Here is a 140287-nt window from a genome sequence, read left to right on the forward strand (position 1 = left end):
ATTTCCTTCTTTTATTCTCTATTCTAATACTATCTAAGATTCCTTAAATATATATAGTATAATTAAATTACCTTTTCTAAGCTATTAATATATATAAGTATCTTGCCTAACCTTTACCCGAAAGAAAAAAGGCTATTATAGCCCTTTATTTATATTAAACTATATATACTTCTTATATTAAAGCTATTATTCGAGGCTAATAGATTTCCCTAATAATCTAAGAAATAAATTAAGTAATTCTTATTAGCTTAATATAAATATAAAGTACTTTTAAAGATATAGTTAATATTTTTTAATATTAAGTAAGCTTATTTCCTTCTTATTTCTTACTAATAGCTAATAGTTTTCTGGGCTAATTTACTATTTATTTCTTAAAAGAATCCCGATAAAAATAATAATAAAAATAGTAAAAAGTAATTATAAGAATAGAGTATTTATAGGATATAGAAATTAGAGTTTTTAATAATTTTCATATAGTTTTTCTAAGAATAAATATATAGTTTTTTAATAGTTTCCTAATAAAAGTATTTATTTTTTATATCTCTATTTAGCTAATAGTATTATAATATTACTCTTTTCTAAATATTCTTATAATTCTTAAGCTATATTTTCTAGATTACTTAGTAGTTCTTATATATTATTTACTAGTAAATAGCCTTTCTAATAAACGAAATACTTCTTTCTTTTTCTATTTTTCCTATAAGTTATAATAAATTCTATCTCGAATTTCTTTTTGCCTTTAATCTTAACCGGCTCTAGTTCTACTATAGTACTAGCTTGCAGGTATTATAGTTCCAAAAAAGAAATATAGAAAATATTATAAATTTAATATAATAGTAGTAATTTCAAGTAATATATCTATTTATATATTCCTATAATTTCTAGAACTTTAAAGGGGCTAAGATATCTATTTACTAGCTTTATACTAGGTTATAGCTATTAAATATTCTTTATATAAAGTATAACTTTATTATATATCTTGAATTCTTTATTAATATATTTCTTATTATAATACTTTTTCTATATATCTATTACTTTTTACTATTACTTTTCTAGTATTTCCTATTCTATTTAAATTCTTTATACTCTTTCCTATATTACTAGTACTTCTCTTTCTAGAATATTATTCTTAATATATAGTTTTATACTAGAATAGAATCTATATAATATATAGAATAGAAATATTTCTATTATTAAATAATTAAAGTTATTATATATGAATTCTATAAAAGTAAGCTTTATTATCTAGTTATCTTACTAGTAGCTAATATAGTACCTTAAGTATTATTCTAGAGTTTAGTTTAGATTCTTTATTTATTTATTAGTTTATAAGTAAAATATTATATTTAGTTATTATTAAATCTTTAAATAAAAGTATAGACTTAACTAGAACTTGCTTATAAAATAGATCCTTTATTAGAGATTATACCTATAAGTATATTAAAGTCTTTAATAATATAGTATATAAATAGCTTTATTAGTTTAGGAACCGAGATTTTTTTAGTAATTAGAATATATTATATTATTTTTATATATTTATTAATAATAATAAATATAGAATTATATATTTTACTATAAAACCTAGAAGGAAGTAGCCCTATAATAAAGTTTATAGTAATTTCTTACTATAGCTTAGAGAAGAAGGGAAATAAACTAAGTATATTATATAATAAATATTTTTTTACCTTAGTTTATTAATATATAAAATAAGTTCTAATATAGTTTTTTATATTTTTTTTTATATTTTACTAGAAGTATTTTCTCTAGAGAATCTCTAATATCTTACTAGTACTAAAATACCTATCTCTAGGATTATTATAATTAGCTTATAGTAATTCTTTTTTAAGAGCTAGTTTATTTAGTATATAGATAATATTCTAATATCTTAATAACCCAGATATATTAAATTCCTAAGTCTTAATAGCTCTAGTAAAGATCTTTTTTAAGAACTATTTATATTACTGGTATTATACTAATAAATTAAGCCTTTAGTACTATAATAGTAATTTAAATAATATTTCTCTGTTTTCCTTATATATTATTTCGGACCTAGCTACTTATATAGCTAGAATCCATAGTATATACTATTTGTAACTAGCTATACTAGTAATAGATTCAAGTAATAATATCTCCGGTATTATTCTATTACTAAAATAGATTTCCTTTTTGGAATTTTTTAGTATTTTACTAATTAAGAAATATCTATCTTTTTTTTCCTAAGCCTTATATTATAGTATTATAGGAATAATATAGTATCCTATTATTATTACCTATAGGGCTCTCTATTTTATATTCTATAGCTTATTATAAAGTATAAATAATAAAATATCTTTATTTATATTTATTATAAAGTCCGGCTTCCTTAATAGCCTATTAGTAGGATTACTATATCCCGGCTAGTATTTTAAGATAAAGTTAAAGATAACTAGCTTCTCTACTTATCTTATCTATTAACTATTTAGTTTTCTTTTAGTTATAAAGTATTTCAGGTTATTATAATCTGTTTTAATAATAATAGTATACCGGGTATATATTAGGTAATATTACTAAATATAGAATACTAGAATAATAGCCAAGAGTTTAGAATTATATATTTTATATTTATTCTTAATTATAATTATCTTTTTTAAATAGAAAGTAATAGGGTATTACCTGACTTCTATTCTCTTACTAAAAAGCTAGGAAATTATATCTATAATTATAAATCCTGAAGTATTCGTTTCTATATAAATCTTTAAGGCTAGATTAAAATAATAAAAGATTAGTACTATTATAAATATAATTTATAGCTTTCTAAAAGCCTTATTTGCCTTATCTATCTAGCTAAACTAATATAGTAATTTTCTGCTAGTTTTTAGTAAATTAGTTAACCTTTTTATTATTCTGGAATATTTATAAATAAATTTCTAATAGAAGTTAGTAAAACCCAGAAATACTTGAATTTCCCGGATATTATTTTTTAGGGCCGGCTATTTCCTAATAACTATAACCCGGCTAGCTTCTATTTCTATATTATCTGGGCTAATTATAAATCCCAGGAACTTTATTCTTTCTATATTAAATTTATATTTTACTAAGTTTATAAAAAGCTAGTATTATTATAACCGTTTAAGTATATATTAAACCGCTATTATATATTATTCTAGGTTCTTAAAATAAATTAAAATATTATCTAAATAGATTATATAAATAATATTTATAAGGCCTACTAGTATATAGTTAATATATGTCTGAAATATTACTAGAGTATTAGAAAGTCTAAAAAATATAATATAATATTTAAAATATTTATAATATATTTGAAATACTATTTTCTATTTATTACTTTCCCGGATTCGTAACTAATAGTAAATATCTTTTAAGTCTAGCTTTATATATACCTTTATTTTATAAAGCCTATCTATTATCTTACTAATAAGTAATAATAGTATTTGGTTCTTAATAATAATCCTATTTAGATCCCGGTAATTAATATATAAATATAGGCTATTTTCTTTCTTTAGAATAAATATAATTAGGATACTAGCTAGGCTAATAGAATAATAGATCTATTTCTTCTCTAAGCTAGTATTAAGATATTCCTAAAGAACTTTAAGCTCTTTTTCTAATAAAGTATATATAGGACTATATAATAGTTAAGATCCTGGTTTCAGATTTATATAATACTCTATTATATAGTAATTAGGTAATATATCTATAGCTTCTATAGAAAATACTTGGAAAAGATCCTAATATTTCTTAGGAAATATAGCTGTTCTATTTATAGTAATAGTAGTAACTTTTTAGCTATTTATTATAAAATAAGTAATTAATAGAAAAACATATGTTTTATACTTTATTACTTTAGTAAACTTCCTAGTATTTAGAACTTTAATTTTCTATAATTAAATCTAGTATTTCTATATTACTTTCCTAAAAGAAATTAGGGAATTAACCTAGTAAAGCTATAGGAATCCAAATATTATATTAATATAGTTTAGATTAAAATTATATAATATAAAATATATATTAGCCTCTTTTTAGTTTTCTAGTATATTCTTAGTAATAATCCCAAGAATATAGTTTTTATATAAATAAATTCTTCTTTTTTCTAGTAAAGTTAAGGAAATTACTTTTAATATTAATAAAATACCTATATTTAAAGCTAGCCTCCTCTTTATATAATTAGCCTCTAAACCCAAATTAATTAATATTCTAATTCTATATCTATCTTTCCTTATCTTAATAGTAACCTTAATTACTATTCTCGTTTTAGGGGCTTTGCCCTCTATAATATAAATAAGTATAACTATTATAGGATATATTTATTTCCCGGCTTCTTTAGTTCTAAATACTTATATACTTTATAGCTAGACTTGTTATAGTTATAGTAAGTCGATTTCCCTCGATTTAGGTAAATAGTAATATAGTAATTCTTTTTCTAGTAAATAAAGCAAATTATACCCGATTTTATAGATCCTAATACGGGTATTATATTAGACTCTATTATTATATCTTTACTATTCTAGTTATATAAATCTTATAACGGAAATATACTTCTTTTTTATTTCCCTTTATTATTCTTTTTCTTTTTCCTTTAATTTCCTTTCTTTTATTAACCTATTAGCTTATTATTATATTCCCGTTAAGTAAATAGGTTCAAGTTATTCTTAATTCTTATAGCTATAGAAATAAGCCTTTTTCTTTCTTATAAAGTATTCTCTTAATAATTAATCTTATCCCGAATCTCTTGCCTTAAGATACTAAATAAATTATTTTATTCTTATAATAAACTTATATATTCCAAGTTATCTAATAGGCTATCTAAGTAAAATACGAAGCTTTAGATACTTTAACCTAGCTACTATTTTATATTCTTAAACTTGGTAAAGATATTATTACTATAGTTCTCTGGATCTAAAATAAAATCCTTTATAAACTTAATAAAAATCTCCTAATCTATAGTATTAATACCTACTAATTACTTCCTATATTTCTAGATATCCCTGGCTATATTCTTAAAGCAGAAAGTATAATATATAACCTTTATTATATCTATAGCCTAGATAATCCCGTCGTCTTTATATTACTTTAGCTTTACCTAATAGAAGAAGTTCTGGGCTTTTTTAATACTTTTCTCTCTATAAGTTAATAGTTCTCGGGTTTTTGGAGCCCTATAAACCAAATATATAGCCGGTAATATAATAAGTTCTATAATAGGTACCTAAATATCCTTAAGATAATAAATCTAAGCTTCTAGCTTCTCTAGATCCTTCCTCTATTATATTTCTGCTTCTAACTTAGTAATATAATAATAAGCTACTACTAGCTTCTCTATTATTATTATCTTACTAGCTAGTAATATCTGAGTTCTATTTCTTTCTTTTAATTAGGCAATACTAAAAGTACCTAACTAGGCACTTCCCTAAATATTTAACTAGATTATCCTAGTAATAATAGAGATATTTCTTCTAGTTAATACTTTAGCTATTAATAGTTTTATTTATTAATGGCTTAATTACCTTATAATAAACTACTTCCTAAAGATTAAATTAATTAGAATATAAGACATATAATAATAGGGTAATATATAAGTAGTTAAGATAAGTAAATTATAGAATAATACTTATAAATATAACTAATTCCAAGAATTAATTCTAGTAAAAGACTTATTAATACCTTTTTCTAAAGCTAGGAGTATTTCCCTATATATTCCCTAGTATTTAGCCAGGTATATAAAGCCCTTTACTTAATTAGGAAATCCTATATAATTCATATAATTCCGATTATAAGCTATTATAATAGTACTAGCTAGAGGCTAAAGGGAAGTAGTTATTATATAACTAGTTTCACTTAGCTAGCTAGTATTTTAGTAGTTTTAGCTAGTATTTCCCTTTTTTTATTTCCTTTCTTTTTCTTTTTTTTTCTTTTTCTTAGCTTAGTATTCTTAATATATAGAATTTTCCTGAATCTTTAAGCCTTTATATTATTATCTTAATTCCACTATTATATAATACTAAGCTTACTTGACTCAGCCTATAGAGATAATATAATATTACTAGTAAAGGACCTATACTTGTCCTTAGAAAGTAAAGACAGAATTCCGCTTCTAATATTTAGTAATTTTCCCGAACTTAAAGAAGAAAGATATATTTTCTAAGACCTAGTTAATCTCGGAGCCTAGCCCTTAACTAAAGCAGATAATATCCCTTATTCTCTATAACCTAGTTAATCTCGGAGTTTAGTCCTTAACTAGAGCAGATAATAATCCAATAATTAGTTCTCTGCCGACTTAAAAGAAAAAAGACTTCTATTCTTTATAACCTAATTAATCTCGGAGTTTGGCCCTTAACTAGAGCAAATAATACCCTTGCTTTCTATAATCTAGTTAACCTTAAAGTCTGGCCCTTAACTAGAGCAAATAATATATTTTCCTTAATATTAATAAGAGTAAAAGAACTAATACTTTTTTTTAAGAATTAGTAATTCTCTAATTTAAAATAAGAGATATACTAATCGGTTTCGGATTCCTAATTTAAAATAGAAGAAACCCGGTAATTAGTTCTAGTTTACTAATTTAAAATAGAAGTAATTATCTTATAATTACTTCTTCTATAATTATTTCTTTCTTAATTACTTCTTTCTCGTTTGCCTCTTCCTTATTTGCCTCTTCCTTATTTGCCTCTTCCTTATTTGCCTCTTATATAGCCGCCTCTTATATAATACTATTATTTCTCTAATTTAGATAATTTAAATAATCCTATCCTAGAAGCTTATTTATAATATTCTTTTACTAATAATTTATTATCTGAGGAGACCGAGAGCTAATAAGATCCTAGTAAAGCTAGCTCTAGAGCCGAGTTTGAATTAGATATAAAGGCTAGTTCCGGTTTTATAAATAATTTGGATAGTTCTATAAATGGTTCTGGGAATGATTTGGATTTTATAGATAATTCGGGCTCTATAGACAATTCTATAGATAGTTCCCTAGATAAGCTTAGTTCTTTGGACGGTTTTATAGATAGTTTTATAAATAATTCTAGAGATAATTTGGATTTTATAGATAATTTTGGGTCTGAGGCTAGTTCTAGAGCCTTAGGTAAAGATAGAAATAGCTATTAGTTAGATAATAACTATTAAAAGCTAGCCGTTTTAGGGGTTTTATTAAAACCCTATTTCCTTTATATACCTAAATAAGAGTATTTAGATTTGGTTTCTAGAGAAGTAATATAATAGTACTAGCTAGGGGCTAAAAGAGAGTAGCTATTATATAACTAGTTTCACCTAGCTAGCTAGCATTTTAGTAGTTTTAGCTAGTATTTCCCTCTTTTTATCTCCTTTCTTTTTCTTTCTTTTTCTTTTTCTTAGCTTAGTATTTTTAATATATAGGATTTTCCTGGATTTTTAAGCCTTTATATTATTACCTTAATCCCGCTATTATAGCTATATCCAAAATAGGAAACTAGATCTATAATATCTAATACTTATTATAAAATAATAGAAAGTTATCTTTTCTAATAAGATAATAATTATTATTTCTACTAAATATAATATATAAAATATTTTATAAATAGTTAGGGAATTAGAGAAATATTATCCTAATTATATAAAAGTAATATTTTAAGTATATTTTATATATAATTATAAAGGGCTATACTATATTTATTATAAGGAAATAAAAGAGTAAAAGGAATTAAATTAAATAGAGATAAATAGAATTAATAAAAAAGTAGTAGAAATAGAGTATTATATAGTATTTAATATTTAAGAGAATATAAAAGAAAAGAAATAGGACAAGAAAAAGTAAAAGTAGCTAAAGAAGTATATAAATTAGAATATTTATTAAAAGAAGAATATATTTAAAAAGGAAGTATTATAAAAAGGAATTAATAATTTATATTATATATATAAAGTTCTTAAGCCTTTATTAATTCCATTTTAGTAAGAACTTATAATTTAATAATATGAACTAGACGAGTTTAAGTATAATATTCTTCTTTACTTTTTTTAGTAAGATAATACTTCTTTATATATAAGTAAATAGACCTAAAAAAGGCTTAAAAAGAAGGGTATTTCGGTATTTGAGTATATTAGGAACTTTCTAGAAATAAATATAATAGAGAGAGTTTAGATATCTCTGAGAATAGTAATTACTATAATAGTAGGATTAAGGTAATAATATAAAGGCTTAAAGATCCAGGAAAATCCCATGTATTAAGAATATTAAGCTAAGGAAAAGAAGAAAAGAGAGAAGGAAAGGAGATAAAAGGAGGGAAATACTAACTAAAACTACTAAAACGCCGGCTAGCTAGGTAAAACTAGTCATATAATAGCCATCTCTCTTTAGCCCCTAGCTAGTGCCATTATATTACTCTCCCGGAAACCAAATCTGAATGCCCTTATTTAGGTATATAAAGGAAATAGGGTTTTAATGAAACCCCTAAAATGGCCAGCTTTTAATAATTACTATCTGACTAATAGCTACCTCTATCTCTACCTGAGACTCCAGAACTAGCCTCAGACCCAAAATCGTCTATAGAGTCCGAATCGTCTATAGAGTCCAAGTCATTCCCAGAACCGTCCGCAGAACCAAGCTTGTCCAGGAAACCGTCCAAAGAACCATCCGCAGAACCGTCCAAATTATTGGCAGAACCGGAACTAGCCTCCGTATCCGATTCAAACTCGGCTCCAGAGCTAGCTTCGCCAGGATCTTGTCGGCTCTCGGTTTCCTCAGACGATAAATTATCGGCAGGAGGACGTTATATATAAGCCTCTGGGGCAGAATTGTCCGAATCGTCCAAATCGGAGAAGTAGTATTATATAAGGGGTGGCCGTACGAGAGGCGAATGAGGGAGAGGCAAACGAGGAAGGGGCAAACGAGGGAGGGGCGAACGAGGGAGGGGCGAATGAGAGAGAGGCAAATGAGGGAGGGGCAAACGTGAGACAGTTACTTCTGTTTTAAATTGGCGAACTGGAACCGATTACTGGGTTTCTTCCGTTTTAAATCGGGAACCCAAAACCGATTAGCGTATCTCTTGTTTTAAATCGGAGGATCGCCGATTCTTGGAGGGGGATACCGGTTCTTTTGCTCTCGTTAATATCGAGGAAGATATACCGTCTGCTCTAGTTGAGAGCCAGACTCCGAGGTTAACTGGGTCGTGGATGGCAAGGGCGTCATCTGTTCTAGTCAAGGGCCGAACTCCGAGGTTAACTAGGTCATAGAGGACAGGAGTCTTTCTTCTTTTAAGTCGGCAGAGGACCGACTATCGGGTTATCGTCTGCTCTAGTCGAGGGCCAGACTCCGAGGTCGACTAGGTCGTGGAGGACAAGGAACGTCGTCTGCTCTAGTTAAGGGCCAGGCTCCGAGGTTAACTGGGTCTTAGAGGACGTATCTTTCTTGTTGAATTGGTACTAGCTTACTAGTCCTTCCAGTACCAGGTTCAACTACTAATATTAGCTTCGCCACTCTCATTTATAATGGTTTACTATGGAAGCCTATGGAATAGCTCACTATGGAAGCTCAGGGAACGCTCACTAATATATATGAGTCATCTGATTTATAATATACTGGAGGAAATCGCCACCCACTAGTGGGTATATAAGAACTGTACTTTAGATTCCCTCCTCTCCTTTTTTACTCTTCACTCTCCTGTATCTAGTCATTTTACAGATTGTCAACCTCCAATATATCGATTTTCCATTAATAAATCGATCACTTTCCAATATTTCTTCTTTGAGTTCGGGAAGATTACTTACCGAACGTCAGGAGCGGAATTCTGTCTTCGCTCCCCAAGGATAAGCACGGGTCCTTTGCCGGCAGTATTATGTCGCCTCTATAGGCCGAGTCGAGTGAGCTTAGTATTATGTGACGGCGGGATTAAGGCAATGGTATAAAGGCTCAAAGATCCAGGAAAATCCCATGTATTGAGAATACTAAGCTAAGGAGAAGAAGGAAAGAGAGAAGAAAAGGAGATAAAAGAAGGGAAATACTAACTAAAACCACTGAAACGCCGGCTAGCTAGGTGAAACCAGTCATGTGATAGCTATCTCCCTTTGGCCCCTAGCCAGCGCTATTATAATTACTAAGGAATAAAATACCCCTTATATAATAGAATAAACTAATTATATATAAAAAGCTAAATAAAATAAGTTCTTATAAGATCGGATACATGGTTTGGTTATATAATAGGCTATAATAAATAATCTTATTATAGAGTTTAAAGGAGGGAATGAATTTCATGGATAATACTTTTGTTTTGGTGTAATTTACTATGGTGGGGGGGGGAGGTCACTTTGGTGGGGTAAATTCGCTTGCGGAACCAGTAAAAAATGGACGGATTTTTTCGCCCGTCGCCTTCGTATGGAGTGAACAATGATCTTGTTAATATTTGTAATTGCTATCCCAGACGTTACCAGGGGACGATGGGATTGACCCATACGACCGAACAGCTCTATAAGGGCCACGATGATGCGAGACTTGCCAGTGCCCCCTTCACTGCTAATGAATTGGCACAGCTGAGGAGTAAAGACAATACTCATTAAGGGGAAGCTATCGCGAGAACTGCTGTGACAACTATATATAGGTGCAGGGCATAACCCTAACGACTAGCTAGGCTATAAACCCCCTTTTTTCTAGATCTCTTTTAATAAATACCTCTTCAATAGAGTTAAAGACCAGCCGAATGTTGAACTTATCTGTGGTTTCAATAAGGTGTGGATATATGGTAAGGTTAGCTCGATTAAGTTTGGTGAAGCGCCACAGAATGAACTCTTCCGCCTTGTTGACGTCGCTACCTCCACTGTAGTCGGGGAAGTAGTTTGCAAGGGGAGCCATTCGTAGCTTCCGCCTGAAGCTGTCCAACTTGTTTAGGAGCAAGAAAACCGACGATCTCATAAACCATCGGGAGTTGACAATTGAGTCGAATAGGACTATGGATTCCATCATCTTATTTCGATACGGTTTTTCCAAGGAAACCTCATCGTACTCATCCATGTCCACGACAAAGAGAATGACGGGTACGTTCTCGAATGCGTGGATCCACTTTTTCATTTCGCTTCTTTGGCCGTTGACATCAACCATCTTTATGGAGAGGCTACCCATTCGGAATCGAGTTTCAGATATACCACTTGTCTTTATCCCCGCCCGTAGTAAATCCGTTTCATTCGGGAGATAGTCTGCAGACGAAATTCGGCGTATTCCTTCGAAAAAACTATAACTGGTAAGTAGCATTTTTAAAGCAGGGAAAAAGACGCCACGAACTATATTGCTGAGTCCATGAGGTAGAACTCAGCCTGCCGTTCCATGAGTGACCCAATGCATGCATCAGACCAGATAGCGCTCAGTGCATCACCAAATTCTTGGCCCAGTGGCAGTTCGGGATCGGGATCGAGTGTGTACTCAGCGATGAAGTCAACGTATTTCCGATTGGCCGGAATTGCTGGAACGATGCCGAATTGTTTCATGGCGCCGACTACAACCTTTGCGCTGTGGACGACATTCCTCAAAATGGCAACTCGGTAGTCTAATAGCTCCGCAACCGAGAAATCTGTCTGGTATAATATTTTCATTTGCGTCATTAGTTCAGACTTGGACTCGGATCCAAGCAACAAAACAGTGCAGTCCCTCCTCCACAACCGTCTCGCGTCCTCTTCAAGGGTGCGATCAATGGCGCGAGATCGCATTTTGGCCTCAGGCGAGCTTGGATACACCATGTAGGGTGGTCTCAGCTCTGGTAATGTGACGTTTGGTTTTGCTGGCGTTGATATGGAGACCTTTCTTGGCTCAGATTTTGAATGGGTCGGAGCAATCATCCCGTTCTGAGTGGCATGGTTGAGGTACTGGTGTTGAACTTGCCTGTACCATACCAACCCCGGAGTGTCGGCAATCGACGGGGGTAGGCGATGGTCGAGCATTCTGTTGACAGTCTCGACAGCCTCGACAATGTGTTGCGTATTTCCGGACGTCTTTAGCGTCGACTCACACTGCATCGAGAGGTTGCAAGCCAACTCTTCGAGATACTCCGTTTGAAGTTGGGCTGGAACTCTGTTCAATAGAGGGAGGCCGACCAATAATGGGCTATTTCGCTCAAACGCCTTTGCTTCTTGACGAAGCCTCCGACGGCTTTTCACTAGACACAGTACGCTGATCATGCGAACAGTGTCAGAGGCTTGACGGTTTTCTACCACATCTTGAAGCAAGGGCAATGCCTCGCGATACTTGCCTCGCCCTATGAGTGAATCAGCCAAGGCAAGCAGAAGATAGAACTGGTCCGGTCGATCCAAGAGCTCCGGAGATGATTGCCTCGCATCTAGGGCTGTTCTAGCCCATTTCTCGGCCTGACTCTCATCCCGAAGCATGTTGTAACAATTCGCCATCTCAGCCACAACGATGCTATATTGCATCGAAGTAATGCCATAGTGTGATTGGACGGCCTTCAAGGCTTTATCCAGGATCTTCACCGCGTCATCATAACGCCGCGATCGTGCGAGCAGGAGTCCGCTCAAAGCTATCGTGTCAACGGTGTTGGATACGGGCTTCCCAATGGAACTCAGAGGGGGGATGATTCCCAGGCCGTTGGCTGCAAGGTATTCTATCGTAGAAACTGATTCTTGCGATAGTGGACGCCAACGCGAGGCCTCTTTCGCAATGGCACTAGTGAGAATCTTTGAGCTTTCTACAACCTGTTCGTTCTCAGTTGATGATAATATACTCAGCGCTGATCCAATAGTCGCGTTGTTTCTTTCGCCAAGTGGATCTGGGAGTTTTGATAAGAAGCTGGACTGTAACGTTGACTGGCTCGAGTGTGCGACAATATCCATTATTTCGACAAGCATGTTGCAATAGACCTTGCAATCATGGGAGATGTCTGTCCCAGCGATGGCCAAAAGTCGTTTTGGAAGAGACGCGGGAAGAGAAAGGCGATCGTATCCAAGAAAGCCAAAAGTTTGATAAAGCAAATCAAAGAGGGAAAACAGGACTGCAATTTTCCTGAGGACTTGGGGTTAGACTAGGAAGAACTGCTCTAAGCTGACTTGATGAACAGCTTACCTCTCATGATCTCGAGGCATGAACAAGTCCTCCAGCTGTGAGTCCGGCAAAGATGCGAGTAGCGGCAAAACTGACGCTACCGCAACGTTCAGAAGTCGAGACGTCATTTCCTCCCCTACGATCTCAGTGTTTTGAGAAGGGAATGCATGGATGAGGACCGAGACCCAATCCTGGATCATGGTTGGGTCGTCCTCAGCCTGAGGCTTCTCAAGTAGACGGAGAGTGGAATCGGAAGTGATGTCTCGTTCAAGATACCAGATGCCCCGGTCTAGCGTACGGCGAACAAGGTCTCCTAGTACGGTCGCGCTGTGGCTGTGGAAAAAAGCTTCATTGGCATCATAGGTATTAATGAGCCATTCGGGAACCGACCCTTCACGGGGGCTTCTTAGGATAACCTCCCCGGTTGGTGACCAAACGGATTTCGGACGACAAGCTCGCACAAAGAGGTCGACTGGGAACTTGTCACACGGAAAATACAGAAGAAAACGGTAAAACATCTGGATGTTTCCGTCCATCTGATCGGTGGCCATGGGTGCCGGCTACTAGTAGGACTGGAGCGCATTTGTTGTTTGATGTTATCGTGAGGTCTCTTCACTCAGCCCAAGAAGTTAAGTGATGCAGGAGAAAGACCCAAGCCTGCATGTGGTGACCAAAAATGCCTCCTTACTGCTCATTTCAGTGGCCAGTTCGAACAGGGATCAGTCCATTGCAGCGAAAAGCCTGCTGTGCGACCTGAGAGGCTGACTCACAGCCCGCTTTTGCCCCATCACTGGACAGGAGAATAATAAGCGTGGCGCTCTCCAGCACTGGATGATCGGCCCAAGTCCTGTCGACACGGCAACAAACTTCAAAAAAACCAAATAATACTGCGAACTCCTCATATTTGTTGTCTGGATCCTAGGACGACTCGGTCAGTCGAGTCGCCACAGGGCATCACGGAAAACCCACACAGTGAACGGCCCTTGCGAACTGCCACCAGAATTTCCTGGCCAGGAAAAGATTGTGATGCCATGCATCGCATATCACATCGTTTTGCCAATCAAGCCGTGGCAGCCTTTTTGCGCACTGGCTCAGCCACTCAGGCGCCCATTGATCGAGCAAGCACGAAAATACGGCAGGCCCCAGCGGCTGCTCCAGACTCCTGAACTCCAAAAGATCGACAAACGACTTAGCTACTAGTGAAACCATGCCCGTTAGCAGCAGAAAGGCTCTCAAGGTTACTGGAATTCCTGAGGAAACAACGGAGATTGATTACCATGAATTCGTGGAATGCTTGTGCCAACAGACCGCGAACAATCACGAGTCATCCACAGCGGCTGGCGACAGAGGCGACAACGCTCCCTTCATCGTCTCTAGGAAGGGCAGTTGGACGCTTGCCCGTCAACATGAGCACCTAGTCGGCACCGTATCATTCCCGTCGCACAGCGACAAGATGAAGGCCCTCAAGCGGCTCGGAAAGAGGAAAGCGTCCTTCTGGAGAGACTGGAACATCGAACACGTGTTTAGAGGAGTAACCGTTCTTTATGAGAACGAGGCGAAAACGGAGTTCGTTACATCCCCTTGACCCGAAGAACTTTCTGAGGACAGAATCACTTACTGTCCCAGTATTTGCTTTGTCCACGGACTCGGGGGAAATGCTTTTGATACCTGGACAGTCTCAAATGGGGGTAGCATGTGGCCAAGAGATTTCTTGCCGTCGCCGAAGCACTTTCTCAACAGCCGGATCATGACCTTTGGTTATGATTCTGACTTGACAGATAGCACCACACTTGTGACGATGGAGAGCTGTGCACAGTCCTTGCTGAGAGGCGTCAATGAGGTGAGAAATTCGGACGAGGTGAGCGACCGCGCGGTTCTTTGGGGATAGAAGCTTGCTGATCGATGTTTACCAGGCAAGAAATCGCCCATTGCTGTTTGTGTGCCACTCTCTCGGCGGTCTCATCACAAGAAAGGTCGGGTTTACCTGACCAAAGAGTGTGCTGCAACCGATCAGAGGCTAACAAAACAGCACAGGCCATGGAACTATTACCCATCATGGCCAGCTACACCAACATCGAACTCGCCAAATGTGGGCTGTTATTCCTCGCTACGCCACATCTTGGATCTAAAAGAGCTGATTGGCCAAAGGCAATGCTCGCCGCAGCGGAGGCTATCGGGGGGGTCCGACGAGAGTGGGTGGACGTGCTGAAGTCATTCAACAACGATGCCCTTTGGGATCGGTTGAAGTACTTCAAACTGAAGCCTTGTCCGCCATTTCGGTGCTTCGCCGAGGGCGAGATGACTTCCATAAACCTCCTACAAAAGAAGCGCGTGAGTTGATAATTGGCATTGCCAAGACGTGAGCATCCGCTGATTCTGCTCCAAAGATTGTATCACAAAATTCAGCCTCTCTGACAGAGGAACCAGCCCCAATGCTCGAGGGTACTGACCATAGGACCATCGCCAAGTTTGATAGCGGAGCGACTGGCCCGTTTGTGTCGGTCAGTAAGGGCTTAAGCGATATATTGGAGGAAATTACTAACCGAAACGCGTCAAACCCGGCTCGTGGAAGTCCTGTATGAGCCTACATTCTTCCTAGGTTTATGTAATTTAATGATCGAATCTGACTGTCATCTCAGCTGTTCGGCCACCCACGTTTCCTTGCTCACGCGTATCCGAGAGAGGAAGGCAAGTATTGGTATGTGGGCAGCGGGTTCCCTGCAGCCCAGCAGCAACAACTCCAGCGTAGACCCTTCTTCGGACGGGGTGAAGAACTGGAGAAGTTCAAGTCAATAGCTGCTTCCTTGACTGGTCTTCCAAGATTGACTGCCATTAAAGGAATTGCAGGTATTGGGTATGCCGCCCCGTTCTCCCAGATGTATACTGCTGCGTTTCCTATCTGACATTACGTGATCAACCAGGAAAACTGAACTTCTGCTACAATTTATCATGTCAGAAAAGTCTAAGAGGAACGTGTTTTACCTGAAACCAGGTGTTTTCAAAACTGTCTCCGATGCCATTGTGGATATATCGACACAAATAGGTATCGATATTGTGCGTACGGCTGAGCATAGGGAAAGTTGGAGACGCGTCTCGCCTTCTGAACGCGCTGACGCCTTCTACACATGGATAGGTGATCCCTGCAACAAGGACTCGTTACTCATCATTGACGATCTTGAGGCATTTGGAGAGTCTGCTATGCAGACCATCCGTGAATGGCCGGTATGGCACATTGTCATTTCGACCAGAGATTCAGACTTGGGAGAAGATGATGAAGACATCCTCAAGTTCCGACTAGAGAGACTGGGCGACAACGACGTCATTTCAATACTTGAGAACCGACGCAATCTGCTGGGGCAGCAGGACGCCACGCTGTTTCGTCAGAGAGATCTCGAATCTCTTGCTCCCCTGGTGCATGGTCATCCAATGGCAGCTCGTGTCATCATCCGTTTCATCCTAAACCGCCTTGCAACCTTCGACAATCCCAGCAAGGAATTTTTGGAGATGTTTACTTGCAAAGATTTCGAGCGCAGGAAGGCTTTTCTCCAATTCAAAACTGACGGGTCATCGCTATGGGAGGCGTTTGATTCCTCCTTGGAGCGACTTCAGAATCACGACAAGGGCGGCCAAGCCTTGAAGCTGTTTCAATTGCTCCCATACTTGCAGTCGGACCACGACTGCATTGATGATTTTTTCAAGTTGCCAAAGCAGTGGCTGAAGAATTCTGCACAAGGGCTGCCAGACGTCTCGATTCTCGAGTCTGGCTATGACCTCATTTCAGAATGGCTATCAAAGTTACGGAGTATATCTGTTTACCTGCGCGCCAGCCCTCGATCTAAGAGTCTCGATATCCACCCTCTGATTCTGGATTATGCCTTGCTATGTATTAGTAATAGCGACAGAACCAGAATCGCAAAGCAAGTCTTCCAACTACACCGCCGGCTGGAGTTCGAGGGGGCCGATATGGAGTCAAAAATAAGGCCCCATGTTCTCCACTGCGTTAAGCTTTGTCAAAAGCTTGGCGTGTCCCTTGACAGTGTGGGATTGCCAAATGACGTCCTCCAATGGGTCAATAGTCAACGTGACAGCGAAAATCCGTTCTTAGATACAGCTAAGATTACCGCTTTCCCCGTACAAAATATCACTCAGGAATTCACAGCCCGCCTAGCGGAGACCAAAAGGGAGCTGAAAAAGAGTCCCGGGTCAATCAATCGGGTCGCTACCATTAACAAGATTGTGAGATGTATCGTTTGCTACAAGCAATTGAGGACGGCCTTCGAAGCGGGCGGTAATTTTCTTCTATCACTGGATCCGGAGTTTGGGGGGTCAGTTCAGGAATTTTGTAGCATTGTCAGGTCGACTAGTCCAATTTCCAAGCTCCCTAAGGAACTTGAGAAGTTTTCTGAGGTGTTAAGACCACCAACGATCACTGAGATAAAGGGCATCGTAGCGCCAGATATATGAAGTCCAACCTCAAAAGAAGAAGTAGATTTCATATTATGTGCAAGGTGCGATCTGTCGTTGTGTCAAAGGCACAACAACATAATCGAGGCCATTTGCAGCTCTGCCTTCTGCCTTGTCTTTGTTTGAGACTATGGGTTTGCTACAGCATCTTCAATTGCGAATAAAGAATTACGGTTGAACATGATAACAGAGTTTCAAGTTCCTATAATGAACGTTTGTGGGAGAGGAATCGACATGAGATCTCTCCTTCAATGACTCTGAGGCTCTGGAACTTACATCAAAGCAAATGAATTGCGGTTCATCATTGCCAATCACCTTCAGATCTAGTCACGATTGCTCTACTCAACTAGGACGCCTTATGTATTGGTTTGATGGCGCGTGCAAGGTGACTTCATGCCAATTCCCGCTCCCAAATGTACAAGAGAAATGGCATTTCAGGCTCCATTTGGAGAGAGTTGATACTAGAATTTCAAAATAAGTATGTTATAAACATACACTTTCTTGCACATGTACCTAGGAGAAAGCGCCTTGCATGAAAAGAGAACAATTTCTTATGTCCAGTTAGGATTTCGGGCGCATTGCACATTTGCGTCATGTGATCCCGTTCAGGGGCTCGCGTTGTGAGGGGTTAGCGTGGCCCTACTCGAGCTCCCGCTTAAATGCACGGCCCGCTTAAATGCACGCCTAACTAGAAAACTAAAATATTTAATTATAAAATAACCACAAATCATATTTATAGAAAGTAAGCTATTATAGAATTACTAGGTACTCTATTTTTGTATTTTATATTAATTTTATAATAATTTTATAATTCTATTAATAATATTTACACTTTTTTGAGAAATAAGTAATTTATTAAAAGAATTAATAACTTTTATAATAATTATAAATCTTATAAAATCTTTATATAATTATTTTTAACATAATTTATATTAAAATTTATAGCTTAAATAAAATCTTTAAATGCCTTTTAAAAGAAGAAATATAATTTTAAAGTTTCAAAATTTTCAAAATTTAAGATTTATTATTTATTTTTTAATATAATTTAGAATAATTAATTTTAAAGGAAATCTTTTAATTTAATTTCCTTACTATAATTATAAAAGGAGTTTAAGAACTTAAAAGTATTAAAAATACTTATTATATATATAATTTAAATTTTTTATTTAGGTTTTTATTAATAATTATATTTATTTAAATTCTTATATATTAATTAAAAATAAAATAAATATTAACTTTTAAATATAGTTCTTGCCTTATAAGAAACTTATATTATTAAATTTTTTTAATAAATACTTATTTAATTTATTTAATTTAAAAATTATTAAAAAAAACTATAATATTTTAATATATAAAAGATTGAAAATTAAATAAAAATATTTTTACGTTTTTTAAACGTTATATAAGTAATATAAGCTATTTTATTCAAGTTTAATTAATAGCCTTTATTTAAAACTATTATTATTAATAATTTTTTTATAATTTTTTAAAAATTACAAAAATTAATATTTTAATTACTTAATAATATGTAAAATATAAATGTTTTATAAATAATTATATATATTAATATATAAAACTAAAAAAAATTAAAGTTATATTTTTAGATATTTTATTCTTATATAAATTAATTTTTAAAAATATTTTTTCAAGAAAAAAATTATGTCTTTTATAAATCTTTAAAATAAAGTACTTATATTTACGATATTATGATTTTTAGGATTATATTATATCGCTCTTACTATTTTTATACATTATATTTCAAGAAGTAAGTTTTTTTATTAATTAATATAAAAGTTATAAAGGTATTAAAAGTATAAGTTTTCGCGATTTTCTATGCAATTCGGCCGTGCATTTAAGCGGGGCGTGCATTTAAGCGGGAGCTCGAGTAAGCGAAACGCTAGGCTTGAACGATTATTTAAGGAACCTTGCCAAACGTAGTTTCTTAGAAATCCAGTCCTCTGGACCCTACCTCTCCTCCAGGCCAATTCAATCAACCGGGTATCAGCGTATAGCAAGCGAGCCCCCTGAGACCACTTTGCATTTCAGGGACAAAGAAGGAATAGAAGGAATATGGAAATAACAGACTTGCTAAAATCTAACAATACAGAGGGTAAAACTATGAGCTTAATGCGGCTGCTCTTTCAGTAAATTCCGTCAGACGGAAGCACCTCAATTGAGCACTGCATTAGGAAGGTACAACGGCATCGAATCCTCCCACATACTATCCGTAAGAATCTTCTTATCAGACCCATCAGCATTCATAACAAAGATCTGGCCATACGGCTGGAAGGTATCATCATAAGTAGCAGCCTCGGTGCGGAATCCGTACATCCCGCTCGACCACAGAATCCTGCCATCCGCAGTCCAAACCGCATGAGCATCATTGGCCCCACTCGTGGTAAGCACCTTCAAGTCTGTGCCATCTGGGCGAATGGTACACACGTCGAAGTTGGTGGCGTTCATTTTGCGGGTAAAGACGATTTGAGTTCCGTCAGGCGAGAAGGATGGTAAGTTGTCACGCTCAGTGGTAAGGACCTGGACGCTCTTGTCGGTGAGGTTCATGACACGTAGACCAAATTCGGCGCCCCAAACACGGTAGACGAGAGACGTTCCATCGTGGGAGTAGCTAGGAAAGCCTGAGTTCACTGAGCCGTTGGTGAGCTGTTCGTAGTACGAGCCGTTTGCGGTGGCTTGGTAAATCCAAGCTGTGTACACCGCCCTCTCCTGGAACCACGATCCCAAGCCGAATGCGACCCATTGTCCGTCAGGAGACCAGGCAGGTTGGAATGCTCCGGCCAAGCCCTGAAGGACCAGCGAGGCGTTCACTTGGTTGGTGCTGAAAACATCAAACACGACCTTCAAGTTTGATCCATCGGGATTCATCGTCACGATTGAGGAGTTTCCGAGTTGCTTTTGAGTAAGAGCCAGTTTACCTTGCAACGAAAGATCTGGGAATACGTCGGTAAAGCGATAATCCCAATCAGCATCCCAACTGTAGAGCGGCTTCTCCATCGGGCGTGTCGCGGTTCCTACCTTCTCATAGACTACGGTCTTGCCGTCTGGTGACCAAGCTGGTGAGTGCATACTGCCTAGCACCGAGGTAAGACCAGAAGTGTAATTCAGACCAAGATCCCCAATGGGACCTTTCACGAGATACCCGATGGTATCATTCGTCACATATTGCGGGAACATTTTCAATCTCGAGTCAGAGGTTTCCTCGACACGGTCATGTCCGGTGGCAAAGTCAACGGAAACAATTTGCGAAGTCGTGATATTGAGATCCTCTGGCCTGTGTGCATTCCATGTATCCTCACGAGTCATCTCATAATAGACAACACGCTTGCCATCCGGCGACCAATTGGGAGAGCCAAGACAGTAGCCGGACTTTGTCGCAAGCTGCCGAAAGCCAGTTCCATCAGGACGAATCACATAGATAGACAGCTCCTGGGTATGCTCCCATCCAGTTCCATTGCCGTGGCCGGTCCAAGCTGTGTTGCGATCCGACGAGAAGACAATCCAGTTTCCGTCGGGTGACCATCTCGGATGGAAGTAACCATTCGGGCTCCAGGGGATGCCTTTGACAGTGGCAGTATTGGTTAGGCAGCGTTGACCGCCCATATCCAGATCCATCACCCAGATGTTGGTCGTGTAGTCATTCGCCGTTGATACATACGCAACCTTGGTCCCGTCAGGGGACATCACCGCGCCATCCTCAAATGATGACGTTGCCAGCAGCTTCTCCAGTCCTGAACCGTCCACACGAGAGCGGTAAATATCTGAATTGCCGTCCCCGCTTCGCTCACTGGTGAAAGTTATCCATTTCCCATCAGGGGAGAAAGATGCGTGGTATTCGTACACTGAGTTGTTCAACAACTGGCGTTCATTGCTACCATCAGCGTTGGACAGATAGAGCGTTGAAGTCGAGGGGCCGATTCTGTTCATCAGCATAACACCCTTCTTTCCTGGCGCAGGCAGACCTCGAGCTGAATGGGTACGTAGTAGTGGCGTCGTGGGAAAATCGCTTTCTAGCTCCAAAGCCTCTTCTTTTTGGATCATAGCAAAGGACCATCCTAATGTAATGCCCAAAAGGGCGAAGATAGACATACGCATTTTTCTTCCTGCCGTCTGTTCTCAGGTATGAACAAGAATGGAGGTTGGTAGAGTGAAGGATTAGAAAGCGAACATGCTGCTCTTTTTCTTTGCTTTCTCGGCTGACTTAGAGATATATGTAAAGCCGGTGAATAAAAGTGGGAACCACCCACCTACCCTTGAGCCGGTAGTTCAAACTTCGTCTAATAAATCTGCCAAGAGACTTTTACTCATCTTGCTTTGCTTCGAGACATACCAAGCAAAGGTATTTGCCAAGACTGCCCGACAAAGCGAGTAGTCCAGTTGAGGTGGAAGTTGTTTTATTCTTTTCAACTTTGCCCCACTCAAAAAAACCCCTAGTCCCCGCGGCGGGATTGAAGTTCAGACTGATTCTTGCACAAAATAAACTTAACGCGTAACCAGTGGGGCGCAAGGATGACTTGACATGGATCCTCAAAGCAGGATCGGGAGTTGATCCGCTCAGTTCGGGACCGAGAGACTTGAAACGCACCGAGAACTTGAAAAGGATGTGCCAACAGCTACATCACAATCCCAAATCTGCAAAAAGTCATCTGCATCGTTGATGATCCCTGCTCCTGAATGAGCCAAGGTTATAATTGTCTCGAACACTCTTATTTGCGTCATGGAGTCATTCTGCCCTAGTGCTATTGGGTTAATCCATTTCAATCAACGTAGCAGTTGCGCACACTTGGACTCGAAAAGCTGCACCGCCCAAGATGCAAAGCTGAAAACTTGAGTGACACGTATTTTGACAAAGCCACGATTCAATACTAGTGCGCAAGCCTCGTCATATTGCTCAGTCACGCTTAAGAATTGGCTGAAGCTTTGAACAAGCAATAATACAACTAAATCACTTAATCTAAGGCATCGACCTTGGAGTCCTTGAGGTGGACAAAGTGAAGAGGGGGGCATTGTTGACAGAAACCAAGAAAATACAGCTTGTTGCATCTTGGTGAACAGCCACTGTCCCTGACTTTATTTGAGGTACAACTGACTCCTTGTGGACAGCTAGCACACCAATCACGTCCAACTTCAACTCAAAGCTGAGAGAAGAGGTTAAGTGACACCCTTCCCTTCTATGAGAAATTCTCTGGATTCATTTGCTGAACCTAATTCTTGATATTTTGTACCGAAAGCACAGCAGATCGTCCCGGCCGGGATGGCGGTGGTTCTCATCTCTCTTGAATGACCTCATAACCACACAGCCAGAATAGGCAGACCAATAGTGAATCCATTCTTAACGAATCTATGACGATAGCCCAGCTACAGAAGATCCGTCAGTGACTTCTGGTCAGTAGCATTGAGTTTTGCAAGACCAGTGGTTGCGGAGTTCGAACTGGTAGTCGCTGGATTGTTGACAGCGACTCTCACCGAAGAAGGATGTATTTGGGATTCACCGGGAGCTGTCGAGGAGGTTGGCATTTGTTGCAATCCTATTTCGGGGTCTTGAGGCTGACGGCTGTTCTCGCTCTTGGAAGCAGCCAGACAAGTAAGCCAAGTCTTCAATCTCGTTGTAAGACAAGCGATAAACGTCTTCACGATCGAGGTAAGAAGAGTTGGCCCCTGCAACAACATATATTGCAGAATGCGCCAGCCGCTCAGTCTGCTGGCCACCTTTTTTGTATTCGAAATCCCATCGAATTCTTTACCACGAGTGGCCCACGTTTCGTCCTTATCGACTTTCATCTGAGAGACAGTTCGAGTCGCAAGGGCATGGTAATTTTGAAGCACGATTTCAACGATGTTGTTCATGTTAAAAGCTACCAGATATGTAATAAATGCGATAATTGGTGCAGTAGACGGTGTTGTTGATGCTCCAAACAGGCTAGCGACGATTGGTCAATACTGAAGACAAGAATTGGACCTACACGTGCCATGCAGAAAGAGAAGGGTAAGAAAGCTATGCTGATAAAAGTTAACAACATTACGTTTTGGCCCAATCTGGTAGCTGCTCGACTTTCTATCACACTGCTGGCATTGAACAGCTTTGCCATTCATTAGCTGGAATGTAAATCTTACTTTGAGCTCTTGCGTGCATTACTTACTCCGTTTCGAAGTTCTGTTACTTCCCCAAGTTTTCTGCTGAGGTTTGCAGAGATCATTTTCAACCTGTCTCGAATTACTCTCATTTGCCTCCGATACTCGTTAAGTCGATTCTGCTCTCTCTCCAATCCATTCGAGGTTCACCCGCCGAAGACTCTGTCGCGCTATCCATCGGGCTTCTGACACCCAGCAAGTTCTCGATCTCCTGGATATTGTCAATGACAGTATGGTTTATTTCCTTGAGTGTCGTGATTGCCCAAAAGTATCGTTTGGATCTTGAGAAAGGCTCGTCGTCGGTGAGAAGACTATCATGAGCCTCGGGATCTAGGAAAACGTCCTTTTCGACGATGATCTCATCGAAGTAGGAGAGAATACGCTCATAACCTTTCACAACAAGTGCTAGTGCTTCGAGCGAATACCTAATTAGACTTGTTAGGCCATCAGATTTCTCGATGGTCATTGGGGATAGGGCTTCACGCCAATTGAGGAAGTCTAATGGTGCAAGCTCAAGAATAGTCCAATATATCTGTGGATCGCTTGAGTGATTTCTCAAAGAATCTCTCTCGCTTTCAGAGGACGCAATGAAGGAGATCTGTGAACGTCAGTACCATATCTGTAATGAAGTGCCACTGCCATACTGAGTAAGCTCGTTGGCACAGCATCCGGTATCGTGCATTACTTTCTTCTGTGGGTAGGACCACATCGCTGTAGATTTTTCCCGCTTTCCAGTAATCGGTTTTCAAGTTATCAAGTTCACTGTTCTTTGTTGTGATGAGATCGTAGAATGCGAGTTCGATAGATATCGGTCGCGGAAAGAGGGGAAGGAGGGCGAAAATCCAGGCGAGTCCGCCCATAATAGTTTGCGGTGTCCGGGGAGGAGCGATCTTCCGTTCTCGGTAATTTTGTATTATTCTCTCAAATTTATACATAGCTATATTGGGTGGGTGCACAAGTGGGCGGAAATATGCTCGAATCTGCTCAACGATCTGCGTACGGTTAGGTGTGACGCAATTAAGTCTTGGAGTAGGGACATTTACATGAGCTGCCGCTAATTGCCTAATGTCTGGTATCTTTCTTCTGGAATTCCTGTCGAGGATGGGGACTCGACCACGGCTATGTCATCCAGATCTTTTGGCGTCTCATCCGGATCTAATATCATCTGACTAGCCTCGTCATTACAAGGATTAACAAAGTACATCTGCCTAGTCTCGTCATCAAAATGATCCACGATAGTCATGTTTCTGGCTATTGAAGACTTGGAGTCAATCGCCGTACGCAGTTCTTTGACATAGAGCCGTGCTTGTTCTGGGCCTTTTGGCATTGGCATCATCCATAGTTCTTGAAACATGAATGAAGGGAGTAAGAGTAGCGTCCTCACTTTCACAGCTTGGTCGAATGGACGCTTCAATTGATCTTGGATCAGCTCTGCACTTTTAGAAGATTGATCAAGCTTGTCTGAGGGGACCTCAGATAGATTTTGAGCTGGCCCCTTACCCTACATAAACGTTGTTAGAAATTGCCAGATTCATCAGCAACAGAAGCTTACCTTCACGTCACATTTCACGCTCTCTCCTTCTCCAGCTTCTCCTTCATTCCCTGCCTCTTCATCGCCGCGTCTTTTCAACAAGGCCGCAACACCTTTTAGCTCCACCAGAATCTCCCGAAGGAAATCTCTCGTTTCGTCTCCATCCGCCTTCTGCGAATCTGCAATTCGTGATTTCTCATCCCCCACCATGATTTTGGTAGATCTGTGGGCAGAGGGCCGTCTGCGAGCGCTGCCTGCTTGGCGGTGTTTTTCTTTTGCTCCTTATATAACGCATTAGGTTGTGTTGAAGTTTGATGGCTCGCTGGTACTAGTGATATTGTCAATGTTTGCCCTTCCACCTTAGCTAACTCGTCATCCTGCGGTATTGATTAGTCGCTTGATTGCTTCGATCTCCTTCCTTTCCCCCATCGACTTATACAACCAACTCATTCGGTTTCGCTGTATCCAACTCTTCTGGTATCGGTGGTTTGCTCATCGCTTTTGCTCGACCACCAACGCGATGACTGAGAAATTGCGTTGAGACCTGAGCGATAGTAGCACAGGGGTCGATCAAATAGAAAACTTCTCATTATAATAATGGTCAAGACAGAGCCCAAAGGAAAGTGCTAGCAACGACGCTTTGCATTGTTTCCATGCCTAAATGGGTTTCGTTGTTCGAAATAATGAATAAATGAATAAATAATAAGAAAGGAAGGTTGTCTGGTGAAAGAAAGAAAACCTAGTTTCTATGAAATTTGATATTGGAAGGCACGAAGACGAGCGGCTTATCACTGGAGATGTATGAAGCTGGGACTGCATTCAAGATTCACAAAATTAAAGCCTCACTCGACAGAGCCGCATAGTAATTGACGAGAGTGTGTACTCCGCATGCATCTATGCACAATATAAACCTCAACCTACCCAAACACAATACTAATCCCTCTCTCCTCAGAAATCTGCCTCCAGTCCACCTCTCCCTCCCCATCCTCCAACTCATCAACCCTCCTCCAAACCTCTCTCACGACCTCCCAGGCCCTGGTGATATTCGTCATCCCCTGCCTTCTCTCGATCCCACCAAATCCTTCCATTGCCAACTGCCTCTCCTCTTCATTTATCGCTTCACATGTTGCTACAAATAATGGCCATAAAAGGGCTGACATCGGTCCATCCTGACATTTCTCAGCCAGATTTACGACGTTCGAACATGCTTGCAGCGAGAGGCGGACGTGCTTTTGCACCAGGTTGTGCGAGCGGGGGAGGGTGCGGATGGTGCGGTAGAGGTAGACAAATGCGGAGTGGCGGTATGCTTCGGCGTTGTTGAGGATGCTTTGGATCCTTGTATCTTCGTGCTGCAAATCTGAAATTGCCTTATTTTCGTCTGATTCTAGGCTAGGTGGCATCGAGGACAGAGCAGGCTGCCAATTAGTGAGCGCGAGTTCGATCGCTATTGAGCTGTTCTCCAGCTCTGTGCGTAGGACCGTGGCTTCATTTGTGCGACCTGCTGCTACCGCGGCTTCGAGTTGGGTTTTGAAGGAGAGAAGGTGTGATAGGCGGTGGATTATCGGCCAAAGGTCGGTGGAGAATCCGAGGAGAGTGTCGACTGCGTTGAGTGGAGAGTCTGGTATATTACCATTAGATGATGGAGGGACTGGGAATGGTGCCGAAGTTGGTTGTGTGTTTGTGTTGGGGGACGTGCCCATTGAGAGGGCTGCTATCACATCGTAGAATCGGAATGCCTGCAGATGTCAGATTGAGATGTGAAGAATACTTGGGCATGACTTACGCGCTCTAAGAATAGAGTAGTTGGCGTTGCAATTTGAGGCCCGGACCTCATGATTGTCATGGCACCTTTGAGATGCCCGTTGACGATGTTTGAGTTCCCTCTTTGGACAAGCTGTCACACATTAGTGAATGTGTAGGGCTTGAGTTTCCAAAACTTACCACTTCGTAGTACACGAGCAACATGATAGCTCCCAGTACCTCTTCCCGGTTCGCGTGTTGATTTTGTTCTATGAGCTGAGCAAGTCCCTGCAATGCTCGATTATGAAAATCGAGTGATTTCTCCTCGTTCTCAATTCCTCTGTACTCAAGATGAGCACTCGACAGGGCAAATATCGCGTTCATGACTGGCGAGCTGGCATGCGACAGCGGTAACACCAACTGCCTGAAGGGGTTTCCCGTGTCTTCCTTAAAGACGATCAGGTGTGACAAAACATTGCAGAAATGATCCACCAGTGCTCTTCGATTTCTCCTCTCCGTAAACTCCTGGAAAACCGGCGAGCAGAATTCCAAGAGTGGGGATGCAACTGGGGAAGGCGCGATCATTGCAAGATCTGGGTATTGGCTGCGAGAACGAATAGGAGCAGAGGAGGGGCTTGGGTCCAGTGGCTCTGTCCGTATAATTTCCTCCACATCACTGCCGTTTCCATACGGTGCCTCCCATTCTATCGACGCGTCGGACTCGGGGTATTGGAATCGCGAACCCTTCCCCCATTTATGTGTACCCTCGTTGTCATCCCGATCCCGTTCGAAGAATCTTCCTGGCCATCGGTCGTTGTAAAATGCAGAGGATTCGGTCTCGTGAGAGAGAGCAGAACCTGCGAAAGATGTCCGTCTTCGTTTTCGTGGTTTGACGGGTTCATATTCGCATTTCAGACTTCGTTCCGCACATCGATCGCATTGGGGACGTTGTTCGTTGCATTTCTTCTTCTGCGCTCTATTAGTAAGGGCGGCGCATTATATCTGCATTCGCGCATACCTTTTCTTTGCTGGGAGAGAACCGAGTTAGCTTTCGTATATCAAGGTCAGGAAATGATGCTCACCAGTGTATACATCCTTTCGTCCCATCCCTGGTCAGCTGGTTCTCAACAGAAGATTGACAAATGCTTACCAGCTCTTGATCTTCTCTTTGGTGGCTTTGGAGCGGCGGTTCTCGTGTAGATGAGCATGATGCCAGCAGAGAGATCAGCGCATGATCATTCTGAACTCGACGGCGGATCAGTGTTCACCTCAGGCTGTTCTCCAATACTTGAAGATCAACCATGCATTGATATGAAGGTGTTTGCTGCGGCGATTATGCACAGGAGGCGAGTAGGGCGAATGGACGGCTGTGGTTCGTGGAGAAAGAGCCTGTCGATTATGCGGGGTATGATGAAAAGCTGCATGCTGCCCAAACCCAAAATACGAGGTGCACGTGATCTGGGGAACCATGCAACAAGATCAACTGCCTTTGTTCCCTCAGCAATCACTGGTGTTTAAAGTTTTTGTGTTTAATTAAAGCCTTTGTCTTTTGTCTTGACCCAAACTGCTTCTCTTGTCCTTTTATCAACCTCGAAGGCGCTTGAAGACTCCCCCGAGTAGGGGGCTGCTGGGCACGCGGCTGGTGCGGAGTTTGGAGACCTGACAGAGTCGGAGTTGGTTCTTAAACGGCGAGGTTCCCCGGTTCCCCCGCGTGGTGGCAGGAAAGGTTTGTCTGTCGGCACGCCGAGGCAGAGCAAAAGACGGATGTTTGCCCAGCTTGAGATCGTGACATTCGTACGTTGTAAAGGGGGCAGACGCATCGGGTTGGACTCATGTAAGGTGATCAAAAGTCACAACTAAAAGTTTAGTAGACCGGGGTGTGCACGTGCTTTCACTGTAGCAACACCCGTCTCCAACATAGCTGCATATACAGGAGTTCAATCCGATGTGCCCACCCCCTTTACGACTAGTTTGTCGCAATCAGCTCATTTGGGTAGACTCCCGTGCTCTCTGGTGGAGAACGGCAATCTCTCGGATGATTTCACGTGATGGCCTTGCTTTCCCGGCTCCTGTCGCTCCTCCTTCCTTTCTTACCACCTTTTGCACCTTCACACCCCCTTTTCTCAAGCGAGGCCGCCCCTCGGTGTGAGGTGACGCTCTGGGAGGCACAGGTATTTGAATTCTTTCATTTATCCTTCCTTGCGGCGCCCACAGTCACGGCCAGAACCTGGAACAACCCGCCCAGCCCTACAAATGTCCCTGGTTGCATGGCTTGGAGTGTGGCCGGAAACACGACAGCATGCAGCTGTCACCCACCACCAAGGCGTCTCCCCAGCCACTCACACGGAGAGGTCTTGAATCTTTGCTGCTTCCCACCCTCCACGAACCAACATCCCACCTTCACAGCCTCCAATCGTGGCCACCAGGGACCATTCCAATTGGGTACAACAATCCGAACACTGGTCCGAGAGGCTTTCCCTCTGCACTCTCACCACGATCCCCCCAATGAGAGACGCAGCACCCAGACTTGCACTTGTGATCGCCCCCAAAATGGCGATTGGAGAGGCTGATCCCCCGTCCCGAGAGTCGGATCCAGGTGGAGTGGCCGCTGGGTTGGCTGCGGGAAGATCACAGCTCTCGGAGTCCGCCATCGATCAGGTAGGGTTTTCTGTCGATCTATTGACAACCTCACTCTTCCTGTCTTTCGTCAGATCGTGAACTTACTCCTGCGCATCCTCCAGCTCGGGTTTATTATCGCAATATATGCCCGCGAGTGGCACTGTTAACGTTCGGCGCAGTCAGAGTCCAGCCCCCACGCGCTGACCTGACAGCCTGGGCAAAAGCGCCCATATCTGAGATCTCCCGCTGAGGCGCCGCGTCTGTTCTGACCGCACCTTCACGACGCAAACTTCGAATCATTCATGGAAATATCACTTTCAGATCTCGACATCAATTGTCGGTAGTGGTTGGGGAGTTGCGCATGGTGGTTGGAAGTGGCGGCGCTATCTACCCATAATCCGAGCACTTCGAGACCGAAATCGACATGTGGGGATCTGGACGATGCTGGAGCTGCACAGTTCGACTGGTAGCAGAGTACATTCGAGGACCATGGAGATCGATACCTGCCGATGCGCATAGATGTGGAACATCGATGGAACAGGGGATGGAGAACGAGAATGCAGGAGCCCGCAGAGTCCCTTCAGCAAGGAGAGCGGAGGATGGACAAAGAATACTGGGAGTCGTCGCAACACCACACTCTGTAGTAATAGTGGCATATCCGAAGATCACAGAAGGCCCTCCATTGGTCAAACGAAAGCTGGGATCGAATCACTGGGACTTGATACATGAAGGCATTCAAGGTCGAAAACGAGACGGTACGATATGTGCAACGGACCAATCATTATGCCCACAATCACTGGGTGGCGGATGTTGTCCCACGGACCGGGTGTGCGGCTTGAGTAGTTGTTATCCGAGCTCTGCTACCACTGCATCGGCTTGTGGACAGGCTGGATATTATGGCTGTGGTGTTGAAGAAGGAGGTTAGTATAATCCACCCTCACAAGACCGGCACCCTGCTGACGAATATACAGGCGGCTGTTGCCCAACGAGTTATATCTGCGGAGTGGGTAATTGTACGCCCTCCCCTGGAGTATCGTACAGTCAAACTTGTGGAGCCAACTCATACTTATGCGCGGCTTCCTTTGGCTATGGATGTTGCAAATCGGGGCGTAGTTGCTGGTACAATAGTTGCTATGCAACTTCCAGCGTAACCTTCACTGTCACCGAAACGGTGACAACAACGGATGCCAACGCAAATCCTTACACTATAACGACCACGATTACTACGGCGACGAATCCTGAACTGCCAACAGACACTCCCCCAACTGATGGAATCATTTCCCAGGTGACACCGCTAGACTCAGCTGTCCCAAAATCGGCTGCCTCTGGTGGATCGAGCAGTGGACTCACAAAACCAGAAATCGGGGGTATCATCGGTGGTGCAATCTTCATTCTACTCGCTCTTCTCGTAGCCACTTTCCTTATCCTCCACCGTCTCAGCAAAGCCATAGAAGCCACTCAAAAGGCAAATTCTGGCACCTCATCCAGTGGCCATCGATCACGCCGTTCCGGTCAACGACCGATAGACGTCGACGCTCTGTCCGTCGACCCTCTTATGATGACACCCTCAGAAGCAGGAGGCAGCATCCGTCGGCCGTCCCAATTTGCAAACAGCACCACCCAAATCCACGAGATGGAAACCAATTCGCCCCCAGTATTTAACTCTCCATTTTCACCCCGCACACCACCCTACACCCACTACCCAAAAGGCTACAAGCCCGTGTCGACCACATCCGAATCAAGATACTCAAGCTCAACACGACATGGTTCCATCGAACTGCCCACCCCTCCCTTGCAACACAACCCCAACACAGGGTATTTCGACCTCCCCCCTCAATCCGCGCGCAATCGCGGCTCGGCAGATTCTACACCGTCTGCAATGACAAGAAGGCCAAGCCATAGCCGCCAATGGAGCAACTCGTCCGATCAAAGCCAAGTCAGCCAAGCCTCCAACTCCTCCAACCCAACAGAGCTCGATGCCGGCAAAGACGGCGTGAAGGCCACCCCGCGACGCTCATCAGGCTCGTCCTTCACAAAAGCCCTCCACGAACTCGGCGTAGGAATGACGCGAATGGTCTCTTTCCGCCGACGCAGCGATCCGCCCGTCCTAACCGGCGGTCCTGTACGAAACGAGAAGCCTGACTGGATGACGAATACGGCGTATAATGGAGCAGGGCAGGCGCTAGGCCATATTCCTGAGGCAGGGGAGAGCAGGATTAATCTTGAAGGGGAGGGAGGGATAAGTAATGCGCAGATGAGGGAGGCTACGTTGAAGGACTCGCAGAGTCCGATTGTGAAGGAGGGGACGAAGGTGTTTAGTCAGGAGATTACTGGGGGTGAGGTCCCTGAGTTTTTGATGGGGAATGAACCTGGGCGTTGAAGGATGAATACGAAGGTATGAATATATAGATGGATGGAGTTGGGAGTTTGTGTTTGCCGTGTGAGCGATTGATGAGTACATATTAATGTATTGCCTATAATGAATGAAAATATTTTCGATGAAGCCCTGGTGTCAACGAATAGTGCATCCAGTATGGCGAGTGTGATGTCTATGTCCCCTACTGGGCCCTGCCGACCCCGCTGCCGGTGTTTAATATTGAGTATCCTCCGCATAAAGGCAAGACGCGGGCGGCGGCCCATGCTGAGAAGACGTCGGATGCTTCGATGAAGCTGCGTTCTGAGAATCTGGTTACGAATCTGAGGAACTATCCCACGGTGAACTGTGGGGGTGGCGAGATGCAAGAAGAATGGCCAGATGCCGACTGTGCCGAAGGTGGGACTGTTGATTCTTGCGGATTGCGTTGACTCGAGCTAGAGATTTCACTTTCAAAGAGATATATGTTGAACTATCAACAGTTTGTACTGTACATAGCATTTACTGGCGGCTTGTGTACAACGAATTCCTTCCAATCGCTGACACAACTCTCCACAAAGGTTCCATCATACCATCTCACAACCTCCTACGGAAGCAGTTTCTCGCCCTCCCTCTCCACCCACCCCTCCGTCCTATACGCCCCAAGCGGCACCGGCAATTCTCCACTGTACCCCACCTCCCCCCTTGCCGTCTCCAACTTCCTCGTCACCTTCCCGACCATCTTCGCAATCCACCTATCATTGACCACCCCACCCACAACCGTTCTCTTAACGCCATCCTTCAGGCCCCCCTTAACCTTCTTCCCAAACCGCACAATCCCATTCACCTCCTGCTCCTCCATATCGCTCTCTTCTCTCTCTTTCACCTTCTCCATCTCTACGACTTTCGTCGCTTTCACGAGTGCGGCGATGAAATCGAGGAGCTCTTGGTCGAAGCAGGCGGGGAGCCGGGCGTGCACTGAGAGCTTGACGTTCGTTTCGTCTTTCTTTGCTTGTTTGAGTTCGTGTTCGGCTTGTATTATTTTGGGCTTGCCGTCTGCTTCGTCTACTTGCTTTTCGAGGTCGCTCTTATGGTCTTTCGATGGAACTGGAGGCAGGAGGTGTTCGTGGTGCGGAAGTAAGAAGCTGGGGACGATGAAAGTGGCGTCTGCGCCGCCGAGGCGGATGACTTGTTTTAAGTCCAGCTGAGCAGGCAACGCGCGGTAAGACATCACGTCGTCGAAGACGAGTTGGCAGCGAATATCGTATGTGGGTATGAAGGGAACCGATGCGATCCCTGTAATTCCAGAAAGCCCAACAGCGAAGTTCGCATATGAGAGCCAAGAGGAAATTCTCTTTTTGAGATTGGCGATTTCGTGGTCTTGATCTGCGTAGTCTAGGAAGACCTTCTCAACAAGCATGCTGTCAATCCATCGACCTGAGGCTGTGGCTGTGATGGAGGAGATTTTCACGGGGTGGAAATAATTGAGTGGATTGAGAAGGAGGCGGAGGAGCATTGGGAGCCGGTGCATGAAGCCGCGGATATATGGTGGTGCGAGGTTTTGTAAAGTCGTAACTTTGATGGATCGTTGGGGCGGGTGGGGAACTGAAGGTTTACTGTGCAGCTGGGAGCAGATTGCTGCTCTGACCGCGTTGTCGTCTGTCGAGTCGAAACCCCTCTCTTCACCTGGAACCTTCTTCGTGATCTTCTTGACGTATTGCCGAACTTCGTAGATACAGTTCGTTTCCTCAATGACCTTGACCATCTTCTGGTATCGGCCATTTGCCTCTTCGTTATCTGGAGACAGCTTCTTCATTCCCTTCAAGCCCTCCTTCGCCACAACATCCTCAGGTGGACTCCCGTCCGTCATCTGATCCATCATCTTGACCTTTTCTACTTCTACCGAAGACGAACTCCTCGTATCCCCCTCTCTCGACGCAGCTTTCAACAACGCCGTACCTTCAGCAAAGACCGCGTCCCCATCAGCGTCTTTTGTGCTACCCTCCAACTGCCCAAATGTCATCTCATACTGCCCACCCTTCAAATTCGCAAAGCAATCGCCAATCTCAACCCCCCTGAACAACTTAACCTTCACCATTTCACTCTGGATCGCGAGTTCCATATCATCGCTCAACTTGATGCCGACCTCTACGCCATGAACCACGAAACTGAGGCTACTGAGCGAGAAAGTGATGCCTCTCAAAACCATCAAGCCATCAACCTCGGTATCGATTTCCAACGCGGGGATGTCGAAGAAAGCAATCTTATCATCGATGAAGTGCAGTTGTTTCAGCAGTCTCCTCGAATTTTTCCTCGCAAAATCTCCGACGGCGACGAATTGAAAAAGGCAAACAAGAAAACACGCCGGATAGCAAATGGCCGCGAATACATAGTAGAGGAGCCATGATGTCGAACATATTGCGTATATCAGGTGCAAGGTGGTGAAGAGAGGCCATAGGTGAAATGAAGGTAAGACTCGATAATCACGAACATCTCCGGCGAGAATGAAGAATTGGAGCAGTGGTTGGCCAGATATGAGCCATCGTCGAGGCCATTGGTAAAAGATTGCGAGGAGGAGAGTGAGAGTTGCGAAGATTATTGGATCTTTGACAGTCCGTTCAAGCCGCGTGGACTTCATTGGCGGGGGGAGCGAGGCAAGGATGACCTCGCCTTATCCCGGTTGGTGGGTTTGGGATGATCGTTGTTTGGTGGAAGCTGGGATTGGAGCGAGAAGGATCGACCGGCAAAGAAAATGGAGTTCTTCTTGACGAGACTTAAAGGTCGTTTGAAGAACCAAATCAATAGAAGGAAGAAAGGAAAATTATATCAATTTTCAGAAGGAAGTGGTCCTTTTGAGGTATGGTTGTCATGGTTGGTTCTAGACCGACTACGTCATTGCATCCAGAGGGAACGCGTCACGTGATAGTCATTCCTCAACCACTCCCAAATTCGAGAGCTTTGAGAATAGCGACTTGTTTTATTTAGGCATATTTGGAAATAACAAGACACTGCTATCCGCTGCAGTCGTTATCAGTGCCAGCCTGATAACTGTATCCGGAAACAAGACCCTCAATCGAACGCCTGCTCCCCAGTGTACAGATCCTCATGCTGCCTGGCCTTGATCACTGGGGCAACACCTCCCACGAATATATCCTTGTGTGTCTCCAGACCATGCTCCAAGTCCCCTCGTATTCCTTCGAGTTCTTCGTCGGTTGGCACAAAATCCACTATTCCATCACCAGTCAATAGTACCGTCTTGAGACCAGGGAAGTGCGAGATCAGCGCGCCGAGCTGCTTTGTGCGGAATTTATTGGTTGGATCCCACCACACATGTCTAACTTCGAGCTGCCGAATCTTACTGAATGCCTCGGTTGGAATGCATTCCTTGATGTGGTTGAACCATTTCGAATACCGCAGACGCTCGGTAACAGCTGGCGGCTCTCTGACGAAAACCGAATCCAGTGAGGGGTTCACCCATCCCGGGCTGTACTTTCTCAATTGCGATTCATCCATATACTCCCGAGTGACATGGTCAAGGCAGCTTGATGGTATGTATATGGCGTAGTATGATCTGAGCGTTTCTTCCCGGCTCTCCCGGTTGACGGCAAGAGTGACTGGGACATAAGGCTCCGGCGGCTTATCCATTCTTTTCCGTGCCACTCCCACTCCCAAGGTGGCTCGGTAGTATGGGTAGAGGTCGAGCTCGACATGGCGTTTGACAAAGGTGCAGTTCCATACTTTGAGGCGGACTGGCGGAAGATTTCGAGTTAGCATTACTTCTTTGAAATGGATTTGAGAGGATTAAGTTTGATCCAAGAGCAGTTGACATCGTTTGGGTGGAGGAACATGTTTCACAGCTCCCGAATTGATCTGGAACGAGAAGGAATAACTCGGAGAATGCCTACTTTCAATGGGAAACTTTGGGAAGATGACGAATTTGCGGTCTTGGCCCACGGCGACCAGAGTGTTGCATTGTCCAGAGGTTTCTTTTCCGTCCAATGCCACTGTGGAAGACGGCTTCATATCTTGCGTACTAGTGGTACTATTCTTTTCGATGACATTCTGGGCAGAGTCTGAGCATTCGGTGATTTTGGAGGTCGTATTGTCTTCGGAATCGATGACATTCTTTGACGTAGCAACTTGTAAATAGAGGGCCTCGTTGGTACCTTTCTCGTCGAGGCGGGCGCTGGAAGAAGAGTTCTCTTTGGGATTGATTGTGTTGATTGATTTCGCAACCGGTAGGTCGGGAGTGTGACTCTGTTGAGGACCGTTCACTTCTGAAATACTACGGCCGGTGGCATTGTTGACTTCGGAAGAGGACGTTGCTTGCTGAAGCTGTTGTTGGTACGACGGATCATCCATGATAACAAGACGTTGTGAGACGCTTCGAGATGCAGGAGTCCATGGGCACATGGAGTTGGATGTGGTGTTGATTGTGAAATTAGCTGTCGAAGGGAAGTAAAGTATTTGTTTGTGCGAGAAAAGATCGAATTCAGCCTCGCTTAAGTTAGGGGTAATCGTGCTGGTATAGCAGCGAGCGATTGAAAACGTTCGCTTTCAACATTTCTCTTAACGGCTTCACCAAACACTTGTGGCTCCTACTTGTTATTCTTTGCAAGTAGACAATTCCTCCTTCTTTATTCCCAAAAGCTAGCTTTGTCCACCAATAGCTTACGTCCAGGCTCTCCGGCCCAATGCTACATACATGCTTCGGGCCAGGATCCCTTTCTCTTTCTCCTCTTTCACCTTCTCCACTGCTCACCGGGGAAACTTCGAATATACCACTCTCGACCTTTCGAATCTCGTTGCCCACTATTGCTTCCAATTCCATCTTCATCTCCAATCTACAAAACAAGTTGCGCCAGGCTCTGAGTCATCGCCACACCCCATATTCCCTCTATGTATGGAATTTTCGGATCTTGTAGCAGTTCCAGAGCCTGTTGGGGATTGTAGGCAAGTAAATCCCAGAAATAGCATAGAAAAGTGGCCGGACAACCCCTGTATTGAAAGAATATGTTTCAAAATGTGTTGTGCACAATAAGTGAATAAGCCTCTTGAGATTAGAAAGCACCCTACTGAATTCCGGTATTACAATATCGAGCAAGCCTTACGGTTTCGTGGTTACGATGGTCGTGATGGCGAGACACGTGAAGTGGAGTTGCAATAGTTCAATACCAGTCGCTTTGCATACAGAAAGTCGACATCCCTATCTCGCGTCAAAAGCCTGAAAAGCGCCCTGCCAAGAGGTGAGGTCTTCCGAGACCTTTTGGTATTGATGAAGCGAGCGTCTAGTTTAAATTAATTCATATGGCCGAATGTCAACGCCCACTACGAGTACTTCCTCCGCATTATCGAGGCCGGAGACTTTCATTTTTATCCCGACTCTACTTCTTGCAATCTCCCCACTAGCCAAATCCTCCTTCACAAAGACTTTCCGTATACCATCCTCCCCAGGCTCACTTCGAAACCTTTTAAACCTTGGGTCTTCAAGATGTATTTTCCCAGAGGGGTGATAACGGTACGCGTCAAAGAAGCTATTTTCCTCCTCCACGAATGTCGTGACATGCTCGTATCCATGAGGAAACTCGCCTAGAACGGCCTTGCCTTCCATGAGATTCTGCAGATAGCATTCGCCCACTACACGATACCGGGTAATTGGGTTTCCCCTATGCCACATCTGTAAAGGACGCAAAACCATAGGTGAGAAACAGCCAGGGAGCAGCGCTATCACATCTGCGCTAGTTGCCAATGGAGGACCAAGTCCAATAACACCATCCGTGGTAGAGAATATTGACCGGTACCTGCAATAGCCTAGCGCGTAATCCAGGTATTTGAAAGTCCCTTTAGATAGTGATATCTTGGTGCCCCAATCTGATCTAAGAATGTCTCGCAATCCACGTTTGGCCTCTCGCCGATTCGGTAGGATTGCCGAGTCTTGATCTTCCAGGATGTCAGAAAATGAATCGCAGCACAATGTTCGGTAGAAGATCTCAAGGCGTTGCTCGAAAGTTTCAAGAAGCGTCATACGCTGCGGGAGGATGGCCTTGAGAGCGATTACGAAGTCGTCGACCGTGGATGCTGCCGAAAGCTGGGTGGGAAAGACCCCGGAGATTTTGGCCACCTCAATCCCCATGACTCTCAGGATGCCGTTGTCAATTACGCTCACATCAGAGTTCGAGAAACCAGTGGCCCCAAGTCCGTCAGAAGTCATAAGGGGCTCGCATTTGTTCTCGCGTGACCAATCTGGCACCCATGATGGGCCGTTTGAGGCTGGATCGTGCATCTCACAATACGCTAATAGCTTGAGATTGCCGTACGTGTGCTGCTTCTTCATATAAGATGTAAACATGTCTTGATACACTTCTGCAATTGGCTTTTCGTAGTCGGGGACGATATCGTACTTCTGATCAAGAAGGCCAAGCAGAGCGTATATACGATCTCGCGGATCCGTGCATTTGCATCGCCTGGTCTGCGTCAAGAGATCTTCAAAAGATGGAAATAACCCACCGGTGCAAAGGGCACGAACATGCCGCCGGCGTTCTTTGAAGATTGGGCCGTAGGTGAGTAGGCCGATTTCCTTATCGTCGACGGTTTTGAGCCATAGTGTCTCTACGGCTTTTCTAAAGGCCGGCCATGACAGCTTATGAAAGCCACATAGGAGAACTGCGCTTTGCGCTAATCTGATCTCTTGCTGTATCCAAAGTCGCTCAAACCAAGGCCTACCAAACAGATGGCATAGAGGCATGAGTTCCACTTTTGTGTATGGGAGGGGCTGCTTTGTGTGCCACCAGTGGGATTCTGGATTCCGCCGACTAGAAGTAGCACCTTTGGGAGGCATCAACATATGGCCCTTGAAATCAACCTCAACCTTGGTGCTCAAATCCCTTAATACGTCGAGTGCCAAAGTGCTGTTGTCTGCCTCAGGCCCAACCCAAACCAGCACATTCTTCGTAAGGCTGTAGATATCGGTCATCCTTGGAACCTGCTTGCTTCGTTCTTGAATATCCTGTTGGTTCACACAAATTGCATCGATCCATAAGACCCGAGGTCTATCGATGTACCGAAGATGCTGCAAGGCACATTCTAAGTTCCGTGTAATAGGCAAGAACTGCAGTGACCTGGATGGGACACTGAAAAAAATGTTGACAGGATGGTCTGGAGAGCCCCATGTGTAGGATAAAGCCTCGAAGTCCGGTATAGAATCATGTGCCAGAATGGTAGCTCCAAGCTGAACATAGATAGATGTACCAAAGGGACCAGGAAGCAAATTTAGGAGCCGAATCTGCTGACCTGCCAAAGGACAGTACTCGTATAGTGCTGCAGAAGTTAGGGATAGGATAAATCGACATTATCACAAGAGAGCCTTACTTGTTGTGGGTGATTGTGCTGTGCGCCGAAGAGGAGGGGGAGAGATGCGCCCGAATTGCTGACTCCTATACTCCATTTTGGTTTGCCAGTAATGTAAAGTAAAGTGAGTAGCTGGACTAGCGACATGTAAGTGTCGGGGGAAATTTAAAAATCAAGCTGTTCAAGTTTGTACTAAGGTTCGGAGTACAAGCGCCGAGTATATTTTCATACTACGGTGAGCATTTGTCACCTGATTGGCAGCGCCCGAGGGCTGGTCACGTGCCTTTCTCACAGCTCCTGAGAAGAGTTTTGTGCGGGAACTATTGGGTTAAAAGGGGTCAGCGACTGCATTTCTTAACACCAAATGCAAATGAGGAAGGATGGAAGGGAAATAGAGGATGGAGAGATTAAGAACGGTGAGATGGGAGCTGAACATCTGCTGTCCCTTGTCGGAGTGAACGAGCTTGGTGTTGAGAAAGTTTGAAGAGCGTAACTTTAGGCTCCGGAGATCTTTAGAGGCACTGGTGGTTGAAGAGGCATTTGATGTGACAGGGAGGATTTTATAGGAAAACATATGAGACGCGTGGGAGATGTATTAGTTGACGTCAATGTTATTGCTTGGATTGCTGAGGAATATCTGCTGATCAAGTGCCTGAAAGTTCAGTACAATCTCTCCCCTTTCTTTCTCCATGTGGCTGCTTTGACTCTATACTGAATTCGCCGATACCTTCGCCACGTACCATGCTACCCCCCCTCCCCCGGTAGCCTCCAGCATTAATTCCTCCTCGCCACCTTCGTTTCAGGAGTGCTATACAGAGAGCGCCATTCTTCCTTATCCCAATACCGAACTTGCACCTCCGGTGCCTTGCCTCCTACGTAGCTATCCTTATGACTGTCCACAAACTCCTGCATATTCTCTCTGCAATCCCCCAAGGTCCACAACTCATCAGGAGAGTCCATTATGGGACAAGTGTTAAGTTGTGTGAGGCAAAGCATCTTCAGGCTGGTAAAGCGTAAGCAGCCAATCCAAAGTACAGCAGTGTGCGAAACTGGCTTCTGAAGTGCCCCGTAGCATACGCTGTAACCCAATTTTGCTTGGCAGAATCCAAGGCGGTGTCACAAACATTAGGGCCTGCGCCTTCGTAAAACTCCTTTTTTAGCGGGAACACGAAAACCCGGCTAGCGCAAAATCGCGATTCCACGACCCTTTGGCCACAATACTAAATATTATCTAAATTATAAGAGCTCTTAGAATTTAAAGTTTGACATATTGCGATTAACTGAAGCCTAATGTCTCTACTTTTAAATAAGTAATAGTAAAGTTATTTAAGAAAAGGCAAAAGGCGAATTTTTCGCCTCGCGCGGCCTTGTGCGGGAATGTGTAAAACGACACCCCATGGGGTGTCGATTGGGGGGTCGATTGGGGGCCACCACGTGATGAGGTACTTAACAAATTTCTCGCTTAGGATCAATACTGGATCAATACGGATCGATCCTACCAATACTAAGTGATACCAGGGGGTATTGATACCAGGGGGTACTGATACCGGTATTAATACCTCAGGTATCATTGCCGAGCCTGCTTCTGCACTTCGCTTCCCGCAATTTTTCCTTCCATCTACTTTCGAGTCGAGGACAATATATTTCTGAATATATTTTGCATTTCACTATCCTACAACCCTGGAGTACCCCCCCCCCCCCCCCCCCCCCCCCCCCCCCCCCCCCCCCCCCCTTCACAACTATCGCTGCAGTGTCAGCAGCCCAGGTCGGTAAGGCTGTAGGTCGTAGCTGGAGCTGCCACCAGGGGCTAGTCCCTGGAAGAGGAACTGCAGGTTGCACGGATCAATGGTCATTGTTTGGTCGGGGTTGCTGCGAATCAGATCGCCATGACTGATGTCGTTGGTCCAGGTAGCGCCGCTGTTGGCCTTGCCGGCGAAAGGCACGCTCTCACTTTTGGACTGCTGCGTCCACGTACCGCCCAGACTGGTGGCCGTGAAGGAGCGAAAGTACCGCCCGCCGCTGCCAATCGCCTCGACGATCATGAGGTATTGGTTCTGGCCCTCGACGGTGTAGACCTGAACGGCTTCGAAGAGGGCGTTCGTTGAATCGCTCAGGACCACCGTGGCTGCTGAGCCGAAGTTGCCAGGGAAGTTGCCAATTGGCATGCTGGCCCCGTAGATCTTGCCGTTGTCACCGGCGAAGAACAGGTACATGGTTGTGCTGTCGCCAATGACAGTCTGGTCGATGCAACCAGTGCTGGATGAGATGGTTCCGGAGTAGAGCGCCTGCGGTGACGACCAGCCATTCGCGTTGGTGGGATCGCTGGACGTCCGGTAGGAGAAGGCAGTCGAGCCCCATTGATAGGCAAGCACCCAGATGTTCTTGGGGGCAAAGAGGAAGAGTGTAGGAGCAACGGCGGCTGAACTCATCGAGCTCTGGCTCGCTGAAGCCATGTCTGACCAGTTTGTGAAGAGACCGAAGTTCATCGAGCCATAGCTCGCCGAGTTGTGGTCCGACGCATATACGAGATGCTGGCCTTTGTAGGGAACATGCGTGAAGTCCTTGAGCGCAACCAACCCATTCTTCGGGGTAGCCAGCGCGCTGTTGGGGGTTGCTGTCCAGCGGTACGTTGAGGGAAGAGTGCACGTCTCCGCCACAACAACCGCCGCTGTCGCTAGCAACATGATGCCTTTGGGAAGTCTCATCGTAATACTTTCTCCTTACAAGGACAGGTAGAAGGGAAGAGGCTAAGAATTTGAAGGAGGAAGCTGATGGAAGGGGGGGTCGCCGGGTTTATATACCCCGAGGCATTGCTTTCAAATTCTACTTAACTAACGTTTCACTGATATTCAATAGAACCTGTCTTATAGCAGGCACCCCCACCCGTCAAATTTATTTTTTGCCTTCAAAGCAGTACCGGGAAAGACCCCCGACCCAAGTCTTAAATTATACGACATTGTTAAGAGGTTTGGCCCTTCTGGTTTGAGATGTTCCACGAGTGGTGGTGCACGGTTAAAACAAAATAGAGCTCCTCCTGCCTCGCTTGCCCGGAAGTGACTCGGAAAATTCGGGGCCCCTGATGAATCGCCTCGGAAAGGATCCCGTAACCCGCGCATGCAAGAGATGACTAAACAACAGCAGTGCAGTATGGGAGTGTGGTGTGTGATCTTTCCGGGTCGCCCATCTCTTCGTAGCTTGGCAGATTCTCCTAGTGATGTCACATCCAGGGGTAAACAAGCTGTTTCGCTTATTTACCGAAATCGCCCAAAACACTTGCAGTCGCGTCAATACTAACCGCATTTATACTTGAAATGAAGGTAAGAGTTGTAATCAATACATATTATATATGATACAAGTCTCTTAGTAAATAAGTTTCATGTTTGGGGAAAGGTTGATTTTTTGAAATTTTTTTTGTGACTTCGGTAAATAAGCGAAATTGTCGGATCACACCAGGATGTGCTTTGATTTAATAGCCGCTTTCACTCCACGGGCTTGCTTGTTCCGTAATGCGGGGAACACCCCCGGCAAGGATCTGTAAACCTGCAACGATTCTAAAGTAATCATTAATTCCTACGCTGCGTTACTCCCGCCGGGACCTTTTTGCATGTGGATGTTCCGCGAATCACTACCCTGACTCAACCCTTGTTTTGGTCTGGGCAGGAGCAACGCAGTGGGAAAATTAATATCTGCATCAGGAATGCTACTGGGGTGCTTCTAAACCTTTGGCGAGCGGCCCGGATAGTAAACCCGATGATCGAATCTCGACCGCACTACAGGAAAAGAAACGTACGTTTCGGGATTTGCGGATCTTTGGTCCTGGTGGGAACACAACCGCGGCAATGAGAGGTAGTGGAAAGGGCAAGGGGAGCTGGAGGTATTAGAGCGGGGGAGCCCTTAGTTCTTTTCACATGACCAGACCCACCAGCCTTCGAGATTGATCCCTTAGCTCACTTGAAATCTGCTCTATCAGTGGACGGAATACAGATTTTGGGCATCAACGTGTTTCATTTTTCTCTAAGTAGTGTAAGGCTCATGCTCGCGTCTAGCAAGCCTGAAAATGCATCATCCAACTTTTAAAGATCAATCCCGTCATTTTGTGTGACCACCATAAGTCCTGTCCGTCGAGGGTGATCCTAAAGCTCGGAGTGCGTCTTTGGGTTGAAGGTATTGTCCACAGACTTTAATATCGAGTTGCTAATGTCGATGCTTCAGCTTGGTCGCATAAATTATAATCAACACCACAGCAGCCCCCCCTCCAAGGACAAGCTCGATAATACCATCGACTAGGAGGCCATCCTTTCTAAAGAGCGCTTGTGCAAAGTAAGGGTAATTTTCAAAGTTGAGTGGGGGGATCGAAAAGGTGTTTCTACCCTTAATAAATTGGGTACTGCACTGAGATGGTCGGCACTAGTCAAGGGGCTTCTGAACGCCCGTGAATCCAACGAATTTGGGACCCCAGCGTTATGCTGGTTTCTATGAATAACCAAAAGGCGTTTATGGCCCAAACTTAGCTCCAAGGAAACAACAAGCCATTCACTGGTTCTCTCATTTGCAGGCCTAGACGCAAGTGTCGCCACGGCAAATACATACTCCGAGCCATACGACTATCCCAACGATGCAAGCAGACGTTGCAATATAGATAATTGCAGCACTGCTTAGTCCTCTTTTGGAGAGCGTGCGCGGGCTATAGGTGCTTTCTGCGAAGGTCTACGTTGATGGTAAGGTCGCTGTTCCAGTCCAGATCCGAGGAAGTGAGGATGTTGGATGAGCAGTGACAGAAGTCGGATATATTGCATAGAAAGAGGTTAAGGTGATTAATAACAGAATCAAGTTCCTTGGAACTTGGCCGGAGAGTCTCATTCTGATTGTAATGTTGCCTCAGATACTTCTTTTGTTGTGGAGATAAACAGGAGGAAAGCAAAGAGAGTGGTAGTTTATTTCTTAAATAAACCCTGGACCTGATAGGAAGAGTTAAAATTCGCGAAGACGTAGTATGAATCTGAGTAATCGTCACACATGCAACCTCATTGCCTCTACCGTCGATGACTCTTCAACCAGCACCACGAGACCGAATCATATCAAGATTCAAGAACTGTGAATTGATCGCGGAGAGGGAAGAGGTGTCCTACACCCACCAAGTTTGTTCCTGTATGCTAACATCTTCGAAAGTGAATGAGCTGAGGAAACTTCCCGTTCACCGTTGCTATGTCAGAGGCACCATATCTCGTTCGCCTTTGAAGGGAGCGTCATCAGCGGAAGCACCTTTATGGATTTCTAATCAAAGCTTTCCGACGGGAGGAATAAAATGCGGAGATTATGGCAGTTAAAGCGCTTAGAGCGATCTCTCAACTTGACCACTTACGGGCACCTATGCTCACGAGATTCACTGGACCGTGTCTTTTGGTACACTGCAGCTCAACTGTATTAAAAAGTCCTTGCATATAATATAAATTTCTCGATAGAGCTCTCTTAAGCATACGTTTGCTGCCATAAACCCCAACATGGTCAAAAGTCCTCTCTCGCAGCTGCCAGGGGTATTTGTCCACTATTGAACAAGACCTCACCAATATTACATTTTACGCGATACCACTGACAAACCAAAAGTTACCGCCTATTGAGAGTCCGAGAACCATTGCAACATATAATTGAACCACCACGTACCCATGATACAACCGACAGCGAGATCATCAAAGCAAGGAAAGCCGCAATGCAGAGGTCAATCGCCTAATTCTCGTACCTCATACACTTATCGACAATAGTCGCTGTCATTGACTTGCCATTTGCTGAACACTTGATAGTGGTCGTCTTGCCGCAGTTTGGGTTGCTGTTCGAGAGAGGTCCCATCAAGACATGTGGAAGAGCAACCACCTTTTTGAATGTTCCATTGCTGGTCATACCGAAAGCAGCAAGCTCCCAAGACCGCCTCGTAGTAAGTGATGTCTCCGTGGCAGGGCCTTGCAACCGAGCAAGTAGCACGGACTGCGCAACAGGAAGTATGTTAGTAGATCGTGAGCTATTAGGTAAAATGTTCAAACAGAGACCGCAGTGCGGTGCCAGCGGCAGCTTGAAATTGATGGTTGTCTCCAAATGTCTTTTTTTTTTGTAAGATAGCTCAATTTAGTGACAAAGTCAATATAGATACAAAAACAGTATGCCCCTGCCAATCCCTGCAATATCCCTGTTTTGCTCGCATAGCATTCCTAAAACATGGGTGTACGCCCAAAGGGGAAATAACAGGAGGCCAACTCTGATTAGAATATATAAGCACCCTCTCTGGGTAAACCCTAGAACGGGTGCTTATGCAATTGAGAATTGGATTCCCTTCTAGCCCCCTTCTCCTGTACTTCGCAAGCTAATTTTTATAATTTTATCGTAAAGTAAGGCTTTCTTTTTCGGCTATCCTTTAGCCCCCGGTATACGTATAAAAGGTGGGCAAGACATATATTCCTCTGTCCCTTATTTATATTCGCTTAGGAAGTATATCCTCAAGAATATATATACGCTTCCTGTATTTAAGGCATACGTATATATACGCTCCTGTAAGGCGCCGAAGGTACCGAACGCCGTGCCCCTAGCCTATTAAGGTCCTAATATTAGTAGAGAAATAAGCTTTAGAACTCCCAGAACTAGCGCTCTGTCTAGTTCTTTTGATAATATGGGTTTGTCTTGATTGAATGATGCAATCCATGCATGGGAATCTCGATGTGTAGAAAGGGGGGAAGGAAGTAGAAATTTCAACGATCTTTGGTTGCTTAAGTACTCGTAGTTCTGACCAATAGCATCCATATGAGTGAATGAATGAAATGCAACTCCTGTTTGTAACTCCTTCCAAATCCAACAAGTTTTCTTTATAGATTCAAGCCTGTACAAGCAATACCACCAAGGCCCAGCCGACCGAACCACCCACGAGAACCAACAACGCCATCATTTCACGGCCAGTTCCTCAATCAGGCATGCCCTCACATAACCCTACACATTCCCCTCATCCCGAACTTAGAATCCCCATCACCCATATCTTTTCCCTGTTGAGCTTTGCGCTTCCGTATGTAAAGGAAGATGAGGAAAGCGGTCGTGAATGCGAGTATGATGACGATGATCACCATTTTACCGAAGCTGAATCCATCTCTCTTGGTCAGCGCTCTTGACACGGCTGGCAGCTGGGTGGGATTATCGGGATTTGCTGCTCTGACAACGAACGATGTTCTGTCCCCGCCGATTTGTGTAAGTGGAGAGTGTGGACAAGCAGTGGTAGTGTCTGTGTGCAGTCCCCAGAGGAGAAGGATCAAGCCGAGGAAGAGTTTTCTGTTCGAGAACTGAAATTGGAGCATCATCTTGATTTGCACTCGAGTAGCTCCAGTTCCGAAACACTTGGCGACAAAGAAAGGCTTTTGATAATTCAAGGCTTAGCCAGTGAAGTTGAGTGCAGAGGCTGCAGGATGAAGATGCAAATGCAATGATCTTGCCTGGGTTAATGACTTGATTTGTAGACAATGCAAATGCGAGATGTAGATGGAGATGGAGAAGACTTGAAAGCTCAATATTTTATTGCTTAAGTACTCGACGATCTTGACTCATTCCCGCGATGTCGAGTTCCAAGATCATGCAATGATTCCCATCTACTTCGTCCCGTAGTCCGACCAAGCTATTCAGAGGTAATCATGAGGAATCCGACACTCTAAATTATTGCCATGGTGCTGCATCTAGAGAAACTTATAATAGGCTACCCCAGTGATTGCCAAAATTAGAAGGACGACGATGACGATGAGAGCTACCATGGCAGGTTCACATCGCTTCTCAAGTGGTCGCAGAGCAGAAGACTGTTTGAGGAGGTTGTCAAAGTTGCTAGCTGGGCATCGATAAAGACGGATTATGTACCAGGAGTTGAGAGAGACGAGGCGGGTAGAACCCAGTGGTTGAAGAGTAAAGACCGAAGATTATGAGGGTGATACCGATGAAGACAAAGAGTTAGAGATTTGCAGTAGGAAGTTTCATGCTGAGTGTCTGTACAGAGCTGTCTTGCTTGTCCTTGGCTTTTGTTCGAGTTCGTGTAGTCTACCTTGTTTCTACCGTGTTTGGGGATGGCTCGTTTGTAAGGACCTTGCGATCGGGTTTAAAGTGGCTGGGAGGGACGAATCTTCGGCTGACGGAGAGAGACCTGGCGTCTTTGCGGAAATTAATCTCGTCAGCAAGATTAGCACCATTGGGGATGTACATATGCACATAGTAGTCACTAAGCTAAATAACTCAGGGCTCAGAAGGCGAAATCGCATCGACCGAACCCCGATTCTCCTTAAAAACCAAGCCCGATGCTGGGAGGTACACATACACTCAATCAGAATGGAGAAGGTTAGAAGTGCCAAGCCAACAATAAGGAACATGGCATCTCTGTTAATTATTCCTGACAAAGCTTTGTCAAAGTCGGAATCGGTGGAATTACGTGCTAGATACATCTTGGCTTTTGTGATGGATTTTCGCTGCGGGACTCTCGGGACTGAATGTAGTGCCGTGATGGGTTGCAGAAAATGGGAACATGGTCACAAATTGAGGGGATATTTATGGAGATCAACGAGTTCTGTACCTAAATTTTCCCTTGCCTAAATTCCCAACACCCGCAGAGTGAATCGATGCCAAACAACCGAATTCCACGCACTCCAACCACTTGACTACCCCCTGCCACAATGTTCCTAGAAAAGAAGACAAGAATCCGACAATCGAGGCGTCTCCCCTTATAGCCCTTTCCACCACCATTGTATGCCCTTCCATCACCTTTATAACCCTTTGCATCACCTTCATAGTTCTGTCCATCACCTTCGTAGACCTGCCTGTCAACATTGTACCCCTTTCCATTATCATCATATCCCTGTCCATCGCCAGCGGCAGCTTCCACTTCCAACCTTGCCTTGCGCTCCTTTGATGTGCAATAGCAGTAGATTAGAACTCCAAGGAAACCACATAGCGTGGCTACCATGACCCCAATGATTGCGAGGCCTTTTAGCAAACTCTTCGTAGTCTCCTCAGCCTTGGTGAGATCTCCATTGTCACTGCCGTTATTAGAGTCTTGACCCAGGAGCTTGACCGTCGGCGAAATTGAGGCAGGCGTGCTGGCGAGAAGCTGGCTGAAATGGAGAGAGATGTAGTCGGTTGTCCCAGTACCGGGCTTTGGAGGGAGAGTGTTGAAAGGATGGCCATTAGAATGAAGAACTGGAGCTTCATCTTGAAAGTTGACTCTTCTTGGTGAGCGCTCCGCGAGGTCTTGAAGTTGCTGATTGAGGTTGTTGATTGAATATTAGCGTAGAGAGAGTGAGCAAGTCTTAATGAGCCTTGGTGGTTGAGATTCTTGCTGTAGCGTCTTGACAGATTTGTTCTTCTGTGTGCGAGTGTGTACAATGGAAGAATGTTGTTGCAAGAAAGAGGCCTCTTCGTTTTTTTATAAAAAATAATGTCAACTTCATCCAAACTACACAGAAGACAATCACAATTCTCTCGAATTACGTTATAGTAGTTACATCAAATTTGGTATGAGTTCAATGCTTAGATTCATGCTCTGACTGTGCATTCTTCACTCCCACAGAATGAAACTTTTCGTTATCCAACAACACCCCCAGTTCCTCGTCTAAAATAATCCCAGAACTTTCTAAAGTCCCCATTCAACAGTTTCCCAGAGACAACATAATCTTCTTATCATTACACCACACTCGATTCAACTTGCGGCAGTTCCCACCCTTACAAAAGCATCATAAGTAGTTTCTTGTGCTTCCAACCGCAGTAGCACACAAACACAAAAACAAGGACGCCAATGAAGATAATGACCAAACCGACCACCTTAAGTTTGGTGTGATCATTTGGCGGATTCTGAGGAGCAGCTTCGTGGACAACATGTTGATCGTTCTTGTTATTGCTGCCATATGTACCGTTTCCACGCCAGAGCTCGATTTTGGACGAAGGAGTGGAGGAGCTAACAACAATGCCAGTCGGAGAGGTTGAAAGTTCGACCGGGCTGGCGAGAACTTGGCTGCACAGATTGAACGCTCTAGCCACGAGGATAATTAAGAGGAGATGAAGCTTCATCTCGATCTCTGCTGGTATGGATTCTTGGCTGTGGAGATCGTTCTAGGCGAAGTTTCGACTCGATTAATGTTCTGAATGAGGTATTCGATTTGGGCCGGCGTGCGGTCTTTGATGAGCTTGAGGCGAATATTCTTGCTGAATGTGGCCGACTCGAATTGCGATTTGTGACTTTTTCAAAGTTCTTGATCGAGATTCTTGTTGCTTTTGATTGAGGGTCTGATTCAGCTTTCGATCGAATTGGGTTCTAAACTCGTCGAGTACCTTGGCAGAGTTCTCAATGGAATTCTTGATACGCTCAGTCTACAGTAAAAAAAAATGATGCTAAAAATCAAAGACTTGTATTACCTTAAATAGAACAACCTCATCTGAACAAAGACATGTCTGTACTGCCAGTGTGTGAATGATACGTGGTATTAGTGCTATGATTAAGAGGGGAAATATTTCAGATGGCCCACTGCGTTGACAAATGTTCTGAAATGCAATCTTGAGGAGGCAAAAGATTGCCAGGAGCACCAATGCTACAGACTGTCTATTTCTCAGAATTTCCACCCTTTCTATCGAATATTGTACATCCAAACCAGTCCCCTTTCAAACCTCAAAGACGACTCCATCCTCACCGGGGCCTCGTGCTGCTCATTTATTCCGCCACGCCAAACCCTCGCGGCCTCGCCCACAACAATAGTGAGAATGGCGAAAGAGAGCAACATGGCGATTGCAATGGCAATACCTTGTAGATCTCGAGCTAGATCCTGACCAGTAGTTACCGAGGTTGGGCTTGCCATCTTGTTGTTGTCTGTGACATTCGCTGGAAGCCGCCCAAAGAGATGAAGTCTTGCCAAGAAGACATGCTCTGGGCGACTGTTGGAAAGCTGGTGGTTGAAGAGAGGGAAGGAAGAAAATTGGCGAAGAGCTTTTGTGTAGGCTTTGACTGCCATGAGTATCGTGACTTTAAAAAGGACAAGTTGAAGTTTCATTTTGTATCCTTTTAGTCGTTAAGTTCTTCGTGCTTTTATCCTCGAGTATGAGAGATTTGAAAGCTAAGAATCTTCCGGAGCAGAGTCTCAAATAGCACAATCATACTTCCCCAGAACCTAACTGTATACCAGTCCGCTACCGGCAACTTGTGAGTCATGTCTCAAGCGATGTGTGGGGCTTTGACTGAATGTTTTGAATGTTGCTTTCTATTTCTCTCTGTCTAGTGTGATTTCCAAAACACTACCACCTCCTCATTATTCACGATATTGACCCCCGTCAACTGTCCCCCAGAATCCCCAATCTCAATTATCGTCGCCCCTTCGACACCAACCCTTTGCTGCTCCGTCGTCGCCACACAATTCGTAAACGCAACTGTGCCGAAATCCGCGAATGACACCAACTGATTATTGACCTCGAAATCCTCCACAATCCACTCCGCATTCTGGCCTCCAAGCGCATACGTTGAGCTCAGATCAATGTACGCTTGGTCTCCTGTCGTGATGTTCTCGATTATTGCAGTGCCTTCGGTGCTGCTCGAGGCAATTACAGTCATGCTGACTTCATCACCGGCATTGATAGCGATGTCAAAAGTGTATGAATAATCTGGAAACCACTCATACCACGCATCGAACGAAACTGATCCATCAGCCGCAACATTCATATCAATTCCAGTCTGCAAAATCGCGTTGCTGTACGTATCGCCGTCAATCCCAACCCACACAGCTGCGGCAAACGATTCGCCCGTGCCCATCCCGTTTGGCGGAATTGATGGTGTAGGGACTTTGATAGCACCGGAGACGGCATTGAATGTTTGGCCTGTAGGAGGGGCTTTGATGACGGCGCCACCCCAGTTAGAACTGTAGTCTGTGTGAGATGTGGTGGCTCCTTTTGATTTGGATTGTTTAGTTGAGATTTTCTTGGGCAGAGATTGGAGATTTCGACTATTTTGCGTTGCGTTTGTGTTTGTGTTTGCGGATGTAGTTGTATTTGCGATTGCCCTGAGATTCTGGGGAACTTGCCGTCGTGAATTCCGTGATGTGCGGGGTGCTACGAGAGATGTGGCGCAGAGGAGAAAGGAGCTAATGAGGGCGAGGGAGAGCTTCATTATTAGATGTATAGGCCTGAATGACGGAAATTGAAGACTGAAATGGATGTAATGAACGATATAATGTAGAGACCGACGACGAGGTGCTCAAGCAGAATGAATGACCTGAGTACTCGATGGGAGAGTAGAGACTGTGGTGGGTGGAGACCGTGAAGCACTGTGACTTGAAAACGGAACAACAGGAGGAGTTACTTCCCTTCATAAACACAACCCCTCATAGAGAATCATCCAGCACTGCATGAATGTACTTCCTTTCCCACACACATGGCTTGGTATTCATCTCAGCATAAAACAATCCTTTTGTTCATAAGCCCCCGCTCAGAGCCTCCTTCACTCGTTTCCCCTGTCATTCTTGCCTGAGCATGATGAAGGCATGCATATCCGCCAACGAAAGCCGTGCCCCGCAGTGGAGATACAGGATCTAAATCCCACACGTCTCAGTCCTCTGAGATGAACTCTTCCGAAGAGGTATGCGGCTGCCCCACTGTCCTGCCCCTTTCAATCAGCAAACACTGTTTTCTTAGCACTTACTAATCAGTGCATGAATCATAATCAGATGAACTGGACAAATGCATGAAAGACTTTACGGGCACGTCCCTGGATCAGCGACTGACAGGTGAACGGAGTAGGCTGTGTGGATGAACTCAGGGCGCCAACCTGCCTATCAGGTGCAGGGGCTGAAAATAGCTTGTTACAGAGTTTAGCGAGGCGTGCACAGCCCCTGGGCAAGGGGCTACCACTATCTACCCCTCAAAGCGGTACTACATTACACATGATTTTTCATTCTGAATCTGAAAGTATCTCTGTAGTCGACACTTGGGGTCCTATGGCGAAACGAACTGTCTATGAACAAGAGTCCACAGTTCTTGTTTCACATCAGGGCTGGTCTGGCGGTCTTTCTAGACTTTCACTGTTTTGGGGAACGGGAGACAGCTATCCGCCGACCTTGAACAAGTTGGTCGACGATCCAGTTGTTCTTTCTGTGCTTGGAACGTTTCTTGAAGTTCTGTCTCTTCTTTTATTGAGATCAGGTCTCTGGCAAGGCGCCGTATATCATCCCAGCTCTCGCCATCGGCATCTGCAGCATCTGATTCCTCCCCAACACCATCTCCAAATGCCCTTCACTTGCTTCCCTCACCGCAACTGGTTCATTCCACGTCCTGCTCTCACTGATACCCGCGCAAGTATTGTGCAACTTCTCACTTGGACCCGAGTTCACCGCCAGCGCAAAGAACTCCGGAATCGTTTCCCACGCTCCAGGAAGTCCTCGATCCTTCCACATGATTTCCCTCAAAACGTACGCCATGTGGGCAATAGCCACAACCAGATGCACGAGGAGTACAGAGATCCCGAATTGTGTAGTTCGGCTTCCCCCCCAGTGGTAGCCGTACCCATATCGCTGAAACGTGGGGTTCAGTCGTAGCCACTTCTCTGTATCTGCGATGTTTGTCGTGTTAAGTGGCTCATCTTCACCACCAGTTGCACTTGTGAACACAAACCGGCCTTGAAGGGTTCCGTCTGCTGTTTTATTTGGGAGCAGGAAGAAAGGCGCGCTGAATGGATAGGAGCCATCTCCTACATTGCGAGCCAATCCGTCCGTCACGACTCCGGCGAGGACGGTACTGACGAGTTTTGCTCGTTGTCTTCGAGCAACGTCATCTGTTACGACCACTCCGGCCACACCTGGTATTGGCGCTTTGAAGATCACGCCGTTTGGGATGTAGTTGCTGTCGTTGTAAATGAAGCGTTGGTAAATCCCTAGGAGGGCTGGGAGGTTCCCCGTAATAAAGGCAATTGGTTGGTTGATTGCATTCGCGTACTCGATGTCAATTGTGGTGTTGATCGATTGCCTTCCAGAGGACGCATCGACAGGAGTGTCAAGGCATGTGTCAGACATACTGCCGCGGATACCATAAGAGACCTGGTCATTGACGGTTGGTTCGTAAAAAGCATCGACTGGGATCCATGATGAATATATGCTGCATGCAAGATTCTCGGTGGTTTGGACCCAAGCACCGTTGATGTTTTCGATCAGAGGAAGTGCCAGAACGGCACCAAGAGACGGCGATTCCGGGCCAGTGCCGGGTATCTCAACAAAGGTGAAATTTGATGCGTTTTGTGGACGGCTGTATTTGTATGCCCAGTCTGGGACCTGGATGGGACTTGCTCCCCCAAATGATGGGAACACCATGTTAGTTTGATTTTCTGGATTCTCGGGGTCGAAGTTATAATTCGAGTATGAATTGCACATTGATTCAACTCGGGGTGCAAAGATCGGCGTTTCGGAGTCGATGTTGATATGCGGTTGAGCAGCTTCCAAGGCAATGCCGTGGAAGTTTTGCTGAGCGAATATCCACTGTGGGTTGTCAGTATTGTGAAACTTAAGCAAAGGCGTTGGAATAATGTCGAACAAACACACTAGAGAATGAAGAGTGTTTGGAGAGGACGCACATAAGACGTCAAGGCACCACTTATGAACGAATTGAGAGACACCGCAGATGCTCGTCCATCGAAAGTGCTATTGCAGCTCTGAGCAGATAGAACTCTCCTCGTGGCCCCCGTCGCATCAGGAAAAGTGATATTCGCACCCGTGTCAGTATCTGTAAATAACAACCCACCAGCCCAGCCGTACGTATCTCTGAAGCCTCCAACCGGGCAAATTTCTTGCTCTGGATCCGAATTCGGGTCATTGCAAGGTATTCCACTGTTCGGGGCATTGAGACTGGCAGCACTGAGTGTTTTTGGCCAGAGCTCAGTGCTGACGTTCCAGACGTAGTATGGCACTAATGGGGTGACGAATGGACGAGGAAGGTCGAAGTAGTTTAGAGTCGGTATGACGGCAATCGCTGAAGACGGACCCGCAAGTGTAACAAGTATTGTTGAGAACAGTGAAAGCAGCCAGAAATGCATATAAGGGAGTCCCTTGCCAGTAGAAGGGCCCACTGACCACAAGAATGACCAAAATGATTTCCGACGCAGGAACTGAGCAGAGCTAAGTTCGAAAGCATTGGCTATCATTCCAAGAGGTAGGCCTGATCGTCCAGTTAGTTGCGCTTGGATCGCGTGAAGTACAAGTGCTGATACTGACGCCAGTATCAGCAGTTCATGGAGTTTCGCAGCCAGTTGGAGGAAGTTCAGTGCTCCGCCTTGTGTGAGGCCAAATGCAACCGGCTCGTCTGGCGGTCGAAGATCCATCCAGTACACATTTCTGAAGCTGAGCTGGCACACTGCCAGAGTGACGAATACTGCAATTATGTGCGGTACCAGTTTCTTCCAGTTTCCTCGCAGTCCTCGTTTGATTGCCACTTTTGGCGCCTCGCCATAGGGTATCACGACATTGTCGGGTGGAAAGATGTCTGAGCAAGAACGGAACCCCCTGAATTCGACTGAGACCAAGGGAGCATCTTTGGTGTCTTTACTATCCGGTGGCGAGATATCTGTGGAATGTTTCAGTGAAGTGTAGTCATTGCCATGCACCCCTCTCGGCCAGCGGTTGGGTGCGAAAGGAATCGAGGACAGCTCGGTTTCACCGGCCGTGGGAGCGCCTCTTGGGCTTGGTGAAGGCTGCACGATACGGCTGTCGATTGTTCTCTGCCACGCCGTGCCATCGTCAGGAATGAAACTCATCGGGCGAGGCTTCCTTTGAGTTGAAGAATGGAACATGATTGCCAGAATCAGAACATTGAAGTCAAGGAGAGAGAGGATGCAGGAAGATCAATAGAGGTTGTAGTACTCCCCCCCCTAAATAAATGTAATAGTGGGTCCCCCCAAAACCAGCCTGGCACGGTCCAGTTGCCATACCAAAAAACCCCTGCACTTGGACCCACTGTTACATTTAATTAGGGGGGGGGGAGAGAGTATAGGCAGAAACATTGCAACCGCAAAACACAAAATACGCAGGTGCAGGCCCTAATGTTTGTTACACCGCCTTGAGTTCTGCTAAGCAAAAGTCGGCTACAGCGCATTGTTACAGGGCATTTCAGCGCAACCCGCAAAGGCGGTGTAACAAACATTAGAGCCTGCACCTGCGTAAGGATTATTATTCTCCTTCCAACCCTGGCCAGACTTCAGCCAGGACAGTCCCTTCGCGTCTCAACCTTCAGCCCTGGGGAAAGAACCATGAGCCTGTCGGCCGATGACGCCACAGGCGCTACTATTCAGGGGAATGGTCGCAACAGCACGGGCGCTGAGCGGTCGCTGAACAATCACAGTAAGCACTAACTTGCCCTGAAACACCACCGGCGAGACCCAAAATACCTCCCTATCTGCGCTTCCTACCTGGATGATCATTGATCCCATGCAGGTTGTCGAAACCTCAGAGGGCTATCCGCAGAAGATTAATTAATCGAATGACCACGCTCCTCTACCAATGAAAGCGCTGGGGTCCTTTGTATCGAAAGGTGGTAAGCAGGGTCCACCTCCACAAGCATTGTGACTATCTTCGCTAGAATAGATTCCTATCTATCTATCCTCGAACAACTTTTCCTTCGAACTCTCAGAGCTCGGTTCTATCTCATATCAGCAATGTCGAGTCGAATCGCTTCAGTATAGAAAGGTTGGCCCAGAATAAACCCCATGCGTTGCAGGTTGGAAGGACGATCACCTCGAAGAGCGTGATCATCGGCTTCACCCTCTTCGAGAAGAGTCATCGGATTCAAGGGCATGGAAGTATTCAAATCCATTATATAGTCATCTTGAAGAAACATTTCCATCTATTTTTCTTCCAGCCCCGCCGAAGCGGTCACGTCCATGTCCTCGTCGTTGGTTGCGTTTCCCGTCCCCGTTCGAAGAGTCGAGAATCGAAAGATGACTCTACAAAGCAGTCAGTGGAATCACGATTTATAGGTGGGCGGAGCAAATCGAACTATTCGTTGTCCTAACAGGAGAGCTATCCGCAACGGCAGGAATAGGCGCTGAAGGTTTGATTTGAAATTTTCTACCCAGAAGCTCGATGATTGACGACACTGGGCACACTCGTTCCTAATTATTTCAAAATAATCGCCAGCGCACACGCCTGGAGGGACATTGTCGTATTTTGTAGAGAGAGAAAGGCAAGAATACGTCCTCAGGAAACTGTTCTGGTCAATGGTCGACCTTCCTTCGTATTTAACGATTGGGGGTAATCGCGAGGTGTTCTACCGTTTTCGCCTATTTCGGGAATGTGTAAAACGACACCCCCGGGTGTCGATTGGGGTGTCGATTGGGGCGGGGGTGTTGATGACTTGTAATTGGCTATCTAAGCTCCCTAAAAATCTTAAGTTAGATTTTTTAATATAAGTATAAGTTAATATATTATAATCCTTGTATTATAATCACGCGCTTTCTAGCTTGTAATAGAAAGATTCCTTAAAATAGAATTTTAATTTAAGGAAGTTTATATACTAATTAATTAAGTTCTAGTTTTTTAAGCCCTATAAGGCCCTACAAATTAGGGGGTTATAGGGCTCATGTATCTGGTTTTAGGGACTTATTCGCTAAATTTTTAGGCTTTCTTAAGCTTACTTTTAGTCTATAAAATATAAAACTTTTAACTTCTTTAATTTGAAGAGCTATTACTAATCCAAATTTTATAAAAAGCTTATATTTGAATAGCTCTTAATTCGTGCTATATGTAAATAAAATAATCATTAAATTATATTAATTCCTTATTAAATTAAATTAAATTAAATTAAAGAAAAAGCCAGAGTTTTGGTGTTCCTGTCCGAGCGCCTCTACGTTGGGTTAGTGGCTACCTAATCCTAGTAATCGACACCCCAATCGACACCCGGGGGGTGTCGTTTTACACATTCCCCCCTATTTCCCTTAAAATAGGCGAGGTATGCCTGCAACGAGCCTGCGGACATAAGTCCGTGTTTTTAGGGCATTTCGCTAAGAAACGAGCCCCATAACTATTTTGGATGCTTTCGTTTCATATTCAGAATTAAGTTTAAAGGCCTTCTAAGCTCAACTTATCCTTTCTCACTGTGTCCGCTTGAATTATATGAGGTTTTAATCTGTATTTGTAAAGAAATTGTGAAGTGAAATGGGCGACTTTGGTTTTGTGACGTCTGAAAACATCGCTAAAAACACGGAGTTATGTCAACAGGCTCGTAAGCAAATTTCAGCGAGACGCAAATATTTTATATTTTCCTCTAACTACGCCTTCTCCTAAGAAATCTAAAGAACCGGAATCATTATTTAAGTAATAAAAATAGAATCTAGATACTCTTATTAGGTTTAGCTTAACAAATATAATATTCTACGAGCAAGTTAAGAGTAAGCTGCGATTTTGATATTTGACTCACAGACTGAAAAGTGGATTTATCCTATAAGAAAATCACTTGTGCTTCGCCGAAATTTCCTTATCTAGAAGCGAAATCGGTGTCCTCTTCTCGCCTTTATTAATTTTGTAGCACGGACCAAGAGTTCGCCACATGCGGCTGGTGGGGCAACATGAGGTAGCTTAGAAATGGCCTCGAAATCGTTATGTACTATTTTTCTAATAACGAATAAAAGCCAAAATTTAATCAAATAAAGAGATTAATACTTGTAAGAGACTTAAAAAAGTCCTTCTTAGATTAAATTCTATTAAAAATAAAAATATTTATTTAATTCTATATTTAGAGTTATAATAAAAGGTTTCAGTTAAGATCACCTGATTTGTTACATGGCAACTGCGTGCCAGTGGTTACGTGCAGGCTCACATGACCACACTCACTGTATTTAAGCTTTGGCCACCCGTGCCACACCTCCTTTCTCCTTATCAATCTATATATTATTATTACAATATAATAACAACGTTTTATTGTAACATGATTAATATAATTAACTAAACTATTTTCAATGGATCCTATTAATAGGATTCTAATAATCTATAATTTTCAAAATATTTTAATATTTCAAAAATTTGCTCGTATTCGACTTCGTATTTATAACCCGGAATTCGCTTAAGTAAGGTTAGGGAATTAAGCAATCGGGCCCGCGATTAATCAATGGGGACCCCGATTGATCAATCGCTCGTATTGACAAACTGGGGGGAACAGAACGCACAATCAATTGGTTCTTCAATACGCAGGTACGACCACCACTGAGATCGTTGCAGCCAGCTGACAAAAGCTTCTATTCTAGACCTGATGGTGACAACCAATGACGATCCTTAAGACAAGCGAGCAAATAACAAGGACAGTTGCTCCTCGCGCCCAGGGGCGAAGCGTAAGCACTTGCCCCCATGGGGGCCATTTCCAGGGGCTCGGACGATAAGCGGGCCTCAGGGGGGCAGCCTTTCAATAAGGCGCTACCTTGAACTCCATCTGTCGGTTTCAGCAGCGATTTCATCTTTCTTACCTTTTGGTTTTGTGCACGTCTCTCTTTTCTTTTCTCAATGCAGTTGTTCATCTAATCAACACATGTCAAAAATGACGACCACACATCCCGCCGAGCTCAATAGTGGTGTCTGGACATCATGGCTTCCAGTAACCACAGCCTGGTCCTCACAAGCGGCGTGCAACTCCGAAGCGTGGGCGCGATACGGTATCCAAGCCACGGATGATTTCTGGCCATATATCTACGATCCCGCCTACGCACAATCGGTCGCCAACTCCGTGACTTGTCTTCCTCCGCAAGCGACAAGCTGGTGGGGAGGCGGGTCTACGGTCTCGGAAACCATTACCAGCTATAGTATTGGACCAATTGTGTGTCCTGCGGCATATACAACATACAGCACGAGCATTGTGTCTGGATCAAGTACATCTGTAATATGCTGTCCAACGTACGTCTTCCATCCTTTAATTGCGAGTGACTCGCTGACCTGGAAACTTGAATAGTAATTACAACTTCGCGCGCAGCCTCAATGCCAACGGCGGAATCGATGGCGTCTGCACATCCGCCTTCACCTCCGGCCAAACTCTCATCTACGCGTCGCCCGTAACGAACTCCTTCACCTCTGCCATAACAACCTTTACCTCGCCAGCCCTCATGATTGCCGTGCCTGTCGAAGGCTACAACTTCGCCGCGTCCACAACCTCTTCCTCTTCGAGCGGGACTACACAGAGTACAGATACAGGAGCGACGGGTTCGGGGCCGACTGCTTCAAACACAAACCCGCCCTCGAGTGGATTGTCAAGTGGCGCAAAAGCGGGGATTGGCGCGGGCATTGCTGGGCTTGTGGTTGTGCTTTCGGCGTTGGGCGCCTTTTGGTTTTTCAGGCGGAGGAAGTATCAGGCGGCTCCTGCGAGTGAACTTCCTGTGAATGGATATGGAGAAAATGGAGGTCCTAGTGGGGAATATAGAGGCGCTTTCGGGCCAGGTAAGAATGGGACCCTCGTTGAGGCGGAGGCCAAACCCATGACGCAGAGGTATGAAATCGATACCAGCAGTTACAAACCCGTGGAGCTGGCTGGGTAGACAATGCCGAAGATGTAATTTATTGATACCCTATTCTAAATGTTCGATGATAGTACGTACCGCTCTTGTCTTCTGAATTCCTTTCTTGGTCTACATGACCGTATGCTAAATATAAATCCTACAAGCCCCATGGTCCAAAGTTCCATCATACCCTCAATCACCCTCCCACCCCCACTCATCCTCGCAGGGACTGGTCTTAATGGGGGCACAACTCCAAAGGGGGAGTAGTGCATATTCGGCTTCGGCACTCCCTCTTCCCTACCATTAACAAACTCCACATCAAACATCATCAAAAATACCGCCATGCTCCTCAACGCTTCCTGCTTAGCATATAACTTCCCTTACAAATCTTCGGCCCGCCTCCATACGGGAAATACGATCCCTCTACCGGTTTCGTCGTATAGTACGGTTCGTCGCTCTTTCCTCGCCATTCTTCTTCTTTTTCGCTGCTGGGTAAGCACTCGGTTCCACCGTCCGTCAAAGAGTTGTTGGGATATACGATGAACCTCTCAGCCCAAAAATCCTCAACAGAGGAAAATTCTCCATTCACAGGTTGAGTTCTGCCTCGAGGTTCGACATGAATCTTGTCGCCAACACAGCTAAGGCTGATATAGCCAGGTTGTCGTTTGACGTCATCTGCATGATCTGGAAGAGCCGGTTGTGTGTTCCGATATCACTTCTGCCTGGTGTTAGTTGGGCCAGGACACCTATGTTGTTTCTCCTATTGGGTTCTCTCGAGCTTCTGCGCTTCCAGAGGCGTTGCTCATTGCTATTCGCGCTTGGTCCAGGATTGTCACTTCCCGCGGGGATTTGAAAAGGCGAGGTCGTTATCAGCCCCGTGGTGAAGGATATCTACTGGCTTAGAATCTGAAAGGTGGCTGCTGAATTGGGACCGAATGAATTTCTGCTCTTTGTTAGAACACATTGCTGTTAGAAGGGGGCTACTTATATCATCTTGGTATAGAATTGCTCGGTGTCAAAGGACAGCGGGTCCCCAACGCCGGGTATGGCGAATGGCATGATTGGTGGGGATTTGGCCTCGCCTGTCTGAGATCGAGCGACGTATGATTGTATCGACGTAATTGCTTGCGTTAAAACGAATGATGATAGGAAGACTACTACCATAGTGACGCTGAGATCCCATTGAAGAGCGGAGGCTCTGCCCTCGAGAAGGCTGACTAGCATGGCTGGCGTGTTGATGAAGGCGGGGATTATCGGAGAGAGATGTTGTTGGGTTTTTAATGGGAGATAAAGCCCAATAGTGGGACTCGGGGTAGACAAGGAGATGGCTGGGCGTTTCCCCTCCTGGGATGATTGGTGCTGGGCAATATCTGGGCTGTGTTTCGTTGCTATTCCTATTCGCCCGTGTTTCGCGGCACCTGCCAATTCTTCGGAAAGAATTTGACTTTCCAGCAACAAACAATAATTTTAGATGATGAATAGCGTCGTTCCAACCAACGAAAGCTTGCTGCAAAGAAATAGTGAAGAGTCGAGAGGAGGTTGTGTTTAAGTATAAGAATATACTGAGGGGCAAACTAACATCGGCCTCCTGTAGCAAGTCAGCACCTGACCTGGGCTTCCCTGGAAGTCTCGCTACCCCACATCCTACGAAATCCGAGCAAATCGTGGACTTGATTGTTGCGAAATATCTATTTTGTGGCAACATATGGCGTATTCGGGACTGTATGTGCGACATGGTTTGTTCTTGAGTAATCTTGTTCTTGTCCGTATCCGGAAATCAATTGATTTGCACGTTTTTACAATGGCAGTAGCCCACACGTATGTTCAGTTCGGATAGTCCAGTCGAGAACAATGAACATGTACACAATCGGAAGGAACCTCTTTTCATTTTATCTCTCCAACCGATCCCTAGATTTCATGTATTGTCTAAATAGGGTATCCACCTCATCGAAAGAAAGCTTGGAAGATGTGGCGAGTCCTTTCCCATACATCACGCGCTTGGACTGAAACTTCTGGAAGGCTAACACCAAACTATCGTAAGGTGGATGTTCTTCACACTCCCTGAAGGTGGTCTTGAAGAAGACGAAAGAGATATTTCGAATGCAATTAAGTATTATAAACCACGAGGCCAGCCACCCACTGCTCAAGGCATCTCTGACAGCCTCTGCCCAGCTCCCATTTCAGAGTAAACAATCGTATCTCCTCCCTTTTTGTAGCCAGCCTCCTCTGGCGTGTTGCTGTGCTCAGCCAGACCAGACAGTTCCGCCTTTCCGGTCCTCATATCCGGCTCATGAACCTCTGCGCGATCCAGCTCTGGATGTCCTTCGCCTGCTCCTCTCCGTCTTCGAAAGAAAAACAGCAAAGCGATACCAGCTAGAATCAAGAGAGCACCTCCTCCCACACCCGCTCCAATCCCGATTTTCGTTCCTGTTTTGCCACTTCCACCGCCATTGCCATTATTATTGTTAGGGTTCGTAGGTTCAGGAGTCGATATTACGGTCGTGAGCGAGACTGATATGGAAGGAGATCTTGTAGGCGAGGAACGACCAATAACCGTCACTGTTGACGCAGCGGCGAGGGCATAGAGAGGGTGTGCAGTGGTGTTTGTTAGGTTGCAGCATGAAGAAGGGCTGTATGAGTCGAGCTCGCAGCAGAACTGGGCATCAGGGCAGGCAACTATAGGGTCCCACTGTGATGGAAATACTACCGCCGAGTTAGTGATAGGAGACTTCAAGTTTGAACGCTAGAGTTGGGATACCGGTTTTGCAAACATTCCCGCAATCTGCACTGTTCCCTGGTAGATTGTCAACTGACGTATCGATAGTGCAAGAGCGAGGAAACCGACTTACAGCTTGAATCGGTGCAGCTTCCCCGGATATAGGCCAATGGATATGGCATCTGCGAGTCAGGCCAGCGACAAAGATTATTTGACATGCAGGTGTGCCCTTGCCCACAACAGATGCTTGATGCTTGGTCCGGAAAACATGGCGAGTCAAATTCGGCAAATGTTCCATCTGGAAAGTAGCAAGATGCGGCTTTCGCCATTGGCAGCGACAGGTAGATAGCCTTGACAACAGAGGTCGCAAGACAGAAATTCCAGAAAATCTTCCATCAGGATAGGTTGGGGTAGTTATACCTGTTTTGTTTTTGGGAGGCACTAAAGCAAGCCATCGGCTCACGTTCAGCCTTGTTTTGCAGCTCTGGACCTTACTGGAGCCGAGCCGACGAATAGAGTCGCGAGTTTATGTCTCAAAACGCCTTCGATCTCTATCGATAGGGTAAATTCCAGATGAACAAATTTCGCAGGATTTAGCCAAGAAAATGAGCGACACCACCGCCGAGTCCCAGACCACTTGGGCAACGCGTGACCTATGGTCAGCTTTGTTATGGGAATTGAGGAAAGCCATGGACGGAGGTTTCCTTCGCCAGGGATTGATAGCCTTCCATTTTTGGGGCTTTCTGCAACGTGCGAACAATAATGTTGACCTTAGTTGCAATCACAATCGTATCTATGTTTGTGATCCCATATTTCCGAAGCAAAATCGCAGTAAAAATGATCCACCCCTTGATTTTTGTGGAGATCCCGCCAATTCGCCTAATTCAGGGGCTCGGTTAGCTCCCCCCAACCCAACCCAAAGTGAGCGGCACAGAAGATAGCACCGATAAATCTCTGGGTCTGGTTCGGTGGTTCTCTACACAGCGTAGTGCGAAATATCAGGTAATACCAGCATACTCCGCAGCTATATCAAGGGACCATAGTTGATGTCCTCCTGACCATCCTAGGATCCACCACAAATAGGAAAAGAGGTATCAGAAGTGGATTATGCCACGGCTCCGTGCCAGGCGCTGAGACTATGCGGACAAGACGTGGCAGAGCATGACCGCTGGAGTGCATTGAGCACGGATCGGAAGCCTGCTGATCATCATCACGCAACGGTGAGAATGCGCCGAGGAAGGTGTCCTAAGAAGGTTATAGCGGTATTTTGATAAGGTCCTGCCGTAAGTATGAACAAAGTATGTACACGAGAAAAGTGGAAATAACCCTTGACCAATTCCCTTCCACAACTTATTTCCAAACCTGCAGATATGTGCCATCCTATTTCGTTGTCCAACACCATGAGTTCATCGGCTCAGAAACACGGTGAGGCACAGAGGACGGCCTAATACAGGGCTTAGAACTTCGGGTTTGCGTTGGTAAGAAGTTGTACGAAGTAAGCCTACGTGAAAGAACTCAGCATGAGGACAAACATTTGTTCTTAGATTCCGGTCACAAGGGGCTCAAGATATAAATGACATACCTCGAACCAAGTACCAGCCTGGGGGGCAGGCTGAAGCGCGTCGCTAGAGCCGCAATGAAAGTCGTAACGAGGCGCCGTGGAATTTGAACTACCATCTGCCTCGCCACCGGGTTTGACCCAGACGAAAGCATCCTCTAATGCATCGCCCGTGTTCGTGGTAGGACGCACGCCAAAACCAGTTCCGATTAAGTTACACCAGTCACCCCAGGCATTCTGAGCAGTCGGTTGAACACCGTTACGGCCTGTAAGATATCGCCATGATTAGGATCACATACTTTAACAGTACGGTACCGCACAGTAGAGTTTTGGGTTAAGTTTTTAGGTTAGGTTTTTGGGAAAAGGGATCAGACATACCGGTGTCGGTGATGAAGTGAGCTGACCAGCCTTGGCTTGCAAGCAATGGCGCCAAAGCGTTGATATACAGCTGCTCATCGCAACTGGCATCGCCTGACGTGTAAGACGGGCATGGACTAATGGTCCATGCATTGTAGTTTGCGACATTGGTTGCCAGTCCACGTAGAGAGGCTGGCGCACCTGCATTCTTGTATACGGTTGCAAAGAGGGTAGCGGCGGGGCCGATGTTGGCGGACCAGCCTAGCCATCCCGCATGTCCTGCATACAAATTAGTGAGTGGCCCTTAACACCGAGTCTCGGATTCTTTGGGGTATTGGAAGGGAGAGAGATAAAGGGGAACGTACCGGCATCGATGTACATGGCGACGTTCGGAAGATTCAGTTGCGTTAGTGCGTAATTGACACACTGCATGTACGCACTCTGAGCTCCAGCGCACTTCGCAACATTCAAGTTCGTGATCAAGTTGGCCAAGCTATCAGGTTCTGTTCCAGAGATCCTCAAATTAGCGACTTTGTTCCCCTCATTTTGAAGCTCTAGGATCGGAAAGGAATGAGCACACCGATTACAAGGATAGTATGGACATCCGAATAAGTAACCAAGAGCGCGCGGATAGAATCGATATAGGCGAAGTAATTAGCAACACCATTATCGGCAATGGTAAACTCCCCGTTACTCGCCGCGGCGGAGCAGTCGCGATCCGGCAAATCGTAGACGACGAATTGGCCGGCATAGGGAGGATTGGCTCCTGCGGCGTTCAATGCCTTGATACTCTGCAAGTAGGTGCCCATCAGTGGTACCTTTGCTGTAGTGTCTCTATTCATTAGTTAGTCAAGTGGATAAACAGGCTCAGGGTCATGTGGTAAGTTGGGGAAAACCACTTACAGCCAAAGGAAAGATGGCACTTCTGCCGCGGCGCTGGCTGCTGCAAGAAGAGTTCCAGTTAAGGAAGGGATAGCAGAGGCGTACACCTCGGACGAATATTCCGCATTCTTATAAAGCTGGTATCCGGCGTACGGGTTCCCAGCTGCAGATGCAGTGGTGGTGGCTGACGTTCCGCTGCTTGTTTTGGCCGAAGTAACACTGGCTGTCGAGGTCTTGCTTGTGGTCGAAGTAACACCAGTTATTGAGGTCTTGCTTGTGGTTGAAGTGACCAACGTGGTTGTCACGCTCTTCGTTGTGACAACAGCTGCTGGGGTGCATTGCGCATAATCTAGATGTGGAAATTCCGCGTTAAATTCTTACTTCCTGAATTGATGGTGTTTAGGATTGGAGGGAAACTGTGCTTACAAGAGTTTTGTGTGCTACAAGTCGCGCTGGCTACACAAACGGTTGATCCTGTCCAACCGATTCCCCCGCCTGGTAATCAAGTTAGAGTTGAACATTTGAGGAAGTTATAGATATCATACATTGGCCATAGAGGGTTTGCTGAGCCTGGACAATGGGCAAGAGGAGGACTAGAGTGCGAACCAAGAAATACTGCATGTTGAAGGTATCGAGATTCAATCTACCAACATCTATTTTCCAATTCCGAACAGGATTTTCTTGGGCAGAGTATGAATCTGTCACTCTAAATATCTTTACAAAAACCTCCTGAATTCAATATATACTTTTTGCCCCTTAAAACAACGGCAACCCAAAGCCGCCAACCCGAAATTTCGACTCAAGAGCTTGATCATTAGAGACAGTCCTTGGACATGGAGGAGGGAGCCAAGCACAAAAATTGCGGGACGGATTAACTAGTTTCAATAATGGTGGAGACATCCTTGTAACGCGGGACGGCAGATTTAATCTATCCCATACGGACCGTCCGTCCGTCGACGGATTTTCGACGGAGTGCTGCAGGGATTTGTACACAAGACAAGGTTTTAATTCTTAGGTAGTCTTCCCCCTTCTCCTGGTCGGAGCCAGTCGGCGCCAGTGATTTCTGGATGTCAACAAGACGGGAAGCCTGGGGAAGGGTCTCAGATGGCGTTAGCTGACGCGGGGTAGCGAGCCCCACCTCTACCTACCTAAAAGCTTAATTCGAGCCAAGACTACGTTTTGCCACCTATCACCTTGTAGCACCTAGCCTAATTGCCCTGAGATATCCTCTCATGCGCGGGTGAGGCGGGCCGAATTAAGCTTAATATCCATTAGGCTTGACGAAGTTCTGTGGTCCTTGATGCCATGATCAAGAAAGTTGGACACATGATGATTCCCCGCATTCTGTGTCCCTTTTGTCGCTGCTCAGCAAATCGGAACAACCCTAGGGCTTCACCACAACTTACCACGTGGGGATTTGCAACCGAAGATGGCTATGTTGAACAGCATCCCTCGGTTGTTATGAACCAGGCGTGCTACTAGATTTTTTGAGACGGAACTAATACCTCGTGTACCACTTCGAGTTAGCGAACTTGTAGTTATACCAAACTAGAGAGGAATGCTACGAGAATTGTGTCATCGAGGGCGCGGAGCACAAAATAACGGTTCGTGTGGATTTGTCGGCCCTGGTTTGCGGACAGAATGATGCGTTGGCGCTCTCTGAGATACACACTTCAGGAGGCCAAATCTAATACAACCCAGGAAGTGCCGGTCCTGGCTTGGAACCTTCCGGTGGTGTACCTGGATGAGCCAACGGCACTCTCAATATTGTGCTGGGTGGTGCCTGATGCATGTCATGGATCTCTGTGAGGCTAATGCATATGCAACAGCACTCACGCCACCACAACCTTGTAAAATAGCTCGTGCCCTCGGATGTTCCGGCTCGCCTTACTGTTCGTTTGGATCTATGTGTCTTTGAAGACTAAGACTATTACGGACTTTTTGATACTGTTAAAAAAATTCAACTTTGGCCTCCGGTTGTTTACTTTTTGAAGCTCCTAAAATTCTCTTTAGCCCTTCCTTATAACTGGGCTAATAGAGCGCTGATTTCATGTGTAAAGGTAAATTTATCACCCTAGCTGTTAACGTTTAATATACGTATATATGAAATGGTTGTTTTTGCTATAGATAGACAACCGTACAAAATGACGGGAATACAGGGTATACGGGCAGGTTCAGGGCTGCGGAGGCACTAATACATGTGATTTCAAGGCTTATACCCCCTATAAAGCTCTATAATTCTAGGCCATAACCCCTGATTTTAAGGCTGTGAGACATTTACAAGGGGTACTACACCCTTTAAGATCTTCCCCCTGTGCTTATAGAGGTAACTTCGCTAAATAGCTCTAAAAAGGTTCTCTTATAGCGTCCGAGCGCTATAGTTGCCCCGCCAGCAACGCTATAACCCTTGAAGATTTTCAATAATCTTGCCTATGGTTTACGGCGCGCTTTTAGTGCAGAGACCTGGAGATATAAGGGGCTTTAGTGGTTAATTTTAGCGGAAATTGCGTTTGGTACCCTGAGAGCCCTGAACTCGTGCGCATGCCCTGTATTCCCGTCACTTTATGCCGTTGTCTCCGTATAGTTACGATATGCACTTGATTTCGTGACCGTCCATCATTTCACTCTAGGACACTATTGAAGGCTGCGCGTTGAGAAGATTTAAGATATAGAGTAAGCATTTTTAGAAATGAAATTAGCTCTAGCCTTAATCGACTATATAACGCCTTAGCTTTGACTAGTCGCACTTCAATTGTCTACCCATATAGAGCTTTGATAGCTGCTATATGGTCCGTAACGAAACAGGTCCAGTCACTCGTGTTAAAGTAGACCGTGTTGCCATCTTGCGAGGTCTGGCAATTGCAGCTCGGAAGAGTGTCGCCATATTGCCAGAACATATCACCTGCCATGCCCGTGGTTGAGAGCGAAGTTCCTTGCCAGCCACTTTCGACAGCTGCACATTCGTCACTGTAGCCGACTGTGTGGTGTCAGTCAATTCATACTGTAGAGTATAGAATATATTGTATCAAGGATGAAGGAAGAGGTCTCTTACATTCTTCCAAAAGACATGGCTTGCTGGCATTGGCGCAGGCGGCTGCGTGAGTCGTGATCCAAAGGGTCCCCCAGCCAAATGATGTGCCCCCTTTAGCGCTCACAAGTTAACCAAAGGCTACTCTCCTGGGACTGCCATAACCTACAGCTTTGAGGGTATAAATGGAAAGTCGCGAAGTCCAAAGTAGATATCCCTAGGTTCTTTTGCCAGTCGTATCCTCCTGCGGACGTCGTAAACGGATAGCTGCCGTCTCCTCCTGTAGTGGGACCGAATCCTTCATCGCCAATGGTAACCATATGGTTGGGATCGAGAGACTTAATATACTGGGAAGTCGATGAAGCCCAGTTGTAGATCACTGATCTATACCACCGTTAGCTAGAATCAAACTAAGGCTACATTCTGAGTGACTTGCACGTCGCATCCTGAGCACCTCGGCTCGTTCGCCAGCTCCCATGAAAAGATAGCAGGTGAGGTGGTATATCTACTCACAACAGCCTGAATGTAGGCCCGGTATTGTGCCTGGGACGCAGAATCGGTAAACCAGGATGAACTGTTCCCGCCAAATGCGCTAACATAGGCTGCAATTCCTCCATAGTCGCTCCAGTTATTGACAAAATTGACAATCAGCTTGAGACCATATTTCTCTGCGGACGAGACAACATAGTCCAATCTTTGCAGGCCGTAGGCGCCAGTGTTAATTTGGGATCCGGTCCCAGACAGATACTGGTACCAGACGGTGCCGGTAGCTGGGATGGTATTCACGTCGTTGAAGCCCCAAACGCGAACGATCTTGAGACCTGAAGAAGAGATGTCCGCGAAAACATGGTCAACATCTCCGTCTGCGGTAAGGAATCCACACCAGTAGCAATTAGTACCGGCATAGTAGTCGGTTACCCCGTCGATGGTAAAGAAGAGGCCATGAGTTTTTGGGAAGCCCGTCTGGGTCGAGACGACCGCAGAAGAACTGGACGTGCTTGTCTTGATAGAAGACGTGGATGAGCTCGTAATTTTGGTGATTGAGCTTGTGGTTTTGGACGTGACTATTGATGTTGAAGTCGCCGCTCCTGACAAGGTTAGCAAGAAACGGCCAACTATCTGGGCGCTTTCTTACCTGGGACGCATTGGTAATAGTATGGATTATATGACGTGCATGCGTATCCAGCAACGCAACTCGTGGGTCCTGTATAGGTTGTCCCACCGCATTGTCCATAGGCAGATTGCTGGGCATTGACGACCCAAATGAGTGAGAGAATACAGATGGCAAGACACTTCATGCTGGCGAGTCTGGAAGTTCGAAATTAGGAGACGAAAACGAAGAGATCACACCCAACAACGGATGCGCTGCTCTATGTTTATAACTCGGATCATCCGGTGGTTTATTCCACTAACGGACAAAATGGAATGGAAAATATATTCCCGACTCGTGGCATCACTCCAAATTTTTCCGCACGAAATTGCAACAAGCCACCTGTAAATTTTACTTTCGGAATTCCGAAACAAATACGTTTTACAGAATGCGGGGAAACAAAGTTGGCCCTTGCAGCGCTCGAGCGGATCTTCACTCGGACCGTTCTTCCGCAATCTGACGATCTTGTCACACAGGGAATTTCACTATGCAGTATATGTTGGAACTTTTTGCGCAAGGTAACGAGTAGTTAGCTAGCTTGGGGATTAGCCACAGAGCGGGTACAGGGAATCTGCGCACCTAAAGACGGTGTCCGGTCCGAGGTGTTCTTGACACAAGTGACATTTTCGCTGAAAGCTGGATGGGACACTTGACTAAGTATGAGAAAGAGCAAATTGGGGACTAGTGCCCATGAATTGGGGCTCACTTAAGCAATAGTTGGAAGATGAGGATATGCACTGGAGGAATAAGTCTGAAAATTTTCAATAATATTTGTTCCCATTTCATAAACTAGACTAACCCAGGCCCATCACTTGCAAAAATACAGGTAAGAATCTATTTAGATAGCAACAATTTAGCAGGGCATCAACTCACATTCTCGAAGTTGTTCCAGATAAGAGAAAGATTGGCTGAGTCAATAAAATAAAGTGAAGTGAAATGAAACAAGGCCCTTGAACAAATTTATCTTAGTCCAAAAGTTCCCCTCTCCCTACTTTACTTAAATTTTTCTTTCTTTCCATAAGTCTCATCGCCTCGCGGCACTTAGTATAATAACCAATTTTCTCCTCCCCACACAATCGGGTCAATTAAAGAGGGCGTAAAGTAGACGACAACTTTATTTAGGAATTGTAGGAACTGTGGATATTTATCAAGCAAACTTTTAAAGGACTTCTCTCCCACTTTATACATTCTTTCAAAAAGCTATTTACATCGACGTAGTCCACCGCCTGACTATTTCACTCATAGGCATTGTGAGTAAAACGAGTTTTGAACCTGGCATGTGTATCCAGATGCGCAATTCATGCAACCAGTATACGACGAACCACCGCATTGGCTATACTGGCCAACCGTGCAAGCGGCGGTCGAGGTCGAGCTTGTCGCAGTCGAAGAATGTGTCGTTGTGCTCAGAGTGGTCGCCGTCGTGGTGATGGTAGTCGATGATGAGCGTGTGGATGAAGATATAGACGTAGTCTTCACGTTAGAGGTAGAAGTTGACGAAGTCGCAGTTGTGGAGCCACCTGTGATAGTGACTTTGGCGTAGAAAACACCACGCCCGTTGGTGCCGACGTAGACCTGACCAGCAACATTACCACTGCCAGCAAGCTTGCAGCCGTCGATAGCACCAAAGCTCTGGGTGCCTTGGAGATCGGTCCACGTGTTGCCGTTGTTAGCACTGCCGTAGAGTTTGCTGCCAGCAGATCCTGTGCCGAAGGCATAGAGGTTCCATGTAGACCCGGAGCCTACGCCGAGGGCGATTTCGTAGACGTTCTTCAGAGCAGAAGTCAACAGCGCGAAGCTCGATCCGAAGTTGGTTGACAGATAGATGCCCGCGTCCGTGCTCACGTAAACTTGTCCGGCAATGGTCGGATGGACGACAACATAGTTGATTTGGCTGGCGCCACTAAGAGACCCGCCTGCGGCAAAGGTCTGTCCATTATTGGAGGAGACATAGAAAGTCGAAGCATAACCGGCGTAGAAATAACTATCGTTTTGTTTATCGCTGGCGATAAGAGCAGTGGCGGGCAGACCAGATATACTAGCGAAACTGTTTGTATACTGAGAGCGTAGGACTCCTTGGCTGGCCGTAGACCAGAGAACTGTGTCACCGCTGGCAGAGTAAGCCACCGTGCCGCCGTATGCTGTAGTACTTGATCCATAGTCGATGCTGTTGAACACCTAAGTCAGCAAGCTTCGAAATATGCCATGCCACAGGAGGAGATGAGAGGAACTTAAATGTTCGACATGGAATGCAGGATGCAGGATGCACGTACCTCCATGTGCTCCCACCATTGCTGGAGACTCCAATCTGTTGCGTGCCCGCAGCATTCCCTGACCTGACGACATCAGCCACCGCGAGGCCCGCATAGTCAACGCTGGTACTCGAGGTGAATTCCGGACTCATCCAATTGGTTGACGGCGCAGTTCCGAGGTTGCTCGAAGACAGGTAGGTGAATCCGCTATCATCACCAACTGCGACCAGCAGTTCAGAGCCACCTGGCACGGATACCAGTCCTGTAACGGCCATTTCTTCGATTCCATTGGCTAGAGTGGCGATGGAGACGTTGTGGACGGTATCCCAGTTGGTCAAGTCATGGCCTCCCATAATAGTCAAACCGGTCCCGTAGAGCCAGTGATTGCTGTCAAAAGGATCAATCTCAAGCGACTCAACCATCCACCCCAGGGGTTCATTATTTGTGACATCCCAAAAGCTGGTTGCAATCCAAGGGGCATTCGAGGTCTACAAATCGTTAGCCAAAATGTGACTAAATAGAAGCATTTTGCCACCATTCTACACCTGGGCAATAGCTCAGGCGGTGTGGTAACTCTTGAACGTCCTAGGACTCACCGACAAACCGTAGTAGTTATTCGTGCTGGGATAGCTGGCCCATTCCCAGAGAGGGCTCCAAGTGAGACCCGAATTATTCGAGCGGAAGATTTGGGCATTTGGCCACCATGAGTTCAAGGTGGCCACCACGAGATGCCCCGGCTTCAACATGTCGACCCCGAGTCCGCCAAAGCCGAAGTAGAGGTTAGAGCCACTGACTGGAGTAATATTCGTCCACGCACTCGTGGTCAGATCATATCTCCACACAGCGCCATCGGTACCGTCATAAGGACCAATTCCGTTGCTATAGGTAAGGTAGAGTGCTTTTTCCGTGGGCTGCAATTTGCATTTATGAGGTAAGAACGCTCCTGGCTGGCCGGTAAGAGGGGACCAAGTAGACCCGGCGTCGGTAGACTCGTAGACAGAAGCAGTGACGTTGTCCGCAACACCAACGAAGATCCGAGACGTTGCCCCGTTGATGGTTGATGAGGTGCTGTCGAACGTGACGAATAGCAGACCCATGAGGTCACTTTGGTATCCCGTGGTATCAGAAGGGTCCTCGCGATAAGTACCCGTGTTGGAGAAGCTGGTGACGTTCGAAAATGTCACTCCTCCGTCGGTTGACTTCCAAAGGCCATGGCCGCTGCGAGCCCCAAAGTAGATAATGTTTGAGTTCGCGGGGTCGACAGCAAGACGCTCGCCAGTTCCTCGACCGGGCATATTTCCGCCGACCTTGAAAGTCAGGTTGCTGAAGGTCCAAGTGCTCCCTTGGTTAGTACTCTTTGCGATGCAGCCATTATTTGGGTCCCTGCGTGAAGCCCGCTTGTCAATTTGTCCAAAAAGGTGCGGGACGTCAAACATACCAACTGTTAGTGTACAAGCCCAGGGCGGCGTATACCACGTTGGCATTCTGTGGATCCAGAGCCAAGGCATCTGTACCCCAATTATGCCTGGATGCTATTAGTGATGAAGCCCTCTAGTCAATCGAGGAATACTCGTACCAGCTAGCATCCTGGGCGATACCATCGGATATAGGAGTCCAGCTGTCGTCGGAGTTGAGCTTGTACATGCCACCAATATCCGCACGGGCATAGGCGACGCCCTTGGCTTTTGGATGGAAGACTATGCTAGGGATAAAGCCTCCGCCTCCGCCGGTATGGACACTCGTCCAAGAGGAGGCAGCTTCGATGGGTGCGGCCGTGAGGAGCAGCGGAAGTGCATGGAGGGCCCTCATAGTTGCTGAGGCGAGGCGAGATTGTTGTTTGGTAGTCGGACTGGTCGTCTCTCCTTGCATTCTCCGAAGCCTTGGAGGCCACACGTCGCCTTCCATATATGGCTTTCCATCAGAGACTCGAACTCACCGCGCCGCGCCGCCTGGAGTTGAGTGTGGCCATCATTAGCGAGCTGCTTGACATAACTGGAGCGCGAAACGACGAGGGGTCCCCCTCGGTAGCGAGCAGGAAATGAAAGGGGTGGCACGCAAGGATGTGGAGAATTTCCCACAAATCGGTCCATCACCGTAGAGTACATATTTTAGTCGTGGTCCATGGGGAATTAAGGGACTTTCGGATGGGTAATCCGTAGTCCCATCCCCGATACGTCCGTTCCTGGAACTGTGGAGGATGTGCTTTCTTTCTCCACCACACAATTGTGAAGATTGTGGAGATCTTGGGTGGCTGCACGGATCACGCCACAAAAGATACAACGTGTCCTTAATCTGCGGATTTTAAATGGGAGGATAGAAAACGGAAATTAGAAAGGGGTGCCGGCATATAGGGCCGGCGTTGTGGCCTTTGAAGACAAGGAAGATGTGTTGACATGCTCACAAGTGGTGCGGGTAGCTCCAAAGCGGGGTGCAAGCTAGGAACGGAGATGGCCACACGAATGTCGTCGGTCACGTCCGAGACATTTGACCGACTTGTCAAAAATGACTCTTATGGATTTTATCCCAGTTATTTGAGTTTAATCGAAACATCTTCGCTGTTGACAAAAGCAAAGCGCCTCCAGTTCGCTTGGAGGCAAGACAGCGTAGCACCTGGCAGGTTTCTGCCTCTAGATTTTCGGTAATTTTCTCGAAGTTTTTATTTATTCTCGTTAGCACCCTCTCTTATTATCCACTTGAAGCGTTTCGACCGCAAAGGAGACCCAAATACTAGTATAAAGGCAAATCCAGCAATGTGGACCTTGAATAGTAGTTGTTACGTAAGCCACCAGGGGCGGAAGGTACTTTAGCTAGCTATCTCTCATAGAGAATACATCATCTTTCTGCCCTACTCTGGCCTTCGCCATCGTTGGGGCCCCCCGGGATGTCTATCCCGTAACAGTAGTGGTGATTGCCTTCAGGCTTTAGACATGGTGCGAAATGGAGATAGCTGTGAATCACACGTGAACTTGAGAGCTTCTGCTTTATGAAGATTACCTTTTACCTCGAGTCGAAAAACGTAGTTTATTTCAAATTTTGGCCAGGCATTCTCTTTAAAAAAAGAGCCAAGGCAACGCTTTGCGGGGAAGAATTTGCCTCAGAGATTAAAGGATGTATCTTGGGGGAATCTATCCGGGCCCCTTAGGAGTCGACTTGGGCGGCCTAAATATACGTAGATCGGGGCATATATTAATGGGAATACAGTGCATTTCTACTGAAAGTGTACTACAGCACCTTTCTCAGGCTACCTAGCCCATTAGAAGGAACTATATAGTTGTAGGCTAATGCCCTAAATAGCATGCCTAGACAAGGTTGCTATACGTTTTAGGGGCTTGTCCCCTGTATTTATAGGGGATCGCTCGCTAATAAGCCCTATTATGGTTTGCCCTATAGCGTCTGGTTAGCGGGGACGGACCTCTCTGCTTATACGGGGCGCTGGCTACGAACTGTCGATACTTTCAATAAGTATTCGACTGAGCTGAAGAGAGGATGCAGTTACCGAGGTGACTAGTTGAGATGCTATAGCTTGCAAAGCTATATACGTTATCCTCTTTATATTAATATAACTATAAGGTTAAATAGTTATTATAATATAGCCTTTTACCTGTAGCTCGAACTTTTTTATGCTTTTATAGCTGGTTACTTCCCGAATAATGACTACAAGAGTATAAAGGATATAGTATTTGAGTATTCGGGGGAGAAGGGAAGGTAGATACTCAAGTTAGACGATCGGGCTCCCGTAATAGCCTCTTGCGACAGGTCCTTTGTCCTTAATTAATCAGGTCAAACGAGTAGAGGATACCTTATAAATGTAACCCGTAAATACCGGCTATAAGTACTACTATATTATATCTTCTTGGAGAGGGTATAAGTTAGGAGGGAAATAGACGGGCAGGGATTTATTAGAATTAGTATCGAGTATAGGATTAACTCCCAACCGGCCATAGAGAGTCCTATAATAAGAGCTAGTAATAGTACCATATAACTTGAAATGCTTTTAAAGGTCTATAGGGATACTATAATATCGCGGGATTAGGGACCCGGGATTACTTGTAATAGGGAGTCTTTTTCCCCTTGTGGTTTTGATACCTATTGCAAGTAGTACTCTATTTATAATTCCTATATGCTTAGCACGTCCCTATACCCTTCTAGAGGTCGGCTCACGCCCACGGACGCAAATAACTATCAAATCAAAACAAATCAAATCAAAGCCCTACAGCGTCTGAGCATAGTTACTCGGCTAGTAGCACAAGCACCCCTAGCGATTGAACACAACCTTGCGAATATCTCATGGTAGGTTTATAGAGCCTTATAGCTGACCTGCCCCTAGAAACACACGTTATAATGCAGGCCGAGGCCAAATGCCCTGTATTCCCGTCACTTTATACAGCGATCCTCGTAGTCGTGTAAAGTTGACAACTTTCGCGCGTCAGAACCTGATAATAGACAGATTATGATTAGTCACTAGAAGGGAGGGCAGCACCGCAGGAACGTGACTGGGCAGCCTAAACAGAGATCGAATCCCTTATAGCTCCAGATTTTCGAAGAACCGCCTATATTCTACTTGGAACTTATAGATCTGTCTCAAATGCACCATGGAAGACAGTAGATAGCAAGTCTCCATCAACATTCCGACTTGTGGCTTGCCAAGTGAAAACTCATCTCGCCTACTTCCACATTATCTCGAAAATAAAAAACAATTTCGGTTTGACTTGCACTTCCAATTCCCCAACCTAGCTATGACAAGTAGTGTATTTTAAGCCTCGGATGTCGCGACAGATAGAACGGAAGGTCAACTGGGAAGTCTTCCCGCAAAGGCCGATCTTTAGATCTAGGGATGTGCGATCGGGGATAGAGATGTGTCCGTGTGTTGCGACGTTCTCGTCACTCTCCGGCGACCAGTATCGCCACAAATCACAGTCTCCGTAATTGTTCAGACAATGTATTGTGGTCAAGATGTCGGTGTCCGTATCACCGTGGCCAGATTTTGAGAGACCGGGTGAAGCTTGGATCATGTGGACTTACTGGCCGAGAATTTGGCATTCGTTGATGGGAGTGTCTCGAAGCTCGACGTAGTTCTTGTCCCGAAGCCACGCAACTGCGTGTCGTCGAACTAGGAAAGTTTAGTTTACACTTCCCGGTATTGCTTCAATGACGTGAACGAAGTGTTTGTGGATTCCTTCAGGAGCCCTGGATATCTTAGTATGACAGATGAGCTTTCGGCTTCGTATAAATTCCATACATTACCGTTTCTCCGCTATAGAATCCAGAGGAGATCACCCATGGACTCGATTCGAAAACGTAAACTTCAAGTGTTCTTGCATCTCTTTCTCAAGGTGTGGTGTTAGCCAAGGCCTTGGAGTCTGGGTCTCAATAATTCCCAAGTCGAAACGTAGCGCTTGCAGTGAAAAGCTCCACATGTGTTTTTGGCCACAGCGGCTATTGAATTTCGAAATCCCTTGTGGTACAAGTTGTTTATGAACCCTAGCCCTATTCGCTCAGAGGTTATCCAAGGAGCATCCTTCTTAGCCATGATCTGTTTGACATCAGAAAGATGAAGGTGATGGCTGATGTTACGAAGCGACTTCTGTTTTGTGTGAGGCGAATTCCATAAATTGATTAACTGACAAAGTAACAATGCCGAGCTTTTTGGAGAGGGAAAACGCAATGTTGTGAAATCCTCCGTAAGTGAAGTCTCTTGAGTCCCATTTCAAAGTTATTCCAAGCTCATCAGCCACTGCCAAGACTTGTGAAGAGACAGTAAAGGGGTGGTGTAGATTTATAAATCGAGGGTTTCATCGTAGAATGGCATTTGCATGATGTAACACTGCCACATGACGAGACTTGATGATTCTTGTGGGGAAACCAGGGGCCGCATAGGCAGGTGCAAATACAGAGAGTAAAAGCCAGATTTTCTCTCTTTAAGAGGGTCTATTAGCCTTGGGGGGTCCCCCTTAGCTTTCTGGATAAGTTTTTTTTGTTTTTTTTTTACAAATTATGTAATAGTGACATTTTTCTGTCACGTGTATTTTTTGCTATACTAGCCCACCGCGCGTAACTAAAACCCAGCTTCCAACAAGTCCCATCAAGTCTAAATCAGGCTTTTAATAAATGTCAAATGAGGCCGCGAAACTTTTAAAAGGCATAGGAGATCCCGAGTCTAAAGGATGGATTTTAAGTAGTATTGATGTTCGAGGACAGGAAGTAGCATTGAGGAAGCTCTTGACATCCAAAAGTGAACCTGCAGTGCATCCTCTTGTGAAGCATGCTCACCGGTCTGCTTTTCAGCGAAGGAATCGAGCAATAGTAAATGTTCCTGAAGATCAGGTAAAGCCAAACAAAGTCTGATTTGCTTGTTCTTAAATTTTCTGCCAGTCCGGACTTCGATCTTTCAACATCAACTCAGTCTGTGGTGCTTTTGCGAGCGCTGTCAACACACAACTTGTCCGGCCAGAATACTATCAATATATCAAGGTCACGGAAGTAAATTCTAAGCAAAGCAACTGTCAATTAAGGTAAATCTCTTTTGATTGCTTTTGCTGAACAACACTCGCACAAAATAGGTCGACCTGTATGCCTCCGCACAGTGTCAACCGGAGGCTGTTTCTCATCCACCGTCCGCTTCTTAATCTTGTCTTGGGTGTCGATTACAATAAAGATTCAAAATGGCTACTGCTCCTCCAACAAATGGTAAAAATGCCCCCGACGAAAACTAAGAACAGTTTAGCTGCCAGATCAAGGCCATCGGGGTCAAGGAAGACCATCAATACACGGAACGTCAAGCAGTCCGAACCATAGTCATGAGCATAACTGGAGACATTGCCATCATCCACGTCAAGAAAGAAATTTACTACAAGCTCCCAGGAGGCGGTATCGAAGCAGGCGAGAATCACCAAGTAGCAGGCAGGAGAGAGACAATGGAGGAGATCGGCTGCCGAGTCAAGATGTCCAAGCGTTGCCTGGCAATTGTTGAGGAGTGGAGAAATGACTTGCATCAGATCTCGTACTGCTATGTTACGCATGTTCTAGAGGACACCGGTGCAACTTCGTTGACTCAGGAGGAGATTGATGAAGGTTTGGAGCACAGATGGGTTCATGTTAATGCGGCAATCAAGCTTATGAAGGAGGCAAAGCCAGCTTCAATCTTGGGGTCGCCGATCAAAGAGCGTGATCTGTACTTCGGCGAGAAGTTTGCGGCTGCTTTGGAACCTCCTGCTGATCCGCATCACCTTTGGAGATGAACGGTGGGGAACCCAAAAGGATGGGAAAAGTCAAGTGGGTGTCATTTCGAGTTCCGAAATCAGCGAATAGAACTTCCTAGTAAACCTCAAATTAATCATAATCGCTGCGAATTATTGCTCTCCACGAGTTGATTGAGTGGTGCCAGTGAATGCTGGCTATACGGTAAGTCATTTGATGTCAGTTGCCAAATCACATAACTTTCTGCCTCTTAAACGAGGTGCCAGACCTTACATATAGACCTTTAAACCCTCCCTTAGAACCGCAATCGAGTCCTTTCCCATCCAACATTTTATTCGGTCAAGTGAGGAGCAGTGTTGCAGTACTGTCAAGAATAGTCTAGAGAAGCGATGATTAGAGCTCTAGAGACATGCGTTATGGAAATATCAAATTATATGAGCTATTGTTCCACACTTCACTGGGTCCCAAGAGAGCTGCCCTGAGAAACTTCTATAAATAGGACCCCTCTTCCGACCCCAACATTTCCTTTTCGACTTCATCCCAACACCCCACACCTCGCATCTCCTAATCAAATACCAAGACGGGAAACTACAAAGTCTATCCTATACTAAAACAAAGCAAACCTTGAAATCTCTAACGTCTAATCCTTATATAACTCCAAATAAAGACTGATGTGTACAGTCGGTGCTTATGAGTTCTGCTGCGGTGGAGGAAGAGTCCCGGTAGATTTAACCCAGCTTTTACCCAGCCTGAAAAAAAAAAACGCCTAGACTAACATTTTCTCACTGGTGTGATGCCTCACACTCCTCGTGCTTTACTGACTGCGGAAGTTGTGGGCACGCAAGACGTTACGGGTGCCCATAATACATCTGAGCCTGAGAGAAGCCAAACTTGTCACTTGGAGAATTGGGACAGCGATAAAGCATGGCGTGAGATAACGGAACATGGGGGGCCTTTGGCGAAGTTGGTCATGGCGATTGGTCGGGGAATTGTCGATGTTCACATCTCAAAGCTGGCCTCTTGGACTGCTGCATAGCTAGGGCAATAGCGTCGATCCCTTCGCAGCATCTCATGTCCTAATTCTGAATGCTTTCCTACAAATTTTATTAGCATTATGCAGTGATAGCTCCCAACTCGGATGGCCCATTCTCCGCTGTGTATGCTTACAAATTTGTCTCTTTATCCAGGCCATTGATCGTGACTTACGGAGATAGGTGGCCCAAAAGTTTATGAAAGCGGAGTCATATCAAGAAAGCCTTGGAGGAAGCCTCGTCTGCTTTACACCTAGCTATTTCATGTTCATGTGCTTTATTTGTGATTGGTTAAGTGTCTCGGAAGCCACTACACATCTCGGGCGTGCGTCGCCCAGCCTCAGTGAAAGTCGGGTGCCTTTATCTTCAGAACATCTTGTGCTTCTTTACCGCGCAACTTCATCCCAATCTACCATCATATCTCAAGCAAGTGCCCAGACCTCCGCCAACATACTGAATGGCAGAGGTACTAGCCGTCGTTGCAAGTGGCATCAGCATTGCTCAGATCGCTGGGGAGCTGTTGAGCTGTATTTTGAAACTGCGTACGCTGTGCAGAGCCTTGCGGGATAAGCCGGGGGAGTTGGAGGGAACCCTTGACGAACTTGAGGTACTTGGGAAGATATTCTGTCAATTAGGAGCCTTCGAAACAGATAATTCTCAACCCGGACATTCGGCGCTTCAAGCTGGCCTCACCCAATGTCGCAAGACGGCTACGAAACTCCAGGCTCTGGCGACAGCAGGCTCACGACCACAGGAGCGCAACAAAAGTCAAATACTTTCTCGAGTGAAAGCCGTAATGAAGATAGAAGAGGTGAAAGACTTGAAGACTGAACTTGATGCTGCAAAGGCTCAACTTGAAGCTGCAAAGTTGAGCCTTCAGTTAGCTATGACATGCTATTCTTTGTGAGCACCCTTTGTCTCCACGAACTAGACTTCACGCTGAAGAGCAATTCACAAGAAATATGCAGCGAAAGCACATTACTCTTCTAGAGGTGCACAACTTAGGGTTGTCCAAACCGTGCTCAGATCGATTGGACGACCTTCAAGCAGGTCACTCATTTACTATCATCCGTCAAGAAGACTCGAGGATGATCCAATTTGAGCTCTCGCGACATCAAAACTCGCTTCAACGATCAAAATGCTCTGTAGGAAAATGTTATTGTTCCTGTCATAATTCGTCGACGAGGGCTGCAAAGCTTTGGTCCTTGAAAGTTCCACGTGACTGGAACTCATGCGACAAAACAACTTGCAACAATTACAAGCGTGCGTCTTTCTGGATCAGTCTAACAACTATTGGGATCCCTTTGGTAGTTCGCGCAAGTCTGGATATTATGTGGACAATTCATCAGTCCCACATATATCCCTCATTGCATTTCACAAGAGTTGTTGATTGGGATGCTCCAGCTTTCGCCCTCCTGAGAGATATCAGATGGAACCAAATGATATTCGAGGAAGCGCGTTTGGAAATAATGAGACTTTTTGATTCAGGTGTCGCTTCCCCACTCGATCTTCTACCTAATGGAGAATCTTTACCAGAAGTAAGAACGCCGCAGTGGGGAAAAGCTTACGGTACTATCCATTACTGGCACGCATTCAGAAACTGTTGACGTTGCCGTGGCCAAACGGGGACACACAACTGAAAGTGTTAGAACTTTTGGTGAGGGCAGGCTCTTTGCTCAATACGATCGGGTATATTTGACAACCCTGAGTCTACTAGAAACTAGCGCGCTGACTTAAACTAGGATCTTGCAATGTTGTTCAGGATGGAAAGGCCTAGGTCGCTGGAAAACAGGACTAGACAATAAAAACGGCGCCCATACTCATCTCATGAACAGATTACTGCATTTAGGGCTTGATCCCTCGGAGATTGATGTCCCGGAGGTAGAGTTCCCTACGGAGATTTCGCCAATGCCGTCTGGAAAATTGGGCCTCCACGCCGATCCTTTCTTCGTAAACTGGATATCCGAGGGCCTGAAGGTCTCTCCTGGTAAGAGGACGAATTTAATCCCAAATTCTACGAATAATACTTACTTGGCCCTATAGGATTTGCTGGTTCATCCCCTTTGCAAGAGGCAATCCTTGTCGGTTCATCAGAGACGGTGAAAGTAATTTTGGAGAACTCCCAAGTCACAGAGGACGAAAACATTCTAAGGCAGTCCTCCTTACATCTCGCTGTATGGAGACCTCAGCACTTAGCACTTCTGCTCCATGCAGGATTTGACGTCAATGCGTGGGATTGGAATGGAAGAACGCCACTGATGTATGCAGCTACAACTGGTATGACTGAGGTTGCGATCACTCTAATTCGAGCTGGGGCAGACATCTGGGTAAAAGACAACCTTTATTCTAAGCACACCTGGCTTCCATACGCAATTGTTTCCACTCATTGGCAACTGGTACTTGGCGTAATAGACGTGGTTCGACAACTCCCCCGCTTCTCTAAAGACTCCGTGCAAGTTTTGTTAGACTCCACAATCGGCTGGTGGGCCATGGATATTCTGGCACCAAAGGACTCTGCGTACTTTGCCACTCTTCTTGAATGGGGCGCCGATCCTGAATTCCGATTTACTGCGAAATTGCCTGGTTATAAGGTGCCTGACTGTACTCTCCTACATTGTATTACCAATGCCAGAGACTTCGACACTCTTCTGAGGAGTGGCTTCAAGAGCTTCAATCATGCGAATGGCAAAGGAGGTCATGCCTTGATGACTCAACTTGAAGTTGGAAATCCTGAACTCATCCAGAAAAGTATCACTGCAGGATGCCAGGTTGACCACCAGGACTTCAGGGGTAGAACAGCCCTTCACGTCTGCGCAGAAATTATTCGGGCCACCATATTGTCCATCGACCCGAGGGACTGCGCCTTACGGTTTCAAATCCTGGGGTGTACTGAGGCCCTTTTGTTAAACGGGGCGGATCCCTTCTTGGGCGACTGCTGCCTCTGTGCCTGTTCTGAGTCCGGTTGCAGCCCTGCCCAAATTCTGCTCAAAGACTTTCACCATAAAAGCGTGGACACGGCACATCGATCCTACCCACTGACAATGCATTCTTGGGTGAACCAATGGTTGCAGCTACTCAAGGGTGCAGAGACGGATTTTGAGCATAGCAGGCGCTTTTTCCACGAAGCAATCCGCCTATCGAAGTTTGAGCAGTTAGAACTCACTCATACATGTTGTCGATTTGTGGACCACGGAGACAGACTTTGGATTGACGTGGATGAAGAAGACGTGGAGGGAATAAGGGACGAAGAGCGAGAGTTGATTGATCTCCTTGAGAGTAGCATGAGTGCTGTGCAGTCATGTTCAATTTCAGAACTTGAAAGTTTATGGCGGAAGGAAATGGATAAGTTGATGGAGCTACAGGGTAATAACTTTGTTTGCGCCGGGAATCCTTTGATTAATTTAAGTCATTATATGTAGCTAATAGTATCAAGTCGAGTTGAATTTCCCATAACGATTTGCCATTGAACTCTATACTCTACCTGAAATCTACAGTACGCTTTTTCACTGACTGAAATGTACAGGCCGTACCCAAAGCTACAGTTGACCTTCAGAGGCCTTAAGGAGACTGAAACAACTCTTTCGAGGCTTAAAACATGTACGAGGCAGTCACTGTCCCCTACTGCAGACTTAGAAATTTCGACCGTCCGTTGATCTGGGCCGTTGTCTGGGCCCAGGGGTTTTCAGCAGGAATGATGGGACACTTCTACCTAGGTTCTTCCATGACGGGACATGAAAAGAAACAATAAATGCCTCCTCCTTGTCTTCAAACAATAATACAACAGTGCAACCGCGATGTCGATAGACTTCTCCCAGTGAAAATGGCACCCATAATAAGCTTTCTTGCTTGACACGTGACTCTTGGGGCCAAGCTTCAACCAGGTGGAAACCTGCAGGGAGTGACTTAGGCCAAAGGGACACGGACTGACACTGCGACTGAAATATTCGTAAGTAATTTTATTATCGCTCTCCGGGACAAGAACATCCCAAGCTTCTGAAAGTGCGGCAAATATCGTAGTCCGGTTACCAGTCCGACATTGCCTCTCGCGGCAAATATATCCTAGCAGGCTCGGCAAAAATACCTAAATTTCCGGTATCGATACGTATCGATGCCAGAATCGTAAGGTATCGATAGTATTGATAGTAGTATCAATTCCCTGAACCTAATTTTCCCCTTTAATTACAATTAACTTTCGAACTACTTCTCTTATAAGAAAACTTTTGGTAGCGCAAATATTCTCCTTAATTTAGGCTTTCTATCTAGCTACTTATCTTATACTTTGGGCTAAAACTAATCTCAATGCGGCTATTTTAAGTAAAAATGAGCTTTTGAGATTTTCGTAGGGCTCGCTTATATATTTAGTACCTTAATAAGAAATACGAATACGGGGCTTAATTCTCCGAATACGAGAGGTATTTTAAATTTAAGATATTATTAAATTTTATTAATAATAGTAAATAAATTTTTTAATAGAAAGACTAGAAATAAAAGGAATTATATATGAATATATTCTTATATAAATAAAATAATAAAATAAAGAGATAATTTTTAGGGGTAAGAATCGATAAGGTATTAATACATATCGATTCTTACGATACCTGAAAAATACCTAATACTATCGATACCGGTATCGATGCCTCAGGTATTTTTGCCGAGCCTGTGTCCTAGTCCCTGAAGAAAATTTTATTTTTGCTTGTCAATGCCAACCCCCCAATGAGTACAATCCGAAGCAAGAGTGCATTGTCGTACCTCTGCTTGAGATCTCGGAAAGATTACCAAGATCTCCTTGTAATGCTTCGATGAGTCTTTGCAGCAAGCCCCCAATGTTGAAACTATGCATCTCCCTGAGAAATATATCGATGTACAGGAATGCCGCAATCTGGAAGGCTTCATGGATCTCAGAACCTAAATTTGCATGATAGAGTGCGATGAGAGGTTCCTGGGTAGGCAGTAGTTGCCATGCCAGGATGTATAGTCGGTCCGACCCAAGATTAATAAAAACGAAAGAAAACAAAGAGGGAAAAAACCTCTTAACAAAGTTTTCTTTCTTTAATTCATTTTCTTTATATATTTTTCTATTAATAATAGAATATATAAGAGGGTATTCAATATTATAAGAAAAATAAAAATAAATATATAATAAATAAGTATTTAACCATAATTTAATTTTAGATTAGTAAATTAAATTATATATAATAAATAAAGTATTTATAAAAGCTTATCTAACCTTATAATACCTATTACAATTATATAAATAATAAAAGTAAGTGAGAGCTATCTCGTATATATAAGTATATAGGCCTTAATAAATAAAAATTTTCGCGTTTTATATAATTAAATATTATAAAGAAAAAATAGAATATATACTTGAAAATTGTATTATATATCAATTATAAATTGTATTAGAAATCGGGTTAATAAACTTTATTTGCCTTATTCTACTCTATAATCTTATTACTTAGCATTAATTAATTAGAGCCACAGTTAAAAAATTATTATGAGTGACCCCGTTTTATTATTAATATATTGGACCGGCTGTAGATGGCGTCGCTAGGGTCAGCCTGTTGAATACCGAAATGGAACCTGCAAATCGAACACCAGTGAGAATTCGTAGAACTTGCAGAGTCTCGTTGACTGTTAAAGTACGAAGGCAACAAACGGTTTGAAAATTGTCCATTTCGCTAAGCGAGGTCATTAAAAATCGTCCCCTCGTCTTTGAAAGATTGCAATAAAACTCTCTAGAATTTTAGAGTCTCTAAAACACAAAGAAAGAATACTCGAGCTTCTTCTATTTGGCCTAAAACTTAATTTAAAATATTTGGACGTGGTCACGTTGAAATGTGGAATTTTTTAAATCGTGAGATTTTGGTGTTCCTTACCCTACTAAAAATGGACGATCTTGATATGCCAACTTTGTTCCAATAATTCTAGGTCGAAGTCCTCGTTTTCCTAGCCGCCAGCACTGTGCTGGTAGGGAATCACATGTGGCCACTCATCTTGGTGTACTCATAGCTCTTCACCGCTCATCTTTTGCTCCTCAATCAATCCTTGTAAAACTAACTGATAAGCTCTTAGGCGGTAAGAACTTCGGTCGTTACGGCTCGGGGGAATTTATCTAGCGAGTCTCGAAATTGGGTCTCCGGGAGGCCCAGTAAGTAAACGCACTTTTCACTGGCCGAAACACCTGCAACCACCATGTTCCCCGGCGGGGTGTTTCCTCATTGAAAGTTACTCCTGCCGGACCGCGTTACGCGAGGGACACGGCGAATCATTATATGTTATTACACGGAGACTGTGCAGCGGCTGTTCCTTTCTGTGCATGGGGGGAAGCACTTCCTATTATGGGTGGGGGAATCAAGTAAGCTGGCATATGCTGCCCCTCAATCAGAGCGCGCAATCAGGGTAGCAGCGACCTGGTAGCCGAACGTTAAAAGAAAGCTTTTCTTTCTACTTCTCCTCCTACCTCTCCTAGGAGAATTTTAGGCGATTTTGATCTTCTGTGTGGTATTGAGATCGGCGACAGAGGAAAGATCTATTTGATTTGGGCAGATCAACGCCTACCCTCTAGACTGGAAACACGAACGATGGCCGAATGCACAAATCCGCCACCAGCTGTGGACGTAGCACTCGAGGTAGATGATGATGGTGTGGATTCCGCATACGGCGAAGAGACGTAAGATCTCTTCGCTCCATATCCAGAAGTGCTACGAACTAGTCAAGTACTGCCTGAAATATCTAGCCTCTGCTGTGATTTCGTACTTCAATCTAACTTCATGAAACACAGGGCAAGCCTCACAACGTCCCTTTCTTCATACATTAAGAATCACATCTACGAGAATGGACGACGCTATCATGCGTATAATGAGGGAAGTATGTTCTCCCTTCTCCCTACAATCTACCAGAAAAGAAACTTATAACCCTTCCCCCCCTTTTCTCCTTGTTGCCGCCGGAAGAAGTAGGAAGTCGATGCTGATTCTACCGGATTGAAGAATACTTTGCTCCCAATGATGAAGCAGAGAATGATCGTTTAGATATGCATAATCATATGGCGAGATTAGCAATTGGAGGGAAATTGCATACCGCTCCTATTGGGGACAATCCCCAGCGGATTCTGGATGTGGGATGTGGGACTGGGATTTGGACTATTGATATAGGTGTGTTATCGAATAGAAGAGGAGGGGCTTTGCTAATGGACAGCTTTTAGGGGACGAATATCCTTCTGCTGAGGTATGCTTTCTTGAACTGCCTAGAACGTAAAGACTAACTGTGATTGAAGGTTATTGGTATAGATCTCAGCCCAACACAACCTCCAATGTAGGTTTTAAGGGTAGAAGGATGGCGTACGCTTACTAACGAGGAAAAGGGTGCCCCCAAATGTGAGATTCGAAGTGGACAATGCCGAGGAGGAGTGGACATACTCCAAGAAATTCGACTTCATTCATTGTCGCTGGATGGCTGGTTCCATTTTAAATTGGCCGAGACTCGTGAGCAGAGTTTACAAGTAAGTTAGCTCCTTGCTAAATCTAGCCAAATTAAATTCCCAAACTACTCTCAACCCGCCCCTCTTCTTTTTATTACAGACCTAATCAAACACTAACCATCACGCTTTGTATAAAACAGAAACCTTAAACCAGGCGGCTGGTTTGAATGCCAGGACTATGACATAATGGTCACATCATCTGACGGCTCCTTAACCGCTGAAAACACTACCTATCAATGGAATGCCCTGTGCTGTGAAGCGCTCGAGAAAATTAATATTGATCATCAGCCTGGCGCGAAAATGAAAAGGTGGTGTGAGGATGTTGGGTTTGAGAGTGTTCAGGAGGAGATTCTATTTATGCCTTTGGGCATCTGGCCAAAGGATAAGAAATATGTAAGTCTATTTCCTCTCTACCTGACCTCTCATCCCCTTTCCAGTTGCTTGTGAAGGGAGCGAGCGGTCAAGTTCAGGGATGCATTGGTTAATAATAGAGCAGAAGGAAATTGGAGCATGGAATTACCTTATTGTTACTGAGGGTTTGGAGGCTCTGTCATTGAGATTATTTACAAAGGTTCTAGGGTGGAATAAAGAGGAAGTTGAGGTTCTTTGCGCGAAAGTAAGGACTGAATTAAAGACGAATAGGAAGATTCATCCGCTCTACAAGTAGTAAGTAACTAAAGATCAAGATCTCTCACTTCCAGCTCCCCCGACCCCACCACTTAATTTATTTTATTTATTTTCGCTAACGCTTTCGGATTTAGTCATGTAGTAATTGGCCAAAAGCCAAACGAAAAAGGGGATTAGAAATTTTTATTAATAGTCTCGAAATTTGCTCCGATTCAATAGTAAATAATATTCGTTTCTATACTAATAACCGAACTCTGGTATTGGGCAGACATAGCATAGCCCAGGCTATGGCGTCAGCCAAAATTTGATCTGGACTAGATTGTGACTCCAGATCTTTAGTTCGACAGACGGCGGAGAGTGATATGGTGTGGCCCACACACTCACCAGTACGAAGAGCTCCCAACGTGCAGGTGCGAACAGGTTGAGAAGTCCTAATAAACTTCCCTGGCGTCTCATATCACTGAGATAGACTTCGAGTGTTTCTGGTGGAAATCTCGGTCTTGTGAAGTAAGGTTAACTCTTTACGGGGACCAGATGGACTAGATCACTTCAATCCAATGCATTTGTTTGCGCTATGCTAGGTTAAACTCCTGCGGTGTGGATTCCCCATCAAGTAGCAGTTTCTTTGCATCCCGTTCCATGTATCCACGAAGACAGCATTCTCAACCAAAGACTACCCATCCTCCCTCTCGCTATTCCTCACCAACAACAGGTACGCTATATCCTCGCAAACGCAGATCATATCACCCAACTGCATTTCATTTGGTCCAGTTCCAATTCGTCGGTTTTCTGTTTCCATAAACCTCCTTCGGTGCGTTGCTGCCTCAAAAAGTTCTCGAATCTCGCCGCAATCTGCTGGTCGTGGGCTTCGAGATCAGGTGCAGCGATCTGGTATCTGAATTTTACGACTCTGCGCACTCGAGTGCGTGATTCAGCGACTCACGAAATGCCACCGTCATAAGCATTTCGTGCACTGTGGCTGGGGCAGATCTATTTGGGGAGGTGTCAGAAGGACAGATCACACTCAGAGGAGACGGAACTGAAATGAAGATCGCAATCACACAGCCCTTGATTCCTGGTGGGAGAATGGAGATGAGGGAAGAAGGCATAAACGGAAAGAAGGAAGAGTACTATGTTAGGTTTGACATGATTGAGGATGTACAGGAGACTACGGAAGGGGAGATCTTGACTTGTCTTGATATACTGAAGGATAAGAAAGGTTACATGGTAATTTTGTGAGTGGGTTGGTTTTGAGGCAGTTGCTGGGGAATGGTTGGGTGTGAAAGAGGGCTGGATTCTCGACTATGAAAATTGAACACTTCGCGGGTAGCAAGATGAGTGAAGTTACCATTATTTGGCCAGCCCTTCAACTCCGTACAACAGATTTAGGAAGCTGTGCAAAAGGGGGAGGCTCGCTTCTCGCTTAACCCAAACGCGAGGTATGCTCTACTTTACCTTTTTAAGAGCTCTTCTTGATGACTCATGGGTATAAATGCTGTTGTAAGGGACTGTAGATACTTTAGAAAAAGAAAGGGACAGACAAGCCTAGCTTGAAAACGTCTTAGAACATGTAATTATTCTTGAATTCGTATCTCCCCGTTGTTACACGAATGGTTAGGCTAAATGCATTTGTCCGATCAGGGACATGTGGTCCCACCAGGACTTGTGAGTCAGAAGATATCGTCAAATCTGACTACCCTCAACCCTCCGTCCTTATGCATATATTCGCACTTCTCTTAACCACCTTCGATCAAGGAAGACAGGAAAATCAACGAAGTTGGGAAATATTGAATCAGGTTCCCACGCCAAGGTCGGTGACATCGGCCTGGGCCTATCTACGTTCCATTACCAGCTTATACCTCACAGATCTCAGATCTGGATCCCAATAGCAGAGAAACTAACTTCGCGAGTCAACTTAAAGCACCCGGATTCGCTGTATATTCTATAGTTCTATAACTCTTACCCATCATGGCTCCTCACGACGATCTAGGTATTCTACCGCCTGCCCTCAAGCCGGGCGATACAATCGCTCTCCTTTCCCCTTCCTCCCGCCTCAATGACATCTTTCCTCTTAGATTATTGCGCGCCACTACCGCTCTAGAGTCCCTAGGCTTCGCCGTCAAAACAATCTACACCCCAATCTCATCAGCGGCCTCTCATCACCAACAAATCCAGCACCGAGTCGCAGAATTGCACTCCGCCTTCTCTAATCCTCAAGTGACAGCAATAATGTGTACCATAGGCGGGCTCTCATGCAACGAATTATTGCCGTTTATTGATTGGGAATTAATTGGAAAGAACCCGAAGATCTTCGTCGGATACTCTGATATCACATTACTGCATCTAGCGATTGCTAAAATGACCGGTCTGCGAACGTTCTACGGGCCCGCAGCAATCACCCAATTCGGAGAATTCCCTAAACCGTTAGATTTTACAGTCCGGCATTTCTTGCATGTCTTGATGCCTAGGATTGAGAATAAAGTCGGGAATATGCCAACAAGCTCCCACTTCACCGACGAATTCGGCGACTGGGGAAACGAATCTTCAAGCCCGAAAGCTCGCACCCTACAATCAAACACCGGCTGGAAATGGTTGAGGAAAGGGAAATCTGAAGGAAGAATGACGGGTGGTTGTCTACCGAGTTTGCTGCAATTGGCTGGGACGAAGTGCTGGCCTGAGATGGAGGGGAAGATTCTTCTGTTGGAGAATCCCGAAGGGGAGAGACCGGATGGACCGTTGCCGATGGAAAAGACGAGGTCGTTGATGGGGGATTTGGGGAATTTGGGTGTGTTTGAGCAGATTGTTGGATTGGTGATTGGGAGACCGACTGGGTATGCTGGAGAGGAGTTGAGACGTTATGAGAAGATGGTGCTTGATATGTGTTCTGGTATGGCGCTGGAGGGTGTGAAGAAGGGGGAGGAAAGGGGATTTCCGGTTTTGGCAGGCGTCGATGTTGGGCATACGGATCCGTTGTTGACGGTTCCGTTAGGGGCGTTGATGAGGTTGGATTCTGGGCGGAATTTGTGGGAGATTTTGGAGCCTGGAGTGATGTAATGAGGAGTGATGAATTTGTGTGAGGGTTTAGGATTTGATGGCTCCAGTCCCTCTCATACGGCCGTCCTATTTTGATATCAGCTGAGCGCCTTTCTGCAGTCTAGTTTGGAAAAAAGTTAAAACGACATCCCCCGGGTGTCGATTAGGGGCCACTAACTTACTAACCCAAAGTAGAGGCGCTCGGACGGGAATACCAAAAAAATAGCTTTCTCTTTAAATTTAAATTACTTAATAAGGAATTAATAAAACTTAATACATTCTTTATTTTATTACAGGGCTAACTAAGTGCTATATAAATATATTAATTAATAGTAATTCTTTAAATTAAAAGATTAAATAGTTTTATTAATTTAAAAGTAATTTTAAATACGCCTAGAAATTTAGGAAGCTTAAAAACTAGAACTTAATTAATTAATATATAAACTTCTTTAAATTAAAAATACATTATAAGAAATCTTTTTATTATAAGTTAAAACGCATATAATTATATTACCTTATTCTTATTATTAAAAATTTTTAACTTTGGATCTTAAAAGAACTTAATTTACTAATTACAAGTCGTTAATATTTTGGCTCTTAATTAATATCTGGGGAATATTATTTTAGCTTTTTCTTTTAATTTAAATATTTATATAAATATAATTTTACTATTTTAAGGTTTATATAAATTTCTTAAAGCTATTAAACTTTAGTATAACTTCTTCTTAATATAGCATTACTATAAAATAATCTAATAATAGTTAATAGATATAAGAGCTATTTCGTTATTATTAATAAATATATTATTAGTATAATAAGTATGTTCGTACCTTATCCCTCGATAATTCCCGAACCTTAGGGAACAAACTTTAGTATATACTATATTCTATGTCGCGACGTGAGTTATGAGTTGAGTACCGGCCCCTCAAATGGAATTAAGGCATTGATGCCTCAAACTGGCTTTTGCCACCACTACCATCACGTTCGACGTTTTATTTCGCTGGCTCCGTTACAGTCTCTGCCTGATGCGAATCCCCTACCACCGTCGCCAGCTCGTAATCCTCCATTACCTCTGTCTGCCTCTGCATATGTCCTCATATTATCGCTCATAGAAGTCGTGGGACCGACTATCAATTCCGAGTTTTCTTTTGCATGATACGGCGATGGTAATAGAAGGGTTCACCAGCCAAACGCCCAAACCACTCAACCACCCACTTGTACCCCTGTCGGAACACCAAAAATTTATGGATTTTTCAAAGTGCTTAGAAAATTCTCAAAACTTCTCAGGATATGGAAAATGCCCCAAAAAGTTCGGTTCTAACGTTAATTTTTCGAAATTGGAGTGCTGTCGTGGCCAAATTCAGGTTTGAGCGGTTGAGTGGGGTGGGCATTTGGCTGGTGAACCCTTCTACCCGCGAGTGCAGAACTTTGGAAATGGCGATCGCTACCATTATTAACCATAGCTATCCAATCCCCATGAAACAAAGGCACCGCAAACGAACAGCCCGGTCGAATCTATTTTCCCCAAACGCCATGAAATTTGATCGGGTTGAAGTCGCCCCGATAGGCTCCTTAAACAAGGGTGGCAATTCGTCCTATATCGGCCAGTCGGCACCCCCGTCGTCTCGGCGGACGGCGTCAACACGGCGCAACTCCATCCACATGACGACTCGAGCTGAGGCGTCAACGCCGAGGTTGGCTGCCCCCCCTCCTTCTGTGACAAACTCGTCATCCCGGAATTACAGCCAATTCCTTTTCTATATCAATGCAGTGCAGTCTGAATTAGCTGCAGTCTCTGTCCACGGTTGCAGCCAGAAGACCGAGTTCTGCAAGCCCTCCATTGACCTAGCCGCAACGACCGTTTTTTATTATTAGCCCTTTCATCATGTCGATGCCAATACTTGTGGCTCTGGGTGCTTTTGCCCTCCTCTTTCTCAGATTTTTGTTCACATTTGTCCAAAACCATCGCTTTGCCAAAGCGCATGGCTGTCAAGAGGCACGGCAACAGCCACAGTTCGAGCGCATCATCGGCTACGATAGCTTCAAACGTCAGGTCGCAATGTCCAAAGCCAAGCAGATCCTTCCAGATGGATTCCAACGTTTCGAGGACGTGGGCGACACCTTTTCCCTCGTTTCGATGGGCAGGAAGTTCTGGTTCACGAGAGAGCCAGAGAACGTCAAGGCAGTTCTTGCCACCAACTTCAAGGACTTCGGGATTGGGCGGAGATTCAGGGCCATGGGACCATTGTTGGGACAAGGAATATTTACCAGTGATGGTGCGCTCTGGGAACATTCGCGTGTAAGGGCCGTTGTCACAGGAGGAATGAGAGGATACTCACTACCTATAGGCCCTTGTACGTCCCAGCTTTACCAAAAGCCAAGTAGCGGACCTCGATACATTCGAGACGCATATCCAGCGTTTTATCGAGAAGATCCCTCACGATTACTCGACCATCGATCTTCAAGCTCTGTTCTTCCAGCTAACACTGGACAGCGCCACTGAGTTTCTCTTTGGAGAGTCCGTGGATGTTCTACGTAGCCCGCCAGGATCCGAGCAGCAGCTTTTCGGCCTTTCTTTTGACTACGCACAGAAGGAGGTTACGCAACGAACGAGACTTGGACCCTTCGTCTGGTTTTATCGAAATAAAGAATTCGATATTGCCTGTAAGCGGGTACATAACTTCGTGGACAAATTCGTTGCGAGAGCACTTGAATATCGACGTGCTCATCGGGCTGGCGAAACCACGAGTAACGAGAAAGAGAAGGGGAAGTATATCTTTGCGAATGAATTGGCTCTAGCCACCGACGATCCCATGCAAATTCGCGGCGAGTTATTGAATATCCTGCTTGCAGGTAGAGATACAACTGCGGGCCTGCTTAGCAACACATTCTTTGTTCTGGCACGTCGACCAGATATCTGGGCCAAACTCCAGAACGAAGTCGACCGGTTAGAAGGAAAGCGGCCGGGTTATGAGACATTACGGAGCATGAAGTATCTGAAGTTTGTTTTGAATGAATGTAAGTCTCGGCTCAAACTCTGTTCAGCTTGGAATCCAGCTCACATCAATTGAAGCACTCCGCCTGTACCCATCAGTTCCAGGCAATTCACGATTCGCCAATAAAGCCACCACGATTCCAGTCGGTGGTGGCCCAGATGGCAAATCACCAATCTTCATTCCCAAAGGTGGAACTGTCGCGTATTCAACCTACTCAATGCATCGCCGCAAGGACCTTTATGGTGAGGATGCAGAGGAATATAACCCCGACCGCTGGGAGATTTTGCGTGTAGGATGGGAATATCTGCCATTCAATGGAGGACCAAGAATTTGTGTCGGACAGCAATTCGCCTTAACGGAGGCCGGCTATACGATTGTGAGATTGCTGCAAAAGTTCGAGAAGATTGAGAGCAGAGATCCGACGCCCTGGTTAGAAAACCTGCATCTTACTTTGAGTTCAGGAAACGGTGTACAAGTCGCGTTATTTGCTCGATGATAATATTAATCTTAGGCTGTGTCCTTGACGGCTGGCGCCAAGGCTTCGCTGCTAAATGTTGCAGACTAGCTCAGATGTCTAGCAATTCCATGGTTCCTATGATGTTCAAAACTCACGAAGTTACATGAAACAAAACATAAAACATATGTAGAAGAGGCTCTCCATAAATTTTTATTACATATATAACGCTATCAAAGCTACTTTCTTGTACTCCACTACTAATTCAATGTATCACTCGCTTTGATCTTGTAATCCTTCGTGAAATCGTGCTCAATGCTCGAGGCTTTCTGTGATTCTGTTAGCAATATTCGACTGTTCTGATCCCGCACTCGTACCAGCAAGAACTTCTTCCTTGCTTCATCATCCCCTTCCAACTCCTTTAAAATCCCAAAGAATTTATCAGTTTCCACAACCGTCATAGGATCGCTTTTAGCCACCCTCTCGAGATTCTTGACACTCCTCTTATCAATATACCTCAGAAAGATATCCCTTCTTACGTCGGCATATCTATCCAGGATTTCTTCTCCAGTCTCACCTCTATACAGCCCAATCAAGCAGTCTGCCAGACCACCAACGTCGAGGGCAGCCGTCATGCATCCATAGCCGCCCATCGGATTGCAAACATGTGCCGCATCTGCAGCCAAAAGAATTCGACCGACTCGCATTTTCTCAACACAGCGATTGTGGATCTTATACATATTCGTCTGTTCGATTCGGTACTCCCCGGGTTTGGGGTGACCAGGAAATATCTTCTCGAAATGCCAGGCTCGACGCTCGAGATACTCTTCATCAGTCAAGCCACCCACATCACCGTACGTGACCCTCCAAAGGCCTCCCTTGCCACGTTTGGCAACTAAGCCCCAGTGATCGGGATCAACCATATAATTTCCCCCATCCCATCCATGCTTTTCGAATCCTTCGTAGAAGACCTGCAATTTGTCAACAGAAAGAATATTTGGACTACGAACGGGGAAGCTCACATTTTGAACAATGAACTGATAGTCAAATGTCTGACCTGGCCATTCTCGCCCGAACAAAGATCGTCTGACCGCGCTTGTCGCCCCATCACAGCCCACCACATAGTCGGCTTTAAATCTCGTCTTCTCCTTGCCGTCTCCCGTTTCAACATCAGCCCAAGCCTTGCCGTCATCCTGGCCAACTTCAACAACCTGATGATCAAATTTAACTTCTATCAAACCCTTCCCCTTCTCAATACAATGCCGATACATAATCTCAATGATTTCTGCCAGTTGCAAGATCGTCATGCGGTCAGGATGGTCCTTAATACACGACATATCAATGCTGGTAAGCTTCTGGCCATCCGATACTCGGCGCCAGCAGATCGTGGGAAATGTCGCGATGGATGCCGCGCGGATGTCGTCGAGAATTCCGGCTCGCCGGAAGACCCGCGTTGCGGGAACGCCATATTGCGTTGCTCGGAGTCGGGTGTCCAGATACGGGTACGCTTCTAGGACGACCGAGGGGATGTTCTGCTGTGACAAGAGAAGAGCGAGAAGTAATCCCGATGGGCCGGCTCCTACGATGAGGACCTTGTGCTTTGAGTCAGCTTTTTTGATCTGCTGAAGGAGATCTAGATGGAGCATACCTTTTCAAAAGCAGGTTTCGGTGGAGATTTTGAGCCCATTTTGAGATGGTATCCTAAAACCTCAGAATACTAGGTGGTGTTTCTCCCGATGTAATTAAACCTGGCTCATACTCACACTTCCTTTATGTTTGTTATTTCGCGCCAATCCTTACCTCCCTCTGCATGCGGGCCAAGCCGCCGCGCACGTGACCCTTCGTTGCTTTGCTCACCATCGCCCTCACCCACTGTTCAGGGAATACGTAAAACGACACCCCGAGGGGTGTCGATTAGGGGCTACTAACCTAAAGTAGAGGCGCTCGGACAAGAATACCAAAAATCTAACTTTCTCTTTAAAATAATTTTTTATAAGGAATTAATAAAAGTTAATACTTTCTTTTCTTTTATAGTACTAATTAAGAACTATTTAAATATAAGCTTTTTATAAAATATAAATTAGTAATAGTTTTTTCAAATTTAAAAGATTATAAAATAAATTTTTTATAATTTATAAATAAACTTAAAAAAGTTTAAATATTTAAAAAATAAGTTTTTAAATAAGATATAAAAGCCTTATAAAGCCTAAAAGCTAGAATTTAATTAATTAATATATAAATGCCTTTAAATTGAATTTTTATTTTAAGAAATGTTTTTATTATAAATTAAGAAATATATAATTATATTATAAGTCTTATAAAATACTAGCTTATATTTCTATTAAAAAACTAACTTAAAGTCTCTAAATATCCTAACTTTTAATTAATATTCTAATTAATACTTATAAGAATATTATTTTATATATTTTTATTATTTATATATAGTCTTTATTATATTACTTCTTTTTATATAGCTTCTTTTTATATAGCTTTAATAACTCGAAATATTTATTTATTCTTTATATATTTTTAAAACAAGCTAAATTTTAATAATAAAAGCACGCGCCTTTTTTAATATATATTTTAATATAAGCAAGATTACTTTTCAATTTTTTTAATTATATATTTAAATATATTAAAATAAATAATTATTCTTTTTTATTACTTATTATATTCGAATACTAACTTGAAATAAAGTAAAATATTTTAACTTAATTTTAAAACCATAATTCTTTTTTATTCTTTTAAAGATTTATTATATTATTTATTATTTTTTAAAAATAAGTTATAAAAAGATTTATATTTATTTTAAAGTATTAATATACTAGTATTAAATATTATAATAATAGTATTTAGGGCTTAAAAAGCAAAATAAAAGATCTTTTATAAAAAACGATTTAAAGCTAAAGAAAAGAAAACTAAAATATAAAAAATTACAAGAATATAAATATGTTCTTTATAATATATTAGCTTATAAGGAGATTAGTATTCTAAATATCTTTATATATATTTCAAGTATATTTCCTTAATAATATAAATATATTATATATATAATTATATAACTTAAAAATAATTAAAGGCAATAAATGTGATTATAACGGCAGGAATAAAATAATGGAATAAGGCACAAAGATTAATAATTCCAATGTCTTGAGAATTTAAAGCTAAGGAGAGAAAGAGTGAGGTGTGGCAGTGGATAAGTAGGTATGGCCAAGACCGCTAAAACGCCGAGCTTTGGAAGCGAGCTTGGTTTGAACCATAGCTTGGAACCTTAGCTAAAACCATATCTATATTAACCATATAATACTAGCCGTCATATTATTCCCCCCCTCCAAAAAGCTCGACCCGAGTGCCAGAATCCAAGAGAGTACAGGAAAATAAAGGGAAAGCTAAAGCGAGTATAGTAAAATTAGTAGGATAAAGGGAAAGGACCCTATTTCCAATCGCTAGCCGCAAAATCAGCCCTCTATCCGTTCCGCTGCCGCCAGGGACGAATTGGTCCGTGCACACTTGTTTTCGCTTAATTCTGGCCAATCAGAGGGCTGGATTTCCCCCTCAATTACTTTAATTCTACCTCTCTCTATGAAATACATCAAAACAACCACGATTTTTATATAGGCGAACATCGCATTGCTTGCACCCATAGAAGCTATCTCTCCTATAGCTCTCTCGCCCCTGATTGGCCGCAATTTGAGCTAGTGCGATTCGTTTTTGTGGCCGGTCTCCATATCTCAGTCCCTTATAGTACACACACTTCCCAATTTTACTAAGCTTTATCTGCTCGTGCTTTCCCACAGGCACCTCACTAGCTCCCTGGCTAATCTGTAATATTCTTCTCTTTGGGCAGATCTCACTGTCCTGGGCTTTAGCTAGTAGAGTACTAACTAGCTGTCTCCTGAAATCCTGCTGGCTTCTGAAGCTTATTTCCCTAGGCTCAGGGACATCGCTATATAAAGCTAGTAAATAGCAATTGACTAGAACCGTACGAAGTAGCCAGTGCTCTAGTGCTTGGTGCCCTCCTCGCTCTACGTGCCGTAAACCAGCGTTCTGGGTAGTCAGGTGATCAAACTCGTCAACTGCTCCCATATAATAGTTATATCTATCCGCAATTACAGGAATTGAGAGTATCTTTGTAGCCTGATTACCAAAGGGTATTCGTACAGTCTTTGCTTTAGAAGAAGTCTCCTTAGGCCTCTTCCTTAGCCGTAAAATACGCTCGTCACCTGATATAAAGGAAGACATTATTAAAACAAAGGCCTGATCTTTCCATCTAATATGATATACTTCTCTATTAGATATATACCTAGAATAGGTCTCTCCCCAGGGGATTATATCCTTTTTATCCGATTTCTGAAGGTCAAGAAGCTCCTGAATAACCCTACCAGTTGTCCTACAAGTCCCAGTAATCGCAACTCCTTGAGAGCGAGTATATTAGATAAAACGAGTAGAAACAAAGAGATTATCAAGGTATACGTGATAGCCAGAGCCCTTAGGAGGCTTAGGTAATCTTTTAATCAGGTGCAGGACTACTGCTTGTATCTTGTTTCCACCATTTCCAGCCTTAATTGTCCCACCAAGCTCCCTAGGAGTACGTACTCCCACAGGGCCATTTTTTTGACCAGGAATATGCCAGTTCCATACAAGTAAGAACCCCCTCTGAGCTGCTCCCCAGACCTTATATCCTGTAGGTGTGGGCTTGTTTGGAACAGTAGTTATCTCTTTTGATCGACCTTCAAATCATATAATTATATCGTCAACTGCCAAGTCCCGTCCAGGCTTCCAAACCCTCAAATTAACCGCTTGAATGTGTGTACTTAAGGCTTCGACCTACTCGGTAGTTTATTAGCTAGTTTCAGGTAAAAGGAACAGGAAAATGGAGGCTACCTTCTCATATGGGCCTTGTTCCTGATTTCCATGGAATCGCATACGCATATGGAGTTCCTGAAACCGATTTCTACCCAAATACTTCGTAATCGGGTGCTCTGGTGTTATATCTTTTATTGCCCAGTAGTCTGTAATCTTACTGTCTACGTACAAGGTCATATATATCCGAATCGCAAAGTAGATATAAATCTCTCTACGGCATGTTGGATACTAATTATTTGCTCGTACGTAAGGGGAGGATTCGTCTTGAGGTTTTCGCATATAATTATTTGTCTTCTCGACTATTAAATCAAGGATTTCGTAAGTATAGTATATAGTAAACAAAGTAATAGGATCATCTGGAGAGACGTCTTCAGATAGGGTGATTTCCCAGCCGAATTGGGGTAATTGCATCGGCTTAAAAGCACTCCCCTGCTTCCGCAGTGGATCCTCATTAGGCCGAAGGGTCCCTTTATCGGTGGAATCAAAAATAGTGTCGTTTGGCATCGTGGTTGTGGTGTAATTAATCAATTAGGTGGTTTGTTTACATGTAAATATCAAATCGTGGTTTTGGTGTTCCTCCGGAATAATAGTTATTCCGGCCCCGAAAATTCGTCCCTGGCGGCAGCGGAACGGATACACGATTTAAAGCCGTATCCAAGGCTGGCCCTCCTCCAGATTCGCCAGAATCGCTACCAGAATTATCGTCGTCAATTACGGCAATAGTAACCCGCTTGCCAGAACCAGAGGAAGTGCTTTTAGGTGGCCAGATATAGTTCTTTACCTGGTGGCCGTGGGAACCGTACCTAAAGCACTGGCCAGATTTCCGATAGTCTTAACGGACCAGTGCGAATATAAGGGCACTAATTATTAATTCGCTAATGTCCATGGGATCGCTAGCAATTCTGGGAGCAGTCTGGTACGGTAGAGCGGCTGTTTTTAACGAGAGCTACTGAACTATATATAGGAAATTAGCGTAAATCCTGTGTAGAACAAGCTACTAGGCCAAACAAGAGCGAATTGCGAAAGCTAGATATTTTATTAATATCTGGCTAGCTTTGGCTATTCGGTTCATATAGGGTACGTTCAAACTTGGCTATATAAGCAGGAAGGGAATCATTGCCTTGGCAGAGCGCATGCAGTTTGTCCTTAGCCTCCGATTATTTATTTGGATTATTATATATCCGCGAAAGCTAATCCAGGATTATTTAGTGGTCCCACAATTGAGTATGCTTCGCATAAGAGAGCTATGGCAAAACCATGGACTAAACGAACAAATCAAGGTTCAGGTAAACATAGTAAAATTGAGCCGTAGTATCTCTAATTGCTATACTATCCATAGCAAGCTTTGCTTTAATAGAAGATAACCAAGTATCGAATTTGTATGTGCTCCCAGTAAACTTCTCAGGATCAGGGAGCTTTGGATAGGGCCGAGAAGCTTGGGTTTTCGCAAGAGCTACCTATAGAGTAGCGATTTCCGAGTATAGGCCATCGAATTTGCGCTAGACTTGCGTTTGGAAGGTATCCACTCTTAAGAGAATATCGGTAAAGTTAGTACTAAAAAAGATCTTAAAAATGGGGGTATTCTCTAATAGGCCGGACAGACAGAATAGGTACTTGGGAATAGTATGGTACTTTACCAAGCCAGACAGACAGAGGGTATTGAGAGCTATATTTCACTAATTAGACAGATAGAACAATAATAAATAAATAGAAGGTTATAGGCTTTATAATACTAATATTCGCTACTGAGAATATAAGGAGCTTTAAATAATATAATAGCAAGAATAAAGTAATAAAACAAGGTATAAAGATTAATAATTCTAATATCTTGAGAATTTAAAGCTAAGGAAAGAAGGAGTAAGATATAATAGTAAATAAGTAGGTATAGCTAAGACTACTAAAATGCCGAACTTTGGAAGCGAGCTTGATTTGAACTATGGCTTGAAACCTTAACTAAAACTAATTCCTTTGGCTAAAGCCATATTTATATTAATTATATAATACTAGCCATTATAATAAGTAATACTAATTAAGTAATACTAATTAAATAATACTAATTAAGTAATACTAATTAAGTAATTATATTAGCTAACTAAATAAAAGACTAAATTATAATATTACTTCTTTTTTTTCCAAATAAGTTTATTCCCGAGCTTTATAAAAGCTAGTAATTCATTTTATTTTCTTATTATTTTTTTTCGAGTTTCTAATATTTTATATATAAATATTTTATATTAAAAACTCTTGCCTTTAATATATAATCTAAAAGAATTTATTATTATTTTTATATAATTCCGGGCAAGTATTATTTTTTATATAATTTAATTAATATTATTTTTTTATTTAATAAAATATATCTAGTATTAAATAAAAGAAAAATAATTATATATAAGCTTTTTGAAATATAATAAAGTGAGATAAGGCTTATATATAGTTATACTTCTTTTATTAATACTTAATATATTTTAAGGAAGTTTTAGTAAATCTAATATATTAATATTACTATTATAAAAGTATTATAAAGCCAGGAAGTAATTATATAATATTAAAGCTAAATATTATTCTGGATTTTTATTTTAGCTAATTTATTAGATTTTATATTTTAGCTTATTTCTTATTAGCTTAATTATTATAATCTATTTAATATTATATTTTTATTTATTATTTTCTAATATTATTAAAAGTAATTCCGGATTTATTTAATTTAGTAAAGAGTTCTAGAAAAACTTTTTATAACTTTTTTATATAAAAAACTAAATATATTTTTATAATTTCTAATAGCTTTAAAAGAAATAAATAGCCATATTTTTTTAAAATATCGAATAAATCCTCTATTTAATTTCTTAGCTTCTGGCTCAAATAATTAGATTTCTAATATTTTATAATAACTTATATTTTATTTTTAACTTTGAAATTAATTAAATAATAATATTTATTAACTCAAATTATATATTATTCTTATATCTTTTTTATATAACCTTAGGCAAGTTACTAGAATTTATATAATTAATTTATTAATATTTTAGTTTTAGTTTTATTTAGTTTTTTTTTATAAAATAAAATAACTTTAATAAAAAAGTTCTAGTTTAAAGAAAAATAAGATTTATAATTCTTTTTAATTATAAATAAAAACCAACTAATAGTTTTATATTAAAGAAAAGCTTATTAGTAATTAATTATAATTATTTATTTATTTTAGTTATTTTAATAATAATTAATATATAAATATAATTTCTAATTAAAGCATTAATTAATAATCTTTATTTATTTAGAAATAATTAATTATTAAAAGTTTAAGTTTAATATTAATTCTTATATAAAATTAAGATTAAGAATTAAATATAAATTAAAGTTTCTAATTTAATACAATTATTTCTAAAATACTTATTTAATATATTATATAAAATAAAAATATTAGTTATTTAGTTATAATTATATTTTATATAAATATACTTATTATATTATAATTTGCTTTATCTTTTAAATAATTCTTAAAATCTATAATAATATATTATTAAAAGCAATTAGGAACTAGAAAGAAATCAAGTAAATTAGGCATTTTATTTTTTAATATATATAATTTTCTATAAATATAATAATTAGTATAATATTAATTAATATTTTTGCTTATAAATAACTAGTAATATTACTTTTTAAATAATTAATAAACCTTTATATATTTTATAAATTAAAGTAGTTTATAAAAGTAATTTAGTAATTATTTTATTTTTTATAATATAATATTTAAATATTACTTTTAGTTTAAGCTATTATATATAGCTTCTTTAGCTTTAATAATATATAACTATATTATAAGATTTTATTTACTAGTTATAAGTTATTATATTTAAAAAGAGCTTCTAATAATACTTTTATAAAAGTAATTATAATAAAGGCTATTAGTAAAGCTTTTAAAAGAAAATCTTTTTTTAAAGAAATTATATCTTTAATAAAGATATACTTTTCTAAAAAGTCTTTAATATATATTTGATTTTTAAAGCCAAATTTTGAATTAAATAAGCTGATTTTATAAAGAATTATTATAAGCTATAAGTTATAAATTAATTTTTCTAATTTAATTCTTATTAATATTTATTAGTATAGCTATTTCTTTGGGAGTCACGTATATAGTTACGGGATACGGGATACGGGTTATAGGTAATGAGATATGGGTAATAGGATATAAGTAATAGGATATAGGATACGGGATATAGTTATATAACCTCGTATCCTATTAGTAACTTGACTAGTAGACTAGACTCCTTTAGGCTTAGTAGATTTAGGAATCACATATTAATACTATAATATTATAATCCTTACTTCTAAATAATAACTTTACTAACCTTATATAATTAGTATTTTATAACTATATAATAATATTATATATTTCTGGTAAACTAATACTAATTAGTTTATATTTAGATTAGAACAAGATCTATTTATATATATAGATTAGGAAGAATTAAGCTATACTTGCCTAAGATTCGGTTATTTAGGGGCAAAGCCATTATTCTAGTTAAAGAAAAGATAACTATTAATTTTATTACCTGTAATTCGGTTATATAGGCAGGAAAAATACTTAATCTTACTAAGGTCTAATTATACTATATTAAAGAGAAAAATATCTATTAGTTCTATTACCTATAATTGAGTTATATAGGTAGAAAGGGTACTTAATCTTGCTAAGTATTAAAACGGTTAGCTATTTTGGCTATCTTACTTTATTCCTATTTAACTCCTATAAAACCCTCTCAAAAACCACCTTCTTTTGAATTCCTAGGGTTCTTAAGCTTCAGAACTATCAAGTTCTTCCGAAATCTTAATATTTTACTTCTTAAATTTCACTTCCTAAATTTCTCATTATAAATAAAATTTTTATTTCGAATATAATATCTTCTATAAACCACCTATCCTATAAACTACCTTTTTCTTTACAAATCTATTCTTCTTATAAACTACTATACCTCGAACTAGATATAAGCTTACGGAATATATAATAGCGAAATATATTATAATAAACGATTTCTTTATTAGATTTATCTAATCTAATTACTCTATATATAATAATAATTATAAGGAATTAGTAAGAAAATAGAGATATGAAATTAACCTAAACTTTATTAGAATAGATAAGATAACTAAGTTCTTAAATACTAAGCTATTTTAATATATTCTTTATAAAATAATTAATAATAATTTTTAGGATCTATTTAGATATAACTTCAAGAATTTTATTTATTAAGGGAACTTTAATAAATTTGAACTCCCGGAAATACTATATTTATATAAGATTCTTTAGTATAATAATATATTTATATAATAGAATAGTAGTACTAATACTATTATAAATACCTTATATACTATTATAAAAGAGGATATATAGTATATATAATTAAATAAAGATATATTAGTAGCTAGACTAGACCTTATTAAGAGACTAATCCTATTAGGCTTTATTACTTTTATAAAGAACAAGTACCTAGAATCTATTATCTTTAATATTTCTATACTATTACCTTTTTTACTACTTCTTTTATTACTATATCCTATATCTTTACTAGATTTAAGTACTAGTACGGAAACTTTAGGAGTAAATAGTATACTTTTACTAGTCCTATTACTATTACCGTAACCATATCCAAATAACCCCTAATTCTCTTTAATTATAAGACTTATTAGGGAAGTTACTAAGATTTATACTAAAAAGTAAAAGTATAATAGATCTAATAGTAATTTTAACTATAAACTTACTATTTTCCTTAATATCTACTAATATATAAAGCTTTTATAAAAGGTACTAATATAAGCTTTTCCTATTATACTAAAGGAACTAGCTCAAGACTATTTCTATAGTAACTAGCTCTCTTAATACACATATAAAGAGGTTTATATTAATATCTATAGCTTTTTTAAAGGCCCTGAATTCGAATATTAAAATTTAGATAAGTAGAATACTATTATATTAGCTTCTATAATAGCTAAATTTCCGGAAAAAAATAATATTTGAGACTATTTAACTACTAATTAATAAACTATATTAACTATAATATAGTCTTATACCTAACTTATAAAATACTAAATTTCTTTATAATAAAATTATTACCTCTTACTAAGGCTTTCAGGTATATAGATATATAATCTTAGACTTTTCTACAAATCTCGGTTAGCTTATTAATAAGCTCTAGTTATCTATTACTATATATAAGAACAAATAACGAGCTAATCCCGAAATCTTCTTTACTAATTAATAATACTACTCTTAAAACCCTCTAAGCTATTATCCCTCCGGAAATTATTAATACAGACCTAGTTATAACTTCGGAACCCGAAATAACTATTTCAAGCCCTATAATTATATATAATTATATCTCGAATACTACTTATAGAAGCATATATTAGAGAAATAAGAAGCTAAGAAAGCTTGATTTAGGAATAGAAATATTTATTAGTTCAGATCCCGAAATACCTATAACTTTAATAAATGCTTTAGTAGTACTTATATATAGTATATTACTAAAGCTAAAGGCAAAGAGAATAATAAGAATAATAAGAACGAACTAGTAAATAATCCTTTTAAGGCTTTATTAGCAAAAATAAATAAAGAAGAGAAATACTATCCAGATTCCTATTTTACTTTAGTTAAGAGCTTTTTAGCTACTCCTGCTACTTCTATTTTACTAATAACTATAGCTAATACTCTTATAAATAACCTTACTTCCCTTTTCCTTATATACTAGATAATAGGCGAAAATCATGCCTTAAAGCTTATTAAATCCTTAATAAAAGACGCCTAGACTTTTATAATTAATAATATATTAAAATATAATACTTACTGCTTTTATAAAGTCATAATTAATACTAGAGCCTCTAGATACTTAATTACTAGTTCTAACTAATTCCAAGCTTTCTAGTAAACTAATAATAGTATTAAACTTAATAAAATTACTAAAGGTCAAGTTAATATCTAGTTTAGTATTAGATCTATATCTTTTATTAGATTTATAATAGTAAGTATACTAATTAGGCAAGTATAATTCCATATTATATCTTTAAAAACTTTATTTTTACTTAGCTTAGCTAATATAGATAAGCTAGGGATCTACTTTAATAATCTTACTAATTATTTTATTACTTTTACTAGAAAATACATACCTATAATATAATATTTCGAATACTTTTTCCTACTTTAAAATACTATATTATAAGGCTTTATTTCCGAATTCTTTACTTGTAATCCCTGCTTTTTTATAGAAGTCGAATTATAATATTTATATTATTATTTTAGTTATTTATTTATTAGTAAGCTCCGAAATATACTAGAATAAGCAGGCTATAATATTAATATAAAAGCCCTTAAGTACCTTATAAAGTACTATAAGTAATACCAGAAATATAGCTAATTACCCGAATAATTCAAGTTTAACCTAAGAGATAATATTAGTTTTAATTACTTTATTATTATTAATATTTTCTATATTTCTAGTAAGCCTATACTCTATATTATTAATAAAGGCACTCGATATTAAGCTAGCTAATAGCTCTAGAATATTAGTATAATATATATCTGGAATATATTTAAATAATACTAAATTAATAACTATTTAGGCTCTCCCGATTAGATTATAGTAAATACCGGAAAGCAGTTTACTAGTAAGGAGTTTACTTAGCTTGCAAATACTATAGAAACTAAGGTTAAGATTATTCCTATAAAAGCTTATAACTTTATTAGAATTATAGAATACTACTATAGCCCGATTTAATATACCTATCTTATTATTATAACTAAAGTTAATAGAATTAATAAGAATACTATACTTCAAATAGCTTTTAAGGCTATTAATAACTTTATAGAACCTAATGGCATTATTCTAATTCTTTTGGTTTATAGCGCTTTACCTCGAATAACCAAATATAATATCCTATTACTTACTATATTATAGTAATTAGTAGTACTTAAGAAGGCAATAGTAGAAATTCAGAAGCTTTAAGCTAGATATTAAATTACGAATATTTTAAATACCCGAAATAACCCTAGTACTACTAATATTTACGAACTACCTCTAAATTTGAATATTCTTATTTAGTATAAAGGAAATACTAGTTAACCTAGTAATTAGGATAAATCACATAAGCTAGTAGCTATTAATAGGGAGAACTATATACTAGCTCTATTATATAATAATACTATCTTTTATTTAATTTCCGTAAAACCCTTTTATATAAGGGATATTAAGATTATTACTAATAGCCTCGAACCTAAACCTGTTCCCGAATCTAATAGCGAGGCTAAAGGTAATACGGCCATAATTCCTCCTGCTATTTTACTAAAGTATAATAAAGAATACCCTTATAAAATCCCGGATATTATAGTATTCCTATAGAATAACGAACTATATAAGGATTCCCATTAAGTTAAAGTTACTAGCCTCCTAGAAAAGAGTATATTTGAGGTTACTTCTAGATCTTAGGTACTAAAGGAAATACGTATCTTTAATTCCCGGTTTATTAACGAAATCAAGAATAAGGATATAGAGAAAGAGCTTAAGAAATTAAGACTAGTTATCTAAGCTTATAATAATAGTAAGAAATATATAATATTAATATAATTACTTATTATCTAATATATTAGCCAGAGAATTATCTTTAGTATTACTATTATAATAATAAATACTACGGAATTATATTTATATAATATCTTGCAAGCTTATATCTAATTAATAATCTTACTTAATTATAATTTCTATATTAACCTATCTTACGAGCTTACTAGAAAGCTAAATCTAAAGAATAATTCTGTTCTAAAAGTTATAAAACTATTATATAATATACCGGAAGCTAGGAACTACTAGTTTAAGACTTATTATTCCTACTATATTAATAAGCTCTCTATAAAATAATTAACTTATAACTCTTACTTACTTTATAATAAGTAATCCTTTGGAATTATTAGCTTTTAAACTAATAATACCTTATTTATTAGAACTAATGCTTTTATAAAGGCAAAGTAACTAAAGCTCTATAAGGCTAAGTTCTTGGCTAAGAAGCGTGAATTCCTTACTTTTAATTATAATCTCAAATTTAATAGAAGTATTATTTATACGAATACTACTAGAATTACTCTTATATAGGAATACTAGTATAAGAACCTCCGAACCGTTTCTATAAAGAATATTATTACTATAAGTAATAAGGGTACTATTTATTAAAATCTCTCTATTAAGGACTAATATATTACCTAATATGCGAGAGAAGTATATATTATATTAGTCTATTAACTAGAAGCTTTATATAACCTATTAATTACTACTTAAGCTATTAAACTCTCGGAAACTAATATAAAGGCACTTAATAAGTGCATTTAATAACAAATTAAGAATGCCGCCAGAGAACTAAGATTCGTAAAGCTAGTAAAGAAGTCCTTATATTTAATCGTTTTTATAAATACTTTATTTGCAAATAATAGAGATCTCTTCTCCTAAATTAGATATATTCTAGTTCTAGTAAATAGAACTAGATATATTAATATTATTTACTAGTTCTCTACCAAATATAAGAGAGTTACTAGAAGTATTCTAGCTTTGGAACTTTATAATATAGCTTACGGTTTTAATATGGGCGCTTTAGTCAAATCTATAATTAATAGAATACTAGAAATAGAACTACTACTAGTTGTCTATATGGATTCGAAGTTATTATATAAATGCCTCGTTAAATTAGGCACTACTCAAGAGAAATGCCTAATAATTAATATAATATACCTTTACTAGGTATATAAATAACGAGAAATTGCAGAAGTCAAGTAAATTAAGGAAGAATCGAATCCTGCCGATTTCATAACAAAATCGAAGCTAACGAATATCCTCAAGTATCTAATTAATATAAATACTATATAATTAGATATAAAGAAATAGGTTAAACGTAAATAGGGCAAAAAATAGATATATGGGATAGAAAGATATTATAAGAGGGGAAGTCACGTATAAAAGGCTGCGGCCCTTAGTATATAACCAAAATCTCAGAAGTAATATAGATATATAGAGTATTTGGGAAATCTGGCACTAGGCCGGATTAGGGAATTTATATGCGATTAGAGGAAGATACTATTTTTTCGCGTTTTTAGAGAGTTTCTAGTATTGGTATAGCTATTTCTTTAGGAGTTATATATATAGTCACGGGATACGGGATACGGGATATGAGTAATAGGATATAGGTAATAGGATATGGGTAATATATGGGATATAGGACATGGTTATGTGACCACGCGTTCTATTAGTAATTCGACTAGTAAACTAGACCCCTTTAGGCTTAGTAGATTTAGGGATCGCATATTAATACTATAATATTATAATTCTTACTTCTAAATAATAACTTTACTAACCTTATATAATTAGTATTCTATAACTATATAATAGTACTATGCGTTTCTAGTAAACTAATAATATTATATAATGTATTAATTATAATTATTATAATATTAATTAATATTTTTATTTATAAATAGCTAGTAATAATACTTTCTAAGTAATTAATAAAGTATTTAAAAGAAATTTTATTATATATTTTATAAAAATTTATTTAATAATTATTTTATTATTTATAATATAAAGTTAATTATAATATAAAAAGAAGCTATTTTATTATTAATATAGTTATTATTTCGGGAATTATATATATAGTTATAAAACTCAAAAGTAATAAAATATAAGTAATAAAATATAAGTAATAAAATATAAGATACGAGATATAATTATATAACCTTATATCTTATAAATAACTTAATTAATAAACTAGTTTATATTAGGCTTAATAAATTTAGGAATTTTATAATAATATTATATATTATTAATAAACTAATATAAATTAGTTTATATATATAAATTAGTTTATATATATAAATTAAAACAAAATTTAGCTAGTTAAAAAAGAATTTAATAGCCTAAAATAAGCAAGTTTACTTTTAATTAAAAAAAGAAACCATTTATTAATTTTTTAAAAGTATTTAATAGCTTATAAAGAAATACTAGCTTTTATTAATTAATAAATAATTAGTTATTTAATTATATAATTATTTAATCTCTATTATTTTTTAAAAATAACTTCTTTTAGCTTTAAAATTACTATCTTAATAATTATTCTTTTTATTTATATAATACTTGAATTTATAAAACTTTCTTTTTAAAATATATATATTTTTAAAGCTCTTTAATTATAACTTTAATTTTATTATTAAGTTAAATGTCTCGAGCTTAAGGCCTTCTCGAAATTATAATATTTCATTTTCTAAATTTCTTATTATAAATGAAATATTTAAAAGTAAAATATTTACTTTAATTAATATTATTCTTATTATTAAATTCTTTTTATAAATCTATTATAAATTATCTTATTTTCGAACTTTTCTTATTATAAATTATATATATATTAAAGAAAAACTAAATTTGATTTAGTATAAATAATAAAAAAGAAAAAAAAGCTAATTAAGAAATAAAAGAATAAAATTAATATTATAAAAATAAATCTTTAGAAATATTTAAATATTAAGCTATATTAATATATCTTATATAAAATATTTAATAAGAACTAATATAATTTATTTAAGAATAATTTCAAGAACTTTAGTAATATAATTTTTAATTAATATAATTATATTAATTATAAGGCCTTTAAAAATATCTTTAATATAATAATATTTATATTAAATAAAATTACTTATATCTTATTATAATATAATTCCTAATTAATATTATTAAAGAAAAATAAAATATATTAGAAATAAAGCTAATAATATTAAAAATAATCTAATTAAAATAGATTTTTTAAAGGAACTTATTATATTAGTTTATTTTATTTTAAAAAGAACTAGATATAAGGGAATTAAATATTCTTAATTAATAAATATAAAGAATATTTATTTATATTAAATTAAGAATATTTACTTCTTTTACTTTTATTATTTTTATTTTTATTATTATCTAGTTTAAAGATCTTTTAATTAATATCTATTATTTTTACTAAAAAGATTATTAGAAAAGTAATAAAAATATAATAAAACTAATAATAGTTTTAATTATAAACTTATTTTTCTTCTTAATATTTATTAATATATAAAGCTTTTATAAAAGGCATTAATAAGAGCTTTTTTATTATATTAAAGAATCTAGCTTAAAATTACTTTTATAATAATTAGCTTTTTTAATATATATATAAAAAGATTTATAACTTTTTTTAAAAGCTTTAATTTATTATTAAAATTTAAATAAATAAAATACTATTATTTAGATATTATAATAGCTAAATACTTTAAAAATATATATATATAAGGCTATTTAATTACTAATTAATGACTTATATTAATTATAATATAAACTTACACTTATTTTATAAAATATCGAATTCTTATATAATAAATTTTATTTTATTTTATTAAGGCTCTTTAATATACTAATATATAATTTTAAATTTTTCTAATAATCTCGAATAGCTTATTAATAAACTTTAATTATTTATTACTACTTATATGAAAAAATAATAAATTAATATTAAAACCTTTTTTATTAATTAATAATACTATTTATAAGATTTTTTAAGCTATTATTTATTCGAAAATTATTAATATAAATTTAGTTATAACTTTAAAACTCGCCATAATTACTTTAGGTCTTATAATTATAATAATTATATTTTAAAGTTATATTTTATATATAAGAAACCCGAAAACTACTTTTAAAAGCATATATTAAAGAAATAAGAGGCTAAGAAAGCTTGATTTAAAATAAAAACATTTATTAATTTAGATTTCGAAACTTTTATAACTTTAATAAATGCTTTAATAATACTTATATATAATATATTACTAAAATCGAAAAAGAAAAAGATAATAAAACTAATAAAAAAAATTAGTAAAAACGAATAAAGAAAAAAAACTTTATTTAGCTTTTTACTTTATATTAATTAAAACTTTTTTAATTACTTTTATTATTATTATTTCACTAATAATTATAGCTAATATTCTCGTAAATAACCTTTTTTCTTCTTATATATTAAATAATAAGTAAAAATCATGCCTTAAAACTTATTAAACTATTAATAGAAAATACCTAAACTTTTATAATTAATAATATATTAAAATATAATATTTATGACTTTTATAAAATTATAATTAATACTAGAACCTTTAAATACTTAATTACTAATTCTAATTAATTTCAAGCTTTATAACAAATTAATAATATTATTAAACTTAATAAAATTATTAAAAATTAAATTAATATCTAATTTAAGATTAGATTTATATCTTTTATTAAATCTATAATAATAAGATTATTAATTAAATAAGTATAACTTTATATTATACTTATAAGAACTTTGTTTTTATTTAGTTTAGCTAATATAAATAAAATAGAAATCTATTTTAATAATTTTAATAATTATTTTATTATTTTTATTAAATACTATATATTTATAATATAATATTTCAAATACTTTTTCTTGCTTTAAAATATTATATTATAAAGCTTTATTTTCGAGTTCTTTATTTATAATTCTTGCTTTTTTATAAAGATTAAATTATTTATTTATTAATAAGCTTTAAAATATACTAGAATAAACAAGCTATAATATTAATATAAAAGCCTTTAAATATTATATAAAGTATTAAAAAAATGCTAGAAATACTATTAAGTATTTAAATAATTCAAGTTTAATATAAGAAATAATATTAGCTTTAATTAATTTATTATTATTAATATTTTTTATATTTCTAATAAGTTTATATTTTATATTATTAATAAAGGCACTTAATATTAAAATAGCTAGTTCTTTAAAATATTAGTATAATATAGATTTGAAATGCCTTAAAATCATATTAAAATAATATTTATTTATATTCTTTTAATTAAATTATAGCAAATACTAAAAAGTAATTTATTAATAAAAGATTTATTTAATTTATAAGTATTATAAAAATAAAACTTAAAATTATTTTTATAAAAGCTTATAACTTTATTAAAATTAATAAAAATATTATATTTCAAATAGCTTTTAAGACTATTAATAATCTTATAAGATTTAATAATATTACTTTAACCTTTTTAATTTATAATACTTTTTTTAAATAATTAAATATAATATTTTATTATTTATTTTATAATAATTAATAATTCTTAAAAACATAATAATAAAATTCAGGAGCTTTAAATTAAATATTAAATTATAAATACTTTAAATACCCGAAATAATTCTAATATTATAATAGAAATTAGACTAATAATTGGTATAATTATATGTTTTTATATAATTCCTTAGTTCTTTTCTCTTTTTTATATTTAGCCTTTATTTTTCTTATAAGAGAAATATTAAATAATTAAATATATATTTTACTAATATAATACTTCTTTAATTCATAATTATTTCTAGTTAATTTCTTATTATATATTATATTTCTTTTTATTCTTTTTTATTAATAAGTAATATAAAAATAATTTTAATATAAATTAATTTCTTTTTTTAGGGAAATAAACTAATAGTCTTTTAATATTATAATTATAATAAAACTTAATAGGAAAGAAAAGAAATAAAAAATAAAAGGCTTAATTTAAAAAATAGTAAATAATATTAAAGATACTAAGAAAATCAGAGATTATAAAGAAAAAAACACAAAAAGAATTAAAGTAAAAACTAAAGCTTATAAAGCTAATATAAAGAAAACGAGATATTTAATATATTTTCCGAAAAATGGTATCCTAAAGCTAATATTTCTAATTAAAGTAATATTACTAATAAGCCTAATATTATAATACTAGTAACTAAATAGCTATATTAAGAAATCCGGAAATAAACTAAACTCGAGGAATTTTTTAAGTATATTATATACGAACTAACTTAATTATTTTTAGTTATAATTATAATCTTAATCGAAATTATTAGAAAAATTACTGAAATATTTAATTACTTAATTCGGAATTTATTATTAAGCCTAACTCAAGAAGAAATTAATATAGTAATATTTCAAAGAATAAGAAGTTTCTGAATTTAACTTATAAATAATTTATTTAGAAATAATTAAAATATAAAACTTTTTTACTTAAAACTTTTTGGATTAAAATTATAAAAACGCAAATGTTTTTCTAATATTACTAATTAAAGAAAACCTAAATTAGTTAGTTCTTTAGTAAAAAGGAAATAACTATAGCCTATAAAAGGTATATTTAAACTAAACTTTCCTATTTTAATAATTTCTTTTAAAAATATATTAAGTAATATTTTATTCTTTATTAGAATTTCTTTTAAAGAAACTTTAGCTAATATATTCTTAAGTTTAGTAAGGCTATTTATAATATTAAGTACTTTTCTTTTTTATTTCTTATTATTTATATTAGGCTTAAAAAAAATCCTAATTTTTATTAAGTTTAATATTACTAACTTTATTAACTATTATATAAACTTATATAATATTTATTTTATTAATAATAAAAGAGAAAAGCTATTATAATATTATAATATTATTTATAAGGAAATTATTAAGTTTTTGCCCGAATTTAATAAAGTAAATAAGATATGAAATAATCTTATTAAAGTATTAAAGGCCGAGTTTAGATTCGAGAATAATTATTAATTAATATATTTAATAAGCTTTCTTTCCAAGTTTATTAAAATTAACTAAAGTAGTCGAGTTATTATAGATTATTATTATTAATATATATTTATTTCTATAATACTAGTAAATAAAAAAGTCTTATATAAAGTTAATTAAAATTATTTATTTCTTTTAGGGCTTTTCTAAAAGTATTAAGAAAAGATTTTTATTAAGTATTATATTAATAATTTTAAGCCTAAAATCTATATAAAATTCAAAGAGCTTTATAAAAGTACTTTAGACTTTATATAAATAAATTAAATAAATAAGGCTTTAGAATTATAAAAAGAACTAATAGTAAAATATAAGTATAATATTAGAGACTTAATATAAGAATATAGCTACTTAATTAAATTTCCTAAAAATATAAAAAGTTTTTTCTTATAATAATAATTGGCTTGCTTTTAATTAAGAGAACCTAGATTAATATCCTAATTAAAGAAATAGCTAATCTAAAGATTTATTTTAGTAAATTAATAAATAAATAAAATATTAATAAGTTCTTAATATAATCTTATTTAACTAACCTAAATTCTTAAAAAGAATTTTATATAAATTATAATTCTTATAATATTATTTATATATTTAATATTAATTCTTTTACTAATATATGAAATATTTAATATTAATATTACTAAAATAAAGCCAAGATTAATAATATGAAATATTATACTAATTACTATTTGAATTATTTATAAGACTTTAAAGCTAGTATATATTATTTTAATTATAATAAAAAGTTATATTTAAGTTCAAAAAGCCTTAATATAATACTTATAAGCTTGAATCGGGTTCGTTCTTATAGCTTTTAGATTTAATTAGCTATAGCTAATATAAATTTTAATATTAATTAATTTAATTATTTTTTAAATAATAGTTCTTAATACTTATTTACTTATATTAGCGAATTTATTATTAACTAATTTTCTTATGTCTTTCTCGAATATATATAAAACTAATACTTTTTAAGCTTTTCTTAAAATACTATAATTAGAAAGGAAATAATTATATTTAATTCTTTTTTTTAAGCTTATAATTATTCTTAAAGGCTAAACTATAAGTATTTATAGAACTAGTATTAATTATAGCCCGTTCTTTAAAGATTTCTTTTATAAAGAATCTTTAAATATAAATACTATAATAATTAATAAAGGAAAAACTAAATTCGTAAGCTTTAGTAATTTCTTATAAATATTTAAAACTTAATTAGAAAAGAGAATTATTATAGATTTCCTATTATAGTATAAGAGTTATTAGAAATTAAGAATTCGGGATTATAATTAGTAATAATAAGAATAATAAAGCCTAATAAGATATTAATACTAATATTAAAGAAATTATAAATAAAGAAATAATAGAAGTTCCTATAAACTATTTATTATTAAAAAAAAGAAAATATTCTTAATATATTAATAAATATAAAATTCCGGAAAGAGCTAAAGTTATTATTAAATACCTAATAATAACTTCCCTTAATACTATATATTTAGGGAATTTCTTTTTCTTATTTAATATTTCTTTTTTTAAATCTTTAACTAAAGATATTCTTTTATTTCTTTAGGAAATAGAAATAATTATTAGATTAAAAATAAGGCATTTAATATATAAAAAGTATTTAATATATAAGGCATTTAAATAATAAATACTTTTACTAATATTATTAATATTTTTAAACTCTATATATATAATCTCGAAAAAGAATTAATAGCTTAAAGTAATATTTTTTAATATTATAATACCTAATAGTTTAAATATTTCGAGCTTTATTATATATATATATATATAAATAATATTTAAAAAGCTAGCTAATAAAAATAGCTTAGCTATTAAAACTAAGAAAAATCTTGTTTTTTAAGATATTAGTTTAAAGTATTTTTTTAATATTTATTAATATATTAAAGTTATTATTAAAGAATTAATTAATTTTATAAATTTCTTAATTATTAATAATAAAATAATTAATCTTTTTTTAAATATACTTTATTTTATTAAAATTAAGCTAATTGTAATAGCGGGATTAATGTAATAGTTAAAGGCTTAAAGTTTAAAGAATCTCATATATTGGAAAATACTAAGCTATGAAATAAAGTAGGAAGAATGTCTTGACCTTTAGTATTATTCCGTTTAAGTAATTCTGGCTTAGCTTCGTTTTATACCTATTTCTGATATCCTATCCTTAGTAGATTATATCCTTATACTAGCTGTTATATTACCCCCCCCCCCCCCCTAAAGAGAAGTCTAAATGCCCTTATTTAGGGAATTATTTAGCCGTAATATAGAAAAGAAAAAAGAGGAAATAATGACTATTAACCCTATTCCGTCTAATTCCTATAGCTTACTTATAATTAAAGTATAGTCTTGACTTTACTAGAATAATCTAGTTCCTAATATATTCCGGCTAGTCTTTAATATTCGTTACTTATATTATACCTATACCTATATTAATAATATAGTCTGGGAGTACTATATAGGCTATAGCCGATATTAGAACTATTATTATTAGGCGGTCTTTAAATAGAGGTGGCAGATCGAGTCTATTTATTAATATAGGCTTTAATATAGTAGCTTGCTTGCCTTTCTTCTTAGTTAAAGTAGTAGTATTTGGCTTAATTATACCGTTTCTGAGCTACTTAATTAACTTCTAGGCCTTCTCGAGCTTAATATATATATTCTCAAGTTATTTTTTTATAGTAGAGACTTGTATATTAAGGGCGGCTATTTAAGCTACTTTATTATTGAATTCCCGGGCCTTAAGCTATATGATTTTGGTTTTATAAGAGCTTCTAAGGGGTTTTCCGACTTCCTAAACGGTATTATCTACTAATTTATTAATATTTATAAGGTATTACTTCTTTAATTTGGCCTTTAGGATTATTTACTAGCTTTTGGTTTTAGACTAGTACTTTATATAATAACTATTACTTAGTATTATATGTCTTCTGGTTATAATAGGTATCTTAATACTAGTTTGGCTATCTTTATTATAGTTAGAGTCTCTTTTATTACTAGAAGTCTTTCTATTCTTAGTCTTTTTATTATCGGAATTCTTACTATTATCTAATATCTTATATTTCTTAAATAAGCTAACCTTATTCTTTTTTGCCTTCTTGGTATTTGGCTTTATAAGATTAATTAGGTAGCCCTTATTAGTACTATCTATTCTGCCTATTTAACTATTAGACTTATTATTACTAGTAACTGAAACCTCTATTTTATTATTCTTAGAATATTCTACTAAGATATTCTCTATAGTAATTTTAGATATATTCTCAAGAGTAATATAGGCCGTATTCTGTATATTAACTTATTCTTAGGTAAGAGAATTACTATTTTCGTCTATAAAGGTAATTTGGCTAGTAGTTATATTAATAATAATAGTAGCTACTAAACTTGAAATACTACTACTATTATTTAAGTTATCCAGGATCTAATAAGTAGCCTTACTTAGCCCGGCTATAAATAATATATTACCGGGATTTCTTATCTGTTTTGTCTTTATTAATAGTTTTATTAAGGCAATAATAGTAGTATAAATAATTAAGGTTATAAAAGTTAAAATAGTTAGGAAGATTTCCCTTAATTTTTAATAATATTTTAAACTAATATAGGTAAGTATTTATCTTTAGTTTAGCTTTAAGAATTTACTTTTTTTTTTTATAATTTGCCTAGATAGTAAAGTATAATCTAGTATAATAAAGGAAAGTATTTTGCCCAGATTTCTAGAAAAGAGAATAGGTACTAATATAATAGAATAAAGGAAATATACTAGGGTTTAAATAAAACCCGGGAAATATCTAGGTTTTTCTTCTCTTTCTCTAATTATAGAGGCCTTATTATCAAGGTTTATTATTATCTAAATAGTCTTTATTAAAATTGTCTTCTTTAGTATACCAAATCTATTTGTTTAGCCGGATAGGAGGTCCTGCTTTACCAGGGTTCTGCTTATAGAATTTATATAGTTTAAGTACTAAGTTCTTGAAATTTGATATAAGGTACTATTTATTATCTATATCCTATTTCTTTTATCTAATCTTATAATAAAGCTTACTATAAAGTATCTTGGAAGAAAGAATCTTTTTGACTTCCTATTTGAGTTTACTATTAATTTTAGTAGAACTAGGCTCTTTATTAGTCTAGCCAGGTAATAGATTAGCAGGATTCTTATAAAGTCTATCTATATAGAAAATTGACTAAATCTTATATAATAGGAGAAGGTCTAATTAATATAAATAACCGACTATTTTATTAATCTTAAATAGTCTAGTAAGAAAGTAGTCTAATTTATTAGACGAATAGTTTATTTTCTATATCTTTTTAATTATATAGACTATATTTCCTAGACTAAAGTCCGGTTCTTACTATTTCTTATTAGCTTACTTGGCTTAATACTCCTGAGCTATTACTATATATTCTCGGGTATAATTAATAGTAGTATTAATTCTCTTAGTTTATTATTATACTTCCTCTCGATTAAGTTTCTCTTTTAGTATTTTGAATTCTATTATTAGTAATATCTAGTTAAAGTTTAACCTGGATTTATATTTGTAGTTAATTATTAAGGGAGATAAGCTAGTCGATTTATATAGGCAGGCGGTACCTATAATATTAAATACCGGAAGTAAATCTGTCTAATTATTCTAGAAGTAATTAATAAAGAGGCAAAGTCGGGTATTAATAATCTAGTTAATGATTTCTGTTTATTTATTAGTTTGGGTATATTCTATAGTCGAGAGCTTTAGCTTAGTTCTAGTTAATCTTAATAGTTTATTTATAAAATCTGAAATGAATTAGGGTTCTTGGTTACTTATAATAATAAGAGGAGATCCTCGGAATTACTAGATATAGTAGTAGAATAGGCCGGTAGTAGTCCTGGCTATAGTATTCTTGGTTATTAGTAGGCTTATATATTATTTGGATAATTAATTAATTATAATAAATATATTATTATATTCTTTACTTATAGAGCCAGGGATATAGAAGTTTATAGACAAATTGTCCTATATTCTCAGGGGAACTAGTAATAGATATAATAGGCCTGGTATTTTGTTTCTTGGCTTATAAGACCTTTAATATTTGTAATAGTTTGCTATAAAGTAGTTAATATTTATAGAGAGAATAGGCTACTAGTAAAGTCTCCGAACTAGGATTTTTGTCTCATTTTAACCGGGATATATAGTAGTTATTATACTATGAATTTGTTATAAGAGCCTAGTTTATAGATTATTATATCTATCCGGTATAATAAGTCTTTTATTATAAAGTATATAGTTATTTAATATTTCTTATAGTTCTATATTTTCCTGGGCTTTCCTGTATTTATTCTCTAGGGCTAGGTCCGTCTAATTAGCTTATAGAATTTCGACTATAATAAATAGCTCATTTATTCCTTTTATCTTAGTAGAAGTATAAGCCATATTTATTATTTCGGTAGAAGCGAGAATTAGGTCTAATAGGATAACTTGTCTAGTTCTTTTAGCTTTCTTAGCCTGTTTCTGGATTAATATAAACTCGTTTTTTCGGGATAAGATATTAGTAATAGTATTATCTTTACCTGGCTAATAGGTAATCTAGTAATAAAATTATAATAGGAAACTTATCTATTAGATTTATTATTTATTTAAGAGCCTCTTAGTACCGAAATACTCGAGAGCTTTATAGTTAGTAATAATTAGAAAATTAGGTAAGCTAATTAGTTTTGTCTGCTATTTCCGGAGTTCTTAGATAATAGCAAGGAGTTCCTTATTATGAACTTTATAGTAGCTTTTGGCTTCTTAAAGAGCTTTAAAGTAGAATAAGACCGGGTACTATTATCCGTTCTCTGGGCTTTTTTAAAAAAGTATACCTGTAGTAGCTAGATCTAAATAGTCGGTTTCCAGGCGGGTTTCCCTATTATATTTGAAATAGAGAAATATAAGAGTAGAAAGAAGTAGATCTTTAAACTAATTAAAGGTATCTAGCTAAGTTTTATTACGTATAAACTTTAGTAAAATATCCTTTTTAGTCAGATAGTTTAGGGAACAGGAGATATATCTATAGGCTTAGATAAACCTATAGTAGAAGTTATAGAAGCTTAAAAATAATTATATCTTTCTTTTTATTATAGGTTAGTACTAGTTTCGGATAATAGAGGTTTTGGTAGGGTCTACTTATATACCTTAATTTGAGATAATAAATCCTAAGAATATTATTTTAGAGATTTCAAATTCGTATTTATGGATATTAACTTATAATCCGGTATTCTAGAGCTTTTATAAAACTATTCTAATATATTATTAATACTCTTTCTTATTCTTAGAGAAGATTAGTATATTATTAATATAGGCCAAGCAAAAGTCGTCTAAATAGTCTATTAGAATAGTATTAATATATTACTAGAAAATTACTAGACTATTATAGAATCCAAATAGTAGAACTACTAGTTTAAAGGATCTATATCTCGTCCTAAAAGCTGCCTATATTATAGAAGCTAGTTCTATATGAATTCGGTTAAAAGTATATCAAATATCTAATTTAGTAAATACTGATAATTCGGCTAATTAGTTAAGAGTCTCGGTAATAAGCGGCAGGGAATAGTAGTTCTTTTTTATTACGGTATTTAGCTATTAATAGTTAATATAAAATTATAGGCTATTATCTTTCTTTTTAATAAATAAGACTAGTAATAAGAAGGGAAATTCGAATAGCTTAATAAAACTCTTTTTTAGGTTCTTAATAAGATACTTTCTTATTTTTTCGAGTTTACTAGAGCTTATCTTATAGAGATAGGCTATCTTTATTAAGGAATCTAGTCTATTAAAACGGAGCTTATAGTTAAAAAATTAAGACTAGGGAAGCTTATCTGCCGCTTTCTTAGAAAATACCCTAGCTATATTATATAGCTATATAGGGAGGAATATCCGGAGCTCTTGAAGTTCTTTAGAATTAAAAAATAATATATTACTAAGGGTATTAGATTTGTCTATATCCAGGGAATATATTAGGTTACTGGTTTGAGTATAGTATCTGGCAGGCTATAGTATTAGTTATCTGCTTACTATAGGTAGTAGTAAATATTTCTTTGGTTTATAATTCTATTTCTCAAGTATATAGTTAGTCTCATTAATAGTAACCGATTTGACTAAGTTACCGGGGTCTTTAGTACTTAATTAGAAGGCAGCTATTCTAATAAAATAGTAGGAATAATCTAGTAGCTTAATTATTTCGAGAGTATTAAGGTCTAGCTCTTTCTTTCTTACCTAATATTTGGCTTTTCTTATAAGAAGATCTTATAAAGAAATAAGAGATATATTCTTTTACTTCTCGGGTCTAGTTTTACTAGTTTCTTTTAGGATTCTAATTAGAGTATTTTTAAAGTAATTATCTTTTTAATATTTCTTATTAAAATATCGGATTTTCTAAATAAGGTCCGGCTAATTTGTCTTATAGTTCTCTAGCTAATAGAATTAATTCCGTTAATAGTCTAATAGAATATTATACTTTACTAGCTATTTCTTTCCCAGGATTATATTATAAGAGCCGAGATTAGTAATAAGCAGGTATTATTAAGCTTAATAGTACTAATTAATAGCTAGATTTATAGTAGCTATATATTAAATAGCTTTACTAGGTTATTTATTAAAACCTTATAAGGAAACGGGGGTTTTGAGTTTATATAAGGATATTTATAATATTTTTATTAGGAGGCAAATGTGCTTTTAGTTAATTAGAGTATATATATTTGCTCCGGTATTTACTAAGTATTAAAAGGTTATGGTTTTGTCTTTCTAGTATATTTAATAATTAATAAGGAACTAATTCCTACTAATTAGCTAAGTGAGATCTACGGGTTCTTGGTAGAGTTCTTATTCTAGAAAGGCTACCTCTATATCTAGAGCTAGACTTTTCCTGACTTATTAATATTATATTCCTTATTAGATAGTAAGTAAAAATCGGTATTCTCGTTATTTATCCCTGAATTATTAGTTCTCTCTAAATAATTCTTTTTAATAGATATAACCTTATTAAAGTTAGGACAGGCATTTTTTATATATCTAGGATTTCTATAGCTATAATAATAAAGACTTTCTGGCCGGTCTAGTCTCTTCTCAAATTCTCGGTAGACTGCCTCCTTTAGCTATAAGAATACCGGCTACTAAGATTAATTCGCCAGATATAGGATTACTATAGCTCCTTGAATCCCGGCAGGCTTTCTAGTCCGAGATAGTATTTAATAGCAAGTAGTTTCTACTAGTTATTTCTCCTGGAATTACCGATTTTTAATTAAGAGAAGCCTATTCTCTTGCTTTATATATTACTTGGCAAGGTTCCTGGAAGTATTAAACTTCTTATTACCCAAGCTCTTAAGTAGCTCGAGATTTATTTTATCTATTAAATTATTATATTAGTTATTTAGTAACTTCTCTAGTTTTATTATTAAGTAAGTAAACTTTGCCTAGAATACCGGGAATAGCTTATTTCTTTATCCCAGATACTAATATACCTCTTTTGCTTTCTAGTATTTTATTTTTTTGCTTTTACTATAAGCTTACTAGAGAATCTTAAAGATCTATTTAATAGTTAAGATTTATCTAACTAATCTAGGTTCTAGTTAATTATAAATAAAGTTATGGGTATTTCCGGTAACTAGTTATATTATATAAATAATTTTTAGTAGTTTATTATTAAATTCAGAAGAGTTCTATATTAGTTTATTTCTTATATTAAATATCTAATTATTAATCTAGTAATTATTCTTATTTATAAATAGAGCGGAATTCTTAATTCTAATAAGCTATAGTTAATTACTATAAACTAAAAGCGGGAGGGAGCCTTGGTATTAGTCTCCAAACGGTTCTCCTAACGGGAATCTATAGTATTCCTAAATATCTGCTTACTTGGATCTTTACTTTATTACTTTTTCTTATACTAGTCTTTTCCTTATATGAAGTTAACTAGTAATTACTTCTAGCTTATTAACTTTCTTAGTAAGTTAGTTAATATATAAGTGGAATTTCTAGTAGTATTCTGCTTATTTATTAGCTATAAGGCAGTATTTATTAATAAGGTTATCCCGTATAAGTAATCTCTGCTAGGTCTTATTTATTTTCGAAGTATTTATACTAATTTTAAGTTTCAAATTAGCTAGCCGTTTCTTAATATCTTTTTCCGGAATAGTATTATAATAGCTTTCCTAGTAATATAGGTTTATAATATTAAAGTTTGGCTCCTCTATTTTATTATACTAGGGCCTCTTGTCTAATATACCTATAGTAGTAGTACTTGGCCCCGGGCTATTTATAGTAGCTTTAGAAGAAGTATTAATTATAGAAATAAGTACTAAATAAGTTCTTCTTATTTAATATTAGTAAACTATAACCGATTATTACCTTATCTAGTTTTAAATTAGTAGATTAAAACTAACTATTATCTTTTCTTATTTTAAATTAGTAAACTATTACTAATTTTTCCTATACTAGGAGAAGGGGCTAGTTCTTTTACTCTTATTAGTATTAAGGAAATATTATCTGCTCTAGTTAAGGATTAGGCTCCGAGATTAACCGGGTTATAGAAGATAATATCTTTCTTCTTTTATATTAGTAAAGAACTAATTACTAGGAGAGGAATATTATCTGCTCTAGTTAAGGGTCAGGCTCTAAGATTAACTAGGTTATAGAGGATATTATGCTTCTAGTTAAGCTCTCTAGTTTTTTATAGTTTAAGAAAATTATTAAATATTAAAAGTAGTATTCTGTTTTTGCTTTCTAAGAATAAATACGGGTCCTTTACTAGTAGTATTATATTGCCTCTATAGGCCGAGTTAAGTAAGCTTAGTATTATATAATAGCGGAATTAATATAATAATTAAAGGCTCAAAGTTTAAAGAATCTCATATATTAGAAAATACTAAGCTATAGAATAAAGTAAGAAGAATGCCTTAATCTTTAGTATTATTCCGTCTAAGTAATTCTGGCTTAGCTTTATTTTATACCTGTTTCCAATATTATGTTTTTGGCAGATTATGCCCTTATACTAGCCATTATACTAATATTTCTTTATAAGTCTAATAATATAATTAGAGCTAAGCTAAAGAATAATAATTATAAATATATAATTATTATTATTATTAGTAATTTTATATATATTAATAACAAAGAATTAGAAAACTAGAGGCCGGTATAAGAATTAAGTAATATATTACTAAGAGAAAAAGAAAAAAGAAAAAAGAACTAAAATTAATAAGCTTATAGAATCTTATTATAAAATATAATTCGAGTAATATTCTTAAGTCTGGTTTAAGACAGAAATTCGAGAAGCCGAGATCCCGAGATTAATATTTATATTATTTAAATTCCTTATTTTTTAAAAAGAATTCTTTTATTTTTCTATTTAATAATATTAAAAAGAATTAAAAAGAACTCTTAGCTTTAATTTCCTTTATATTAATATTCAAGAATTTTGCTTTATAAAGAATTATTTAAATTAAAATACTTTATAAGTAAAAAGCTAATAAAGTAAATTCTATTAATTTGAATACCTTAATAAAAAAGGCTTTATTTAATAATAATAACTAATTTCGGAAAGCTTATTTAAAGAAACTTACCTTAAAATATATTAGGAAATATAAAAACTTAAGTAATTCAATTAAATACTTTTCTGATTTGCCTTTAAATTCTTAATTAATTAAGGAAAAAGCCAATAAATTAATTATTAGAAATAAGTTAATTCCAGAAAAAAGAAAGCTTTTATTAAAGATTCTTATAAATAGAAAAAAGGCTCTTGCCTTTAATTAGATATATTATAGAATTATTTAACCCGAAATTATTCTTTTTCAGGAAATTCATATAATTAATTATAAAGCCTAATAAATGTCTAATTTTCTTATTTCGAGAATATTAATAAGAAAAGTAATAAATATATTTAAAAAAAAAAAATTAAATAAGAAATAATAAAGTATTCTTATAGCCTATATTATAATTCCTGATTTTTTATTACTAAAAAGAAAAAGAGAAATACTAATTTATAATTATTACTATAAATATAAATAAAATTATAATTTGAAATAATAGTTTTCCTTTTTAAATTAATAAATTTACTAAAGAATTTGTGAAATATATAATAGCTTTATTAATTAATTTCTTCTCTAAATATAATTAGGCCCTTTTAGTACTTAAATCGCGAAATATAATTGCTTTTATTATACTAATTAGTTTCTTATAAATAATATTAATATAAAGGGCCCTAAAACTTATTATAACTTTAAAAAAATAATTCCCAAAATCTAATATTTTATATTAAAATATATTTGAAATCTAAATATTACTTTAAAATAAATAAAATAAATAAAAGCTATTATTAGTTTAAAATCTTAATTTCATATATTTAAATTAAAGCTTATTGAATTTATAACTAATATAAATAAAAGGCACTTATTAATAGCTAGATTTATTAGAATTCTCGAGTAATATTTCCCGGAAAATATTAAAAAAATATAAGAATTCCTCGGAATTTGTATTTTCTATTATATTTAAATTAAGTATTTTAGAATAATTATGAATTTTTTTTATTAATTATTAAAGAAAGATATTACTTTTATTTTTAAGCTAAAGTAAAAAGCTATAATAATAGTATTATAAAAGGCATTAATAAAGATATAAGGTTTTATTTTAATTAATTATTTAAAAAGTACTAAAAAGATTATTTTAATAATAAATATAAGCCTTATTAAATGAGATATAATATTATAATAACTAAATACCTAAAAATGAAAATACTTAATCTAATTTAAGAGTAGTTTCTGAAGTATTATAAAAAGAAATTATAATATTACTAAATAAGAATATTAAGAAGCTCTAAAAGCCTTTAAGAAAATAAGATCTCATTTAATTAATATTTGTTTTATTCTTGAAACTAATATAATAATACTTATAGCTTAACTAAATAAGGCTATTTTAAACTTGCCAAGTTTCTTATTAATTAAATAAATTATTTAAATATAGCTATTTGATTTTAAAGTCGAATTTATTTCAAAAAAGAAAAATATAACTATTAATAATTTCTTATAAAAGAGAAGAATTCTCTCTAATAATATAAATCAAGCTTATAAAGTAAATATTAATAATTAGATTATTATTAAAGTAAATATCATTATAATTATATTAGTAAAAAGCATTAAAAGAAATCCGGTTTCTTATTAAGCCCGGCTTAAAAAGATAAGTTTTAAGATAAAAGATATTTATTAGCTTTTTAATATATTACTTACTTTCTATAAAGCTTTAAAAAACTAGCTAAAATAAATTATAAAAAATTCTTTAATTTCAGAAAGAAAGTATTATTATATTTTATTATTAATAAGGAATTATATAAATAAAAAAATAAGGAAATACTAATATATTTTATTATTAATAGCCCTAAAAAAAAGAGAGATTATTTACTAATACTATATAAAGCTTAGATATAAAGAATATAAAAATACTTATAAATAAATAACTAATACTTTTTTTTAAAAAGGCTATTATATTAATTATATCTTTTATTAAAAAAGAAAAATAAACCAAATAAAAGAACTAATATATTTTACTTATATAATAAGCTTTTAGGAAAAAGTAATACTTAATATAACTTATTTACTAAATAATAATAGAAAAAAGTTCCTTATTAATATAAGAGAAAATTTATTTAACTAGCTAAAAGCCAGGGTATTATTTAAAGCTATTTCGAAAATAATAGCTGATTTTATTTAAAAAGAAATTATATCCTAATATGGCATTTTAAAAAGATTAGTTATTAATAAAGGCCCAGAAAATAAAGGCATTATTAAGGCTTTTATAATTAAGTATAATATTTAATAAATATAGATTTTCATATATAATTTGAAGGCAAATAAAGGCATTAAATATAGTTATTACTTAATTAAAAAAGCTTTTATCTATATATATAAAAAAAGAAAATACTAAAGAAAATATCTTTTAATAATACTTTTAATTAAATATATTTCAATTCACGAATTAACTAATATAATATTCTTTTTTCTAATTTATAAAAAGAAAGCCGTTCTTCTTTATAAAATAAAGTGTCTTATATAAAGGCCCCTAAATTAAATAAGAACCAAAATAAGAAATAAGGTCTTAGAAATTTATATTTAATAATTTTAGCTATATAATAAAAATATAAAAGAAATTATATTTTATAAATAATACTTTCGAGAATAAGGCAAGAAAGCTTTTAAAACTAAATATTATATTTACTTAAAAGAAATAAAAGCTAAAAACATTATTCTTATATATTATTTCTAATAAATTATAAATATAACTTCTAATACTAAGCTTAACTTTTAATAAATAAGTTTATATTATATAAAAATTACTTTTTTAAAGAAATATTATAAACTAAAAAATTTAAATTAAATTAAATTAAAAAGTTTTTATATTAGAAATTACTTCAAAAAGTTCATATATAAAAAAGATATCTTTATTTTAATTAAAGATAATTTCGAGAATAATTTAAATAAAATGAATTTTTCTAATAAGAATAAGTCTTAACAAAATATATAAATTATAAATAAAGATTTTAATAAAGTTATTATTAAAACTCGAAGTTTAATAAAAGAATTAACTCGACTTTAATTAGTAATAATTTCATTTGTTTTTATATATACCTAAAGAGCCTAATATATTTATTACTTAATAAATAATATAATAATATTATAAATTTCACTTGTTTATTTATTTTTTAATGTTTTTTTTGTTTTTTTATTATTAGCCTTTTTTATTATTTTATTTTAAATTTTTTTGCTTTCTAATCTTAATATCTTAAGAAATAATATATTCTTAAAAATAAGACAAGTATATTATAAAGTATTTAATATTAAATGAATTAATTTTAGGATTTCAGTAAAATACTAAAACAGATTTTAATTTAATTAGAAAAATTTCATTTATTTATTTAAAAAAAGAACCTTAACTTTAAATATACTTTTATATTTTACTTTTATTTATTATATTTGTTTTAGAAAAGCTTTATATTCTTTTATTATATATTATAATTCTAAAAACCTAAAAAAACATTTATAAAAATTCCTTTATATATCTTTTAATAAATTCAATTATTCTTTTTATATACTTTTTTAAATTTCGCAAAAAACTACTATATAAGTAATATTTGGGTTTTTTATAATAAAATTAACTTTTTAAAAAATTAATAAATAAAAGAATTAAAAAGTTCTTATTTATAATAGATTTCTTTTTAAGTCTAGCTTAAGAAAATATTCTTATAATAAATTCTAATATATTTATTATTCTTATTAATTATTAGAAATAGTTTCATTTACTAAATATTATTATTAAGCCTGGCTTAGAAATATTATAGTTTAAATAAAACTCGAAAACTTCTTTAATTAGTAAACTATATCTTATTTCTTAGAAAAGTAATTCAAGATTCTTTAGGCCTAGCTTTCTAATCTTATTTATTATATCTTATACTAGCTCTTAAATAATATTATAAAAAAAATAAGGCCCTTTCTAAAAAGATTAATTATATATCTAAAAAATCCGGAATATTAAATATTCTTAAGCCTAATTCAGAAATAAATATTAAAATATTTTATAATAATTAAATAGTTATTAGTTTTAAAAATGTATTAAAAATTATTAACTAAGTTTTATTAAAGAAATAACCCGATGTAATTAAGCTTATTAATACTAGTATTAATAGAATTATATTAGTTCTCAATAATGAATTTATTATATAATATAAATAATAAATATTATATATAAAAGAGTTTAATAAATGAAATTAGAAAGCCTTTAAAAATTAGTTTAGTTCTTTTATTCTTATAGCCAAGGCAATTATTACTATTTATAATAAGTATAATTAAAATCTAAATTATATTAGAGCTATATAAGAAAAAAATACTTAAAGTATTCTAATTCTAATTATTTACTTGAACTCAAATAGCCTAAAATACTAATTTTAAGATAAAAGCTATTTAATTAGCTTAGATATTATTATTAAAATACTTATATTTATATAAGCTATTAGGCTTATTAATAAATAAATCCTGGCTTATATTATTTTTTATTTTAATTTAATTATTAAAAACCTTAAAAAGCCTAATTTTAATTCTAGCTAAATTAGATCTTATATTATATTTACTAATATTAAATTTTCTTGAACTAAAATAATAAGCAAGAATAAATAAGATAATTAGCTGAAATTTAATAAAGAAAATATTAATTTTAAGATCCCGAGATCTTTTATTAATAAGAACTCTTTTAAGTTAAATATATTATTAAATTATTTCGTATTATAATTAGCCCTATTAAATTGAATTTCATAAATAAAGTACTATTAAATTAATTCTTATGAACTAATTATATTATTTTAGGAAAATATAATAAATTTTTTTTTAAATAAATTTAAATAAACTTTATACTTATATTTATAAAGTCTATAATATAATTATTTCTAATATTATATTTGCTTTTTAAAATATCTTTATTTTAGAGAAATATTATTATAATAATTATTTATATATAGCTTTTAAGTATATTATAAGAAATAACCCGAAACTTTTATTCTTTATTACTAATTTGCGTTTTTTTTTAAAAAAAAAGATTTATAACTTTTATAAGAATAAAAACTATTTTTATTTAATTATTATAATTATATAAATATTTTATTTTCTTATTCTAAAATCGAACTTAAGGCTAGTTTTAAAACCTTATAAGAATTTAATAATAAATCTAATAAGGAAAGTAATATTAAGCCTGTTTTAAGAAAAAGGAAAAGCTTAAAATAGAAAGCAATTAATAATTCTTCTAATAAAGACCTTATTAATAGGCTACTTACTAATTATTTTCTAAGCCTATTTGAATTTAAAAGTAGTATAAGATCTAATTCTAATAACTTATACCCGAAATTTCCTAATAATACCTTAGAGAAAATAGCTTTATTTACAAGTTATTTTCTTTTATTATTTCATATATCTAAATAAGAAACCAAGAAATATATTTAAAGTATTATTAATAATAATAGAAATAATATAAAATAAAATAACTCGAATTTTATTTCTAATAATATATAAATAAATAATATAAGATATCCGACTATTAATAATAAAGATATTTTATTTATTCTAGAAAAAGAAAATTAATAAAGAAAGATAAAGGCTAAGCGAAATAATAAGAGAAAGTATTAGATTAATAACTTTAAAACTAGTTTATTTATAAAAAAAAATAAGCCCTTAATAAGGTATAAATAATTGCTTTTTTTATAAGAATATTATATTTAAGAAATAAAAAATAATATTAAGCCCGGTTTAGAATCCCGATTTTAATATAACTAAATTATAAGATTAGTATAAAGTTTAAAAGAAATAAAATTATATAATTTCTTTTCTCCTTAAATTACTTATTTTAGTTTTATTATTTTCTTTATTTACTTTTATAAAATAAGGTTATATACTTAAGCTAGTATTTCTTTATAAATTCTTTTAGTAAACTAGTAAATTATAAGTAACTTATTTAGGGAAAAGATAATTATAATAGAAATTAGATTAATATTTAATATAATTATATATTTTTATATAATTCCTTAATATTTTTTTCTTTTTATATTTAGCCTTTATTTTTCTTATAAAAGAAATATTAAATAATTAAATATATACTTTATTAATATAATACTTCCTTAATTCGTAATTATTTTTAGTTAATTTCTTATTATATATTATATTTCTTTTTATTTCTCTTTAATATAGCTAATATTTATAAACTATTTTTAAATTCAAATATTTTTATATAATATAAAAAAAATACTAAATATTTTAATAATTAAAAGAAATTATATAAGCTTATAACTATTAATAAAAAGAATTATATATTAGTTTTATTATATAATAATTTTATTTTTTATTCGACTTTTATAAAATTCTTTTATATTTCAGAAACTTAAATTAATTTTAATAATATTAATAATTAATTTAAAGCCAATTTCAGTAATAGTAATAATAATATTTCTTTATTAAAATATAATAAAAAACAATTTTATAAGAATTCGAATATTATAATATTCTTATAAAATAATATTTAATATAAGAACTTTTATTAAACTAAAATTACTAATATAATATAATAAGCCGTATTTTACAAAAATCGTTTATTTTAATAGTTTTAAGGTTTTAATTATATATTAAAGGCTAAGGTCTTTTATATATAATTCATAGAAATTATATAAAAAAGCTAGCTTTTTTAAAATTCTAGATAATAATTCCTCTTTTATATTTAATTAATTAAGCTTTTATATATTATATATTACTTATACTTTATTATTTATTACTTTATTTTTATTATTTTATTAAATTACGTTTTATATTCTAATATATTTTATATGAATTTTTATTTTATTATAATTTCTCTCTTATATTAGTTTTCTAAAAAAAAAGGAAATATTTAAAGTTATTTCTAAATTTTAAATATTAAAAGAAATTCGCATTTCTAATTTTAGATTTATTAATAAAATTAAGAATAAGAGAATTAAGAAAAAGCTAAAGAAATTTAAACTTATTATTTAAGCTTATAATAATAAAAAGAAATATATTATATTAACTTAATTATTTATTATTTAATATATTAGCCTGAGAATTATTTTTAGTATTATTATTATAATAATAAATATTATAAAATTATATTTAGTATTATTATTATAATAATAAATATTATAAAATTATATTTATAAAATTATATTTAGTATTATTATTATAATAATAAATATTATAAAATTATATTTAGTATTATTATTATAATAATAAAATATTATATTATTATAATAATAAATATTATAAAATTATATTTATATAATATTTTATAAGTTTATATTTAATTAATAATCTTATTTAATTATAATTTCAAGTTTAATAAAGGTATTATTTATATAAATATTACTAGAATTATTCTTATATAAAAATATAAAAATAAAAACCTTTAAATTATATTAATTAAGATTATTATTATTATAAGTAAAAAGAAAGCTATATATTAAAATCGCTTTATTAAAAACTAATATATTATATAATATATTATATTAATTTATTAATTATTATTTAAATTATTAAATTCTCGAAAACTAATATAAAAATAAGAGCTTATAATATTACTTACTATATATCTAAGTAAGGGCTACTTTTATATAACTACCCCTTTTATTTTCTTATACTTTACTGCTTTTCCCTCTATAAATCTCTTTATTTTTCTTATAATTTATATTTTCTTTATTAAAACTAGTAATAGGTATTTCTCTTTACCTCTCTCTGTCCGTAATTATAGAATATAAGCCAAAAGAAATATGGAAAATACCTGTTCGCTCTTTAGTTCATATCCTTTACTAGTAAAAGAAGAGCTATAATCAAATTATAGCTAAGACTGGCCTAAAACAATCCATAATTCAAGGCATTATTAAGGGTACTTTCTCTCATATTATATATAAGGGCAAGGCAATAAAATGGCCTTTTTTTAAGCAGGCAAATATAAAGTATATTTTCCGATTCACTTCCTAGTCTTGGACTAATTATATCAAGTTATAGGCCTCTATTAAAGCCGAGCTTCGCTTAGAGGTATCTACGACTACTATTCGCCAGATAATAAAGAATATAGATATTACTACTATATCGCTTGCTACCGACCGTTTATTTCCAAGAGATAAGCCGCTAAATAACTAGCATTTGCCTTGAAATACTAATAGTAGAATACGGCAGATTAGAAGAAAGTTATATGGAATAATAAGGCAATATTTGAGACAGGAAAGAGAGAGAGAATTTGGGTTATATATTAGCCGGATAAAAAGAATTACCCAAATTATATATAAAGTATATATTAGAACAGGAAAGTGAGTATAATAGTATAGGCAGTAATTAGCTGGGATTAGAAGTCCCTGCTTATTTTTTTTTAGAAAAAGAGGAGGAAATAAAGAGAATTTATAGTACGGTATATTTGAATTAGGTTTTAAAGCCTATAGCTTTTCCTTGGCTTAATATATTTATAAAAGAATAAAAAAAGAAGTTTATATTTATAAAGAATAGGGCAAAGATTTATAAGGGATATACTATTTTATTTTACTAGCTCAAGAGTCTTTATAGAATTAATTAGCTATTTTCTTTTCCTGGCTTGAACCTAACTAAAAAGATTTGGAAATAAATAAAAAACGAGATTATAAAGCTAGAGATTATTCTTACTATAATTACAGATATAAAGAAGGTTATATAAGAGCTATAAAATGAGGTTAATTTAAAGAAATAGAAATATTTAATAAAAAGACTTACTTATAAGCTTAAAGATATTATTAATTATAAGGGAATAGTAACTATATATTAAATTTCTTTAATTTTAATAATAAAAGCAAGGCTTTATATAAATCAGAACTATTTAGTAAAGTATAGGCTATAAAAATAATATTTTAGTAGAGTTAGTAGAATTAGTAAAGTAGTTATATAAGTATATAATAAATAATACCGCAAGCTTATATTTAATAAATATATTTAATAATAAATTAAAAATATTACTAAAAAACTAAGATTTATAAAACTAATAAAAATATTCTTATATTTAATTACTTTTATAAATATTTTATTTATAAATAATAAAGATTTCTTTTTTTAAATTAAATATATTTTAGTTTTAATAAATAAATCTAAATATATTAATATTATTTATTATTTCTTTATTAAATATAAAAGAATTATTAAAAGTATTTTAGTTTTAAAATTATATAATATAGCTTATAGCTATAATATAAATACTTTTATTAAATTAATAATTAATAAAATATTAGAAATAGAACTATTACTAATTATTTATATAAATTCGAAGTTTTTTCTTAGAAATTCTTTTTAAAAATTATTTAAAGATATATTATATATTTTTAAAAAATAGAAATTATAATAATAATTATAATTATAAAAACTAGAGTTTAGTTAAATCTAAAGAAAATTATTAATAAATAATTTTATTTAAATGTTTTTTATAAGAATTACTTATAAATAAAATAAATATTAAATTATTAAATAAATAACTAAAGCTTTAAAAGTAATAAATATAATTAATAAAAATATTTAGCTAAACTAGAGTATAAATAAGAATTATATTATAACTTTATTATATTTGAAATATTTGAAATTATCTTTAATTTTATAAAACACTTTTTATTTTTTATTTTAATATTTGCTTTTTATATATTTATTAGCTTAGTTAATATAATTTAGAATTATATTAAGACAAAAATAATTTTATTAATAATTTTTTATTTAGATATATTTATATTAATAGTACTTGTATTTATTATTAATAATTAATTAATAAATAGAACTATATATTACTTATTAATAATATAAAAAAAGATATATAAAATATTAAATAATTACTAATAATATTAAAGTAAATAAACTATAAATCTCAGAATTTTCCTAAAATAATAATATAATATTCTTTTAAGATATTTATTTACTATATATAAAAGTTAGATAAAAATATTATATTTTAAAAAGGCTATATAAAATTATAAATTTATATATTAAAGCTCTAAATAAAATTAAAAGAACTAAAGAACTTTTATAAATTAAACTTATTTATTATTATTTCCCATAACTAATTATAAATCTTTTATTTTATTTTTATAATATTTAAGATATTTCTTTATTTTATTTAAGTCTTAATATCTGAGAATAAGCCTTTTAATTTTTTTTTTTTTTTGAAAAAAGGCTCTTTAAGCCTTAAATATTATTATACTTAAATTTAATTATAAGCTTAATAAATAATATAAAGAAATTAAAAATGTTTTTAAAGCTATATAAAGAAACGTTTTATTAAATTATAATATAAAGAATATATAATATTTTAAAATTTATATATATTATATTTCTTTTAAGATTTAAAATACCTAAATAATATAACTTAAGGTTATATTATAATTATATATTACTTATTTTAAAGCAAGGTATTTAGTATAAACTAGTTAGTAAATAAAGTTTAAAAACTAGCTTCTTAGTATTTATATTAATGCTTATATTTAGTTATATATGAAATATCTCGATTTTAATATTTTATTAATTAAATAATATTTATTATATTCATTTATTAATAAAGCTTTATAAATTAATTCTAATAATTCTATTATTATATTATTTATATTACTATTATTTTTTACTATTAGGTTTTATTTATTATTAGAGATATAAAAAGAGATTAAAGATATTATTTTTCTAGAAAAGTTAAAAAGCAATTAATAATAATAATTAAAATAATAATTCAAAATATTAAATATTTACTTTTGTAATTAATATAATAAGCTAATTATATTTAATATAAAATAAATATATATTAAAGCTTAATAAAAAATATTTTATATAATTATAATTCTTAATAATTAAATATTAGTATAATAAAATAACTAGTAATAATTAGTATTTATTTTATATTAAAGAGAAAAAAACTTATTAAAAAAATTAAATAATTATATAATAAGTTCGAAATATCTAGAAATTATAAAGTATTAATATTCTTAAATACTAAATATATTCAAGCTAATAATGGCTTCTTTATCTTCGAATTATATTATAATTAATTAAGCTATAAGAATATATTAATTTCGAAGATTATTTAAAGTATTAATTCTTTATTACTAATTATTTTTTACTTTAAATAAAAACTTATTCTAATTATTTTATCTTTTTATTATTAGTAATATTAATTCTAAACTTTTTATTATATCTTTAAAGAAATTAGAAAATTAGTTTTATTTAAATTTCTTTATAACTTATACTAATAATTATTTAAATAATTCAAATTTCGTTTAAATCAAGAATTTATATTATAATATAATTAATTTAACTTTATATATTAATTTAATTTCATATATTAATTTAATTTTATATATTAATTTAATTTTCTTATTAATTATATCTAAAGTAATAATATATTAATCTTTTTATAATAAATTAAAACTTTTATATATAATAGCTAGATTATATTTATATAAAATATATAACTTATAAGTTTCTAATATAATTTATATTTTAACTAAATATTTTAATAGATTTTATTATTTATTTTATCTTAATAAAATAATTACTTTATTTTAAAATATAAATTATATATTATAATACTTTTAATATAGCCTTTTAATTATTTAATGACTTTATTTTCCAAATATTATATATTATAATATATAAAACTTTATTAAAGATTAATTAAAGTAATAAAAATCTTTATAAATTAATATTTTAATTAATTATATATATTTAATATATTTATCTTATAATTAAATTCTTGAAATATAGCTATATCTCGAAATAATAAATGAAATTCTTTATATATATTATTAATAGGTTAAGAAATTATACTAAAAGATTTAATTATAAATAATATTAGCTTAGTAATATATATTTAGAGAATTTATTATATTATTAAGTATTATATATAAGATATAATAAAGAAATATAAGAAATAAAATTTAATAAATATTTAATAATTTTAATTTAAGTTTCTTTATAATTAGATCTAAAAAAGATATGGCTTTATATTAAAGAACTTATTTTTTATTAATTTCCCGAAATAAATAACGAGAAATTAAATAAGAATTAGACTTTTAATAATATTTAAATATTATATTATTAGCTTAATTATTATTTATAATAAAGCCTTTATTAATAATTATTAGATTTAAATAAGAGGCATTTATTAAATAATTTAAAGGAATTATTTTTAAAGCCATTTTCTTAAATATTTTAAAGGAATTATTTTTGAGGCTATTTCCTTAAATAATTTAAAGAAGTAAATTATTTTCAAGGCTATTTTCTCGAATATTTGAAAGGAATTATTTTTGAGGCCATTTTCTTAAATAATTTAAAGAAGTAAGTTATTTTTAAAGCTATTTTTTTTTAAATATTTTAGAAAAGTTATTTTTGAAGTTATTTCTTAAATACTTTAGAAAAGCAAGTTATTTTTAAGCCTATTTCTTTATATTATATTATATATAAATAATAAATCCTAAAAATATAACTTTCTCTTATATAAAAAAGAAAAAAAAAGCTTTAGAAATTTTTTTAACTAATATTAAAAACAAAGGTATTTTCTTAATTTATACTTTGAATTTTATTCTAATTAATAATATTTCTTTTCTAATATTTTATAAATAGGAAATTATAATAAAATAAAAATTTATATAAAGTATATTAAAATATAAAATATAATTAAATAATAAATTAATAAAAATAAAGGTATATATAATTATAAAAGCTTAATTAATTAATATAAAAAGTTATTTATTATTTAGAATTATAAAAAAGGCCAGCTTTTAATAATAAGCTTTTCTGGTCTAGTATTTTTATTTATAAATACTTAACTAAATAAATATAATTATTATTAATATAAGAATAAAGAATTTCTCAATTACTTTATTTTTAATATAAAGTAATTTAGACTTTAATAATAGAAATAAAATATAAAAATAGTTTTATATAAGCTTTATTATTAAGATTACTAGTTTTAAATGGAAACTAGTTTACTAATATTTTTTTTAAAAATATTAAGAATCTCGAAAAAGGCTTTATTAACTTTATTAAAATTAATAAAATAATTTTCTCTAATATATAATTAAGCTTTTTTAATCTTATAATAACTTATATTTTTAAAATATTATTTTATAAAAGTTTTTATTCGAAATCTTTATTAATAAAATACTTTATATATTTTTATTAATAATTTAAGAATATCTTAAAGAAATACTTTAATATTTATAAAGAAATATAGTTTTATTATATAACTAATATTTATTTTTAAAAGGTTTTTAATAATTATATAAAGAAATAATATAAGTATTTTAAAAAATTCTTTAAACTCGAAACATATTATTTATTTACTATTAATTATATTATAATTTTGGAAAATTAGGCTATTAAGTTTAAGAATCTCTAATAATTATATAATTAAAATCTTAAAATTATTAAAATAATATAATTTTAATAAAATATGGCTTATTATATTAAAATACTTTAGAAGAATATATAAATTCTAATTTTTAATAACTTTTGCTTTTCTTAGTAACTCGCTTTATAATTTTATATTACTTTATAATATCTTTAGCTCTTTAATATTCTTTTTCTTTTTAATTATCTTTATATAATATTCGATATTAATTCTAATTAATACAATTATTAATATAAAATATATCTAAAGCGTGCTTTTTAATCTCGAATAATATTAATATAATATATATATTTTAAAGTACTAATAAAGGAAATAAAATTAATACTTTCTTAGAATTCGAAGGGTTTTAATTATTAATACTTAAGGCCTTAGTATTTTAATTATTTTATATATTAAATAAAGTATTTCCTTATCTTTTTATTAGTAAATATTAACTAATATTATATAATAAGCAAGAAATATCTAATAAGAATTCTCGATTTAATAGCTAATATTTATTACTTTAATTAAGGCACGAATTTATTTATTTAATTAATTAAAAGTAATAATATTAATAAATAAACTAAAGAAATACTTTTATATTTAATAAAAGTTATTTTATAGTTTATTTTCTTTTTAATTTAGTAAATATTATAAGAATTTTAGTTTTTTTTTGCCTTATTATTATTTTTATTCTTACTTATATATCTTTAATACCTTATACTAGAAAAGAATTATATTAGAAAGTCGAGTATTTAACTAGAGTTAATTTTATATAAATTATTTGAATTATTTACTATATATTAATTTATTGGTTTTATATAATATATTCGAATAAAAACTATTAATATTATAATAAAGCTATTAAAACTTATTATTTTCTTTACTTTATAAGCTATAGTTATAATCTTGAAATTAAGTTAGAAAGAATATAATTTAATTTATAAATCTCGAAATAAATCTTAATAATTGAGTTCTTTTATTTAAATAAAAGTTTTAGTTATAAAAGTTATATAAGCCTTAATATTAACTTCTTTTTATAATAATATATTAAAGTAATATAATAAATAATTATTTATATTTATATAATTTATATTTCTAGAATTTTAAAATATAAGCTATTTAGTTTAGCTTATATTTTTATTTATATAATTCCAGAAATTCTTAGGCTTATATATATAATATATTTTTATATACTTTATATTAAATTTATTTAATATATTATATCTTTAGATAAAGTTTATATAATACTCTAAAATATAAACTTTTAAATAATTCTAATAAGTCTTATCTTTATAATTTATTAATTAATATTTAGCAAATGCTTTTTTAATATAACTAATATAAAAAAGAGCCTGAATTATATAATATAATATTTTATTATTATATATTTAATATTATATT

The 140287-nt window shown here is 37.1% G+C and overlaps 30 protein-coding genes across 30 annotated transcripts; 9 read left to right on the forward strand and 21 right to left on the reverse strand.

Moving 5' to 3' along the window:
* Positions 1-10588: 10588 nt before the first annotated feature.
* On the reverse strand, positions 10589-11691 carry K444DRAFT_520940 (guanine nucleotide-binding protein alpha-3 subunit; the record flags this gene model as incomplete). The annotated part of the gene is made up of 2 exons (XM_024874084.1): positions 10589-11189; positions 11240-11691. The coding sequence occupies 2 exons, from the start codon at positions 11689-11691 to the stop codon at positions 10589-10591; spliced, it is 1053 nt and encodes a 350-aa protein (XP_024741355.1).
* A 2171-nt stretch (positions 11692-13862) lies between these two features.
* On the forward strand, positions 13863-17653 carry K444DRAFT_555003 (uncharacterized protein). The gene is made up of 7 exons (XM_024876681.1): positions 13863-14572; positions 14633-14864; positions 14920-14979; positions 15041-15337; positions 15394-15582; positions 15646-15860; positions 15928-17653. Exons 1-7 carry the CDS (start codon positions 14214-14216, stop codon positions 17468-17470), a joined length of 2895 nt encoding a protein of 964 aa, XP_024741356.1. The 5' UTR covers positions 13863-14213; the 3' UTR covers positions 17471-17653.
* A 1986-nt stretch (positions 17654-19639) lies between these two features.
* K444DRAFT_520986 (tat pathway signal sequence domain-containing protein) lies at positions 19640-21580 on the reverse strand (the record flags this gene model as incomplete). Its single annotated transcript, XM_024874089.1, has 1 exon — positions 19640-21580. One exon carries the CDS (start codon positions 21578-21580, stop codon positions 19640-19642), a length of 1941 nt encoding a protein of 646 aa, XP_024741357.1.
* A 1263-nt stretch (positions 21581-22843) lies between these two features.
* On the reverse strand, positions 22844-23396 carry K444DRAFT_713660 (uncharacterized protein; the record flags this gene model as incomplete). Its single annotated transcript, XM_024888300.1, has 1 exon — positions 22844-23396. Exon 1 carries the CDS (start codon positions 23330-23332, stop codon positions 22844-22846), a length of 489 nt encoding a protein of 162 aa, XP_024741358.1. The 5' UTR covers positions 23333-23396.
* Positions 23397-23705: 309 nt separating this feature from the next.
* K444DRAFT_713664 (uncharacterized protein) lies at positions 23706-24477 on the reverse strand (the record flags this gene model as incomplete). Its single annotated transcript, XM_024888301.1, has 2 exons — positions 23706-24215; positions 24262-24477. The coding sequence occupies 2 exons, from the start codon at positions 24475-24477 to the stop codon at positions 23706-23708; spliced, it is 726 nt and encodes a 241-aa protein (XP_024741359.1).
* A 194-nt stretch (positions 24478-24671) lies between these two features.
* On the reverse strand, positions 24672-25358 carry K444DRAFT_713665 (uncharacterized protein; the record flags this gene model as incomplete). The annotated part of the gene is made up of 2 exons (XM_024888302.1): positions 24672-25118; positions 25170-25358. 2 exons carry the CDS (start codon positions 25356-25358, stop codon positions 24672-24674), a joined length of 636 nt encoding a protein of 211 aa, XP_024741360.1.
* Positions 25359-25927: 569 nt separating this feature from the next.
* On the reverse strand, positions 25928-28337 carry K444DRAFT_609017 (uncharacterized protein). Its single transcript, XM_024879496.1, has 6 exons — positions 28039-28337; positions 27971-27983; positions 27907-27916; positions 27090-27857; positions 26932-27042; positions 25928-26884 (listed from the first exon to the last, which is right to left on the reverse strand). The coding sequence occupies exons 1-6, from the start codon at positions 28094-28096 to the stop codon at positions 26066-26068; spliced, it is 1779 nt and encodes a 592-aa protein (XP_024741361.1). The 5' UTR covers positions 28097-28337; the 3' UTR covers positions 25928-26065.
* A 430-nt stretch (positions 28338-28767) lies between these two features.
* On the forward strand, positions 28768-29736 carry K444DRAFT_303446 (uncharacterized protein). Its single transcript, XM_024871743.1, has 2 exons — positions 28768-29546; positions 29630-29736. The coding sequence occupies exon 1, from the start codon at positions 28937-28939 to the stop codon at positions 29456-29458; it is 522 nt and encodes a 173-aa protein (XP_024741362.1). The 5' UTR covers positions 28768-28936; the 3' UTR covers positions 29459-29546; positions 29630-29736.
* A 195-nt stretch (positions 29737-29931) lies between these two features.
* On the forward strand, positions 29932-31887 carry K444DRAFT_625913 (uncharacterized protein; the record flags this gene model as incomplete). The annotated part of the gene is made up of 2 exons (XM_024882583.1): positions 29932-30427; positions 30479-31887. The coding sequence occupies 2 exons, from the start codon at positions 29932-29934 to the stop codon at positions 31885-31887; spliced, it is 1905 nt and encodes a 634-aa protein (XP_024741363.1).
* Positions 31888-32373: 486 nt separating this feature from the next.
* On the reverse strand, positions 32374-34498 carry K444DRAFT_583158 (uncharacterized protein; the record flags this gene model as incomplete). Its single annotated transcript, XM_024877819.1, has 1 exon — positions 32374-34498. One exon carries the CDS (start codon positions 34496-34498, stop codon positions 32468-32470), a length of 2031 nt encoding a protein of 676 aa, XP_024741364.1. The 3' UTR covers positions 32374-32467.
* Positions 34499-35543: 1045 nt separating this feature from the next.
* On the reverse strand, positions 35544-36407 carry K444DRAFT_303508 (uncharacterized protein). Its single transcript, XM_024871744.1, has one exon. It carries the CDS (start codon positions 36271-36273, stop codon positions 35662-35664), a length of 612 nt encoding a protein of 203 aa, XP_024741365.1. The 5' UTR covers positions 36274-36407; the 3' UTR covers positions 35544-35661.
* Positions 36408-37070: 663 nt separating this feature from the next.
* K444DRAFT_555012 (uncharacterized protein) lies at positions 37071-39381 on the reverse strand. The gene is made up of 3 exons (XM_024876682.1): positions 39229-39381; positions 38723-39177; positions 37071-38632 (listed from the first exon to the last, which is right to left on the reverse strand). The coding sequence occupies exons 1-3, from the start codon at positions 39302-39304 to the stop codon at positions 37154-37156; spliced, it is 2010 nt and encodes a 669-aa protein (XP_024741366.1). The 5' UTR covers positions 39305-39381; the 3' UTR covers positions 37071-37153.
* A 1565-nt stretch (positions 39382-40946) lies between these two features.
* K444DRAFT_650775 (glycoside hydrolase family 62 protein) lies at positions 40947-41891 on the reverse strand (the record flags this gene model as incomplete). The annotated part of the gene is made up of 1 exon (XM_024885658.1): positions 40947-41891. The coding sequence occupies one exon, from the start codon at positions 41889-41891 to the stop codon at positions 40947-40949; it is 945 nt and encodes a 314-aa protein (XP_024741367.1).
* Positions 41892-44931: 3040 nt separating this feature from the next.
* On the reverse strand, positions 44932-45117 carry K444DRAFT_520906 (uncharacterized protein; the record flags this gene model as incomplete). Its single annotated transcript, XM_024874082.1, has 1 exon — positions 44932-45117. A coding segment is annotated over one exon (186 nt), but the record flags the coding sequence as incomplete, so codon positions are not given.
* Positions 45118-46166: 1049 nt separating this feature from the next.
* On the reverse strand, positions 46167-46538 carry K444DRAFT_625918 (uncharacterized protein; the record flags this gene model as incomplete). Its single annotated transcript, XM_024882584.1, has 1 exon — positions 46167-46538. The coding sequence occupies one exon, from the start codon at positions 46536-46538 to the stop codon at positions 46167-46169; it is 372 nt and encodes a 123-aa protein (XP_024741369.1).
* Positions 46539-47785: 1247 nt separating this feature from the next.
* Positions 47786-49275, reverse strand: K444DRAFT_625919 (uncharacterized protein; the record flags this gene model as incomplete). Its single annotated transcript, XM_024882585.1, has 2 exons — positions 47786-48469; positions 48982-49275. 2 exons carry the CDS (start codon positions 49273-49275, stop codon positions 47786-47788), a joined length of 978 nt encoding a protein of 325 aa, XP_024741370.1.
* A 1172-nt stretch (positions 49276-50447) lies between these two features.
* K444DRAFT_609022 (concanavalin A-like lectin/glucanase) lies at positions 50448-50958 on the reverse strand. Its single transcript, XM_024879497.1, has one exon. The coding sequence runs from the start codon at positions 50909-50911 to the stop codon at positions 50471-50473; it is 441 nt and encodes a 146-aa protein (XP_024741371.1). The 5' UTR covers positions 50912-50958; the 3' UTR covers positions 50448-50470.
* A 1225-nt stretch (positions 50959-52183) lies between these two features.
* Positions 52184-55138, reverse strand: K444DRAFT_660432 (uncharacterized protein). The gene is made up of 2 exons (XM_024886458.1): positions 53807-55138; positions 52184-53711 (listed from the first exon to the last, which is right to left on the reverse strand). Exons 1-2 carry the CDS (start codon positions 55016-55018, stop codon positions 52383-52385), a joined length of 2541 nt encoding a protein of 846 aa, XP_024741372.1. The 5' UTR covers positions 55019-55138; the 3' UTR covers positions 52184-52382.
* A 3520-nt stretch (positions 55139-58658) lies between these two features.
* On the forward strand, positions 58659-59747 carry K444DRAFT_303534 (uncharacterized protein). The gene is made up of 2 exons (XM_024871745.1): positions 58659-59102; positions 59158-59747. The coding sequence occupies exons 1-2, from the start codon at positions 58741-58743 to the stop codon at positions 59735-59737; spliced, it is 942 nt and encodes a 313-aa protein (XP_024741373.1). The 5' UTR covers positions 58659-58740; the 3' UTR covers positions 59738-59747.
* Positions 59734-60178, reverse strand: K444DRAFT_303560 (uncharacterized protein). Its single transcript, XM_024871746.1, has one exon. It carries the CDS (start codon positions 60040-60042, stop codon positions 59773-59775), a length of 270 nt encoding a protein of 89 aa, XP_024741374.1. The 5' UTR covers positions 60043-60178; the 3' UTR covers positions 59734-59772.
* A 1583-nt stretch (positions 60179-61761) lies between these two features.
* On the reverse strand, positions 61762-62766 carry K444DRAFT_660434 (uncharacterized protein). Its single transcript, XM_024886459.1, has 3 exons — positions 62548-62766; positions 62457-62492; positions 61762-62401 (listed from the first exon to the last, which is right to left on the reverse strand). Exons 1-3 carry the CDS (start codon positions 62741-62743, stop codon positions 61842-61844), a joined length of 792 nt encoding a protein of 263 aa, XP_024741375.1. The 5' UTR covers positions 62744-62766; the 3' UTR covers positions 61762-61841.
* Positions 62767-63870: 1104 nt separating this feature from the next.
* Positions 63871-69537, reverse strand: K444DRAFT_520981 (glycoside hydrolase family 6 protein; the record flags this gene model as incomplete). The annotated part of the gene is made up of 7 exons (XM_024874088.1): positions 63871-63915; positions 63997-64238; positions 64351-64608; positions 64695-64832; positions 64910-65163; positions 65233-65536; positions 69375-69537. 7 exons carry the CDS (start codon positions 69535-69537, stop codon positions 63871-63873), a joined length of 1404 nt encoding a protein of 467 aa, XP_024741376.1.
* Positions 69538-70494: 957 nt separating this feature from the next.
* Positions 70495-73542, reverse strand: K444DRAFT_555022 (carbohydrate-binding module family 1 protein). The gene is made up of 5 exons (XM_024876683.1): positions 73215-73542; positions 73077-73163; positions 72235-73021; positions 71660-72126; positions 70495-71553 (listed from the first exon to the last, which is right to left on the reverse strand). The coding sequence occupies exons 1-5, from the start codon at positions 73505-73507 to the stop codon at positions 70629-70631; spliced, it is 2559 nt and encodes an 852-aa protein (XP_024741377.1). The 5' UTR covers positions 73508-73542; the 3' UTR covers positions 70495-70628.
* A 4830-nt stretch (positions 73543-78372) lies between these two features.
* On the forward strand, positions 78373-78876 carry K444DRAFT_520904 (uncharacterized protein; the record flags this gene model as incomplete). Its single annotated transcript, XM_024874081.1, has 1 exon — positions 78373-78876. A coding segment is annotated over one exon (504 nt), but the record flags the coding sequence as incomplete, so codon positions are not given.
* Positions 78877-80323: 1447 nt separating this feature from the next.
* Positions 80324-83285, forward strand: K444DRAFT_625928 (ankyrin; the record flags this gene model as incomplete). Its single annotated transcript, XM_024882586.1, has 3 exons — positions 80324-80769; positions 81609-81853; positions 81910-83285. 3 exons carry the CDS (start codon positions 80324-80326, stop codon positions 83283-83285), a joined length of 2067 nt encoding a protein of 688 aa, XP_024741379.1.
* Positions 83286-86639: 3354 nt separating this feature from the next.
* K444DRAFT_650778 (S-adenosyl-L-methionine-dependent methyltransferase) lies at positions 86640-88150 on the forward strand (the record flags this gene model as incomplete). Its single annotated transcript, XM_024885659.1, has 8 exons — positions 86640-86736; positions 86856-87020; positions 87071-87093; positions 87143-87180; positions 87230-87367; positions 87487-87739; positions 87843-88012; positions 88108-88150. 8 exons carry the CDS (start codon positions 86640-86642, stop codon positions 88148-88150), a joined length of 927 nt encoding a protein of 308 aa, XP_024741380.1.
* A 1577-nt stretch (positions 88151-89727) lies between these two features.
* Positions 89728-91126, forward strand: K444DRAFT_609028 (peptidase S66, LD-carboxypeptidase A). The gene has a single exon (XM_024879498.1). The coding sequence runs from the start codon at positions 89942-89944 to the stop codon at positions 91025-91027; it is 1086 nt and encodes a 361-aa protein (XP_024741381.1). The 5' UTR covers positions 89728-89941; the 3' UTR covers positions 91028-91126.
* A 1765-nt stretch (positions 91127-92891) lies between these two features.
* K444DRAFT_520951 (putative cytochrome P450 alkane hydroxylase) lies at positions 92892-94498 on the forward strand (the record flags this gene model as incomplete). Its single annotated transcript, XM_024874085.1, has 3 exons — positions 92892-93305; positions 93355-94024; positions 94080-94498. The coding sequence occupies 3 exons, from the start codon at positions 92892-92894 to the stop codon at positions 94496-94498; spliced, it is 1503 nt and encodes a 500-aa protein (XP_024741382.1).
* Positions 94499-94716: 218 nt separating this feature from the next.
* K444DRAFT_625932 (FAD/NAD(P)-binding domain-containing protein) lies at positions 94717-96143 on the reverse strand (the record flags this gene model as incomplete). Its single annotated transcript, XM_024882587.1, has 4 exons — positions 94717-94785; positions 94834-95427; positions 95479-96048; positions 96105-96143. 4 exons carry the CDS (start codon positions 96141-96143, stop codon positions 94717-94719), a joined length of 1272 nt encoding a protein of 423 aa, XP_024741383.1.
* Positions 96144-98308: 2165 nt separating this feature from the next.
* Positions 98309-98740, reverse strand: K444DRAFT_479219 (uncharacterized protein; the record flags this gene model as incomplete). The annotated part of the gene is made up of 1 exon (XM_024872968.1): positions 98309-98740. A coding segment is annotated over one exon (432 nt), but the record flags the coding sequence as incomplete, so codon positions are not given.
* Positions 98741-140287: the final 41547 nt, after the last annotated feature.

The sequence above is a fragment of the Hyaloscypha bicolor genome, assembly GCF_002865645.1.
Source record: "Hyaloscypha bicolor E unplaced genomic scaffold K444scaffold_24, whole genome shotgun sequence".
NCBI lineage: Eukaryota > Fungi > Ascomycota > Leotiomycetes > Helotiales > Hyaloscyphaceae > Hyaloscypha > Hyaloscypha bicolor.

What these genes read in the sequence shown, in the direction of transcription:
- K444DRAFT_555003 (XM_024876681.1), top strand. Translation starts at nt 14,214, where the DNA reads ATGCCCGTTAGCAGCAGAAAGGCTCTCAAGGTTACTGGAATTCCTGAG. An exon ending in ACCTCCTACAAAAGAAGCGC is followed by an intron (nt 15,338 to 15,393) that starts GTGAGTTGATAA and finishes TCTGCTCCAAAG; the next exon opens with ATTGTATCACAAAATTCAGC. An exon ending in AAAGGAATTGCAGGTATTGG is followed by an intron (nt 15,861 to 15,927) that starts GTATGCCGCCCC and finishes GTGATCAACCAG; the next exon opens with GAAAACTGAACTTCTGCTAC.
- K444DRAFT_609017 (XM_024879496.1), bottom strand. Translation starts at nt 28,096, where the DNA reads ATGCTCATCTACACGAGAACCGCCGCTCCAAAGCCACCAAAGAGAAGA. An exon ending in TGCTCGTGTACTACGAAGTG is followed by an intron (nt 27,043 to 27,089) that starts GTAAGTTTTGGA and finishes AATGTGTGACAG; the next exon opens with CTTGTCCAAAGAGGGAACTC. An exon ending in CTACTCTATTCTTAGAGCGC is followed by an intron (nt 26,885 to 26,931) that starts GTAAGTCATGCC and finishes TGACATCTGCAG; the next exon opens with GCATTCCGATTCTACGATGT.
- K444DRAFT_303446 (XM_024871743.1), top strand. Translation starts at nt 28,937, where the DNA reads ATGGCCTTGCTTTCCCGGCTCCTGTCGCTCCTCCTTCCTTTCTTACCA.
- K444DRAFT_303508 (XM_024871744.1), bottom strand. Translation starts at nt 36,273, where the DNA reads ATGTGCCCATGGACTCCTGCATCTCGAAGCGTCTCACAACGTCTTGTT.
- K444DRAFT_555012 (XM_024876682.1), bottom strand. Translation starts at nt 39,304, where the DNA reads ATGGAGTATAGGAGTCAGCAATTCGGGCGCATCTCTCCCCCTCCTCTT. An exon ending in AGCACAATCACCCACAACAA is followed by an intron (nt 39,178 to 39,228) that starts GTAAGGCTCTCT and finishes TAACTTCTGCAG; the next exon opens with CACTATACGAGTACTGTCCT. An exon ending in ATTTGAGCACCAAGGTTGAG is followed by an intron (nt 38,633 to 38,722) that starts GTTGATTTCAAG and finishes CACACAAAGCAG; the next exon opens with CCCCTCCCATACACAAAAGT.
- K444DRAFT_609022 (XM_024879497.1), bottom strand. Translation starts at nt 50,911, where the DNA reads ATGAATGTTGCGGCTGATGGATCAGTTTCGTTCGATGCGTGGTATGAG.
- K444DRAFT_660432 (XM_024886458.1), bottom strand. Translation starts at nt 55,018, where the DNA reads ATGTTCCATTCTTCAACTCAAAGGAAGCCTCGCCCGATGAGTTTCATT. An exon ending in GTGGTGCCTTGACGTCTTAT is followed by an intron (nt 53,712 to 53,806) that starts GTGCGTCCTCTC and finishes GACAACCCACAG; the next exon opens with TGGATATTCGCTCAGCAAAA.
- K444DRAFT_303534 (XM_024871745.1), top strand. Translation starts at nt 58,741, where the DNA reads ATGTCAAAAATGACGACCACACATCCCGCCGAGCTCAATAGTGGTGTC. An exon ending in TCTGTAATATGCTGTCCAAC is followed by an intron (nt 59,103 to 59,157) that starts GTACGTCTTCCA and finishes AAACTTGAATAG; the next exon opens with TAATTACAACTTCGCGCGCA.
- K444DRAFT_303560 (XM_024871746.1), bottom strand. Translation starts at nt 60,042, where the DNA reads ATGGCGGTATTTTTGATGATGTTTGATGTGGAGTTTGTTAATGGTAGG.
- K444DRAFT_660434 (XM_024886459.1), bottom strand. Translation starts at nt 62,743, where the DNA reads ATGGCGAAAGCCGCATCTTGCTACTTTCCAGATGGAACATTTGCCGAA. An exon ending in AAGCTGCACCGATTCAAGCT is followed by an intron (nt 62,493 to 62,547) that starts GTAAGTCGGTTT and finishes ACAATCTACCAG; the next exon opens with GGAACAGTGCAGATTGCGGG. An exon ending in CGGGAATGTTTGCAAAACCG is followed by an intron (nt 62,402 to 62,456) that starts GTATCCCAACTC and finishes ACTCGGCGGTAG; the next exon opens with TATTTCCATCACAGTGGGAC.
- K444DRAFT_555022 (XM_024876683.1), bottom strand. Translation starts at nt 73,507, where the DNA reads ATGCAAGGAGAGACGACCAGTCCGACTACCAAACAACAATCTCGCCTC. An exon ending in ATCGCCCAGGATGCTAGCTG is followed by an intron (nt 73,164 to 73,214) that starts GTACGAGTATTC and finishes AATAGCATCCAG; the next exon opens with GCATAATTGGGGTACAGATG. An exon ending in GGCTTGTACACTAACAGTTG is followed by an intron (nt 73,022 to 73,076) that starts GTATGTTTGACG and finishes GGCTTCACGCAG; the next exon opens with GGACCCAAATAATGGCTGCA.
- K444DRAFT_609028 (XM_024879498.1), top strand. Translation starts at nt 89,942, where the DNA reads ATGGCTCCTCACGACGATCTAGGTATTCTACCGCCTGCCCTCAAGCCG.